Source organism: Tachyglossus aculeatus (assembly GCF_015852505.1).
Source record: "Tachyglossus aculeatus isolate mTacAcu1 chromosome 12 unlocalized genomic scaffold, mTacAcu1.pri SUPER_6_unloc_1, whole genome shotgun sequence".
NCBI classification, from domain to species: Eukaryota; Metazoa; Chordata; class Mammalia; order Monotremata; family Tachyglossidae; genus Tachyglossus; species Tachyglossus aculeatus.
The window spans coordinates 6,108,224-6,230,119 of NW_024044828.1; the positions used below are offsets into that span (position 1 = coordinate 6,108,224).

General features: G+C 40.9%; 1 protein-coding gene across 5 annotated transcripts; it reads left to right on the top strand.

Annotated features, from left to right (window-relative positions):
• Nucleotides 1-19,315: 19,315 nt before the first annotated feature.
• Nucleotides 19,316-103,144, top strand: CD36 (CD36 molecule). Of its 5 annotated transcripts, XM_038741122.1 has the most exons (18): nucleotides 19,316-19,399; nucleotides 24,144-24,308; nucleotides 29,763-29,862; nucleotides 34,840-34,969; nucleotides 71,730-71,828; nucleotides 72,393-72,591; nucleotides 81,442-81,602; nucleotides 85,614-85,758; nucleotides 86,375-86,554; nucleotides 87,328-87,419; nucleotides 88,644-88,690; nucleotides 93,118-93,187; nucleotides 95,520-95,707; nucleotides 97,525-97,643; nucleotides 98,662-98,735; nucleotides 100,413-100,467; nucleotides 101,300-101,464; nucleotides 101,870-103,144. In XM_038741122.1, exons 6-17 carry the CDS (start codon nucleotides 72,472-72,474, stop codon nucleotides 101,462-101,464), a joined length of 1,416 nt encoding a protein of 471 aa, XP_038597050.1. In that variant the 5' UTR covers nucleotides 19,316-19,399; nucleotides 24,144-24,308; nucleotides 29,763-29,862; nucleotides 34,840-34,969; nucleotides 71,730-71,828; nucleotides 72,393-72,471; the 3' UTR covers nucleotides 101,870-103,144. The 5 variants fall into 5 exon arrangements, with proteins under 5 accessions (XP_038597050.1, XP_038597053.1, XP_038597049.1 ...); XM_038741125.1 differs by lacking the exon at nucleotides 24,144-24,308 and having other exon boundaries at nucleotides 19,322-19,399; nucleotides 71,730-71,880; XM_038741121.1 differs by lacking the exon at nucleotides 24,144-24,308 and having other exon boundaries at nucleotides 19,322-19,399.
• Nucleotides 103,145-121,896: the final 18,752 nt, after the last annotated feature.

Here is a 121,896-nt window from a genome sequence, read left to right on the forward strand (position 1 = left end):
TTTACTTGCTCCTATTGGGGACACGTTGCTGGAATATTCCCTGGACATCTGAACCTGAAAAGGAGGCAGGACCCAGGGTTCAGCAGCCGCAACTTCTGCAGCTCTAATACTGATGGTATTTGTACTGCTCTACTGCGCTGCTGCTCAGTTCCACAGGAAGAAAGGCTCATATTTGTCTTGGTGAAACTTTAACATTCCAGTTTGGTTCCTTATGTATGCCAGAAGAGTGATAGTTTAGCCACCATTATGAAATGTGTCTGCTGTGCCAGGACTGCAAGGTGTTTCTAGATAACAGGATTACTCTTCCCAGGATTGGAGCAGATGGGCTAGAGGATACAGGAAAGGGGCCAGGGCGTCACCTGAAGGTCACAGACCTGCCCGAAAATGACACACTTGTCCTGCAGAGGGGAATCCTAGAGGTACAGTATGATTGTAGGTGAAACGTTTACTGGTCAGAAAGTGGAGTTCTGCAAAAGCGGAAAACTGACTTTTCCAGAAATGCGGAGCCTAAATTCTTCCTTTAAACCAGAGAAGAGGCCAAACAGAAGCAAATCAATCAATCAGTCGATTGCATTTATTGCGCATTTACTGTATGTAGAGCACTGTACTAAGTGCTTGGGACAGTATAGAGTAACAATATAGCAGACACATTCCCTACCCACAGTGAGCTTATAATCTAGAGGGAATCCATAAAGATCCTCTTTTTAACACATTTTGAGCACATGAAGGTATTGTATTTTGGTTCCATAATTTCCCCATTTCAGTGTTGTTCGTCCCTCCAGAGAGGACAGTGAAAAGGATTCAGAGAGGAAAACCATGTCACAGTCAAGAAACTTTCTCATTACACGAAGCCTTACTGAGAGTTCACCTCCTCCAGGAGGCCTTCCCAGATTGAACCCTGTTTTTCCTCTCCTACTCCTCCCCGTCCCCCACCCTACCTCCTTTCCCTCCCCACAGCACTTACATATATTTGTACAAATTTATTACTCTATTTATTTTACTTGCACATATTTACTATTCTATTTATTTTGTTAATTATGTGCATATAGCTTTAACTCTATTTGTTCTGATGATTTTGACACCTGTCTTAATGTTTCGTTTTGTTGTCTGCCTCCCCCATCTAGACTGTGAGCCCATTGTTGGGTAGGGACTGTCTCTATATGTTGCCGACTTGTACTTCCCAAGCGCTTAGTACAGTGCTCTGCACACAGTAAGTGCTCAATAAATGTGATTGAATGAATGAATGAAGGAGGTGAAAAGGCCTAGTGGTAATAACAATAATGATGACATTTGTTAAGCGCTTACTATGTGCAAAGCACTGTTCTAAGTGCTGGGGGGATACAAGGTGATCAGATTGTCCCATGTGGGGCTCACAGTCTTAATCCTCATTTTACAGATGAGGTAACTGAGGCTCAGAGAAGTTAAGTGACTTGCCATAGGTCACACAGCAGACCTATGTGGCGGAGCTGGGATTCGAACCCATGACCTCTGACTCCAAAGCTCGTGCTCTTTCCACTGAGCCACGCTGCTTCATAAGAGTAGGAGACTAGGTGTCAGGAGTCCTGGTTTCTAGTCCTGGCTCCATCACTGATCTGCTGTGTGACCTTGGGCAAGTCACTCAACCTCTCTGAGCCTCCATTCCCTTACCTGTAAGATTCTAGTTCTCTCTCCCTCTTAGACTGTGAGCTCCACATTGGGCAGGGACTGTGTCTGATCTGACTTTATCTATTCCAGTACTTAGCACCGTGCTAGAAACACAGTAAGCACTTAAAAAGTACCACAGAAGTTTGCACAGTCATCTTCTATGAGTCTCAGTTTCCTCATCTGTAAAATTGGGATTAAATATCTGTTTTTCCTCCCCTTTGCATGATGAGGGCTTTGTGAACAGGACGTTTATCTGATATGATTATCTCCACCACAGCACTCCACACATAAGTAAACACTACCGTGCATGATTAAAATCCCAGTAAATCTCACTTCTTTTTATTAAAATCATACTTTAGGAAGAGCCCAAAAGAGCTTGGCATGCAGCCAAATGCCTTAGAAAATGTCACTGTGACCTCCAAGCTGGAGAAGGTAATACAGCATCTGCGGAAAGACCTGGGAATCCAGGCCTGCTTCAGATACACCTGAGAAGGTCAGCTCCATGATAATGTGACTTTGGTCTGGTCCTAATTCTAGGTGGGCAATGTAAAGAGAAATAATCTGGGGAGAGACAGTGGCTTCTGCCTTGGTAGTTCCTGGGTTAAATGGGGTGATTGAGAAAGCAGGGAAAGATGAAACAATACAGGTATCTTTGCCTGATTAAGTAAAACAAGATCATCATAACATAGACAAGGGTACTTATTACAAGTCAATTTCCCAGCATTTTTGAAGTGCAGGAAAGACAGAACTGTTGTATTCAGAATTAGACATTTGTTAACTCAGCAGAAAGTATCCTATGTTAATAAATACGCTTCAGCAATGAATGGTTGCTAATTTTGTCTAGGTTATAAAGAGATGTGAAAAATCCACATTTCATCAACTAATCATTAGGCAATTGCATCACCATTTCTCCTAAGCAAAGGGGCTCCAATAATTTTATATCACAAAGATGATACCATGTAATACAGTAACCAAATGTGTGATTAATAATAATAATAATAATTGTGGTATTTGTTAAGCACTTAGTATGTGCCAAGCACTGGGGGTAGTACAAGCAAATCAGGTTGGACTGAGTCCCTGTCCCACGTGGGGCTCACAGTCTCAATCCCCGTTTTACAGATGAGGGGACTGAGGCACAGAAAAGTTAAATGACTTGTCCAAGGTCACACGGCAGGCATGTGGTAGCATGTCTTGGTCCTCTGACTCCCAGGCCCATGCTCTTTCTGGTAGTCCATGCTGCCATGAATATACTTTAAACAGTTGGCATTCAAAAGCACAGGGGAAAAGGAAAGGCAGAAAACAAGAGCAATTCTTCTTTCAGAACGTTTTCCATTCAGCAATGAGGAAAGCCCATTTGAATGAACTAACAGCGCTCATAGGCCCATTGTTTGTGTTACTGGTGTTAAAAACTGGAACAATGGTACATCTTCCAAGCTTTGCAACTCTGAAGTTAGTAGAATGGTGAAGGAGGAGGGAGGAGAGTGAGGTTAAAGTCACCCCTTACAGTGCAGCTTTGCTGGTTGTTGCTTCACACTGAGATGATCATCTGGAGGAAGTTTTGATGGTAACACTGAGTTCTCAATTTCTGGACCTTGATTGAGGACTCAGGGTCTATTGTGATATTACAATTTAGAAACTTTTCCTTAGATGCCCTTTATCATGTTGCAACTTTGCCACTTCTTCATCTGCTCACTCAGTTTCGTGAGGTCTTCCAGCACTGTAGTCCAAACTGGGAAGAGGTGGGTGTTCCCGGAAAGCCTAGCAATTTCATCATGTATTCCTCTCCCCCGATCACTGATCACAATAGAGACTTTCTGGGGCTGAGGGATTGCTAGAGACTACTTACAAAAACAAATGTTATTTTTTTAAATATCACAACTCCTCTTCAGGAATGAGGCAATAATTGGCAAGTGATGTGAGGTTAATTAATTGATCCAATACACAGACACCTCCTGGACCCACCATTTTTATTAAGCAATTGTCCCCACAAGAATGATCCAGTCCATAACTTCACGATGCTGCCTGGATAATTTTTTCTACAAAAAACGTTAAGGCCAGGTTTCCCCACTCCTCAAGAACCTCCACTGCTTGCTCATCCATATCCACATCAGACAGAGACTCCTTATCGTCGACTTTAAAGCACTCTATCACCTTGCCCCCTCCGACTTCTTTTCCCTACTCTCCTACTACAACCCAGTCCTCACACTTTGTTCCTCTAATGTCAACCTACTCACTCTACCTTAGTATAGTGCTTAGTACAGTGCTTTATACACAGTAAGTGCTCAATAAATACGACTGAATAAAAGTACCTCGATATCATCTATCTCACTGCCAACCTCTCTCCTACTCTCCCCACTTATTGAAGGCACATTTCCTCCAAGAGGACTTCTCTGATTAAGCCCTCATTTCCTCTTCTCCCACTCCCTTCTGCATCGCCCTTGCCCTTGGATTTCCTCCCTTTTTTCACCCCTCCTTCAGTCCCACAGCACTTGCATACATAGCTGTAATTAATTTATTCATATTAATGTCTGTCTCTTTCTCTAGACTGTAAGCTCTTTATGGACCAGGAACGTGCCCTACCAACTCCATTATATTTGACTCCCCTAAGTGCAAGGTACAGTACTCTGCACCCAGTAAGTGCTCAATAAATACGATTATTGATGGAGATGATGATCTAAACATCTTTTAGTACATAAGATACTGTCTGTTGCTGACCTACTTTTGGAGTAAAATCCAGTAAGTATGATGGGAGAGAGTTATCTTTTAGGAGGAATAGCAGGGTGGTCTAGATGAAAGGGCATGGGGCTGGGAAATGGGAACCTGGGTTCTAATCCTGCTCTGCCACTTCCCTGCAATGTGACCTTATTTAAGTCACTTCCTCATCTGTAAAATGGGCATTCTGTACCTGTTCTCTCTCCTATTTAGATCGTGGGCCCCACATGAGATAGAGACTGTCTGGTTTGATTATCTTGCATCTAGCCCAGCTCTTAGCACAGTGACTGGAATACAGTAGATGCTTAACAGATATTGCAGTTGGCATTGCTTTCCTATGTGTCATCAAACAAAACATATTTTCCAGGGTGATCTTATTCCACAGATTTGGATATTGAGACAGAGCAGCTGAAGGGAGATTGGCCTCATGAGCAGCGAAGGAAAAAAGTGAAAGTAGCACCAGGCACCGAACATGGGTAACCGATTCAATTGTACTAAAGGGAATGTGAGTCATACAATGGTTATATTAGCCACGCCTGACACATGAACTGATAAAAAAATATCAACTTTAATATCATCATCTTCAAAGTGCAAATCCAGCTATATATGTATTATGGTGAGCTTTCACCCAGAAAGCAGAGGTCATATTCTATGATTAGCATATTGTTTATCTATAAATGATATTCTAACTGTATAGATTATGTTGCTAAGATTCTTCCCTAATAACTTTGGTAAAAAAATAACATTGTTACTTTCATATTTGTAATAGCTAATTTATTCCATAGCTTACCTATTGCTCTAGTATGCCAGGACTTTGAATTACCAAAAGCTGTGCAAAGAATGATAATACACAAGTCTCCTGAAATTCTGATAATGTTTACCCCTCTGTATGAAGAAGTGCATGGCAGGGAGTTTCACTCCCAGAGAAGCAGAGAATTAGTTGGCAGCTTCGTTAGCTGGCTGGTTTTATTGAATGAGGAGTGAGCACAAGTCTTACATTTGAGACTCCTAGAGGAGTGTCAGAAGTCCAGGAGGAAGTACAACCCATTGTGTTTTTGTGAATGGGGTCTGGAAAACACTGCACCTGAAATCTGTAAATATTGACTTGGAGAACACAGTTAACAGAATTAACAGGAACTCACATAGAGTTGAAAAATTTCAGCCAAAAGACATATCACTTTAGCGTTTAGCTTTGTACTAAGCCAGTTTCTGATTTCAATTCCTATTGGATGAACAAGAGTCAAGTGATGAAAATAGTTATTGAATGCTTATTTTTGGCTGAAACGTTGTGCTAAGTCCTGGGGTGGGTACTTGGGATTCGCAATTCAGGAGGTGGGGAAAGAAGGTATCTTATGGTCATTTAATAGATGAGGAAACTGAGGCCCAGAGAAACTGAGCTTCTTTCTGATTTGCCACATAGTAGGCCATTGACACAAGTGGAAATAGAACCTGAATTTCCTGCTCCCCAGCTGCATTATGTACTAAGTGCTTAGTACAGTGCTCTGCTCACTGAAAGTACTCAATAAATACCACTGATTGATTGATTATGAGACTACACTGTGCTCATAACAATGATAATAACTTTAGATCAGATACAAATGTGAAAAAGAAACAAAGTTCAAAGGCAGTCTTGAAGAACAAATATGCCAGAAATCCATGGATGGAACATTAGTTAATATTGTAACAGGAATTATCAACTAACAAAATTTGAGATACTGAAGAACAATTTCAGATTTTAAACTTCAGGATGAGGTTGTAAAAGTGTCCACCTATTGCCCCAAGACACAAAACCCACAAGTTGAGTTAGGTGATCCCTTCCTTAAAGCATTCAAACAACAGTGTTGTTTCCAGAGAAGTTTAATTCAGCATAAACATTGTATGAACTTTCAAATATAGCATATGTGGAAATTAATCCCCTTGGTTGAAGGATTCAGGACAAAAAGAGAAAAATGGTTTATTATTATAAAAGGAAAAGGAATGAATATTCCAGAAAGGTGAATTTTGACCTCTAGAAGAGAGTCCTTGATGCAGATAGCAGAGTCCCAAGGGAAAAGTTTACTTTTGGGATGCTCCAAGAGGGATACACACATACTAAGTAACAAATTGGCCGAGAATAACAGAGATTTTGCCTTTAGGTAAACTAGAAGCATCCTTTGCCATCTAGCCTTTTTTCCAGCCAGGCTATAAATAGAAAATCATCTGAGTTTCATTATACTACCATCAACTGCACACATGATACTTACTGAGCAGTGACCTTATGGAGCTCAGTTGTGGGATTGTGTTGAAGAGAATTACTCAAGAAGCATGAAACTTGGAACTGCCCTTCAGGGAGTTACAATCAAATTTCACTTCCTTTCTCCTGTCCTAGTAGTGGGACTGCTAAGGAGCGTGAAAGGAGGAGGAACAAAGTCATAGAAAATCTGCAAACTAAAGAGTTGAGAGCTTAGTCTAGTTCTTTCATTTCCAGTCTTCTCTGTTCACTAGACCATCCTTCCTCTTTCATAAAGGAATGTCTTCTGGCTTTAGGTTCATTTAGGTTCAGACCCATAAAAACGTCAATAAGTATTTGTCCAATTTTGTTTCATTGAGCCCTTGAAGTGTTTCTTCATTTTACATCTTGTAGTATTTAATCCCCCACCATTATGGTAACAGAATGTCAATACAGTCTGGTGCTGCTACGATGAGATAAACTGAGTTTTCTGGACCTGGTGAGTTTTGCACTGAAAATGAAAAGATGAAGTGTAATCCTGGATTTGTCTGAAATAAGATGGGAAATTGATCAAGGTAGGTAATTCCCTTATTTTATCGCCTGTGGTTTCATCATTGATTCAAACTGATTTCATTGGTCGATAATTACAAATGCCTTTACAAAAATAGAAGGGAGACAGTTGAACAGTAATAAGTTAGTAGAGAAGAACCATGGCCTAATGGACAGAGCATGGTCCTGGGAGTCAGAATAACCTAGGTTCGAAACCTGACTCTGCCACTGATCTGCTGCGTGACCTTGGGCAAATCATTTCACTTCCTGGTGCCTCAGTTACATCATCTGTAATGGAGATTTAAGACTGTGAGCCCCATGTGGGACATGGTTTGGGTCCAACCTGATTAGTTTGTTTCTACCCAATTTACTGTATGTATGTATCAGGACAGTAAATGAATTTCAGCACTTTCCTCTCTCAATAACTTAAATGTGAGGCAGTTCTCAGAGTGATGAGCTTCAAGATTTTGAATCAACTGTTCAGCCTCATCCAGGGTTGTGAAATAGCCTTTCCTAACATACACCCTTGGGGCCAAAGACATGCACTCGACCAACACACTCAGCCACTGACACCCACTTTTACACTCTCTTACTCACTGAGCCACACAGGTATATTCATCTCTCTCATTAATAATAAGAACTGTGGTTATTAGTAAGCACTTACTATGTGCCAGGCACTGTACTAAATGCTGAGGTAGATACAAGTAAAGTGGGCTAGACACAGTTCCTGTCCCACATGGGGCTAAGTCATAAAGCCCTGTGTAGCCCCTCAAGGTACACAGTCTAAATAAGAAGGAGAGCAGTTATTGAATCCCCATTTTTCAGTACAGGAAGCTGAGGCACAAAGGAGTTAAATAGCTTGTCCAAGGTCACAGAGCAGATAAGTGGTGGAGTAGGATTAGAACCCAGGTCCTTTTGACTTCCAGGCCCATGGTCTACCCCCTATGCTATGCTGCCACACACACATACACACACGCACACCACTCCACCCCCCCAATCCAGTTAATGCCAAAGTTTCATAACCCCAACTGCTCTCTGCTGAGCAGGAGTCAGTTGCACAAGTTTGTTTAAGAGTGTGCTCCAGAGAGAGGATTTAGACGTTTTTATTTCTCTCATCTGAGGTGAATGAGATTATCAGGCAGGACTACATTAAGCCTTTCTCAGGTGTCAGGTATCTGGTTATACTTAGCTTGCTTTCCACTCAGGTTAGGAGTGTTGGAAGTCTCCGATCCTTGAGAGTTTTCAGATGACAGGATCCCCTTCAAGATAGATGGACACGTGTCTAGCAATCTCAGATCATCATCCTTGATTCTCAGATGTTATGCTCTGAAAAATCATAGGATTGCTTCAAACTTGGCTTCAGAGTCCACTGATTTACAACTGAACCTGGGATCATAATCTTTAGGATTTGGGTGAGCACAATCTCTCTTCATTTCTCAGTTAATCTATCAATCCTTTTCGATTTGGAAATTTCCTTAAAGTTGGAAGACCATTTCCCCCCTGATTAATGAAAAAACCCTAAATCTTCAATGATTTAGAGCTCTGGAAAACAATCCTGAGATCTTCTTCTTGATAAGAACTGTTTGTTACAAAATACAAACTAGTCAGCTACCTCATTTTGCTATTTATACACTTCTTTATGTCATATTGATTTGTTTGCATATTTATCCCTGTGATTTTAAATATCCCACTGTCTCTGTTAAATCAGGAATTTAAAGCAAATTTGCATTTTTCTTTACTGTTGCTTGTTGTTGTGGAAGTCTTTCCCTTTAGAGGCTTTGGGTCAGTTCAACATTCTTAGTTTGATCTCACTTGTTTTGAAGTATGCTCTGAATAACAGATTGTACCTTGAGGGTGATATTAGCCTGCTTTTATTTGAACCATTTTATCAAGCATGTGAGGTATGAGACAAGTGGTTTACAACATCACTTTGGAAAGCAATAATAGCAGCGTGAGGAATGATATTCAAATAAAACCATGCAGACAGTGGATTTAAGTATAAACTAGGGGCTTCGTGGTTGAATAAATCCCTCTGTCACCTCATTTCCAACCTTTCTAATACTGCAACCCAAAGGGTGAAAATGAATCACTTGGAGACATGAAGGTGGTAACCTTTAATTTGGGTAAATTGCTATGTTTGCCATGAAGTTCCTTATCCTCCTTCATTTTACTATTCATAAGCTTCTTTAAGTCATATTGATCAAGCCCGTGACAGATAGGAGCATTCCAAAACAGAAACCAATTACTGCCACTTGGGCTTAATAATAATAATAATAATAATAATAATAATAGCATTTATTAAGTGCTTACTATGTGCAAAGCACTGTTCTAAGTGCTCGGGAGGTTACAAGGTGATCAGGTTGTCCCACGGGGGGGCTCACAGTTTTCATCCCCATTTTACAGATCAAAGAACTGAGGCACAGAGAAGTTAAGTAACTTGCCCAAAGTCACACAGCTGACAATTGGCGGAGCCGGGGTTTGAACCCATGACCTCTGATTCCAAAGCCTGGGCTCGTTCCACTGAGCCATGTCAGGGCATTAGTTTATTTGGAATCAGCTGTAGGAAAGGACATCCGTGTCTTCTTCTCTTGAGACTAGCGATGGGCTGTTGGGTGAATGATCATTATTGCCAAGTGAACTATTATTCTCAAAGACATACAGGCAGTCCTCAGACTTACAACACAATGGGTTCCTGAAAACTTAGACTGTGATCCCCTCAAGGGAAAGGGAGCATAGCTATTTCCCACATTTTATTTTCTCCCAGACCCTAGAACAGTGATCTGCACAAAATGAACACTTTATAAACACCCTCACTGTTACTACTGAAACTGCATCTTAAACCACTGGAAGGTGTAACCCATTTTCTCATAAGAATAATGTTAGCAATGGAGCTTACTGAAGGCACAGCTCTTCCAAGAGGCCTTCCCTGACTAAGCCCTCTTTTCCTTTTCTTCCACTTGCTTCTGTGTCACCCTGACTTGCTCCCTTTATTCATTTCTCCTCCCAGTTACACAGCACCTATGTACATATTGATGATTTATTTATTTATATTAATGTCTGTCTCCTTCTCTAGACAGTAAACTCATTGTGGTCCGGGATTGTATCTGTTATACAGTACTCTCCCAAGTGCTTAGTACAGTGCTCTGCACACAGTAAGCTCTCAATAAACATGATTGACTGACTGACTGGAAGAATGGTTCCTGAACCAATATATGAAAATTTCCCAGAATTATGTACTCAAACCATTTGGATGTGCAATATGGCTATATTGATGCATGCATTTGTACTGCTTTGTGGGAGGGAACCTGTCTGTTTATTGTTGTATCATTCTCTCCCAAGCACTTAATACTGTGCTCTGCACACAGTAAGCACTCAATAAATATAATTGAATGAATGACACAGACTGGTCCTGCCAGGGAGAGGAATCGGAAAGTCCAGTAGGTGGGGAGCAGTTGAAATGGAATAGAATTACCAGATTGCCAGTGCGAGGAAGCAGGGAAGGACACAGGACATGCTTACCTTATCTCCAATGAAAGTACCGCACTGTATTTGGCACATGGAGCCAGCTCCATCTTAGTTTGAGGAATACCTGTTTTTATCTGAACAACTGAAGAAAGATTTGTGGGAAAGAAAAAGAGATTTCAGTCAGTTTGAAAAGGGCAAATAAAACCCAGATGATAAACAATAGGAATATCCCTTATTTGAAACTGTAGCCTCTCGTAAGGGCAAAAATTCCTACTTTATACTTAATGTCTCCTTAGATTTGAACAATTAAACATATAATTGTTTAAAATTATAAATAAAAATTATTGGTCTTAACAAAAGATCTATTCAGTGGAGAATTCTCTTTATTCGATTACTGACAAATCAATAGGAGAAATTTTGGGTAGGAAGGGAATTCTGTTCTGTGAAAGATGTGGTATCGTTTTTTATGGTTTCATTTTTTTTTAGATGGTATTTGAAGTGCTTAGTATAATAATAATAATTGGGGTATTTGTTAAGCGCTTACTATGTGCCAGGCACTGTACTAAGCGCTGGGTTAGAGATAAGGTAATTAAGTTGGATACAGGCTATGACCCATATGGGGCTCACAGTCTTAATCCACATTTTACAGAGGGGGTAATGGACATACAGAGAAGTGAAATGATTTGCCCAAGGTCCCACAGCAGACAAGTGGTGGAGGTGAGATTAGAAGCCAGGTCCTTCTGACTTCTGGGCTTGTGCTCTATCCTCTACACCATGCTGCTTCAGTTATTATATGGCTGCAGAATGGATCTTGATTGCTGACAGAAAGTCTTGCAAATACCCTGGTGTTTGATCCAAAGGTCCAGAGGAATTTGGTGCAAAAGCTTATGTGGCTCTTCCGTACAAGTTTCCCTTTACTGCTGCTACCACTTCCACCTCAGTTTCTCTTGTCTCTGGCATAACTTATCCCACACAGAACTTCCACCACTGCAACTCCATTCTATGTTTTCACTGGGATGCACCATCCTCTAGCGCTTAATGGGCTTTTTACCTGGTTTGATTTTGAAGCAGGCAGCTGGCGATTATTTCAGTGCACAGGCCTGGGAGTCAGAAGGTCATGGGTTCTAAACCTGACTCTGCCACATGTCTGCTGTGTGACCTTGGGCAAGTCACTTCACTTCTCTGGGCTTCAGTTACCTCATCTGTAAAATGGGGATTGAGACTGTGAGTCTCACGTGGGACAGGGGCTGTGCCCAACCCTATTTGCTTCTTTCCACCCCAGCTCTTGGTACAGTACGTGGCACATACTAAGCACTTTACAAATACCATCATTATTATTATTACTATTAATAATAATAAAGCAACCCATTAAAAAAAAATTATTGTTTGGTGATATTTTCTACATGTCTTAACTTTCACTGCACTCAGTTAATAAATGGTAATTATTGATCAGCTACTGGTGCAAAACAACCAATCAATCATTCATTGGCATTTATTGAGTGCTTACCTTGCACTCACTTTGTTCAAAGCACTGTACTAAGTGCTTGGGAGAGTACAGAACAATAGACTTGGTAGACGCAATCCCTGCCCATAAAAAAAGATTTGGGGTTGCACTGTACTAAGTGCTTGGAAGAGCACAACAGTACCAGATACATATGCCCTATCCTCAAGAAACATATAATTAATGGGAGTCAGAGAGCCAGAACTTGCTCTTGAATAGTGGGAGAATAGGATATAATAGGAAAGTGATAACTCTCAGTATGAAATAGCTAAATAACAATTGAATATGCAAATGAGGATCTACAGGTATACATAAGGGAGGAGGCTAGGAATAAAATGTGCAAGCATTGAGGGAAGTTGTAGGGTGTCATAATGTGATTAATGTGAATTAATCAGAGAACTTTGCCTGAAAGCAATTGGATTTTAGGACACCTTTGAAGATGGGGAGAGTTGTTTTAAATGATTTGTGTCTCTGCTGGAACTCTCTCACCTATTTTCTGTATGGTGATGCATGCCTGCCTATTGTTCCCATTAGACTGTAAGCTTTCTGAGGGCAGGAAACATATCTTTTACTTTTGTTGTACATTTCAAAGCCCCTAGCTTTCTGTGCTGCATATGATAAGCACCCAGTACAGAGTCCTGCACACAGCAAACACTCAGTAAAATGCCCTGCACACAATAAGGGGCCAAGTACATTGCTCTGCTCACAGTAGACATCCAGAACAGACAAAAGTATTATTGTCAGAGGAACAGAAAGCTTGCACAATTATTTTATTTTCAATTCATTCATTCAATAGTATTTATTGAGCGCTTACTGTGTGCAGACCACTGGACTAAGTGCTTGGGAAGTACAAGTTGGCAACATATAGAGATGGTAACTACCCAACAGCGGATTCACAGTCTAGAAAGGGGAGACAGATAACAAAACAAAACATATTAACAAAATAAAATAAATAGAATAGTAAATATATACAAGTGAAATAGAGTAATAAATCTGTACAAACATATATACAGGTGCTGTGGGGAGGGGAAAGAGGTAGGGTGGGGGGGATGGGGAGGGGGAGAGGAATGGGGAGCTCGGTCTGGGAAGGTCTCCTGGAGGAGGTGAGCTGTTAGTAGGGCTTTGAAGAAAGGAAGAGAGCTAGCTTGGCAGATGTGTGGAGGGAGGATATTCCAGGCCAGGGGGAGGACATGGGCTGGGGGTTGATGGCGTACAGGTGAGAACAAGGCACAGTGAGGAGGTTAGCGGCAGAGGAGCAGAGGGTGCGGGCTGGGCTGTAGAAGGTAAGAAGCGAGGAGAGGTAGGAGGGGGCGAGGTGATGGAGAGCCTTGAAGCCGAGAGTGAGGAGTTTTTGCCTGTTGCCTAGGTTGATTGGTAGCCATTGGAGATTTTTGAGGAGGGGAGTAACATGCCCAGAGCATTTCTGCATGAAGATGATCCAGGCAGCAGCGTGAAGTATAGATTGAAGTGATATAGATTCAATATCTTGGTCATTACTGGGGAGTTATGAAGCTATAACCCAATGATCTCACTGAGTAGCGTGGCTCAGTGGAAAGAGCCTTGGCTTTGGAGTCAGAGGTCATGGGTTCAAATCCCGGCTTGGCCAATTGTCAGCTGTGTGACTTTGAGCAAGTCACTTAACTTCTCTGAGCCTCAGTTCCCTCATCTGTAAAATGGGGATTAAGACTGTGAGCCCCACGTGGGACAACCTGATCACCTTATATCCCCCCAGCGCTTAGAACAGTGCTTTGCATGTAGTAAGCGCTTAACAAATACCATCATCATTATTATTAATATTTCTAATGACTGGTAATGTGTAAATTCTGTAAGGAGTGCTGTGAGAAAACAGGAAAAGGGGTTCATTAGCCAGTACATATTTCACAGTAAAGCTGACATGTCAGGTTTTCATCTCCAGGGTCTTGGGATAAACACTGCTATTCTACCCAGGAGCCAACAAGGCCCTAAACTCCTCTTTCTTTAAATAGTGAACCTGAGAGGGAAAAAACAAGGATAGAATTTGCCCAAAGCTATTTGGATTATGAAAATTCAACAGGTTGATAAACACTTAACTCATTTTTATGTTCTTCAGTCTCAAAAAACTGTGATTGCCTGGGGTTAGGGGAAAACTATTCTCTAAGACAAAAAACAAAGAATAATTAGTTTGCCATTGGCTGTAAAATGATTAGTTTCTAATGAGTGTATTTTCTGTAATTTCCTAACAGAAGAGGGTGTGGTGCTTTGAGAACCAAAGCTTTATGGAAAATCAGAAATGGCATAATTGACTGGAAGTGTTTCTCCAGTCAATGCCATTCTTGAGATACTTTTGTCTATATGAAGAGAAAGAAAAGAAATGGAGAGAAAGGTAGAGAGATAAGGGGAGGAACAGAGAGAGGGAGAGGAACAGGGGTTCGGGGGGGAGAAAGAGGACATCACATAGACACATTCTCCTATGATGGGGAAAGTGACTGAAAACTGGCATCCAGCATACTCTGTACATAGGAGATTATGTAGGTCAAGGACTTAGGGGTGAGCCTCAGCTTTTATGAAACCATCATGGGAGCTTTGGCCTTTGAACATAGATGACAAACACTTGATTTTTTGAACCTACTGAAAACAAGAACCATGGTGGTTTTTTCTTTTCAACTAATAAGGTCATATTTTAACATTGGATGTAGTGTTTAATTCCAATGTATACTAAATACTTATCCATATGTCTAGCTTTTAAAGCATTTTACAGGACCCTTTCTACTAAAACAGTTGAACAGGTAAATATATATATATTTTATTTTATTTTATTTTTTAATTTTTTTTTGTTGGGGGGTGGGGTGGGGAGGATTTTAGATCTCCCCTCTCCATGGATGTGTGCTCCTTTCCTAAATTCTCATTTGCCCCACTCCTTGTTAACTGGTGGCTCCCTTCTGAGGTATCCCGGGATCTCAAGTCCCCTTTGTCATCCTTCATAACAACTCAGAGCACCCCACTTTAGCCTTTCAGGCTCCTGCCGAGCCCTGTTCCTCAGCTACTCCAAGTCCAGGCTCTCCGTTCTGCTCATTTTGCTCTAAGCCATGGCTTCAGTCCAAACATAATTAGTTAAGTGTCCTTTGCTCTACTCCCCCCTCTTTCCTGCTGTGAGCTCTGTTGAAATCCTTTCTTTCCCTTTAATCCCCTCCAGTCTCCTTGCTGCTGGTAGAACTTGAACACATTGTCCTTAACATCAACTGTGATTAAATCAAAGGAAATCCCAAGTCCTGTCCAATAGCAGAATGGGGCATTGGGAGGGAACTACAACAGCCACTGGGAGAGTCACAGCTGGGGGTGGTGGCAAGAGAAGAGGTCACAGAGAACCAAGCCAAAGGAACTTGGGGAGAAGAGAGGCAGCCGACTGAATTCATAACTCCCTCATATCTCTGTCTACACCAGGACCTACGTCTGAGTGTTTCTATCATTCCTTCCATTCCTCCTGGATGACTCTCCCACAGACCAACTGCTTCTCCTTTTGGGGAATGGCAGGATGGATGATGATAAAGCAGAAACTCCAACTCCTTATCCTCATGCTGGGGACATCTTTCTGCATCGGTTTGCTGCAAACTGAGTCTGTTTGCCAATAGCACTCAAGTTCAAAAATGATAGGTCACCTCTCTGAGGGAAAACACTAATCTGTGATCTTAGCTACAATGAAATGTCATCATGAACATTTTATTGCATTTGTAAGCCATAAGAATAATGGCAGTCTCTCTCTCCACCTATTAGTCTCATTCTTAATCCTGTTGCTAGGCAATTCGAGAGGTCAAATGAGTCTGATGTTGATGTGACATACACAGTGCAAACCCTGAGTGCATCATGCATGTCCTGAGCACCCATTTGAGAGTCGGCCCAAAGGAAGGACTGGCCTTCTTGATTAGGATTTCTACTTCCTTGTCTATCATTGCATAATTGGTTAAGGTGCTGCTTAAATAATGGAATTCTGTGATTACTTCTCATTCTGTGAGGCCAATGTACGTTTTTGGTTATTGTCACTTGTCACAAGGACTGGGCCTTGAATGGAGAAGAATACGTTCCTCATCATGCAACTCTAAAGACTAGGTAGCATGGCTTAGTGAAAAGGGTATATTCAGTCAATCGTCTTTATTGAGCCCTTACTGTGTGCAGAGCACTGTACTAAGCGCTTAGGAGAGTACAGTATAACAATAAATGGATACCTTTCCTTCCTTCAGTGAGCTTACAGTCTAGAGGGATTGAGAGTGAGGAGACCTGGGTTTAACTTCCAATTTCATCACTGGTCTATTGTATAACCTTGGACAACTCAACCTCTCTGGAGTTGAGCTTCCTCTGTGAGTGGGGACAAGATGGATTATGTTATATCGTGCTCTCCCAAGGGCTTAGTACAATGCTCTGCACACTGTATGTGCTAAATAAATGTGATTGATTGATTATGAACCCTGCCTGGAACAGGGACTATGTTCTATCTCAAAGTTTTGTCTCTACTTCAACTCTTAGCACATAAGTGCTTCAAATATGCTATCATTGTTATTCTTATGATTACTCATGGGAGCAAATAAGATTGGCATATGTCAGGGCAGAACATCAGCATCAAAGGATAATGGTGAGGAAAGTGGTGGTGGAGGTAGAGATGCCCAAGTAGAACTGATAGTTTCAAATTAAAATGAACAACACAGCCTTAATGGAAAGAGTTCTGGCCAGAGAGTCAGAGACCCTGGGTTCTAATCCCGGCTCTGACACGTACCTGCTGTATGAACTTGGGAAAGTCACTTAACTTTTCTATTAATTGGGGACTCAATACCTATTCTTCCTCCTTCTTAGACTGTGAGCCCTGTGTGTGTGAGGGACTGTGTCTGATCTGATTACCTTGTGTCAACCGCAGGACTTGTTTTTATGGTAAGTACTTAACAAAATGATACAATTACTACTAACTGTTCTGCCAAGCACACACTTCTCAGTTACCACAACTTCATTTTTGACCTGGGGCTAGCTTCCCAAGTTCTCTATCTAGAGTACATATTTTTCCAAGTGGTTTTTTTTTTTTTTGGTCCATGGAATACTAGATAAAATCTGATTGGGAAGGGATCGGAGAAATATGATATTATTTATCTCCAAAATGCTCTTTTTTGAAATTGCAAATTGTCCTAGGAAAGGGCAAGAGAACAGGTTATATTTTGCATTCCATTCAGGGAAAACACACTGAAACTTTTGTCCAGACTAGAAACTAAAACACTTTACCTCTCCCTAAGGTTTGTCATCTGCTCCAAACTCTCATGAAAGGTTTCAAGATGCTCTCAGCCACTCAACGGTCTGAAATTGATTGCATCTGCTCCTTACAGGCTGATCCCTTCATATCCTGATTTGTATGTGGCCAGATGACTTTATTATATAGATGGAACTTGTTGGGTAGTAATTGTCTCTCTCTGTTGCCGAATTGTACTTTCTTAGCGTTTAGTACAGTGCTCTGCACACAGTAAGCACTCAATAAAGAAGCAGCATGGCTCAGTGGAAAGAGCACGGGCTTTGGAGTCAGAATTCATGGGTTCAAATCCTGGCTCTGCCATTTGTCAGCTGTGTGACTTTGGGCAAGTCACTTAACTTCTCTGTGCCTCAGTTACCTCATCTGTAAAATGGGGATTAAGACTGTGAGCCCCCCGTGGGGCAACCTGATCACCTTGTAATCTCCCCAGCACTTAGAACAGTGCTTTGCACATAGTAAGTGCTTAAAAAATGCCATTATTATTATTATTATTATTATAAATATGATCGAATGAATGAATGAATGTAACTGGAGGTGAACAATTTATTCTGAGAATATGGAGCAGTAGCAAGCCAAAGGGAAATTAAAATGTATGTAACCTTACAAATCAGATCATGATTAGAATGCATTGTAAATCAATCAATAATATTAATTAAATAATTACGATATTTGTTAAGTACTAACTATTTGCCAAGCACTGTTCTAGGGTAGCACAGAAAGGTAGTGCCAGGGTAGTGCAGAAAGGAGAGAGAGCAGTTTAGATACTCACCCCATCCTTTTCTCCCACAGGGTGACCTTGGACAAGTCACTAAACCTCTTTATGCCTCAGCTTCATCTGTAAAATGGGAAAAATATACTTATTCACCCTTCCTCTCAGACTGCGAGGCCCCAAAGGAAGGGAATATGTCCCATCTGATTATCTCCATTGGTTAGCATAGCACTTTGGAAATTGAAATACATCTTGTTAGAAAGACACTCAGTGTTGAATGAGGAAGATCTCTGAGGTTAAAATGTGCAGAATTACAACTAGGTGATGGTTCTTCAATCAATATTCACTCATACTTTGTCTCACTGCCCTGAGCATTTTCATATCTATATTGATCACCTATTGGGTTTTTCACATAATACTGCTGCTGGTTGTCAGCATAGTCAATCAATCAATATATGGTATTTATTGAGTATTGTTTATGTGCAGAGCACTGTGTTAGGCATTTGGAATAGTACAGTACAACAGAGTTGGTAGATATGTTCCCTGACCATAACGAGCATACAGTCTGTGTCCCTGCTGGTTACTTGACTTGTCCTGAGGAGACCCACAGCAAAGTTTCTGGATGGGGAAGATAATGGCAATACAATCCTGGGAAGGGGTATCAATCCCTAATTCAATCAGTTAATGGTATTCATTGAGTGCTTCCTATGTGCAGAACACTGTACGAAGCTCTTGGGAGAGTACAGTAGAATATTGGCAAGGTAAGAAGAGCAGAAATGGGGGGGGAATCAGTCAGTGGTATTGGGTGTTTACTGTGTGCAAAACACTATTCAAAATGCTTGGGAGAGTACAGTAAAACAGAGGTGACAGGAACGTCCCCTGTCCACAAGGAACTTACAGTCTAGAGGGGGAGAATAGCAGTGTGGAAGAGCAAGAGAGGGACCTGGGAGATAGAAGAGCTGGGGCCTGGATATCTGGAACCATCAGGAGGGTTGGGAGAGAGAAGAGTAACAGAGCTGGGCTCTGGAGAGAGAGTCCACTTGCAGAGCACTTAGAAACATGTCTTACATACTTCAATTATTGATGTTCATGTGAAGTATATCATTTAAGTTTTTCTTTTTTTCTATGAAATAAGCCACATTTATCAAATTCAAAGGGCATACTGTACTGAATCTACAGTTCACTAAAGTGCAAAACAACATGACTCAGAAACCCATGACCACCCTTCGGTCCTCTGACACAGGCTGCATCAAAGCTTCAATTAGGGAAGCCTTCTAATCTGGTTGGGCTTACATGCAATTTGGATAAAACAGAAATAACACTGAGGGACATAAAACCATCTGGAAAAAGGTAAGAAGGAAAATATATTTTTTCTCCTTAATCAAAATGAAATGTGTCTGAAATCTTCTTTAGATTTCATAGGAAGCAGTGAAGCTTAGTGGCAAGAGCGTTGGCAAAGGAGTCAGATGATGTGGGTTTTAATCCTGACTTTGCCACTTATCTGCTGTGTGACCTTGGGCAAGTCACTTCATTTCTCTATCCTTCAGTTGCCTCATCTGTAAAATGGGGATTAAGACTGTGAGTTCCATGTGGGACTGGGACTATATAGGTCCAACCTGATTACCTTGTAACTACTACAGTGCTTAGAAAAGTGCTTGGCACATTGTAAGCACTTAACAAATACCATCATTATTATTTTCATTATTATTGTAGATTGTTCGTAAATATTCAGGATTTATGAAATCACTTCATGTTGAACTAGGCTACGTAGTCAGTCAGCCTAGGAAGATCCATAATGCACTGAGTTGTGGACTGTCTCAAAAAACCAGCCTCTATGTAGACTCCATATTGAAAAAGATTCAAATATCCAGTTAATTTGGGAGCTTCAGACATCCATTGGGTGCGCTCTGAAACTCTACACTACCTACCTTTGAGTTTTCTGTTCTAATAGAAAGATATTTGTCCAAGTATCAGGAATGAAGGTGAGGTCAACTTGTGCATAATAAATCAAATTTTTTTAAAAAATCAGATTATTTGCAGCTTGTGTATTTCCCTACTTTCACAGGTGAGGTCACCGAGACATCTCTTTTCACATTGAAGCAATCAATCAGTCAATCAGTTGTATTTACTGAGCTCTTTCTGTGTACAGAGCACTGTACTAAGCACTTAGGAGAAAATTGGTAGACACATTTCCTGCCCAAAATGAGTTCACAGTCTAGAGGGGAAAACAGACATTAATATCTAAACTGTGAGCCTGTTGTTGGGTAGAAATTGTCTCTATTTGTTGCCTAATTGTACTTTCCAAGCAATTAGTAATAATAATAATAATAATGATAATGATGGTATTTGTTAAGCGCTTACTATGTGCAAAGCACTGTTCTAAGCGCTGGAGAGGTTACAAGGTAATCAGGTTGTCCCATGCAGGGCTCACAGTTTTAATCCCCATTTTACAGATGAGGTAACTGAGGCCCAGAGAAGTGAAGTGACTTGCCCAAAGTCACACAGCTGACAGTTGGCGGAGCCAGGATTTGAACCCATGACCTCTGACTCCCGAGTCCGTGCTCTTTCCACTGAGCCACAGTGCTCTGCACACAATAAGCGCTCAATTAATACAATTGAATGAATATCAATAGATGAAGTATATAAGTGTTGTGGGGATGAGGGAGGGGTGAATAAAGGAGCAAATCAAGGTGACCAAGGGAGTGGGAAAAAGGAAATGAGGGCTTAGTCAGGGAAGGCTCTTGGAGAAGATGTGCTTTCAATAATGCTCTGAAGATGGAGAGGATAATTGTCGGTCAGGTGTGAAGAGGGAAGGCATTCCTTTCCAGGGGCAAGATGTGTGTCAGAAGTCAGTAGTGAGATAGGAAAGATGTAAATTGTACATTAGGTTGGCATTAGGTTGTACCTAATGTAGGTTGGCATTAAAGGAGCGAAGTGTTTGGGCTGGTTTGTAGTAGGGGAGCAGAGAGGTGTGGTAGGTGCTTTAAATTCAATGGTAAAGAGTTTCTGTTCAATGTGGAGGTGGATGGAAACCCATGGGAAGTTCTTGAGGAGTGGGGAAATATGCATGGAACATTTTTGTAGAAAAATGATCTGGGCAGCAGAGTGAAGTTCAGATTGAGTGGGGAGAGACAGGAAGCAGGGAGGTCAGCAAAGAGGCTGATACAGTTATCAAGGTGGGACAGGTTACATGCTTGGATTAATATGGTAGCAGTTTGGAGAGGAAAAGGCAGATTTTTGCAAAGTTGTGAGGGTCAAATCAATGAGATTTAGTGATAGATTGAATAGGTAGATTGAATAAAAGATGAGTCAAGGATAACACCAAGGTTACGGGCTTGTGAGACATGAAGGATGTGCCACCTATAGTGATGGGAAAGTCAGAAGAAGGACAGGGTTTGAGTGGGAAAATAAGAAGTTATGTTTTGGATGTGTTAAGTTTGAGGTGTTAGTGGGCCATCCAAGTGAAATGTCTTGAAGGCAGGAGGAAACGTGAGATTGCTCGAAGGGAGAGACAGCAGGGCTGGAGTTGTAGACTTGGGAAACATCTGCATAGAGGTGGTAGTTGGAAACCATAGGAATGAATGAGGGAGTGGGGGTAGATGCAGAATAGAAGGTGACCCAGAACTGAACCTTGAGGTATTCCCACAGCTAGGGTGTAGGAGGCACAGGAAGAACCCACAAAGAAGATTGAGAATGAATGGCCAGAGAGATAGGAGGAGAACCAGGAGAGGACAGTGTCACTGAAGCCAAGATTGGATAATATTTCCAGGAGAAAGGGGTGGTAGACAGAGTTGAAGGCAGCTGAGAGCTGGAGCATTAAGATGGAGTAGAGGCTGTTGGATTTGTCAAGGAGATCATTTGTGACCTTTGAGAGGGTGGTTTCTGTGGAGTGAAGGGGATGGGAGCCAGATTGGAGGATGCCAACGAGAGAATTAGAAGAGGAACTTGAGACAGTGGGTGTTGACGACTCGTTCAAGGAGTTTGGAGAGGAATGGGTGGAGAGAGATGGGATGTTAACTGGAGGGAACTGTGAGGTCAAGAGAGGGTTTTTTATCCTAGGGGAGACATGGGCATGTTTGTAAGCAATGTGGCAAAAGCCACTGGAGAGTGAACAGTAGAATATGGTGGCCAGGGAGGGAATATGGGAGACAGTCTATCAGTTGTATTTATTGAGCACTTACCATGTTCACAGCACTGCACTAAACACTTGGGAGAGTGCAGAAAGAATATGACAAACACATACCCTGCCCAATATGCTTTCAGTCCAGAGCAAGTTATCTGTGTCCATGCTGGTGAGCTTAACTCATGCCCTGACCTGGGTCCAGAGTATTAAAAACAAGAAGAGCTTAACCTTTGCTCCAGCTCACTTCCAAAAATAGTCATTAGAAGTAATTGTATTTATCTACCATCTAATGGTTGTGATGCATAGTACAACTGAAACAAGAGATATATTCCCTGCTGACAAGAAGTTCACTGATAGGAGGAGGGAGACATATAGACAAAAAACAAATTGATAAATAGAGGGATCAGAATGAATAATGTGATATAATGGGTATGCAACTGAATATATTGAATATATATCTATAACCACAATGCAAGTGTTGTGGATAAATAAAAAGTGCTGGAGGTGGTTGTGGAGTTGTTCTGAGTTCATCAGGGCAGGTGGGATTTCTGGAGGTTTGAACCTAGGGAAGAAAGCCTGAAGGCAGGGAGTCCAATCGGGGAAGGTGGTGGTGGTGGGGTGGTGCAGTAATCTAGCCACATTCTGACTGTCCAGTGATAGCTGGATCACATGCACTCTCTCTCTCTCTCTCTCTCTCTCTCTCTCTCTCTCTCTCTCTCTCTCACTCTCACTCTCACACACACACACACACACACACACACACACAGCCCCCCCCCCCCCCCACCATAAACCCCATCTTTACATCTAACAGGATGTTTATGTCTTGTTCATTGTATGCAAACTGTAGCAATGACCCTGGGGTAATCAGGCTGGCAACACAACTTCAATTGATTGATTCTCTGATTGCTACAGTGTCATTATGAAGCAAGAGGTATTTGCTCAGATGCTTTATTAAGATACAAAGTTTGCTTCCGATGAACAAGACATAAACATCCTTTTAGAAGTAAAAATGTGGCTGTTCCATTCAAGGCTTCTATGGAGTCGTTTATCCAAACAAATTGCATTTCAAAAATACTTAGCATTGCCTTTTTTTGCTTGCAAGAAGCTGACAAACTTTTCTAAAGGAAAATAATAATTCAACTGCCTATCCAAGCAAAATCAGAAGTTTGGGCAAAAGAACAGTCAGTTCTGGACAATGAGTACTACTTGAAGGAAATTTCAAGCTACAAGAAAGGGGTACAGTACCATTAGATATACATCTTTTCCACATCTGACTACTAGCCTCTGAAGGAGGGGGCAAGTGTTTTGATAAGGTTCAAAAGGATGGGTTCAGATATGCTGGTGGACAGTTAAAGATTATTGTGACAAGAAAATGTTCTTAACAAGAAACTGTGAGTGAAGGGACACTTAAAAACCCAGGGTACAAAAAGATCTGCATCTGTGATCTTTTGGGTAGAGCTGATATCATCTGTAAATAGCAGCATTGTGAGGGGAACAATTTTATTGATGTTGAGACTGGTATAACGAATCCAAAGTTTCTAAAATTAATTATCTCATCCACTATAATCATAGCCATGTGCCATCTCCAGCTCTGACAATATAGTAAGGGAATGTTAGCTTCAGAAACTGACTCCCCAGGGAAGAGACAGTCATTTCAAGCAGCGTGGCTCAGTGGAAAGAGCATGGGCTTGGGAGTCAGAGGTCATGGGTTCAAATCCCGGCTTTGCCAATTGTCAGCTGTGTGACTTTGGGCAAGTCACTTCACTTCTCTGTGCCTCAGTTACCTCATCTGTAAAATGGGGATTAAGACTGTGAGCCCCCCGTGGGACAAGCTGATCACCTTGTAACCTCCGCAGCGCTTAGAACAGTGCTTTGCACATAGTAAGTGCTTAATAAATGCCATAATTATTATTCCCAAGAAGAAGGTTGATCCAGCTGAATTCTTGTTCTTCTCATTATATGAATTTCTAGTTTAAATCTAAAAGAAGCTCTCTGCCAGCCAGGCGTGAAAGTGATTGGGGAGGAGAAGCAGAACTGGGAGAAACAGCCTGATCTAGTGAAAAGTGTGCAGTCCTGAGAGGCAGGGGACCTGGGTTCTAATCCTGGCTCCACACTTCCCTGTTGTGTGATCTTTGGGTAAGTCACTTAACTTCTCTGGGTCTTAATTTCCTCCTCTATCTAGTAAGGATAAGTTATCTGCTCTCCTTCCTTTTTAGATTCTAAGGCTCACGTTCAAAAGGGACTGTGTCTATGTTTGGGCAGTTCAGGGAGGGGTGTTCAGTTCCAAATTCCTACAGGAGAGTTAATGCTTGGCATATATGAGCCTGAAGCAGGCAGAGTAAAGATCCAGAGGGCCAAAGAGATATTTTGTAAAAGACTTTGCTTATACATCTGTGATTGTATTGTTGTTGTGGTCAAGGGTTAGGATATAGTGGACCGTAATGCTGGTGGTGAACATAGGGAATCCTGGGAAAAATTGTTTCCTTTGCTAATCAATCAACCAATCATTGCTATTGATTGAGTGCCTACTATGTGCAGAGCACTGTTCTAAGTGCTTGGGAGAGTACAGTGCAACAGTTGGTAGACACATTCACTGCTCACTACAAGTTTACAGTCTAGAGGGGGAGACAGACATTACTATAAATAATCAGTCAATCAATGGTATTTATTGAGCACTTACTATGTGCAGAGCCATGTACTAAGGCATCTGGGAGAGTACAATACCACAGAATTAGCAGATTCATTCCCTGCCCACCACAGGCCTACAATCTAAGGGTGAGGTATACATTAATAAGAATAAATATGCACTTTATAATATATAATTTAAACCGAACTGGTTCCCGCCCTCTGCATGCAGCCTTACTGGGCTGGGCAATGACCTCAATGTTCCCTGGAGCTCACCCATTGTGACCCCTGATTTAGACTGTTGCTGTCCCCCGGACATTCGTTTATTTTTCATTTGTTGTTTTTACTGAAGTAGAGAAAACAAACTCAAGGCTTCTCATTTCACCTCCTCTGTCTGCCCCATGGGACGAAAGACCCCGGGCAGCACAAACCCTCCTGAGTCCTGAGGAGCTGGGGGAAGATAGCTGCTTTGGTTTACTCCCCCTTCCCTTTTTGAGGGGAGGTACAAAGAAGTTGGCCTCTCCAGTGTCTGGGCTGACAAGTGGGAAGAAGGACCCATTCCACTATGCCTTTGCTGAAGCGGCTTCTCTGTCCCCTGTTTCTATGCTGGAAACCATGTATGCATCTCTCTTCAGCCACACAGCCTAGCGAAGGTGGCAGTAGCTGCAGATCTCCATGCCTGTTAGGAGAACCCAGTCTTCCTCTCTCTCCTCCCAAAGGCCCAAACATGACAGCAATGAGAGAGGCAGCATGGTGTAGTGGATGGAGCTTGGGCCTGGGAGTTAAAAGGTCACGGGTTCAAATCTCCACTCTGCCACTTGTCTGCTGGGTGACCTTGGGCAAGTCACTTCATTTCTCTGTGCCTCAGTTACCTCATCTGTAAAGTGGGGAATGAGACTGGGAGCTCTATGTAGATAAGGATTGTTTCCAACCTGATTTGTTTGTATCCACCCTAGCTTTTAGTACAGTGCCTGGCACACAGTGAGGGCTTAACAAATACCACAATGATTATTAGCAGCAGCCGCTCTCCACAATGAGCTGAGATAGCCCTGACTGCCATGACCCAGATTTGGGTGCCCTTGTGTGTCTGTCAGCTCCAGGGTCATCCCCACCCTCCCAGGCAGCACATATTTCCTCAAGGAAATAGGGGATCTCTGCTTGCAACAGACCAGCCTGAGGTCCCCCTCATCCCTCCCATGAGGGTCAGCTGCAGGATCACCTGTGCACGCTCTGTTTTCAGAGGAAAATGCACTCCCCACATACAAGTTCCTTCCTCCTACAGAGTTTTCCAGAAAGACCCACCTCTCTCTTCTCCAGGGCCACTTCCTGCTTGGAAGGTCGGACCACCTAGTAATTACACCTATGAGAAGATTGATCAGTGGCCATTAAAAAATACCCATTTGTCCTATCATCTGGATATCACCTGGATAAAATTTCATAAAGCAAAATGGTCCAACCCAGTGCAGAATCAACTAATCAAGCTGTTTCTGATTATTTCTTTGGCCTTTTATTTTTTAATGGCATTTGCTAAGTGCTTACTATGTGCCAGACACTGTAATAATAATAATAATAATAATGACATTTGTTAAGCGCTTACTGGGTGCCAAGCACTGTTCTAAGTGCTGGGGTAGATATAAGATGATCAGGTTGTCCCACGTGGGGCTCACAGTCTTAATTCCCATTTTACAGATGAAATAACTGAGGCACAGAGAAGTTAAGCGACTTGCCCAAAACTAATCAAATTGTCTTAATCTCCATTTTACAGATAAGGTAACTGAGGCTCAGAGAAGTTAAGTGACTTGCCTGAGGTGACACAGCAGAAAAGTGGTGGAGCCAGGTCCCCTGACTCTTAAGCCAATGTATTTTTCTACTAGGCTACACTGCTTCTCTAACAGCTTTCCATGTTTTGCATTTATTTCTCTGCCTACTATGCTTAGTGACTGTTTTCTTTGAGAAATGAAAATTGGAGAGTCATAGAGATTCAGCCAAAATGTTGTCCCTTGGTATCACCTGGAGCATATCTCTCCCACTTGACTATAAACTCATTGTGGGAAGGGAATGTGTCTATTTACTGTACTCTCCAAAGGACTTGATATAATGTTCTGCACACAATAAGTGCTCAATGAATACAATAGATGAAAACAATTTGAGGATTTCAAAATAATATTTCCACAAAGAGAGGCACAGGGAGTGGTTGGCAATGAACTTTGGACCAACTGAAAATATTGATTTCTCCTGGAGTCTTGTCCAACTTATACAGCTGGCATTCAATCTCTCTTCTACTCTTGAGATTTTGTTTGTTAACTGACTCAAAATGAGGTCACCATTCCTGTGTTCCAGCTTTGGCAGTCCCACTCTTTCAGTCTATTAACTTTATACTAAGAAAAATTGTCGGAATTTACACTGTAAGGGACTTTCTTATTAGATAGATGCTGCCAAATTAAAAAAAAAAGAAATATTTCAATTTCAATATTTCACTCTCTCTTGCAATTTTCAGTCATATAAGTAGTAGTAGAGAAGCAGTGTGGCCTAGTGGAGAGAGCACAGGTTTGGAAATCAGAGGACCCTGCCTGCTCTGCCACATATCTGCTGTGTGACCTAGGCAAGTAACTTAATTTATCTTTGCCTCAGTTACCTCATCTGAAAATTGGGTTTAAGACTGAGTCCTTTGTGGGACAAGGATTGGGTCCAGCCTAGTTAACTTGTATCTACCCAAATGGTTAGAACAGTGCTTGACACATAGTAAGCACTTAACAAATTAAATCAAAGTAATGATTATATCAGGAGCAACAGAGCTTAAGGATATATGCATAAATGCTGTGGGAGTGGAGTTAATATCAAAATGGTAGAGGTTATGAATTCAAGTGGATATGTGTCACAGAAGGGAGAGGGAATAGGATGGTGAGATGAGAGGTGATCAGGGAAGGCTTAGACTTCCTGGAGGAGTTATGATTTGAACAGGGCTTTGGTATGATTTAAGTATGGCTTTCCAATCTCTGCTCCCGCCTCTTCTAGTAGCCATGTGGCAGCATGAAGTGCTGATTGGAGACATGATATCATTCACCTGATCAAAAGTTTTCAATAGGACCCAATCATGGCCTCACATTACTACAGCACTGTTGCACTGGGTTTAAAACACTGTCAGCAAGCCAAATTTTCCTAAACTACAACCCAAAATCTTACTACCTTACCAGCATCCTGCTTCCCTCCCATGTCCCAACCTGGCATATCTTCTCCATTTTCCATTAAACTATAATAATGATGATGATAATAATAATATTATTATATACTTATTATTTATAATAATATGGAGAAGCAGCGTGGCTTAGTGGAAAGAGCATGGTCTTGGGGGTCAGAGGTCATGGGTTCTAATCCAGACTCTGCCACTTGTCTGCTGTGTGACTTTGGGCAAGTCACTTAACTTCTCTGGGCCTCATTTCCCTCATCTGAAAAATGGGGACTAAGACTGTGAGCCCCATGTGGGACAACATGATTACCTTGTACCAACCCCAGCATTTAGAACAGTGCATGGTACCTAGTAAGTGCTTAATAAATACGATTATTATTATTATTATTACTACTAAAAAACACCCTGTGGTGTTTAAGTGCTTACTATATGCCAGGCACTGTTCTAAGCACTGGGGTAGAAACAAAGTAATCAGGTTGGACACAGTTTCTGACCTTCATGGGGCTCACAGTCTGAACCCCCGTTTTACAGATGCAGGTCCTGAGGTCCAGAGAAGTAAATCAATCAATCATATTTATTGAGCACTTACTGTGTGCAGAGCACTGTACTAAGTGCTTGGGAAGTACAAGTTGGCAACATATAGAGACAGTCCCTACCCAACAGTGGGCTCACAGTCTAGTGACTTGCCCAAGGTCACCCAGCAGAAAAGCGGTGAAGCCGGGATATAGAACACAGGTCCTTCTGGCCCTAAGGCCCATGCTCTATCCACTACTATAAACAACTCAAAGGCAGAGGTATTAACTTCAGTACTTAGAGCATTGAGCTGCACAATATATTCATTTAATCAATACTATCATTACTACAACTACTTAAAATGGAGTAGTGTGTTCTAATCAACCCAACTCATGAACATTTTAATCTATTACTGGCATTTACTGCATTGAACACAGTCTGTCTACTGAATAGTTTTTTTGTTGGTGGTAGTTTTTTAATTTTATTTATTTATTTTTCACTTTTTTTGGTATTGAGCTGAACCTAGAAAATTCATTTGGATTACTTATTACCTACTGGAAATTGAAATTCACCCAGATATCTTTATTTAAACTTTCAAACTTTATGTTTGGAGGTCCCATATGTTAAATAACCTTTCCTCAGAAAATTCTCATAATGGGACTGCATTTACGAATGTGGCGATCTAACCAGGCTCCAATCTTTTAATAGAGTGTACATTACGGGCAAAGGAAATGTCTACCAACTCTGTTGTACTCTATGAAGTGCTTAGTATTATGCTTTGCATGTAGTAAAGATCTCAATAAATATCATAGATTGATAAGGCACATTTCCTATTAGTGGAAAGTGTAGTCTTGATTTAAATTTGGGGTCACATAAATCTCTGTTGTATAAACATCAAAATGTGAAAGTTTGGATGCAGTTTTTGAGGTGTAATTTTAAAATGAAATAATTTTAAGTCAGGAACACATACACGACAATATCATTTACTGTGACTGTTGCTTTTTCAAGGAGTAAAATGGGTTTGGGAAGAACAGGCAAATCTATAGGGGAACACTATAAAGGATTCTGCTGCAATTGTTCTCCATTGTGTAAACTCACCATAGCCCACTTCCCTCTCTGCTGCTGTTATAAAAATCACACTGTCTCTTTCTTTTTTCTCAGTCCTTCTCTGCTATTCCAGAGCTGGGATGGGCTGCATTTCAAGAACATTCATTTCAAGAAAATTTTGCAACTGAAATTTCTCAAAACTTTTTTTTGTCCCAAAGGGTAATTCCTTTATAGGCCGAAGTATGACACGGGTTCACTGTTGAACAATGAACAGTCAATGCCTGCTGAATCTGGGTGCGGAACCTGCAGAGCTCAAAGGTAACAATTGTTTCATTTTGCTTTTTCCATTTGCTTTATTGCCTGGACTGAGACAGTGCCTTGAGGGAAAGCACAAACTAGAGATTCCTGGGAGCAGTATTCTGAGCCTGTGTGCATCATCTCACTAGTGTACCACACTAGTATACCACAAGCACAAGCCAACAGTGTCATGAAGTTTATTAAGTCATTAACCTTTCCTAATGCCCTCCTGCTGTTACTAACTCCATTGCTGTGGACAAGCCAGTGGCTTTGGCATTCTTCTTCTCCTCAGCTTTTCACCCCTTCACTCCTTTCCTACCTTTCCTCATCCACCAGCCTCCTGGATATTTGCACATGCTCAGACTGATTTATGAGAATCTCACACAAAGGACCCAGGTGGGTCCTATAAATGTCAAGGGTCACCACCTTAAGGTATGCTCACAGATAAGCCAACCACTCTGGGCATAAGCCAGTATCATGACCCTTTCATGAATTGACAAGAAATGGAAATGTTAGGAAACTCTCTCAGAATGAAAGTACATCTTGGATTATGATGTATTCATTCCACTTCTGCAACACCTGTCTGCTTTACTCAGGAATCCCCTTCTGTGATAGGAATTTCCTTCTGTAAACTTCTTTCTTTCAGAGAAGTGACACAGTGGGCCCACACACATTCAGGCAGACTGGCTAAGGTGAGATTATAATAATGATGGCATTTGTTAAGTACTTACTATTTGCGAAGCACTGTTCTAAGCACTGTAGACTAAGTCCTGAGTCTCCCACTATTGTGCCCAAGTCTCCCTGAGTCTCCTGTGTAATGTAAAAATGCCTGTCACAGTCAGCAGTGTAACACAAAAGCTTTGATCCATAGTCCCATAGTAATCAATTAATCCATCAGTGGTATTTATTGAGCACTTACCCTGCACTCAGTACGGCACACAGTAAGCACTCAATAAATGCCACTGATTGATTGCAGAGCACTGTAATAAACAGTTGGGAAAGCACAATACAATAGAATTGGTAGATGTAACCTTCACCTACAAGAAGCTTAGAGTCTAGCTATTCCTAACTATGCTTGTCTTCAGGTCATCCTTACACCACTCCTCCCTACTCCAAAATGCCTTCCCAATTCTGCTTCAACATTATTTCCAAAGCAGCCTCCAAGGAATCAATCAATTGCCTGACTAACCATCTACTTTGACAGCTTCTCCTTTCTTAGCTCCTGAATATTTACAAATATATATATAGTATATAGTAATATATGTATATATAAATATATAGTACATATATGTATGTGTGTGTGTTTGTGTGTGTCTAGTCATATAGTTTTACATACAGTGGTATATAAGCATATGTAAGTATGCACATACATAGTCATATGGTTTACATATAGTTGTATACAGATATATATATATATGTATATATAGGCGCATACACACACATGCACGCACATAACTGTTCTTTATATCCCACATATTTTTCATCTGTGGGTTAATGTCTCATATATGCCTTCCACCCCCCACCCCAATTAAGTGCCTCAAAGACAACACCACCACTTTTTGACTTATAATTTCCCTCAGGACCGTGTATGGAGGGTGGCACAAAATAAAGTACTGAATCAATTTTGGTGATAGCAATGAGGATGATGTTCTTATGCTGATCATCGCAACTATCACCCTGACAAGCATAGACTGTGGTCACAAGACATTGTGAGTGAGTGGAAATTGAAAATGGGAAATAATGTCAACGTCAGTGTGGTTTTCCATTTTGGAAGTCAGAATCACGGTCCTATTTTTCACATCACTGATCCATAACCCTTGCCTTTTATGGCTAGTAGGTAGACACATTAGTATTTTCATTCATTTTGAATGAATAATGTCTGTTTTATAAGCTGAATTGAATTGCATCCTTTTTTGGAGGCTGACGTGTTACTCAGTTTTTAACAATGTAGTCTTTATATCTCTGCAGGCTATCTTTCTGGGAGGCCTGGGTACAGTTATTCAGAATCGAAGAGATGAACTGGGTGCTCTCAAAATCATTTCCACCTTCATCACTAACAAACACTTCTGAAAGGCTGATGGGGCAGGTATGCCCTAGGGTGACTCTGTGTCCTCTGAGTTGCTATGTCCTTCCTCACTAACTTCTATAGTGCTTTTGTTTCCACCTAGTTCCCTAGAAAATGTCAATCTACTTTTAATTCTGCTTTGTACCTGGGAGGAATTCTACAGGAACAGAAATAACTTGCAGGTACAGATGGACATGTTTGGAGAACCCTGATAGGAACAATGACTGTGTTTCAAGCTTTTTTCTTCCCAAAAGGTTTGAAGGTAGGAAGTTCATTTCCCAGTGCTGACCATGTAGCTTCTCTATCAGATCTGGAGGTTAGTTTGAAAAAGAATGCCTCTTTACGTGTTACCAAAAGCAGTAGGAAAAAGAAGTTCAGGGTTCTTTTTCTTTATGATATTTGTCAAGTGCTGACTATGTGCCAGGCATTCTACTAAATACTGGGGTAGATACAAGATAACCAGGTGGGACACAGTCCCTGTCCCCCGTGGGACTCACAGTCTTAATAACCCTCGCCCCCTCCTACCTCACCTCCCTCCTCTCCTTCTACAGCCCAGCCTGCACCCTCTGCTCCTCTGCCACTAATCTCCTCACTGTGCCTCATTCTTGCCTGTCCCGCCGTCGACACCCGGCCCATGTCATCCCCCTGGCCTGGAATGCCCTCCCTCCCCACATCCGCCAAGCTAGCTCTCTTCCTCTCTTCAAAGCCCTACTGAGAGCTCACCTCCTCCAGGAGGCCTTCCCAGACTGAGCCCCCTCAATCCTCTCCCCCTCCTCCCCCTCCCCATCCCCCCCACCTTACCTCCTTCCCCTCCCCACAGCACCTGTATATATGTATATATGTTTGTACGTATTTATTACTCTATTTTATTTGTACATATTTATTCTATTTATTTTATTTTGTTAATATGTTTTGTTTTGTTATCTGTCTCCCCCTTCTAGACTGTGAGCCCGCTGTTGGGTAGGGACCGTCTCTATATGTTGCCAACTTGCACTTCCCAAGCGCTTAGTACAGTGCTCTGCACACAGTAAGTGTTCAATAAATACAATTGAATGAATGAATTTAGAAATGAGGTAACTGAGGCACAGAGAAATTAAGTGACTTGCCCAGGGTCACACAGCAGACAAGTAATGTATTTCCTAAATTATGAATTAGAATTTAAGAATTTGACTGCAACGCTCTGTGATGTCTGGGTTAAAACTAGATGGGTTAAGAAGGCTGATGAGACTTTTGTTTGTTGACTTTTCTTGTGGTACTTGTGAAGTGCTTACTATGTGCCAGGCACCAAACTAAGCACTGATACAGGTTATCAGGCTGGACATAGTCCGTATAAGACTCACTGTCTTATTCCTCTTTTTACAGATTAGGTAACTGAAGTCCAGAGAGATTAAGTGACTTGCCTAAGTCGACAAGTGGTGTACCCTGGACTAGAATCCAGGTCCTCCTGACTTCCAGGCCCATGCTGTATCCTCTAGACCACAGAACTGTTCACCCAAAAGTTATAGTCCCCAGAATGTATCCTATGAACAGGGAAAACCTCAGCTGGAAAAAAGATCAAAATATATGCCATAACCCAAATGTGTGTCAAAGGCAGAAGTCTGAACATACAGAAGACTTTTTAATCTGTGGCCTAAAGTAAAGCAGTGATGCAACATTTTATCAGTTGGCATTTATGATAGATGTGCTTTAGCAACTTATGGAGATCTTGGAAACTTACTTGGGCCCCCCAAAATATCTCTCTGGCAGTGATAATAGAGGACATATGTTGGTATAGAAAACCCCCAGGGATCTGTATTTGTGTTCTTGTAAAATGACATGTGCAAATCATTATTTCTAAAACACTGAGAGAGAGAGAGAGAGAGAGAGAGAGAGAGAGAGAGAGAGAAACTAATTTCTTGAGTTTTTGGATTTTTCCTGATCAGAAAAAAATGATTAAAGCATAATGGAGGGGAAAGGTTGCTGAACAGAACTGGGAGAGAAGACGAGAAAAATATTACTTTCTTTTGGAGAAAATCTATGGCTTGAATGTGTTATTCCAATTTCTAACATAAGAAAGATTTTATGAAAGAAAGGAGCTCAGTTCCTCTTGCAGACTGCAAGCTTGTTGTGGGCAGGGAACATGTCTACCAATGCTGTTACACTGTACTCTCTGGAGCACTTCACCCCCAAAATGCTGAACAAGAGGAAATGGTTTTAATTGAAACCAAGTAGATTTTTTTTCACCAGGATGTGAAAGATCTTTCTCACCATCAGCACAGAACACTAGAATGGGCTAGCAAGGGAGACTGTGAGTTCTTTATCCTTGAGGCTCTTTAAGGACAGAATAGACAGTCATCTGACTGAATGGTTTTATTCTTTACCTTTCCAATCAATTAGTGGTATTTACAGAGTGCTTATTATGTGCAGAGCACAGTACTAAAGGCTTAGGAGAGCACAATACAACAGAAGTTGCAAACACATTCCCTGCCCATTGTGTTGTATTATATTAGTACAGTGCTCTGCAGGCAGCAAGCACTCAATAAATACAATTGACTGAATGACTGCCCCAAACAACTTTCTCGTCTAGACACTGTACTTCTGCAGGTCCCTTTTTTAAAAAATACCCAGACGTATTTTCTGAAAGAGCACATACAATTTGTAAAACAGTAAGCTGGTTTTTAAAAAAATTAAGAAATCCTACAATACACAAGACTAACAATCCTAAAGCATTTAAAAGTTGGATGGAAAAGTTTCCCTACTTGACCTATTCCAATTACTTTCTCCGTAGAAATTTCCTTGTCCTCAATGAACTTTTGTTAAGCAATCACAATGCTAGGGGTGTTGTACACCTTATAGAGAAGATTCAGTCCCAGCCTTCAAGGAGTTGCATGCCATTTATTTGGAAGGGGTGGAGTTTGAAGAGGGAAGAATCTTTACTTCCGTGTCACACACAGGTCAGAGTAATAGCATTCTGAAGAGAGAAGCTTTATCCCATTTCTGGTCCTGCTCCTCATCATTGGACAGTGAAGACTTTAAGACAGGGTTCAAGTTGCCATCAACAAGTTGACCACTGCATCTCACCAGGTAAGGAAACCACTATGTGAACTGCATGATTCATGGCAGTGAATGCTAGGTGATTAATGTCAGGAGCTGCTAATGCCCTTGACCAATGATTAACTTTAGATTCATCCCAGGTGTCATTTCTTAACCACGTTGATTTTAAAACTATTTTTTAAAGTTTCTAATTGTGGTAATGTGTCATCTTTTCTGAGACAATCAGTTCTGCTTTCTAGTCTCTGTTCTGTGCAAGTGGGTCAAACCCAACATATTCCGCTGATGTATTTGCTGTAGAATGTTTGTAGGTATAAAAATGGTCTCTGAAATGTTTTACCTACAGGAAATAACTTTGGAATACCTTCACACTTACCTCTTTCTCCTCCTACTGTCCTCTGTTGGAATCCACAACAATCCAAGAGTGCATCCTCTTTCCAGTCATTGGCCATTCCTCTTCTCTGATCCCCTGTTTCCTATTTTCTTATTTAATGCCTTTATTAATGTCAATCATGTTCCCCAAGGAATACCATTTCATTGGTTCTACCTCTTCCAAAATTTTACTTCCTCCTGTTTCTCATTCCCATCTTAGCTTCCATGGAGCAATCCTTTCCTTGTTCTCTTTCTGTCTTGAAGATTTCCCAGGGTGTCTTTGAGAGTTTCTTTTTGTCTTCCTTCCCATTCAGAGAGAAGCCTTCCTCACCCTTATCATTCTTCTAGACCATCTGCTTTTCTCTCTTCACATGATCCCATCATGGGCTTGGGCAATCAGATACCTTCTGGTTATGAACAGTCTCAGGCTAATCATCAGTACACTCTGTACATGGTGGGGACTTGATAAATGTTAAGTCACCAAACCGTGAAACTGTGGGTTGTTGTAGAAGAATTGATGCAGAAATATGAAGAAAAACACCTTTCATTTATATTTTTAAAAATGTAAAAAAAACACCAAATTTTTTCGTGTAAAAAAACCAAACAAACATGAATGATGGACCAGACTTGAAATAACTTCTTATGAGTTGAATTTTAAATTTTAATAGAGCTCTGAAACTCTTTCCTCTTGAGGTTTCCATAGTGAAGCAGTGTGGTTTAGGTGAAAGACCATCGGACTGGAAGCCGGGAGACCCGGCTTCTACACTGAGTTCTGCCTCTCATGGGCTGTGAGAACTTGGGCAAGTCCCTTAACTTCTCTGTGCCTCACTTTCCTCATGTGTAAAATGGGTATTAAATACCTGCTATCCCTCCCCATGACACTGTGAGCCCCATGTGGGACAGGCGCTTTTATTGCAAGAGCATAACTAATATGCTATTATTATTAACTCCAGGTGTCTTACTCTTGCTGATCAGGAGGTCCTTGAATGTAAGCTACTACTTGGTTCCTGGGGAAAGATATAAACTAGGATACAGGCTGAAGAGAGGCCCGGGAATTGGTATGGGAACATTAGTAAGAAACCCCTTTGGGGGAGAGAAACTACCGTTGTGTTCTTTTTAAAGTCCCAGAGTAATTGTTTTCTAAGCCAAGAGCAAAAGAGCCAGGTCTTAGGCCAGCCAGGTTGTCTGGCTGTCTTTGGCTGGAGAGATTAAATTGATTTGGGAACACTGCTCCTTGGTTCAAGTGTCTGTTCAAATTCTGCAAATCTGATCAAATCCGTTGATCTGAGTGGGAGGGGCTGGCTGATAAGGAGCTGGGGGCTTGGCCAATGACTTTGGCCAAACAAAACTAGAGTGAGCAACCTTGGCAACTTAGTCTCCCAGCCAGCACATCAAATGCTGGAGTACTTTGGTGATCTTGCAGGTTAGCAGCAGCGGACCTCCTCGCACAATTGTATGTACATTGTACAGAGAGCTATAGATATTTAAGGATGTAATAACCTGACTTTTTAACTCCAAAAATTCCTTTTAATCCGAGTGTGTGTGTGTTTGTGTGTGTGTGTGTGTGTGTGTGTGTTCACACTCAATTCCGGAATGCTACCAATAGGAAGTGAACAGAAACTATGATTGGTAATGTGTGAGTGAGATCTGACAGTTTTATTTCTCAGGTTTTGAGAATTGAGGCTGAAAGTTCAGACAGCGTAGACAAAAATCTGTAATGTAACTGTTCTCTTGCTCCATGTCATCCCCTCATTTGCTACAAACAACATAGGCACCAGGATCGATACTCAACCTGTCCTCATCAGAATGTGTGAGTTTTCTACCTTTTCAGAATACTTTGTGGCCCTTCTGCCTGGCATACTAGCCCTGACTGTTTTGTAAGTGATCCAGCTCAAAACTGCTTCCTGACAAGAGGTCAGGACCCCAGTGGTTTGTGCCTTCCCTGGCTTCACATTTAGTCCATTCTAATTGTCCCCTCAGGGCTTGGAATGCCCTGTCCTTTGCAGTGGGTTCTGGATGAAGGACCAGGCTTCTGCCTGTGGTCGATTTCAGCTTCAGGTGTTTCACCTCAGGGCAAAAGGGGAAGGGGCTGAAGCAAATCTCTGATGCAGATCTGCTTCTCAGTGGGTCTTTCAGGGCCAAACAAGAAACCGTTTGAAATTTAACATGTGGTGACCAATTAGCCATGAAGTGTATTTGATAACTTCTGTAATGCAGCTCATACTTTTATCAGTGTCCCTGTTTCAGCCTTCTCTTTAGGATAGAAGAGCTATTTCTGTTATCTTTAAGAATCATTGTAGAGTTGGTACATATTTGTTTTTAGTATGACTTGGCAGGCAGCAGCCCAGCTCTGTGTAAAATGTTCTGTTCTGGGTATACTCATTCAATACTTGTTGACATTAATAGGCTTATTGAAAAGATCTGATGATTAGGAGATGTGCCTGTTGAACCATACTTTGTAAGTCACTTTTTCTATGTTCCACAGATTCCCCAAAGTGTGGAAATGAATGAATGAATGGAAATCCTTTTTATATATATTTCACATTGGTCCCCCCTTAATAATAATCACCATCATGATTGTGGTATTTAAATGCTTCCTATGAGCCAAGCACTATGTTAGGCTTGGGCTCACAGTCTCAGTGGGGGGAGAACAGGTATTTAATTCCCATTTTACAGTCAGGGACACTGAGGAACAGAGAAATAAAATGGCTTTTCCAAGGTCATCAGCAGGCAAGTGTTTTAGAACTTAGGTCTTCTGACTCCCAGTCCTGTGTTCTTTCCGCAATGTAGGTGTACTTTAAAATTCCTGATTCAGACAGTCTTCCAAAGACACTTTTCCAGCACTATCCCTCTATAAAGGGATATGTTTATATTTTAAGATCTGTAAGAGTCAAAATAAATTAGTGGATTATGGTGTTTAACAGATAAAACAACACACATTCAGCAGCTACAGCGATTCCCCTCACTCTTATTACATGCCATTTCTTTTTCATTGAAAATGAGCTTCTGGTGGTACTTATTACTGAAAGAGAACCACTCCATCCCCATGTCTAGACATTCTCTAACAGTTTTGGCCCACTTTGTCCCCTTGATGTAAAAGAGAAAATGATTAAACTGAAAGGAGCTAGTTGTCAGGGAGCCTGGGACTTGGCTATTTTAGTGTCAGAATTGTCCGTAAGTTCCTCAAGAGTGTAAGTTTCTGAGGAGACAAATGACTTCGGAGTTACTATAGTAACTCAATTTGCCCGTAACTATGGCTAATTTGCCTGGCACATCACTAATTCTCCTATCCTGCTGGCAATAGTGTTCAGAACTACAAGTCTGTGATTCAGGGATCTTTACACATTTTCAGTTCAATGCAATTTTGTATCGACAGAGAGTCTATTTTTTAATCATATTGTAAAAAAACCATTAATTTGCAGGAAAAAAATATTTGATTCTCACTTCATATTTGAGATGATCTTTTTTTAACTGGTTTCTCACTTCTGGCTAAAAACATTTTTAGGAAGCAATTAAACCTGCTTCTATAATAAGATGATAAGTACGTGGCTTACAATAGCATTTTCACTTGAAATTGTGTACTAGTTAAAATATTTATATACAGATAGAATTAGTTTAATTGAATAATTTAACTAATCCACGGTAAATATCAATGTAATTATAACTCCAAATGTACTGATATTGAATATTAGTAAAGAGTCTATGAATATTGGACTAGCACAAAGATATAATTATGGTGCAGTGGAAATTTGTGATTTTATTTTATGATGACAGGATGAAAACAACAGAACTACTAAACATGAATTTTCCCTGTAATTCAAACTAGTATAGCACAATAAATAAATATTCTGAGCACTTTAAATATTTAATGATTAAAGAAAAAATCCTCACCAATTCAAATTTTACTACTATGCATCTTGATAAATTTATATTTTTATTTCATTCAACCTCATATTTTCAGTAACATGGGGAGTAATAATGTTAATTTCTATGGGTGACTATTGCAAAAGTTAAAATTGTGAACTAAGTATTGTTGCTGAAAATAAAAGAGTAAGATACATTAGGTCACCTATTCTGTCCCTGGGGTTGATTCTATGATTGTTCCCTAAAGTACGTTTTCTACTGTTTTGCCCATTCTAATTGTAGACATATTTGCAAGCTTTTAATTTCCACGCTTCCTTTCTTAATACATTTGCTCCACATATAAGAGTGCATGGTAAATGTACACCTATGTGTCCATATGTACTTAGGTTTCTATATCTATTCACATGATTCTGTGAATATTTTTTCTCTCTATTCTCTCAAATCTTTGTGTATACATCTACAGATATTGCAGTTGGGACCCTACCTGCAGCTAGGGAGGTCTCTTGAGGCAAGGATACAAGGAAGGTTTTATTTTAGTGGCCTTATCTCCTGAGGGCTGGGGTTTGAACACTTAATTTTTGTTGCTAAAAGCAAGTCTTATGAAAAACTAAAAGGGCAAAGCTATTGAAATTTACCAAAAGAGGACATTCATTAAGATGAAAATAATATTTATTTTGGATTTGAAACATTAGTAAGAAAATTTAAAGTTGAATCAAGTTTTAAGAGGATTTTTAAAATTAAAAAAAAACTTTTGAGAGTTTTAAAATCACATAGTGTGTTTTCTTACAATCAAATGAATTTCCACTGTGTCCATCACTTCAATTCAGACTCTCTTGTGCTCTTTTAGCAGAACCTGGCAATATTTTTTCAAACCAATGTGATATGATTTACCTTGTGGGGAATGAAAAGAGGACAAAAGTTGAGCATATTTTTCTAGAATTAGAACGTGAAACTCATTTCTCAGGTGTCCCAATCCTGGGTGTCAATGGCAAGAACCACTCTATCAGCCTTGATGGAATGGGGAATTGTGGTACTGAACTTCAGATTCATAGGTTTAAAAACAAAATAAGCAACCTGATACGAAATCCAATAATTAGACTGGAATTGGACAGGTATTGTCAAAGGATCATTTTAAGACATTCCATACTGTGACAAAAGAATAGATCTTCATAGACATTTTAGTGCATCTAATAGAGGGGGATTGTGATCTTGTTGGGAAAGGTATAAGGCTCCCCCTCTCAAGAATAGCTTAATCCAATGATCGCTGGAGGCACAAATGTAATGCAATATAGTGGGGATAATCTGATCCACCTTTAGGCTGAATCAGGAGAATGCCTTAAAACTCAGAAAACTTATTTCTTACTTTGATTTTTTCCAATAAACAATGGGACCAGTCTGTTAAAAAGCAAGGTTTTTGAAAAAGGAATTATTCTTTCAAACCACGGGAGTGCTACTGCTGTAGCTATTTACCCAGGAGGGCACAGAAAGAATTAGCTTTATCGTTTGGTAGGCTCTGTTCAAGATAATCGGCTTAGTGGAAAGAGCCCAGGCTTGGGAGTCAGAGGTTGTGGGTTCTAATCCCTGCTCCGCCATTTATCAGTTGGGTGACTTTGAGCAGGTCACTTCACTTCTCTGTGCCTCAGTTCCCTTATCAGTAAAATGGGGATTAAGTCTGTGAACCCCATGTGAGACGACCTGATTTCCTAATCCTTATCCCAGCGTTAAGAACAGTGCTTGGCACAGAGTAAGTGCTTAACAAATATCATTATTATTGTTATTATTATTACAATGGAGTTGATGGTGAACAATGTCTTACCGCTATCCTTTATAACTACTCATGTTGGCTGCATTCAGATTGATTACAAGAGAGCCATGTCTTTGTAATAAAGGAAAATCAAATTCACTGGATGGGAAGGGAAATTTTTTAAAAAATGCTTTCATATATTTACAAGCCTAGCTGCTAAGAAATCCAGGTGCTTTGGATTGAACCGAGAAGAGCTCAATAACAAAAATCCCCAAAAGGTTAGAGTTGGTTTCTCTGCCAGGCATACTCCCATGATGCCAAGCCATTGACTGGAAACACCAGGAGACTTCCAATGGTTAAATGTAGGGAAAAGTGAAGACTCAAAGTATGTTCCTTTCCTTCTCCCTTACTTGTGATCCTAAAAACATGGGCTACCTGAAATATCATTCATTCATTTAATTGCATTTATTGAGCACTTACTGTGTGCAAAGCACTGTACTAAGCGCTCACATTCATTCATTCATTCAATCGTATTTATTGAGCACTTACTGCGTGCAGAGCACTGTACTAAGCGCTTGGGAAGTACAAGTCGGCAACATATAGAGATGGTCCCTACCCAACAATGGGCCCTGATAGCCATCCAACATTAAGGCCAAATAAAAGTGACACCTATTTAACAGAAGGAGAGTGGCCTGGTGGAATGAGCCTGGGCCTGGGAATCAAAGGACTTGGGTTCTAATCCTGCTTCTCCACCTGTCTGCTGCATGACCTTGGGCAAGTCACTTTACTTCACTGTGCCTCAGTTCCCTCATCTGCCAAATGAGATTTCAGTACATGTTTCCACTCCCACTAAGATTATGAGCCCCTTATAAGGGATGATAATAATAATAATAATAATAATGGTAGCATTTATTAAGTGCTTACAATGTGCAAAGCACTGTTCTAAGCACTGGGGAGGTTACAAGGTGATCAAGTTGTCCCACGGGGGGGTCACAGTCTTAATCCCCATTTTACAGATGAGGTAACTTAGGCACAGAGAAGTTAAGTGACTTGCCCAAAGTCACACAGCTGGCAATTGGTGGAGTCGGGATTTGAACCCATGACCTCTGACTCCAAAGCCCAGGCTCTTTCCACTGAGCCACACTGCTTGACTCCCGGGCCTGTGCTCTATCCACGAAGCCACACTGCTTCTCTGTATAATGGATCTGTTTTTGAGCTTGGGGTAGACTAGCCAGTACTCCAGATTTTCGCTTTTGTTGCTGTTTGTGAAACACTCATCCAAATCCTTCTTAATAATAATTGTGGTATCTCTTGTGTGCCAACACTGTACTAAACCCCAGAGCCAAAGTAATGGAGAAAAGTTATTGAATCCCCATTTTTGCGGAGCATGATGATCTTGCATGCCAGTGCTTGGCACATAGCAAGGGCTTAACAAAAAACACAATTATTATCACCAAGTTCAGTTTTCAAGGTGGCATAATCTAAATATGAAGAGTTCTTGATTTCCAATTATGACTTCTAATATGACAATTTATGTTTTCCTAAAGGCCAAATAAGCATTCTCCTGGAAAGTCTGAACTTTACACAAGAAAGCAAGATTTAGCAATTAGCCAATCTAAGACCATTTTCTGAGTCGAGTGAGGAGGGGGAAAAATATCCAGATTTTTAAGTTGAAGCAAATGAATGTGTGTAATACCCTTTCTCAATGTGGAGTCATATTGATGACTACCTCCTCCTTCACTCCAAAATGATTAAGGCAATATTTTTCAAAACATGAGTAAATGGGATGAAAAGGCATGTCTGTGGATTAAGGGGACAATTATCAGATGCTTAATTAAGAGGTTGTGAGAAATGCTAATACTCCATTATTAGAGGATGAGGCTTTTCCCCATATATTATCTAAGGCTTACTCAACTCAAGATGGAACACTGTGACCAAAGTAGACGTGAACAAAAGGAAAGAGGGTAGTGCTCATATTTCTTTAGCAGACTACAGAAGGAGAAACATTGGTTCCTTAAATGGCATATTGATTGATCATTCATATTTATTGAGCTCTTACTGTGCACACACACTGTTGGTAGACATGTTCCCAGCCCACAGTGAGCTTACAGCGTAGAGATCTGACTCCAGTGACCTGAAGGTTATTGAAAACTCAGAAAGTGCTCAACTCTGACTCAGAAGATCTGGTTTAATTAACAAGCCTGAAGGAGCACAAGGTAAGAAAGGGCTCTGAGAGACCATGATGTCTGAAGGCATAAGCCATATAGAGTAAGTGAGGATTCTTCCTTTTTTGAAGAGTTTCAGAGGAGAAGAATGTGCTTCAGAGGAGAAGAATGTGCAGTCTCCAGCAGAAACTCATTATAGTTTAGAAATTCAATTTTATAGATTATGGGTTTTCACCTTAATGTCCAATTTCCCAAATTTTCTCTTTTACTTCAAAAAGGAGTGAAGGTAGAATCAGGAATGTGAGAGTGATATTTAATAATGGTGATGGTGTTTGTTAGGTGCTTACTATATAGTGCCAAGCACTGTTCTAATATTGGCTATGGCCTGGGTAGAGAGTTTAGCATGTGATGACTACTCACATCATTTGATCATTTGTATGTAATCATTTGTTGATTGCTTTTCCTGAAAATGAGGTAGGTAGACATTTGGGCCCAAGACTTAGTTGGTAGGTATACAATGAGTAAGAACACAGTATTAGTTGGTGGCTTCTCTAAAAGACTGCCTATGGCTCTCTATGTCAGCAGGAGACAGGAGAAAAAAAACTACACACTGTTATAGCTGTCACCAGTGCTATGTTGGATTCCAGACACTGGGCCAAGTATTTGATTTTTCAAGATGTTTTATGTGCCCTGCAGTTCTCCCTTGTCTGGTTGAAGGAGTTTCCGCTCCAACTCTACTCCTCCAGGGAGCTCACCACAACTCCCCATTGGGGCTCTGGAAGCTGGAGGTTCCAAGTTGCTCTGCTGAGGCATTGTGCAACAGGGCCATGTTGCCTCTACGTGTAAGAAGGCCTAGAAGGTTCAGTGGATTGAAAACACTCTACCTCCAGCCTTTTCAGATTATAGAATGTCGGGGCTCCATCTGAACACATGGAGACTTAGAAAAGCTGTTACAGTAGCAACAGTCTCTTATCCATAGACAAAGCATTCCACTGTCTTCCTTTTGAGAAATCGGTGTCCGAAGACACTCTTAAGGGGAACTACTTGTTCTCAGCAGATGCCATGTTGGTGTGAACACCTGACTCACTGAAAGATTGGTTCAGGCCAGTTCACATTGCTGAAATATGGATTTATTGTAAAAGAGCACTTTCAGACAAGGACCAACACTGGTTCTTTTTGCAGGCTTCTGAGATTGAGTTTGCTGTGGAGTCATTGGGGGTTCATCTTCAAACTAGGTTGCGTTTCTAGGCAGTTTGTAGTTCTCTTCAGCACATCACAAGGATACATATTCATGAAAAGATGGCCACAGCATTGGAAAAATGCTTGCACAATTAATATTCTACTGACTGCTCTAGGCCAATGTGAATGGTTTTCTGCCATCTGTTCATTCAACATCATCCAGCGGGCTGGGTATCAATCCACTAGTAATCCATTAGCATTATAATCAAGCCATTGGCCAAGGTTCTAGTCCCTCCAAGCTTATCAATGCTTCTTGATGGGAAACTCCATCATCACCCATCCTTGATTAACCAAAAAAATTATATGAGGTCTAGCAATCCCTGTTTCTTATTCTTACCCATTAAGCATTGCAGAAACCCCAATATCTGATCAGATCCATGAAATATGACTTATATTTGGAAAATGAAGCAATTTGTAAAGGAGGAGGTTGACTTATTAAGCAACATTTGGATTCTCATTTGAAGAACACTTTTTTCTCATAGACAAGCAATGATTAGCTGATCCTAGCAGTAGGTGTGTGATGAAGGCCTATTTATAAAGAGAAAATTCCTTTTCCCCTTAGTCTCTTTTCCCTCCCAAGCCAGGATTGTCCAGTATTCCCTGCTGGGTCATAGAGAAAGGAGAGGGAAACAGACAGACAGACTCAGAAATGATCTTGGACTTTTGCCAGAAAGTGCTTCAGATTATATCAAGGTTGCAATAGCTAGCCTTTTACTTACAAGGTTAGAAAACAGGGATATTCTTAGCAAATTTGGTCTGAACAGGAAAGCACTGTATTGTTAACAATGCAATTATTGCTCTGTGACATTGAAACTTGCCCAACTTACGCATGCACCTTTAGTTCCAGTCATGAAGTATTTGAAAATAAGCAATTAGATCTACGTCCTGGGGACCATTTAGGTCTCAGGGCTTGAAGATACAAGAGGCCAACCTGGACCAGTTACTGATAAACCATTCATAAGGATATCCAGGGAAAAAATAGCATCTACAGTTCAAGTACTGTGGAAGGACTGCAGGGTTTATTTCCAGGCTTAAGGCTACCTAGAATTCATGTTGAAGTTCCCCGCAAAAAAAAATGTCTTTCATGGACACACCAAAACCTTAGACCTACACTTTTCCAACTGAAGGTTACAAGATAATTGAAAAGGATGACAGCTAAGAGGGCATGGACAGAGTTCAAATTGAATTGTTTTTCAGCAAATTTCACATTACCAGGTAGAGGCCCTCTATCTGGTAATATGGAACAAAAGGAATAGGTTCCAAAGACATGGAAACCAGAAAATTAGAAAACGTTGAGTAGATGGGTTTCACCACCACAAGAAATTGGACAGGTTTAAAGTACTCAAAGGTTTAAGAGTGGTTTGGATTCACTGAGAGCTCACCTGAGAGCTGAGAGCTCACCTCCTCCAGGAGGCCTTCCCAGACTGAGCCCCTTCCTTCCTCTCCCCCTCGTCCCCCTCTCCATCCCCCCATCTTACCTCCTTCCCTTCCCCACAGCACCTGTATATATGTATAAATGTTTGTATATATTTATTACTCTATTTATTTATTTTACTTGTGCATAGCTATTTTATTTATTTTATTTTGTTAGTATGTTTGGTTTTGTTCTCTGTCTCCCCCTTTTAGACCGTGAGCCCACTGTTGGGTAGTGACTGTCTCTATATGTTGCCAATTTGTACTTCCCAAGCGCTTAGTACAGTGCTCTGCACATAGTAAGTGCTCAATAAATACGATTGATGATGATCATGATGATGATTCTTTAGTAGATGTTTAGAATTGATTGTAGAGGAATATTTAGAGTTTCAAACCCAACCACCAGAAGGGCAACCACAATCCTGTGCCCCTAAGTATCCTTTGGTGCCATTGTGGACAAAGGATTCTGGGCTGGAGGGGCCATTGCTCTGACCCAAGATGGAAGCTCTATGGTTTTTATAATTCTGATCTATCTATCCTTTGTATTCTACCTCAGTTCTTCCCCTATCCACTTCTTGATCTGCAAGCCCTTACACCTACCCTTTCAGAAAGTTCAGTTACTTCAACCTGCACAACAAACAGCAGACTTCTTTTTGATGGAGGTGTGATTTGGAGCATGAATGATTTCAGGCTGAAAGGTTCTAGGAGTCTGCCCTAAGATTCAGACTGACATCTCTGGTTTCAGATGTCCTGTCTTCTAAATAGATTGATGAAACTTTACTAATCCTCTTTACTTCCCTTAATGGTATAAAAGTCCTTCTTATTGAGATGATGAAGAATCTAGCTACTTCTCATCTGTAGCTCTCTCATATTAGCTTTCCATTAAGATAACAAGAAGAGAGAGAGAGAGAATGCAAGAACGCTCCAACAAAACGCTTTTATGAAAACTTACTAAAGTTATTAGAGTGATTTGCTTGGGACAAGTAAATTTGTCTTCTATCAAGTAGTTCAAATATCAATGTCCTGGTTAACAGATTAATTTTATTGTTGTTTGTTTCCTTTAAGAATAGGTGGTTTTCAAAATAACTTAGATAAGTCAACCAGAGGACTATAATCATTCAGTAATTTTATCAATTTGGGGTGGGGCAGATTTTCCATATGTTTTACTCTGATGTAAACATTGAATTTCTTGTTGTCAGATCTGCGGTAACTTGTGTGAACTACACTGATGAGGGATCTCATCTTCTCTTTGTGTGTCTTAAAGAGAGAAGACTATGGATAAAATAATGTGGTAGTTTTCATCTAGTAGGATTTTAATAGTAGTAATTATAATAATAATTATGGTATTTGTTAAGTGCTTACTATGTGCCCAGCACTTTTCTAAGTGCTGGGGTAGATACAGGTTAATTGGGTGGTCCCATGTGGGGCTCACAGTCTTTATCCCCATTTTACAGATGAGATAACTGAGGCATAGAGAAGTTAGGTGGTTTGCCCAAGGTCACATAGCAGACAAGTGGCAGAGGTGGGATTAGAACCCACGCCCCTTGACTCCCAAGCCTGTGCTTTTGTCACTAAGTCATGTTGCTTCTCGTTGTATGGTATTGTCCTATTATAATGGGATCTGGCTTGTATCAGGAAAGAGAGTAGTGCTGACTTTTCTTAATCTATCTCGCACCAAAATTAAGACTTCTTCACCCAAATGTTTCAGTTTTGACCATATTGTTACTCCAAGTCTCCATTATTCTCCTTCAAGTTGTCACAGCTTATTTGTATCCTTGTCGATTCAACATCACCTCAGGTCTCTGATAAGAAGCAGGGGTGACTGGAAGTTGGCTTGAGGCTGAAGCAGCAATATCTTGCTGGGCTACTGCCAGTGTTCTGAAACTGGTTGATTCCAGCTCCCAGCTCCTTTTCCCTTCCCTCTCTGACTACAGCTAGCATGCAAAGACCCAGCAAGGAGGAAGTTCAGATCCGGAGAGCTGGATGGCCAGAGTGGAACATTCAGCAAGCTGGACCAGTCTTCAAGAATGACTTAGGCCATTTCTTTCACCAGTATATGCCTGCAACCAGGCATATACTTTCTGGAGTCCCTGCCAGTAAACATTGCTGTTCAGGAAAAGGGAGGGAGAACTTTCCAGCCCAAGTTGAGATTTCCTCCCCAGCTGCCTGCCTTTCCTTATCCCAGGATAGCAAGAGCTTGTGACAGGACTGCCTGCGTGGGCTGGTTGGATCCTGACCATGGGGGCTTTGTGGGTCTGCTCTCATTTTCTATGCCTTCTCAGGGTGCTCAGTCAGCAAGGGGACTTGCTTCATATCACCCCAGACACTCCTTAACCTCTCCCAATCCCCTAACTGTTCTCCAGCTTGATCATTAGATAACTGATTCAGCCTCTGCTCAAGGAAGACTGGTCAGACCTTTGGGAAGGTGACATAAAAGCAATGTTTTGTGACTGTTAGTCATAAATCCAGTCCGAGTATCTTCCCAGACCTGTTGATAATCCTATAGGTGTGCGCTGAAGTGTACTCTTTTCCTTTTTACATCTGGCTGCCAACATATGGGTGCCAACTGATCCCATTGCGAAAGAGGTATTGTCTCCTTTGAGAGAGGCCCCTGGGGCTTTTCCTGCTTCAACTTTTTCTCTCATTGTGGTGCTCTTTACTGGGGGGGGGTTGTGTGTGTGTGTGTGTGTGTGTGTGTGTGTGTGTGTGTGTGTGTGTGTGTGTGTGTGTGTGTGTGCGTGCGCGCGCGCGCACACACATCTCCCCTGATCCCTGTATTTAACGCAGGACTCTCATTTCCCATGTCAATTGCATCAGGTAAAGAGTTGGTGTTTCTGTATGCTGCAGCCAAGTTGGGCCAGCTCCAAAACTTCACCTCAACAGGCTTAAAGTGATTTCACCTTCCTTTACTGTTCTTCTTTTTACACAGGCAGCCTCATTTTTCTTTGTTTCTATGGTATTTGTTCATTCATTCATTCATTCAATTGTATTTATTGAGCACTTACTGTGTGCAGAGCACTGTACTAAGCGCTTGGGAAGTACAAGTCTGCAACATATAGAGACGGTCCCTACCCAACAGTGGGCTCACATTGAGAAGCAACGTGGCTTAGTGCATAAAGCGTGAGCCTGGGAATCAGAAAGACCTGGGTTTTAATTTTGACTCTGTCCGTTGTCTGCTGTGTGACCTTTGGTATAAGTGGCTTAACTTCTCTGTGGCTCAGTTCCTTTATCTGTAAAATGGGGATTAAGACAGTGAGTCCCATGTGGAATATGTACTGTTTGCAACCTGATTAATTTGTATCTTCCCCAGCACTTACAACAGTGTCTGGCATGTAGTAGCAGCAGCATGAGAAGCAGCATGCCTCAGTGGAAAGAGCACGGGCTTTGGAGTCAGATGCCATGGGTTCGAATTCTGACTCTGCCACATGTCTGCTGTGTGACCTTGGGCAAGTCACTTAACTTCTCTGAGCCTCAGTTACCTCATCTGTAAAATGGGGATTAAGACTGTGAGCCCGACGTGGGACAACCTGATCATCTTGTATCCCCCCCAGCACTTAGAAGAGTGCTTTGCACATAGTAAGCACTTAACAAATGCCATTATTAGTAGTAGTAGTAGTAGTAAGTGTGTAACAAATATCCTTAAAAATATTGTTTTAGGTCTTTTTAAATATGCCCTTTATTGTGGTGTTTGTTGCATTTGTGGTATTGAAAATATCTACTGCATCTCAAAATCCTTGTCTTCTCAGTTCTCCATAATCAAAGTGATGCTTTATTTCAACCAGGATAAATAACTCAATATCCCAATCAGGTCCTTGAGCCATGATTTCCCTTTAAGAAATTCAGTAGGTTTTTAATATCCTAAGTTTCTTTGGGAACAGTCTTTAAATCTATCAAATTTACTAATAAATTATTTATTATAGTGAGTGTAAAGCACTGTTCTGATATCCAATAACTCAACTCCACAATCTCTATGGCTGGTATTTCTTTCTTTAAATATCTCCCTTCACTCACACAAGCTATTAGTGCTCAGGAATTTCAAGGGTGTTGGTAATTCATTCCAAAATATTTTTTTATACCTGGTACTAACCACCCTACATTTGTAAAGCTCTTTCCTTTCTCCACAAAGCTTAAAAATATGTAGCCTTTTTCCAATCTCCAACTGCACATTCTTGCCACCTAATTGTTTTCTACATAGGGTTATCCATATTTTTGGGGGGTAAATGTGTCCTAGCGGTGCCTGGAAAACCCTTTGTCTTATCTCCTTAGCTTCCCTTAGAATCCACTTTATGTTTGAGTTCACTCTGGTAAGAATTTGAGAAACTGGTCCAGCTACCAAAATAATCAGCCTGTAAAGTAGGTCTATTCAGTCAGTCAGTGAGTATTGAGTGCTTACTTCGAACAGGTACTGTACTAAGTGCCACTGTCTTCATGGAGTTTATTTTCTAGCTGGAATCTATTCCCAGTCACTGGTCACTGCTTTGTTTCAGAGGCAAAGATTCCACCTATTCTGTCTGACAACTAGACATTCTTTTTTTTCTCCTCATGGTGCTGTAAGTGCTTAGTTTGTGTGAAACACTGTAAAAATCACTGAGGTAGGTACAAGATAATCAGGCTGGACAGAGACCCTATTCCATAAGAGACCTCCAGTTTAAGTAGGAGGGAGTAGGATTGAATCGCCATTTTACAAATAAGGAAACTGAGGCATAGAGGAGTTAAGTGACTTGTCTAAATGTCACACACAAGACAAGAGGTAGAGCTGGGTTGAAGACACAGGTCTTATGACTCCCAGTCATTTGCTCTTTCCACCAGGCCATGCTGCTTCCCTTTTTCTTCACAACTCCCAGAGATGTGATGATTTGCATTTTACATGTAATTTGCTCACCTTTGTTTCTACTTTTTTAGGAGAAGCAGCATGGCTTAGTTGAAAGAACATGGGCTTGAGAGTCACAGTCATGGGTTTTAATCCCAGCTCCACCACCTGTCAGCTGTGTGACTTTGGGGATTTACTTAACTTCTCTGTGCTTCAATTACCTAAACTGTAAAATGGGGATTAAGACTGTGAGTCCCACGTGGGACAACTTGATAACCTCGTATCTATCCCAGCACTTAGAACAGTGCTTGGCACATAGTAAGCACTTAACAAATATCATCATTATATTATTATTAAAAGGAAAAATTACTTATCCCCAGACAGATGGATGGATGCTAATTTTCTTGATGCATCTCTTTCTAACTCCATTAATTTATACCTCTAACCAGCTTAACCCCTGTTCCCTTTTGGGTGATCTCCTGACTTAGCTGCCTATTCATATGTAGTAGATAAAAATAGAAGTGTTTACCCATTCATGCCATTTACCATACATTGAAGTCAGTGTAAAACACAATCCAAAAATAGTTCCAACTTCCTGAATCCTCTTCATTTTTTTTTAATATCCCAGCTGGTATTTCCAAGGCTTTGGATTAATTTACCATCTAGCTCAAAAAAATAACTTAAATAATAATAATAATAATAATAATAATGGCATTTATTAAGCGCTTACTATGTGCAAAGCACTGTTCTAAGCGCTGGGGAGGATATAAGGTGATCAAGTTGTCCCATGGGGGGCTCACAGTCTTCATCCCCATTTTACAGGTGAGGTAACTGAGGCACAGAGAAGTTAAGTGACTTGCCCAAAGTCACACAGCTGACAGTTGGCGGAGCCGGGATTTGAACCCATGACCTCCGACTCCAAAGCCCGGGCTCTTTCCACTGAGCCACGCTGCTTCTCTAAACAAGGTCATTGTTATAGCTATGTTAAGGCAAATATCATAAAACTAAACAGTCTACGTACATAGTGAAAGAATTTCAAAATTTGCTTCAGGTGAATGCTTCCTTAACTTTTCTCCAGTTTCACTGTGCATAATTTGAAATCCAAAAATGTATCCCAGCTATTCTCATTGGGTAAATTCATTCTCATTCTACCAGACATCTACAAAGAATGAGGTCCAGAATCACTACTTTCCTGGTTGGGAGATGACAGGGAGGGGAAAAGGATGAGGGAAGAAATATAGATTTCACAACAATGTACTTCCAGGATGTGGAAGTTGGGAGGTTTTGAATAGTAAACCAGATGCTTGTTACAAATAGGAACGGATTTTTTAAAAGACCTCCTTCTCCCACTTATACTTCCCTAGTTTAAGCATCCTCCTTTTATATTTGATGGTATTTGTTAAATTCTTACTGTGTGCCAGATAGTGTACTAAGTACTGGGATAGGTACAAGATAATCAGGTTGGACACAGTCCATGTCCCACAAGGGGCTCACAGCTTTAATCTCGATTTTAAAGATGAAGAAACCAAGGCACAGAGAAGTGAAATGACTTGTCCGAGATCACGCAGCAGATAAGTGTGAAGCTGGGTTTAAACCCAGAATCTCTGATTCCCAGGTCTGTGCTCTATCCATTAAACCATCCTCCTCCTGAACTCCATCTCCTGCTGGCATGTCACTGAACTCCTACTCTGTTCTTAGACCACTCTTGCTTTAGCCTTCAATTCCTTGCACGTTGCTTCAGAAACAAAACCTGCTCATGTGTCTGTTCTCAGTTTTGAAGGCACAACTAAGAGCATTCCATTCAATAAATACTATGCCTATTGCATAGTCTTAGACTTTCACTAGAATTCAAGGTATTTCCTGTCTTTAAAGGAGATTTTTAACATACTGACTTAAATGGGGAACACCCCTGATCTATTAAGCCTTTCCTATCTCTAGTCCCCTGAAAAGACAAAATTAGGTTGCCAACCGTAACATTTTCCTGGAGCGAAAGCAATAAAGTTGGGAAAAGCAGAGTTTCAGCACAATTAGCCAAGGGAAGCTAGCTTCATTTACTGAGCTCTCAACCCTCCCAGCCTCTCCTGTTTGTCCCTGGACTGTCAGGTGTTTTGGGAAGTATTTTGCTGTTGGGATCCACTGGATGGTCTGAAAGCACTCAGAATCTTCCCAAAACACCTAAACGTCTATTGGAAAGCAACCACAAACATCTGGAAAAATGGGATCAATAATCATCATCATCAATAGTATTTAGCGAGTGTTTACTATGTGTAGAGGAGTGTGATCTAGTGGCAAGAGCATGGGCTTGGGTGTCAAAAGGACATGGGTTCTAATCCCGGCTCCACCACTGGTCTGCTGTTTAACCTTGGGCAAGTCACTTCACTTCTCTGGATCTCAGTTACCTCATCTGGATGAAGATTGTGAGCCCCATATGGGACAACCTTATTACCTTATATCTACCCCAGTACTTAGAACAGTGCTTGGCACATAGTAAGTGCTTAACAAATACCATAATAATAATGATAATAATAATAATAATTCTCCCAAGTACTTAGCAGAATGCTTTGCACATAGTAAGCACTCAATAAATACAACTGATTGATTAATAATAATAATGATGATAATAATAATAAAAGTCCAAAATGGGAGCAATACAATGTACTAAGAAGTTCAAGACATGCTCCCTCCCCAAACAGATGTTCACATTCTAATAGGGAAAACAGGCATGCAAATTCTTACAAATAAAATAATCAGAATTTTTTTTCTGATGAAGGGCTGTCTTCATAAGACATCTAAAGAAAAGGGCATCTGGCTTTTAGGAACATCTAATTTTGTCCCTTTGTTATTGGTTAGAAGCAGTATTGCCTAGTGGAAAGGACAGGAGCTTGGGAGTCGAAGGACCTAGGTTCTAATTCCAGCTCTGCCATGTGTCTGCTGTTTGACCTGAATTCAATTAACTTCTCTGTGCCTCAGTACCCTCATTTATAAAATGAGGATTAAATCCTACTCCCTCCTACTTAGACTGTGAACTCCACGTGGGATAGGGACTGTGTCCATCCTGACTTATGGGCATCTACCCCAGTGCTTAGAACGGTGCTTGACACATAGGAAGTGCTTAACAAGTACCACAATTATTGGTACACTTCAGAGAGGACTTAAAATTCTGATGTTGTGACAGGGTAGATCACTCAGCAACTCAGTAATTGAGAGTGTCAGAGTCACTTGAGCTAATTCCTAGTACAGTTCCCTCTCCAACCAGAGGACAGTGGTGTCTTGAAAAATAAAACAAGTGTGGGTGTCTTGAGGAAGTTTCCTTCTGTTCTGAGTCATCTTTGCAGCTGCTTACAATCAGTATCCCATTTTCCTCCCGGGCCACCCCCATCCCACAATGTCCACATACACCCCCTTCGCCACTCCCCACCACTACACACAGCAGTTCTTTGCTGATGAGTCTCTATTTAAAGAATGGTGAAATTATCTATGTGCAACAGTCACTATTCCACACTTTGTGTGGAATGCTATGTTACCTAGAGATAGCACTTTATAGTGCTGATCAGTTGGTCCCATGCACTGTATATTTTTAATCTTCCTCAGCCTAATTTTCCTAAATCCTCAGCTCCATGAGGACAAACCCTTTATGATTGCAGGCCAATTCCAACTGCCAGTTATAATTTCAAATAATAATGGCTCCAGGGGCAGGCATGCCCAGGTTTTAGGTTCACACTAGAGAATCTCCCAGGATAACTACTAGAGTTAACATGCACTAAACCTGTATATTCTCCTAATTAAAAAAACAGTACAAAACAGAGATAATAATTGCTGTATTTTGCTCTTATTAAATCATATGTCTCATTCAAAATGGATAGTGAATTTAACCTTATTAAGAAAGCTGTAAGGAATGAAGAAGCAACACAGTGCAATATAATGCAGTAATTTAAGACAATTGGCCTCAAATAATGCCATTACAAGGAAAAGGAAACAGTACTTTTTAATGTGGAATGATAGCATTGAAAGGTTTAAACCAGGAGCAGTATCTTATTGGCTCAGACCAATGGTTCACTTACCCAGAATTTAGTGGGAGACCAGGGAAGGAGAGAAGTTGGGAAAGCTTTCATTGGGGGCAGGAGACAAAAAGATTCTGATGCCCTGGGGAGATTAGGCCCAACTTTGATCACCACTAGGATTTCCCTTGGTTCCTAGAGTCAGGAATTGGTCTCACCAACCCCATTTAATGACCAAATTCCAATCCCTTGGCCCCACCCAACCAACCTATCCCCAACTACCTCCCCTTCTCTCATTTCCCCACAGCACTTATGGACATAGCTGTAATTTATCAATTTATATTAATGTCTGTCTCCCCCACCTTTAGATTGTAAATTCGTTGTGGGTAGGGAATATGTCTGTTTACTATTATAGTGTACTCTCCCAAGTGCTTAATACCATGTTCAACACACAGTGAGTACTCAATAAATACAATTGACTGACTGACTGGGTATGGGTCTTCTTCCAAATCACTCTGTCAGACTGATTGAGTGTAAATCATTCAGAGGCCAGACAGTAGCAACTACCATGGTTATCTTCTTTAAAAGACAATTTGAATGGCTCTCTGACTGCAGTGGAACCCTTGTGAATTGGGATAGGATTCACGTTAAAATTTGTTGTTGTTGTTGTCTTATGCTGTCAAGTCATCTCCGACCCATAGCAGTGCCATGGACACATCTCTCCCAGACTGCCCCACCTCCATCTGCAATCATAAAATTTGTACTAGGAGACAATTAGCTTATTGTGGGCATGGGGCATGTGTACCAATTCTGTTGTACTCTCCCAAATGCTTAGTATAGTGCTCTGCACACAGTAAGCACTCAGCAAATGTGACTGAATGAATAAATAAGTATGATTGATTTTTTGAGGGGTTTAAATGTCAGTCTCTCACTCTGCCAATGCCTCTTATAGAGCAATCAATCAATCAATTATATTTATTGAGAACTTACTGTATGTTTAGGATTGTACTAAGCACGTGGGAAAGCACAATACAATTGAGTTAGTATACATATTCCCTGTCCACAAGCAGGGAATTCTTGTGGCCAGCAGAAAGAGGACGGGCCTGGGAGTCAAAGACCTGGGTTCTAATTTCGGCTCTGTCACTTGCCTGTTTGATCTCAAGCAAGTCACTAAAGTTCTCTGTGCCATACCTTCCTCGTCTATAAAATGGGGATTCAATACCTGTTATCCCTCCAACTTAGCCTATGAACCCCATGTGAGACAGGGACAGTGTCCCACCTCATTAACTTGTATCTACCCTAGAGCTTAGTACAGTGGTTGTAATATAGAAAGTGCTTATCAAATACCATCGTCATCAGGAGTTTATATATCCCCTCTAGACTGTGTTTGTTGTGGGGAGGGAATGTATTTCTTTATTGTTATATTGTACTCTCCCAAGGATTTACTACAGTGCTCCTCACACAGTGAGCACTCAATAAATATGATTGACTGACTGATATTCTGGAGTGGAAGGGAAAAAGGGTTAAGTGGGTTTCAAGAACAGGAAGAAACTGCGACATATTCTCAGAAATCCTTTTCTCTTTCTTCCCTGCCCCAGAGGCCTCAGGGCTGTGTTTGGAGCTCCAGTAGCATTTCCAAGAGGGCCAAGGTGGCATCCCTCAAATTCTCAGCACCAAAGAAAGCTTTATGCTTCCTTTTCTCGAAGAAACTCAGAGCACTTTACAGAATACAACAGCAGTTTCCAATGTCCCTGGCATTTGAGTTAGAAACAACATTTTATTGGCTAGAAAGCAATTTGAATCTGAGCGAAACAAATTCACATATAACTTAGGCTTCGTATTACTGGACACATCATTATAAGTATCACATTATGAAGTGGAAATAGACTACTGGCCAATATGTGCACTTTTTTACGGTAAATGAATGAGGCATTGGATGCACTTTAGGAGTGATTGGGACCAAAACATTATCACCCAGGGTCCTATGTTGTGATTGAATTAGACTAAAGAGCTGTTCATTGGGTCACCAATCTCAAAAGACAGCTTCCATAAATGCTACCTTGATTCTCCTGTTTAAGGAAACTAAAATTTCACTTTCCAGGAGAAAATCCCAGGGTTTGGAGAGGTACAACTTCTTTGAGGTGATTTCACAGAGAGTTTGAACATCTTTTCAACATGTGTTCCCCAAAATATAATTGAGTTTTATTTTGTGGAAGCTCTATTATTAATTACCACTTAATCAAAGGGTCTGCCTTGCAAATAAAAGGAAAATGGTTCTACATGTGACATCTTGAACAATTTTAATTGTTCAAAAGCATAAAAATTTCTGAATGGTGTGCTTCACAAGAAATTCACCCAACTTTATTAAAGTTTCCACAGAAACATGGTACAGTTTTCTTCAAAGTAAATTTCCTGGAAAAAAAAATGATCTTTTTTAGGTTCTATTTAGTAATAAAAGAACTAAAAGTTGGAGGAAAAAAAAATATTTTTTTAAGGAGACATCTAAATTCCTGAATATGGTGCGGATAGTAGGATACAATATTTTAAAAACTCCTTTGGAGTTCTTTAGTTAAAGGAATCCTGTAAACAAAAACTGTTAGATCAGTACCCTAATTTCCAGGATCTCTTATAAGGGAATGGCTGTATAGACAATCTCAGTTAAAAGGAAAAGAGTAATGCTTGGAGTTTGGCAATGCTGTTGGGCAGAAGAGCCAAACAAAATGAAGCCCTTGAGCAGTTGGTGTGCAAATGGCTTAGCGGAAAACAGCCAGGCTTGGGAGTCAGAGGTCGTGGGTTCTAATCCTGGCTCTGCTACTTATTTGCTGTGTGACTTTAGGCCAGTCACTTAACTTCTTTGTGCCTGTTACCTCATCTGTAAAATGGGGATTAAGACTGTGAGCCCCATGTGGGGCAATCTGATGGCCTTGTATCTACCCCAGTGCTTTGCACATGGTAAGCACTTAACAAATACCATTATTTTTCTTCTAGACTGTGAGCCCATTGTTGGGTAGGGACCGTCTCTATATGCTGTTGATTTGTACTTCCCAAGCACTTAGTACAGTGCTCTGTGCTCTGCACACAGGAAGCACTCAATAAATGTGATTGAATGAATGAACAAACCACCAATCCTGCTATTTAAACACACCTTAACGTACCTTGCTTCATTGCTGTTCTAGCAATTTTAAGTACTTTGTCCCTACTTGACCCAAATCCACTGCCTGTTTACCGCAGTAAGGCCTGCTTAGCTGTTTCTTCCCCTTCTAGACTGTGAGCCCACTGTTGGGTAGGGACTGTCTCTATATGTTGCCAACTTGTACTTCCCAAGCGCTTAGTAGAGTGCTCTGCACACAGTAAGCGCTCAATAAATACAATTGATTGATTGATTCTCCCCAGTGCGGCCCCAGAATTACTTGATTTTATGGGGCTCCCAAGGTTTCTTGTGACATCAGCATGAGTGGTGAAATTAATGTGTCCCACCTCTGCTTCATAGTCATGGGGAGATGATAAGTAGAATGAAGAGAAGGGGAAAAAGGGCTGGTTGAAATGATCCAAGTTAGTCTCTTTGCCTTCACATCCCATTCTTTTCTCCCCACTCGTCCTCGTAAAGGCATAGACAGCATTGGTGTGGCCACCCCCAGAGGAAGAAGGAAGCCCCTCTGCCAGGGGGGTTACAGTGAGGTATCTCTTCCCCACTCAGAGCAAGACTTCACTCCTCTGCACTCCCCAGCTGGAGTGGGTTTCAGTTGTGCTGCTGGGATGCAGGGGCTTCCTGGGACTGCAGTGGAGTGTGACTAGGTCTGCCCCAGCTCTTCTCCCTCCTCCTACTCGTGTCCAGAACCCCCTTCCCCCTCCTTTTCTCCTGACTCTGGTGAGCTGTTTACATCTCCGGAAACTTCAGGGGCCATGGAGGTTTTCCTCTGCGAAGGGGCAGGGGCTTTCCACCTGGATAGAATGAGGTGAGGAGTGCCTCTCCTTATGACACCAAATGGATCGTCATCATCATCATCATAATTATGATACTTGTTAAGCACTTAGCTTAGTACAGTGCTCTGCACACAGTAAACACAGTAAATGCAAATGAATGAATGAGCTTACTATGTACCAAGCACTGTTTTATGCCCCAGGGTAATCAGGTTGGTTACATTCCCTGTTTCACATGGGGCTCACACTTTTAATCTTCAATTTCCAGATAAGGTAACTGAGGGCCAGAGAAGTTAAGTGCCTTGCCCAAGGTCACACAGCAGACATGTGGTGGAGATGCAATTAGAACTCAGGGCCTTGTGATTCCCAGGCCTGTGCTCTATCCACTAAGCCACACTGCTTCCCTAATCTAAGCAGTATGGGTTCAGTGCCAAGAGGAGGTCTCCTGCTGGGCCCTGGAGCCACAAACCCCCTCCTCTCTACCCCCAGTTCAGTGCCTCTGGCTCTCCAGGGATTTAGGAGGCATGGGACTAGTTCTATGGACTTCTAGGGGTTGGCATGCCCCTATTCAGCCCAGCAGAGAGCCCCAGATGGGCTCCCCATTGCTATTATCCATAGCCCTAGTCAATGATAGTCCAAACGGCGCCCAGCAACCCCAGGCAGTGCATAGAGGCTCTTAGATAGGCCATCATGGTGATGCCATAGTAGGAGTCTTATCATACTTCTTCTGATGTTTAGTGGCACCCTACCCCCTCTGCCCCCCAAGGCCCTGGTCAGTGCCTCACTCCACTTTCCTGGCTTGAGAACCCCATTTTTTTTTCTAAAACACTCAGATGTGACTCCTGAGAAAAATGCAACAGGATCCTGATCTATTTCAAAAAATTATAGCCCTTGAATTTAGTTATAATGAATAATAATTGTGATATTTGTTAAGCACTTACTACCTGCCCAGCACTGTTCAATGCGCTGAGGTAGATACAAATTGATCAGGTTGGACATGGTCCCTGTCCCACATGGGGCTCATGGTCTTAATCCCCAGTTTGCAGATGAGGTAAATGAGGCACAGAGAAGTTAAATGACTTACCCAAGGTCACACAACAGACACAAAATTAGAACCCAGTTGTCTGAGTCCCAGGCCTATGTTCTATCCACTAGGCAATGCCGCTTCCCCAGATCTAAACACACGCAATCTTCTCTAAGGCAGATTACAGAGATAAATGTCAGTGCTATGGACTGATTTTAGCATGATCGAATGATCTAAATATACTTCCTCTTCTCAGATGTCAGAATGTCAGAGTATGACATTCTTTACTGAAAGAAGTGAAATTTGAGAAAAAGACGAGGATGATCTAGCAATGTTTCCCCCCAAGTTTATGGTTTAAGTTGCATGGTTGACATTATTTTTGCCAAATAATTACCACAGGCGTTCATTGCCACAGGACATTGTGTTTCCAAGACAGGAGGCATAAAGTCATGGTAAATATTCCAAAGGAGCCTATTATAGAGAAAAGCAGGGTTGGAGAGAGGCAAAATGTGTCTCATCTGATCATCTACCCAAGTGCTCAGCACAGAGCTTGCCACCTAGTAAGGACTTAACAAATACAGCAATTATTGTTGTTCCCTTACTCATGTAAGGCTAGATGTCAAGGAGGGCAACCGTCACATAGTTCCTCTGAGTATCATGTTGCAACTGTTGGAAACTGAATTCTGGATGGGGTGGATCACTGATCTGAGCCAGTAATACATCTGTGATCTTAACCCGTCTGTTGCCTATTTTCATTGGTTTATTTATTTGTTTTTTTTCTCTATGGAATCCCAAGCAGAAGAATAAATACTAGACTATTCTTCTTTTAATGTAAGTTTGAATATTTTTAATGGCAATGAGGATTTTGTTTTAAAAATTGCCTCTCACAATAAGGTAAACAGAATTGCCTCTTTTAACAATCAGAATTTGTCTGTTAGCCCTTGACATTTATTATTCTTAAGAAACAAAGTCAACCTTAGTATTTGATCAATATTTTCTAAATTTTCCAATTTGATTTCAATTTTGCCTGAGATAGTGTAGGAATTTTTGTGGCTCTATAGTTTCAAAGCAAGAGACCACTTCCTCTCCCGGTTCCCTAATTCATCCCCCTAAGTTAAGAATATATTTTTAGAGTTTCACCAAACTCTGATAAACAATGGGCTAGTACAGCACAGAAACCATGTAACTGATGACAGAGGAACCTGTATCTTAATGATTGTTTCAGGGAAATATTTGGATGGCTCAAAACGGAGATAAGTGGTGGGTTTTTTTTCACTCTCATGTTTCTGCATTTGGCTGTGATACAGTGTAACTCAAAATAGTTTATGGGTAGCTGAACAAGTAAGTTCCCTTTTGTCTCACTGGCCTCTGACTTACTTGGATGAGAATTTGAGAGAAAATTGCTGCTAAGTATTTTATCATCAGATATAGGTAATGGGTCCTGGCCAAGCCATAAAAATAGACCCCAAAGAGGGAATACAATTTTTTTTTTTCCCTTTCTGGCAACAAACCACATACTGGGATCTGACGTCTTTCTGAATATTTAAACTCTCTCACAGACTTTAGTAGATGTGTCTCAAGCTGGGGATTTAGATGCAGAATGTCACTTGATCTTAATGGGTGTTGTATGGCTGGAACATTTAACTGAAAATTACTCAGTTTTTCCATGGTAAGTCATATGACCTTGTGTATAAATAAATATATATGTACACATACATGTACATATATATATTTATTTAGAGGATGTTATCCACCACTCAGATCTTACTGGGAAAGGAAACTCCTATATAAATGTCACAAAGAGGAAATGCTTGAAAACCTTATTGTTTTGACAATGGTAGTACTTTCTAAATGTTTTTTTCAGTTTATTAAGAGAAACAATTAACTCTTGCTAATTCTTCAAAAGAAAGTTGGGATTGTTTTCAGCACTTAATTATTTTCTTTCCTGGGTTATTCATCTGCCAATTCTTTTCCATTATACCTAATATTTAACAAAATATTATTAATCAAATATTATATATTAATCAAATTTTTGTGAAATTAAATATAGTTTGCATAGGTGTTTGTAAATGCTGCATTCTCAGTGATGCCATTCAGATAAAATAAATTCTGAATGGTAATGTGATTTTAATGAAACCATTTTATCTTAATTTTTTTGTATTTTATTTGATTCTTCTTTTTAATGTTAATTTGCATCAGTCAAAAATCATAATGGAGTAAGATTATTTAGAATGATTTGCAGTTATCAGAGATCATTGGGTATTTTACTATGTTTGGAGAAGTATATGTGTCTTTTAATTGAAAGCATAAATGAAGTCTTTATCCTAGTCATCTTTTTAATAGTTAATATTGTATAATATGATGTGAACTTAACTATCACTAGATAGCTGTTGAATCAATTCCTTTCATAGTTCTTTTTTGTAATATGGTATTTGTTCACTATGTGCCAGGTACTGTTCTAATTAATCACTGGGGTAGATAAAAATAAATCAGATTGTACACAGTCCATGTACCAGGTGGGGCTCACAGTTTTAATCCTCATTTTACAGATGAGGGAACTGGGGCACAGGGAAGTGAAGTGACTTTCCCAAGGTCCCACAGAAGACAAGTGGCAGAGTCAGGATTAGAACCCAGGTCCTTTTGACTCCCAGGGCTGAGCTCTACCTACTAACCTATGCTGCTTCCCTAGTTAAATATTAATTAGTGGACAAAGTCATTAATGATGCCAAAAAATAAGTTGGACTGAATTTATTAATTTGAAAGAGTAAAGCTAGTGAATAACCCCTGTAGATAGGGGTTATTACAATTTTCAGCCATAAAGGGGTTTCTTTGGCTATTGAGTTTATGTACAAATCTCAGTTTGCAATCAAGAAATATGATTGATGCACTGAAAAAGAATAACATCACTCTGGAGTAGTTATCAATCAGTTATATTTATTGAGCACTTACTATGTGCAGAGCACTGAAATAAGTGCTTGGGAGATTACAGTATAAGAGAGTTGGTAGATATATTCCCTGGCCCCAACAAGCTGCTATTTGGTTATATAAGGTTTATCTGGACTTAAATTCCCTGAGAGGTATTATTGGACTGATTTATTCAGCTTCTCTAATGATCAAAAAATACAGTGGAACAACTGAAATTGGGCCATATTTTTTTCCTCTTATATTTTTAACTCAGTGGGTCATTTATCAGAACAACTGTGAACCAACTCAGGTACCTCAAACAGAAGATTAGCTTTAAAAGCATGTGGTGGAGTTAATTCAGATTTCTTTTTTTTTAATGTCAGTAGTCTAATGGTAACAGTAATCGAAAAAGTGGTAGAGGAGCGAAGGGGGCTGATGTGCTAAGGACGTGATCCCAAGAGGCATATTTGAGGAACCACAGAGGAAGGAGAAGAGAAAACCAGCTATAAAAAACATCAGATAACTTAGCTCAGAAAGCAAAGCAGCCAGTTAGAATTGCAGGGGTGGGATCACTGGACAGAGTGTACAGCAATATTCAAACTTGAAAGTAGACTAGGAAGCTGATCTTTCAGAAGTTTTTTTTTTTTTTTTAGAGCTACTGCCTCCAGGGGATTGGGACTTCTTTGGCCTACATTCCTTACTGAAAGAATCCTCTAACACAGTGTCCCCTAGAACTCTGCTCTACATCAAATGATGATTTGATGAAATTCTCTTTTCTGGACATCATTCAAGGATGTACATATGACTAATTGGGGTGTAATCATTGCTCTGTCTTTCATGAATTCCATGGCATTTTATTCAAAGGTCTAGATTCTGCCTGATATCTTGCTTCGTTGCACTTGGAATGTTTTTTGTTTTTATTTTTTATTTGTTTTTGTGTGTATGAACAATTCAAGGCAAAACTGCATTATAATACCAAGCTGCCTTTTTATAGAACCTCAAATTTATAAACCACTTTCATTTTTCAAAAGCCCTTTCGCATTATGTATATCATTTTGGCCTAAAGGTAGTTATTATTAATCACAATTTATAGAGAGGGAAACTGAAACTCAGAGAGTGACTTGTCTAGGACAGTGGCAGAACTGGGACTAGAATAATACTAATTGTGGTATTTGTGAAACACTTATAAACTCAGCACCAGATGGTAGATACAAGATAATCAGGCATTACACAGTCCCTGTCCCACATGGGTCTCACAGTCAAAGTAAAAGGAAGACCAGGTATTTAATCCCTCTCTCATAGGTGAGGAAACTGAGGCGCAGAAAAGTTGACTGACTTGTCCAAGGTCACATAGCCAGCAATTGTCAGAGCTGGAATTAGACTCCATGCCTTGTGACTGCCCTGGTTCATGCTTTTTCCACAAGATCGCGCAGTATAGCAGAATCCATGCCCTTTCCACTAGGTCATGCTGGTCTTAATTTGTCTAGGTATGCCTTCCCAGACTAGGCCTTCATTTTCCGTTCTCCCTTGCTCTACTGTATCTCTGTTACACTTGGTTTTGTATCCTTTATCACCCCACCCTCAGTCCCACAGCACTTATGTACCTCTCCATAATTTATTTTAATGTTTGTCTCCACCTCCAGACTGTAAACTCCTTGTAGAAGGGAACATATCTACTAATTCTCGTATATTGTGCTCTCTCAAGCGCTTAGTACAGTGCTCTGCACACAGTAAGCACTCAATAAATACGATTGATGATGATGATGATAGTGCCGTAAGGAGGCAGATTGCCCAGAAACAACTCTTGTGGTCTTCTTTGGAAGAAAAACCTTCAAAAATCCAGTCAATAGCCAAAAGGCCATGATATTCAAGGAGTTGCCCCCTCTCTCCTTCCTGATGTTTTGTCACTTATCAAGATTTATTTGACAAAATAATATTTCTAAGAGGGAAGATTTTGCAGCTAGAATGCTTGAAATACCTCCTCACCCTCTAAACTGTAAACTCATTGTTGGCAGGGATAGAGTTTACCTACTCTGTTATATTGTACTCTCCCAAGACCTTAGTACAGTGCTCAAAACACAGTAAGCACTCAATAAATATGATTGATTGACTAAAAAATCTATCAGCAACACTTTCAAATACCTGTCACCAGCCAATACACAGGTTCCTTTGTCTCAATCTGCTTGGCACTATGGTGTTTGCAAAGATGAGCTTGAGGTAATGGGCACTAGGAGGAATGGAGGGTGGGAAGGAAGAGGAAGGGGAAAATGAACTGGAGAGTCACCGAGTCAGCTGGACATGAGATTCAATTTTCCTCATAATACTACAAATCCAGGTGCCCCCTGCCATCCCACAGTCCAGAAAGCTGCTTGAAATGTGTCAGTGGTGTGCCATTCAGTTTTTACATTTCATGTCTTAGGAAACAGCAGCCCCAGGCTGGTTGGGATTTTCACAGATCAAACCTTCGTGTCACAGGAGAGTAATTAAGTTTGTGTGGGAACCATGCCCTGTGCTGCCCTGGGCCAGAGGACGGATTTTGTTGCAGCACAGACTTCAGACTAGATCACTGTCTCAGTTTCCACCAAGTTTCCAAGAGGGCAGGAGAGCATGGTGTCATACTCTGATATGACGGTCCTCTCTTAAAGATACTTATGGATTATTTGGGGAAAGACCTATACCTTGAAGACACCTAGAAGAGGCATTTCCAGATACTTGAAAAGGAGAATTGCATGTGCCATAGCCTTGGAGAGGGAAGGAGGGAGGGGAAGACTGATCTTGCAAGGCAATTAAGGTATGTGATTAGGGGGATAGCCAAGCTATGCAAGAAGTGAATTTCATTCTATGCTCATTTCTCCTGTTGAGAATACATAAGAACCTTGGTTTTCTTCTTATACCTGAGTACTTTGCGAGCTGATTTTAGAAGCATACAAGCAATCAGTGAAGTGCAACTGTGTGAGAGACATAGAAGTAATAATAACTTCCAAGGTCACTTGATGGAGAATGAAAATTCCATAAAATTCCATCAAATGAAAAAATAGAGTAGTTACCAGCAAAACCATTATATGACTAGTGATTATTCATTGTAAAATACGTGTGAATAGAATTCTACACTTCCAGCATAATGAGAAGTGAAGCTTTAATTTCTAAGAGGAAGAAAAGTAAGAGCTGTCATCTAGAATGTGGTGTAGTCAGTTAAGATTTGTATCTTTTAAGCCCAACTCAGAATCTGCCAGGATAATCCTGTTTTGCCTATGGTCTTCCTCGGAAAATAGGATAATAATTGGACTTATAGTTATAAAGTGTTCTAAGATGAAAGGCACTGTATAAATGCAAAGTATGATTATAATACTTTAAAACCATGGCTCATTAAAGAATTTTCAACTAATTAATAAGTCATCAGGGGTAAGATATTTATCCAAAGCTACTATTGTTCTTCCAAAGAAGGAAGACCATAGTCACAGTAACAGTAGTAGTGATAGTATTTATAGACTGCTTACTCTGTGTAGAATACTGTTTAAAGTACTGGGAGACAATATACAGAAGGGAATTAGACATGGCCCCTGTGCTTCCAAAGGTTCACAATCTAAGATAGAAGATAGACTATTTTATTTAAGACTATGAGTTTGAAGAGCTAGAGAGAGGTTGTGTCCAGCAGAAGAGTGCCATTGCATTTTCATGATGCCGGATAGACAGTCCTAAGTAAAATACCAAGTCCAATTGATCCAGAGCCTGAATTTGCCCTGTAGGAATTTTGGAGCTTGTGGAGGAGAGTGTTAACTCTTTCAAACCACTTGGAGGTCATGTACTGTTAACCAAATAAAAATGTTCTGTTACAATGCTCGATGGGTGGTCCCCTAGTGGTCTGAAAGTGTTACTGCATCACCCATAAGATATGTCACTACTGAGACAATTTCGACATTGGGACAATTGGGCAGATTTTTTTTTTTTTTAAAAATCATATTTATTAAGCGCTTACTATATCCCAGGCACTTTACTAACCAACTGACATTTGGTCAACTGAAATTCCTATGTTTCACAGACCTGTAATTTTCTATTCATTATGTAGATCTTTTGTTTCCTTTCTTCACTTCTGAAAATGCTTTTAATCCAAATATCTTTTGAAAGCCAGCCCCCAAATGCAGCAAGTCCACACAGGCTCTCAATTAGGGGTAAATCACTTGTCTCTAATCCATAAGCTGTTGTTTTGTTTGAGGCTTTGCATCCAAATGTTCAGTGGCTGTCAGGACATTTTCAGGTTAAATGCTTTATTTGCGGCTTCTAAAGTTGTCTTTTTAAAAATGTGCTCATTCTACCCATCTAGTGTCATGACATAGATCAGTAAATCATTAGATCTTAAGAAGCAGGGATCACTCCTTCACATCAAACATAACTTTTTGACCTTTGTATTCAAGGTTTTCCTGCAGTTACTCTCCTAACACTTTTCCGTTATCATCTTCTTCTGCACCCCAGCTCAAATTTTTTGTTCTTTTCCAAGCAAACCTCTTAGTGGTAGCGTGATTTCCACTTTCACTGAACACACCTTCCCATGCATAGGACTCTATCCCTCCCAACCAAATGTCAACTAAACCATGATGCTCCACATCTTCAAAGCATTACAAGAAAAATTTTCCCCAAGAGGCATTCCCTGATTAATCCCAGCCTCCTTCATCGGGCTATCTCATTAACCACTTGTGTACAGTCACTTTTCAATCAAACAATAAATAATATTTATTGAGCAATAACTCTGTACAGAGCACTATACTAAATGTAATGGAGTAAAAAGACATGATACTTGCCCTCATAAAATTTATTCCTATAATTTAGGGGTTATATTCTTGGGGAATTTAGTGTTTAGAAAACTATACAGCACGGCCTACGGGATAGACCACAGGCCTGGGCTGGCTCCACCACTTGTCTGCTGTGTGACCTTGGACATGTCACTTTACTTCTCTGTGCCTCAGTTCCTTCATCATAAAATAGGGATTAAAACTATGAGCCCTATGTAGGACAGGGACTCTGTCCAACCTGATTAACTTATACCTACCCCAGTGCTTAGTTCAGTGCCTCATACATTGTAAGTGCTTAGCAAATACCATTATTATTATTATGTATAAAAATTGCATTATTATAATTATACATTCATATTATAATGATAATAGTATTTGTGCCTTGACCAATATTGTGTTCATGCATACAACTGTTTCTTCTGACACTGCTGTCACAGTCTTACCACACAAATATGTGTTGTCAAAATCATGAGCCTCAATTTCTCAACAAGACAGAATCCAGAATGTATAGTGAAATCATGCTTCATTGGAACACTGTATAGGGGATTAATATTCCACACTTATTTATCTATTAATGTTTTCCTTATTTTTGAAAACTGTAATATTTGTTAAGTGCTTATTATGTGCTTAGCTCTGTACTTAGCCCTAGGGTAGATACAAGTTAATCGGTTGGAATGCAGTCCCTGTCCCATATGGGTCTCACAGCCTAGAGGAGAGGAAGAGCAGGAATTGAATTTCTATTTGACATAGGAGGAAACTGAGGCACAGAATAGTTTAAGTGACTTGTCCAAGGCCACACACTAGACAGGTGGCTAGGTCCTCTGATTCTCAGGCCCGTGTTCTTTCCATTAGGCTTCTCTGTTTCCTTTTGTTTTTACCAGTTGTGTCAATCCGTAGTATTTATTAAGCCCTTATTGTGTGGAGAGCATCGTATTGTTTGGGAGAATGCAATATAACAGAGTTGGTAGACAGATTCCCTGCCCACAAGGAGATTACAGTCTAGAGGTATGTTTATGTTGTCCCTTTATTTCCTATAATTTCTGTGTCACTGGGCTTTGTCTGGCTTCCCCATTTGAGTATTAGCTCCTCTAGGGCCTGTGACTTCTCGTTTTCTAGTATGCTCCCAAGTGCCTAGTACAGCGTTCTGCATGGAATAGGTTCTCTATAAACATGGTAGGCCATAGTTTAAGGATCAGGGCGCATGAGAGAATAGATTCAAGTAACTTCGGCAATAAGGGAAGCACTAGCAAAGGAACTTTCTTAGAGCTTATTGTCCATCTTCTAGGACTGAAAGAATGAATCAGGAGACAGTTAAGATTGCCCAACAGTGAGTACGTCTAGGGAAGGGACAGAGTTCTGGCTTATTCATCTCACCTGTAAAGGTACACTAACCTTGTAGTAAGCTCCATGAATAGCTTTTATCAGTTGGTCTCGGATGCCCAGCCTGGTCTACCTGGGATTAGAGTTAAGTACTAATGTCAGTTTCTTAACTGATTGTAGAGTTGAGTATTTTTAAGAAAGACTGAGAGTTATCCAGACAGCTAAGGCAGAGGAGGAGCAGCAGAGAGGTAGTCAGGTTTCAGAGGGAATAGTGGCAGAAGAGGTATCAGGGAAAGTAGCAGGAGCTACCCTGGAAATGGGAAAAGAACAAGAGATAGGGACAGAAGAGAGAGAGGGAGTAAGTACAGGCTGCTGGAAGGCAGACTGCTAATCTTCCTCCTTCTTCTTCCCAACCCCTACTCATGCTGCTACTACTGATCTTGTCCCTCCTTGCCCCAACTCTCCCAGCCTATCACCTCCTGAGAGTCTCCTCTAAGCCAGAACTCTGAGACCCACCCAAAGTACCCAGAAGGTGCTTTGCTCTTTCTTTATCTCTCTCCCTTCCCATCTATGTCTCTTTTTCCCCTCCTCCCCAAACACCTCAGCTCCCCTCTCTCTCCTACCCTCTTTCTGGAAAATGATTCATTTTAGAACAGAGTTAATAATAATGATAGCATTTGTAAAGTGCTTATTTTGTGCCGAGCCCTAGAGAAGTTGCAGGATAATCAGATTGGAAACATTCCCTGTCCTATATGGGGCTCACAGTCTAGAGTAGGGGCCTGGGAGTCAGAAGGACCTGGGATCGAATCCCAGCTCTGCTCTGCCACTTATCTGCTGTGTGACTTTGGGCAAGTCACTTAACTTCTCTGTTCCTCAGTGAACTCAACTGTAAAATGGGGATTAAGACTGTGAGTCCCACGGGGACGTGGACTGTGTCCAATCTGATTAGCTTGTATCTACTCCACCGCTTAGTACATTGCCTGACACATAGTAAGTGCTTAACAAATACCCTCATAGAATTTATGATCATGAAGCAGTTGTTGAACAATGACAGTTTCACAAACCACACTACCAAATGCCCACATCCCACCACTGGACTGGAATAGCCACCCTCCTCAACTCCAACAATTACTCTCCCCCTATTAATGACGTTAGTGAAGGAATATCTTGCCCAGGCGGCCTTCCCTGTCTAGACCCCCCCTTCCTCTTTTTCCAGTTCCTTTTGCGTCACCCTGACTTGCTCCCTTCATTCTTCCCCCTCCCAGTTCCACAGCACTTATGTACATAACTGTAATTTATTTATATTAATGTCTGTCTCTCCCCCTATAAACTGTAAGCTCATTGTGGGCAGGGAATGTGTCTATTGTTGTATTGTACTCTCCCAAGTGCTTAGTACAAAGCTCTGCACACAGTAAGTGCTCAAGAGATACAACTGAATGAGTGAATGAAAGAAGGTAACTCCATTATGAATATGTGTATTTGATTCTATAGGACTGTGCCTTCTAGTTTATCGATGCCCAATCCTTTTAAAGTCATCTGGAAGGATTTCTGTGCTAGGGGGAACTACATCCAGGAGAAAAAGTAGATTTATTTTGCCTTAGAAACAAAGTTATTTATTCATTTAGGAACATAGAAGCAATCCAATTAAATTAAAGGGGTAATCCCTCTAGACTATAAACTCACTGCGGTCAGGGAAAATGTTTATCAACTCAGTTATATAGTACTCTCTCATGTGTTTACTATAGTGCTGTGCACACAGAAAACACTCATCAGAAAAATGACCTTTGAAGCATACGTTGGACAGGGAGAGGATGGAGGCAGGGGCAAACAGCAAGGAGGCTGTAGCAATAATCTAGCCAAGATTATGACCCAAATTTGTATGCAAGTGGTAACTGTATAGAGATGAAAAGGTGGATCTCATTATTAGTAGGAAGAACCCGCAGGATTTGGCAATCGATTGAATGTGAAATTGATTGAGTAGGGTGGGAGTGGCAGGATTGGCATCTGCTTCCTTTAGATAACCTCAAACCTGATGGGACTATGACAGAAATGGGACGGTTTGTGCTTTTGTCTAAGCAGATCTTGCCTCAGGAAGGCACATTTTCTAATCTGTTTTAGGATGTGAGCCCCCTTAACAGGACTTTTACAGGACTGCTTTCACTAGTTTCATACTTAAAAGGGGCCTCTGAATCTCTGTCACCACCAGCTTCTGTTGGGGGGGCCATACAAAATCAGGGACATTTCATTCATTCATTCATTCAATTGTATTTATTGAGCGCTTACTGTGAGCAAAACACTGTACTAAGCACTTGGGAAGTACAAGTCGGCAACCTATAGAGATGGTCCCTACCCAACAACAGGCTCACAGTCTAGAAGGGGGAGACAAACAATTAAACAAAACATGTGGACAGGTGTCAAGTCATTAGAATAGAAAGAAAAGTAGATGCACATGATTAACGAAATAAATAGAATAGTAAATATGTACAAGTAAAATAAATAGAGTAATAAATCTGTACAAACATATATACAGGGCTGTGGGGAGGGGAAGGAGGTAGGGTAGGGGGAATGGGGAGGAGGAGAGGAAAAAGGGGGCTCAGTCTGGGAAGGCCTCCTGGAGGAGGTGAGCTCTTGATCCTGCATCATCCAGTCCCAAGGCTTTCTGGGACATGGAGTTTTAGGAACAACTTGTCCTAGAGGTATTTGTCACACAACCCCCCCCGCCCCCCGACCTCCCCTTTCGCCCACACACATACACACACAGGCTCTCACATCTCCTTGGCACCAGCCCTGCTCCCAAAAGATACAAGGCTGTGGATTCTTGAAGAGGTGGACAGTGGTACTAGTTTGGAGAAACAGTATGGCCTAGTGGAAAGAATATGGCTCTGGGATGAGCTCAGGTTCTAATCCCAGCTCTCCCACTTGTCTGCTGTGTGACCTTGGGTAAGTCAGCTAACTTCTCTGTGCCTCAGTTATCTCATCTGTAAAATGATGATTAAGACGGTGAGCCCTACGTGGGACAGTGACTGTGTCCAACCTAATCATCTTATATATACCCCAATGCTCAGTACAGTGTCTGGCACATAGTAAGTAAATAAGAAATACCCTAAAAAGTGCATGTATCATGAATAGTTCTGGAACTCAAAGTACAACATCAGTACTGGAGATCCCTTTGTGATCAGTTGGGTGCAAAGCTTCTTTTTTCTGATATAAAACTGGATCTTCTCTTTTGCAGAAACATCCTAAATGACTGGAAGGTTTGCACTGTCCTGAGAAACATACCTGGGCAATTCCTGAGAAGGCCATTTGTCCCTTGCTACCCTCTTCTAAGAAGGTACAATAAACTTGCAATCCTAAGAGGCCCATATATTGTTCCAGAACAAAATGTAAGAAATATTCGGGAAGCAGTGTGGGGATTAAGTGGGAATTCAGACTGAGCCCCATGTGGGATGGGGACTGTGTCTAACCTGATTAACAGCGTGTAGAGCAATGTAAGTGATTAACAAATACCACAGTTATTAAATGGCTGCTTTAGCGAGGGGGTAGGTGTTTTAGAGAACAGGTGACAGGTGGAGATCTGTGACACAAAAACAAGTGCTTCAATCAAATACATGAGAAATACATACAGAGAAACAACTCTCAAGGAAAGCCCCAAATAAGCAGTGAAAATGAACCAGACAATTTTGTCAATCCAATTGGAGGTTAAAACAGAAGTGGGAAAATTCCTGAATATTCATTTTCTTGAAATGCTTGATTAAAAACAGGCAACTAACCATTTGTTGATTTGTATTTCAATGGAATTATCTTTTGAATCTTTTTTCATTGCCTATGTTTTGGACTTTGGTATCTTTGAGCTAATGAATTAGCTTTCTTCTTTTGCTATCTGTCTCCATTTCAGGAGCAGGACCTGAACTATAAACGACGTGGTGGTAGAAGGAAGGAGAAATTGACTCTTCTGTCGTGCCCTGAAAGAGAAAATGGGTTGTAACAGAAACTGTGGGCTTATTACCGGTGCCGTCGTTGGGGCAGTGCTTGCCATACTGGGAGGCGTTCTTATGCCTGTTGGAGACATGATCATTCAGAAAACTATTAAAAAGGTATAACTTCACTGTCTTTTTCCCTATCTCTGTCAAATCATTCATTCATTCAATTGTATTTATTGAGCACTTACCGCGTGCAGAGCACTATACTAAGTGCTTCAAAAATTGCAATTCTTCTATCCTAGAGGGATAGTGCTGAGAGCAATGGAACATATATTCTAGTCAATCCAAAGCATCCTTAAATGATTCTCTGTCATTTTATTTCTAGACCTTTTTTACAGCAAGTGAAAGTACTTCTATATGTTAAAATATTAGCATGCAGTTGAGTGATTTAACCAGTTTACAATAAGGTTGAAAATCCAACAAATGAACAAGGTTTTCCTCAGAGAAGCCTTGTGGTGAAAAGTAGATGCTAAAGCAGTTGACTCACAATCAGTAGCATTAATTGAGCCTTTACTCTGTGCAGAGCGCTGTACCAAGTGGCTGGGAGGGAACAGTAGAATTAGTCTACTTGATACCTGCTCTTAAGGAGTTTAAATCCTAGCGTGAGAGACAGATGCATGAACAAATTACAGCTAAGAGGAAGTAATAGAGCATATAAGGCATGCACTTAAGTAATACAGGCAGCTGTGATTATTCAAGTGCTTGATCATTGCTTAGTACTGGGAGCAAAGAATATCAAATAGGGACCAGAGAGTAAATTTCCTGGTGAACTATATCACTAGATTTAATATTCTGGATGTATTAAACTTCTGCACTAATTAAGCCTAATAATTTTTATCACAGGACCCTTTCAGTTTGCTTATTATCTTCATCCACAGCAACAGTATGTATCCCCAGTAGTGGTTGTTCTTACCAGTTCATGCACACACACCTCTCTTGATGTTGTACTAATTTCATTTTGTTAAAACAAAGGATCATTCTTCCTTAGGAATACACTTATATCATACATCTGGTATTGTGTATAATTCTGCAAAGCCTTAATTAATGAACTGATTTTGATACCAAATATCTGATTTTTCAATTTAGTTTTGCCTCCAAAGGATTGGAACATATAATGTCTGGAAAACGGGTATGCCTTGTGTTTTCTCATGGCCAACCCCACTTGTTTGCCCTCTGGGCACCATGGTGACAACTGAGCGTTGTATGAAGTCACCATGGTGATGAGACTCTCAGTGTTTAGACCACTTGAATAACTGAAACTGTCTTCATTTCCTCATGTGATTGAAGCAACATTTTCCTAACCTCTATCTCAGAGACAGGTGACCTCTTGAAGGGAGAGAAGAGGTGAAGGTCCTTTACTAGCTGTCATCTCCTCTGGAATGGGCAACAGTGACCAGTCCTGTCAGGAGATTCAGTGCCCTTCCCCATCCCCCCCTTCCCTCCACTCCTATTTCCACTACATTACTGTAGTGCCTTACATTAGTGCGTTTGAAGTGTGGCCTATTTATATCAAGCATTAGAGAGACTGCTGATGTTGGAGTGAACTGTTTCTTTTTGAAAGGTCATTAGATCAAATTACTCATGACAAAAAGTCACTACCAACCATGGGCTCTTTGGAGGAATGGGACAGAGATTGGAAGGAAAAAATCCTGGCCTCTCGACATACCTGTAAAGTGTACATTACATTTTCTGCTCCAGCTTTCTGTTAAAAGTGCAGAGTCCATGAAACAAAAAAGTGAAAGAACTCTGAAACTTAGCCCAATATATAAACTTTTTTCCCAGTCAATCAATCAGTGGTATTTATTGCACGCTTACTATGTGCAGAGCATTGTACTAAATCCTTGGGAGAGTAAGTAGACATGCTCCCTACCCTCAAGGAGTTTACACAAAAAAATAAATGCATGTCTTTTCTGCTTCTGATCAATCAATCAATCAATCGTATTTATTGAGCACTTACTGTGTGCAGGTACATCCCCAGAACCCATACTGACTCAGTGATGTAGAAACAGCAGGGAATGTGTCTACCAACTCCTTGTATTGTACTCTCCCAAGTGCTTAGTACCTTCCCTCCCAAATACTCTCCTCCACCTAACTTTCCTCGAACAGTTGATGTCACCACCTTGCCCATTTTTCAAGCTTATCATTGTGGCATTATCCTTGATTGCTTCCTTTCTTGAAACTCTCATACTCTGTCCCTAAATCCCAGACAGCCTTCCCTCAGAACATATGTAGAATTTCTCCCTTTCCCTCCATTCTAGACTGCTACTACACTGGTCCAGGCACTTATATCATGACTTCCAACTTTGTTGTTTTGTACTCTCCCGAGAGTGTTGTATGAGCTCTGCACACAGTAAGTGCTCAATAAATATCATGGACTGATTGATTGATTGATTGACAATTTGATCTCACAGATCTCCCTACCTCTAGTTTCTCCCCTTTCCAGGACATTTTTTACTTAGAGGCCTGGATCATTTTTCTAATACAACATTCTGGTCATGTCCTGTCTCCCCACCCCTCAGAAATCTCCAATACTTATCCATTCCTCTCCACATGAAACAGAAACTCTTTATCATTGGCTTTAAGGCACTCAGTCAGCTGTTTCCCCATTGCAATCCTCTCTCCTACTCCACTAGACTCCAATTCATACAGTGTGTTCCTTCGTCAATCTATTCACTGTGCCTTATTACAATGCATAGCACAATATTCTGCACACAGAAAGCACTCGATAAGTAACATTGTTTGTGTTTTATTCTTATCTCTCCAGCTGCCAACCTCTTGCTCCCACATTCATTCAACCAATCAATCATATTTATTGAGCACTTACTATGTGTAGACCACTGTTCTAAGCACTTCGGAGAGTACGATACAGTATAATTAGCAGACATGTTCCCTGCTTATGATGAGTTTACAGTCTAGAGGGGGAGACAGACATTATTACAAATAAATAAGTAATTTATAATATATAATTTATAGATATATACATAGATAACACAGAAGGGAGAGTAAGCCCGGAAAAGAGGGCTTAATCTGGGAAGCCCTCTTGGAGGAAATGTGACCTTCTTCCTGCCTAGACTCCCCTCTTCCACTTTCACATCTGTTTTCTCCATTTACAAAGCCCTTCTGAAATCTGATCTCCTCCAGGAGGCCTTCCATGATTAATCTCTCATTTCTCCACTCTTTGTTCCCCAACTATCATTTCAATACTTTAGGGTCACCTAAGCACATGGATACTAGGGTGAACATATCTTCCATTACCTTTTGCCCTAACTGTATTTTATTTTAGTGTCTCTTTGCCCCATTAAATTGTAAATTCCTTGAGTTCTACTCTCACTATCACCCCCACCCCATACCTAGTGCAGTGTTTTGTACACAAAATGCACTCAATACTGTTAATTGAATGAGGATTAAGTATTATCACTAATGATTGTTAATTATTAAAATAATGATAATAAATATGTGGTATGTACTAGTCACTGTGTTATGTGCTGGCATATATGCAGATCAGAATCAATCACTGCCCCACGTAGCTCACAATTTAAAAGAGTAGAGTGAGAGATGAATTAATCTCCATTTTACTGATGAGGAAACTGAAGCATAGAGAGGTTAAATAACGTGGTCCAACCTCTCCCAGCAGATCAGTGACAGAGGTCAGAGTAAGCACTTAACAAACAAAATACCATTAAAACCCTGGTCTTGTGTTTCTCAGGGCCGTACTCTGTCCATGTAGCCAAACTGTTTCCCCTAAGAAAAATTTGAAAAGGTCACAAATGTGGTAGAAATTTGAGATACTGGAACTCAGAAGGAAAGGTAAACCTGGCGAATGGAAAATTTCTGGGAGATTCCAGATTTCTGAGGTTCAAAAACTTGTTAATCAGAAGCTGGTAAAGAGCTGTTCACCAGCAACTAGAGGCCACACAAAAAAGGAACAAGTTAAACTTTGGTTTAATTGATTTATCGAAGATGAAAGGGGGAATGTTCTCACACTGAGGGTGGTGAATGAGGGATACTTTTATCCTGGAGGTCTTGGTATTTATGAGAAATTCACATCAGTCTGGAAGTAGTCTGTTGTGAAGGAGGAAAGCATTTCAGTATCTCTTCAGCTCTATGGCCCTGTGACACTACTGTTACTACTACTAGTAATAATTCTGGTATTTCCTAAGCGCTGTGTCAGGCACTGTATTAAGTGCCGGGGTAGATACAAGGTTGTCAGGTTGGATACAGTCCCGCCCCCATATGGGGCTCATGGTCTTAATCCCCATTTTACAGATGAGGTATCTGAAGCACAGAGAAGTGAAGTGACTTGCCCAAGGTCACATTGCTGACCAGTGGCAGAGTTGTGATTAGAACCCAAGTCCTTTGATGCCCAGGCTCTATCAACAAGGCCATACTGCTGCATATGAAGCTTCAGGATCTGGATTTGGAAAAGTGATTTTAAACTTTATAAAAATGATCTCTGATGAGGTTCTTTTGCACATTAAAGAGTGTTTCCTTGATCAACATGGGTATTATAAATTTGGTGCCCGCTTTAAAAGTCAACATAATTTAAAAGATATTTATTTCTATTTGTTTTATTTTGTTAGTATGTTTGGTTTTGTTCTCTGTCTCCCCCTTTTAGACTGTGAGTCCACTGTTGGGTAGGGACTGTCTCTATATGTTGCCATCCTGTACTTCCCAAGCGCTTAGTACAGTGCTCTGCACACAGTAAGCGCTCAATAAATACGATTGATGATGATGATGAAAAGATATCTACCCATAAGCTTTTATTAAGCATCAGGCATTGATGATCTGTTCCCAACATGGATATGGATGGAACGTAGACCCTTTTGAGGCATTCACTGCAGGAACTGTCACGGTAGTATGAAAGTGGAATGGGGGCTGGTATGCACTCAACATTTCTGGGGCTTAGTGGATGTTGACACCAAGTGGCAAGGGCAAACAGATGGTGGCAGAGCCAGAGAAAAGTGCTGTCTCTCATGCAGAACTCTGAGCAATTATCCCAGACCACCCTCCCTGCCTAGTCTGGAAGATGGCATATAGTTCTATTTTCACGTTGAAATTCTTAATCAATTCAGTCTTTCAGCTTTAAGTCTTTAAAAATCATTAAAAATAAATGTGCCCAATTTATGCAGGGGCTAATACACTACGTTCTCTTTGTTGTTTTCTTAAAAATGGGTGTGCCTTATGCAGGATTCATCTGCTATAAGTAATTGCCTGAAACAGATACATGATGGTTTAGCCTAATGTCCCACCTGAGTTAATTTTTGCATGGTCACTGATTCTCTCCATGTGCAGGGGTGTGCAAATGGCTGAAAGCAGCTTGGAATTTTACTGGTGGTTGAACCCTTCAGAGATACTGATGTGGGGATAGATTATTACCTGCAGACAAACATAAATTTGACATATGAGAAAGTTTATACTGAAGCCAATAGCCAGACTCAAAAGGGTCAGAATCAAAGGGGTGCAGACATTCAAGCCTTTCTGGGATTGTATAAAATGAAGGTTTGAGGAGAACTCCTTTTGACATCAAGGACTGAGTATAAGGTCACATCTCCTCCAAGAGGCCTTTCTCAATTAAGCCCTCTTTTCCCCGTCTTCCTCTCCCTCTGCATTTGGATCTGTGACCTTTGAACTTTTGTTATTTTCCCCACCCTCAACCCCACAGCACTTATGTACATTATACATGATAAATTATTTATTTATGTTCATGTTTGACTCCCCATCTCGACTGTAAACTTGTTGTGGATAGGGAACGTGACTTCTAACTGTTCATTCATTCATTCAATCAGATTTATTGAATGCTTACTGTGTTACTAAGTGCTTGGGAAGTACAAACTGGCAACATATAGAGATGGTCCCTACTCAACAATGGTTGTTGTGTTGTATTCTCCCAAGTGCTTAATACAGTGCTCTGCACACAGTAACTGCTCAATAAATACCATAGTTTTCTGTGTGTGCAGACTATCAATGTCTCTGCCAGGCCCACAGCCTATATCTAAGGCTCACTGGGTTTTTTTTTCATGGTCTGTAGCCTGTGTCACATGCATGAGGGAGAGAGGGAAGAATTCTTTCCATTTGTGAAAAGACCTGCAGGTCTTGCCAGATGATGTTGCAATGAACTAGTACCCCTTACTGTTGCTTGGTGCCACCTTCCCTTTGCAAGATGTCACTGTCGATCTGGTTGACATTTCTTTGCCATTTTATGTGAAGGAATCAAGGGAAGAGGCTCAAGTTTCGGAATGTGCAGACCAGCCAATTCCAACATGGCCTAATGGATAGAGAACAGGTCTGAGAATCGGAAGGACCCAGGTTCTAATCCCAAGTCTGCCACTCATCCACTGTGTGACTGTCGGCAAGTCATTTCACTTCTATGGGCCTCAGTTACCTCATCTGTAAAACGAGGAGTAAGACTGTGAGTCCCATACAGGACATGGACTGTGTCCAATTTAATGATCTTGTTATCTACCCCAGTGCTTAGTACAGTGCCTGGCAAATAGTAAGCGATTAACAAATACCAGAATTATTACTATTGTCATTATTATTATAAGGACGTTTCCGGGGTCAGGAATGCCAGAATGGTACAGAGGATCAGGTTGAGTGTGCCAACTAAAGGAATTGTTTTCATACCGGAAGGGAGAGAAGGGGCTAGTGATCTATGTTGCTTTGGGAAGGGGGAAAGGGTGTGGAAGAAATTTTGGTCTAGGAAGAGGGAAGGAGGGTAATAGGGATAGAGCAAAGTAAAGTCCATGGCTACCATGATCCAAGATTGGTTAGGGGGCTGTATAAGCAGGATATGGAGAAAACTAAAGAATGTACCCCAGATATTACTGATAGGGTCAATATTTGTCCTTCCTTGCGCATTCACTGCCCCTTTTCTCTTTTGACCAGAGTTGATTTGATCAGTTTTTTATTTTGATCAGTCTTTTATTTTTATGTTGGTAAAATGCAAACTTCCCAGAATACTTGGCCCCCCTAAGATATGATGGATCCAGGTCTAGAAAAGTTTCTTTCATACAAATGACAGGCACAGTAGTGTCCCCTGTGTAGGAATGGTTCCATTCTCTGTCCTTCCCCAAACTTTTCCTGCACAATAAGGCTAGCTCATTTCTCCAGATAATGATGTTTATGCCTCCCACTGTGATGATGGGTTAATGGTAAATTGGAAGGATGCTGTTTCAAAGATGGATCAATCAATCAATTGTATTTACTGAGTACTTACTGTGTGCAGAACACTATACTTAGCACTTGGGAGAGTACACTCTTCCTCCCTTCAAAGCCCTACTGAGAGCTCACCTCCTCCAGGAGGCCTTCCCAGACCAAGCCCCCCCTTTTCCTCTCCTCTTCCCCTCCCCATTGCTCCCCTGCTCTGCCCTACCCCTTCCCCTTCCCCACAGCACTTGTATATATTTGTACATATTTATCACTCTATTTTATTTTTATATATTTATTACTCTATTAATGATGTGTATATAGCTATAATCCTATTTATTCTATTTATTTAGCCTTTCTACTTGTTTTGCTTTGTTGTTTGTCTCCCCCTTCTAGACTGTGTGCCCATTGTTGGTTAGGAACCGTCTTTATATGTTGACGACTTGTACTTCCCAAGCACTTAGTGTGCTCTGCACACAGTAAGCACTCAATAAATACGATAGAATGAATGAATGAATGAATACACTATAACATGACCCACTGCTCAGAATGGTTCCCTGACAGTGTACCAAACCGGTGTTTGTTTTTTGGCGGAATCTGATTATCAGAAGAAAATCTAACCCCTTTCATTTTGTTAAGGGAGTCAACAGTCTGGAAAACCTTAAGGCTGCTGTGACCCTCTCAGAATTCCACTCCCAAGGAATGTAGAATTATCAGGGTTTCCCTGTCAACCTGGAAAGTTGCAGAGAAAGTGATTCTTATGAAGATGAGTCGTAGAGATTGCATCATCGGAAAGTATAAGTTATTTTAGGTGTTTTCCATGTCACAAACAATTCCCAAAGAATCCATTAACAAAGTAAAGAAAAAAACAGAAGAGGGAAATCTAAGAGAAATAGAACAAAGGATAGTTTGCACCCCAATTTCTGAAACAATTATTCCTGATATTCTATTTTCTAGGGAAGCAGTTTGGCTAGCGGAAAGAGCACAGGCTTGGGAGTCAGAGAACTTGGGTTCTAATCCCGGCTCTGCCACTTAGGGTTCTAATCCCGGCTCTGCCACTTACTGTTGTGTGACCATGGGCAAGTCACTTGACTTCTCTGTGCCTCAGTTCCCTCATCTGCACAATAGAAATTCAGTGCTTGTCTTCTCTCCTACTTAGACCGTGAGCCCCTTGTGGGACCTTAATTATCAAATGCTTAGTTACAGTGCTCCGCACACAGTAAGTGCTCAATAAATATGATGGAATGAATCCTATGCCTATTCAGAGCTTCGTATAGTGCTTGACATAGAGAAAACACTTAACAAATACCACAATTATTATTATCGAAATTACCAGTGTGGCCAACTATTGATTCAGTAAAGCTAGAAGAGGTGAACAAAATGTACAATGTACCCCAAACTCTTATTAGGTTCATCTATTCTTTATTGCCTAAGCTTTTGCAATCCAACTAAGGGGCAGCAGAGAACATGGAAACTTTAGGAGGGTTACACAATCCTTAGAATTAAATGAACAAGATGGGCTGGCTGCTGTTGTAACTGGGTTTTCACAGAACCCCTCCTGGACTTTGCCAATGATTTTCCATAAAATCAACAGAGGCCTTGCCTGAAATATTCCATGTAGGATTCTCTTTGTGAAAGGCTGATTCCAAAAGGTTGCTACAATAGTTCAAAGCAATTACTGTTGCAAGCGTGAAGCAAGGTTAAAGAGAATTCCACGCAACTAACTTTTTCTTGGGTTATTAAAGGTTATGAACTCCCAGAGCTCTGATCGGCATTTTCCATTGTGAAATAACCTGAGGCTTGTTTTGTTTTCCACAGGAAGGAGTCATTGAAGAAGATACAGTTGCTTATAAAAACTGGGTGAAGACAGGCACCGATGTGTACCGACAATTCTGGATCTTTGATGTGCAAAATCCGGAGGAAGTGAGGGTTAATAGTTCAAAAATCGTGGTTAAACAAAAAGGTCCTTACACATACAGGTAGCTGAAGTCTGTCAATTACATTCATGCTTACTGGCTTAACATCATTTCAGTATCTTGCTATAACTTCCTGTCAATGGTAGATGCTATCTCTGTCATTGCTAAAGTTGACATAGTGTTGCTTCAAAATGTCTTGTCCATTTGGCAGAAAAGGATAATAGCTCCTTCCCATGTGCAAACAGAGAATTAGAGGTTGAATGTTTGTAAAATATTTTGAACTTAGTGAATGAAAATCATTCATTCAGTCATATTTGTTGAGTGCTTACTATGTGCAGAGCACTGTACTATGTGCTTCTTTTCTCAATGTCAACTGGGAAAAATATATTTGGATGATACCACAGGGTAAGCTATCCAAAGGTTTCAAATTTCTGCTTTCAAAAAAAATCCACCATTCCTTCATGCCTATTTCTTTCCACATGCTAAATATCTATTAGAGAGCATTTTGTACCTTGTCCTTTGCTCATGGAAAAATAGTCCATATCACCAAATTTGGACTTAACAAATACCACAATTATTTTCTAAGTCCTCCAGTTCACCACATTCTAACAGCTCACCTCAACCAAATCACTGTTATGGCTGTGGCATTAACTGGAAACTGGAGGGTCCCAATCTAGAATGGTATCAAATATGTCCTTTAAATATATTGCCCTCTTCTTCATGTCTGCCCTCTTTAGCTTAGAGCTTGCAAAAGGCTTATTTGGGGAAGAGGAGGACAGTGGGCATATATTTAGTTGAATTTCAACTGATTGGGCTGTGTAGACAGACACTAAAGCAAGTGTAGTTTAATGCTGGGACTGAGTTAGAACTCATAAGTTAAGTTGAATGCACTATTCTGTGAAAGAGCTTTTCCAAAAGCATGGTAGGAATCATTTACATCCTTCCACATACCATATAAATGGCTTCTAATATAATTTAGTATAAAAATGTTAGGGCTTTATTTTCCCACTCTTCTATTAATCACCTAATTCACCTGAAACAAATGAAATAAATGATTCACACAGCAGCTTTCTTACCTGCCATTAGTCTCACCATAGTCCAGTGAAAAATCAGAGACATAGAGAGGGAAGTGACCTGAAAATCACTCTAAAAGTGAGAGTACAACAATGAGATGCTTCTGAGTGCCTTATATGGGAAGTCCACAAAATCATACCACATCGTTTGCTAAATGACTCTTTTCCCCACTGGGTACTTACAAAACACTCTCTTATTAAATCCTCAGCTGCCTTGTACCTAGACGAGTAGTCCAGTTTTAGCTCCTTTAACCATTCCTTATCATTCAGTTCATTCCCTTAATGGAATGGGCTCTCATTAGCCTTTCTTTCCTTCCAGAGCTCCATAGGGAGGAACTCCATTAGGGTTTCAGAAATCTCGTGGTTTAGAGTCCTGAGTTCCTCGAATCCAGATCTCCAATATACAGTGACCCAAGGAGCCTCTGACTCCTGCCTTGGGTTTTCCTGAACCTGGGTCAGGAGGGGTGACCTCCAGATCCATATCTTTGATGGAGGAGGATTCCTGAGAAAAAGATATTGTCTCCATCTTGCCCTCAAAACACACACACACACACACACACACACACACACACCCACACCCCCACACCCCCACACACCCACACCCCCCCACCAAGTGTGACTTTCTGCTTCCTATATACAGAAAAAAAGTCTCGCAACCAGCCTCCTAACACTGAAGAACCTTGTCAATCAAGAAATTCTTCCTTATCCAATCTAAATCCCCTTCAGCTTGGTAGAGCCAAAGGGAGGCCCATTCTAAAGAAATTTACAAAGCCAGAAGTATCGCAAACCTTATCATTATCCCTATCCATGTCCTTTCCATAGTCGAAAAGAAAGAAAAATTTAGATTAATTAAGGTATTTGTCAGGTGCTGACTATATATCAAGTACTGATATATAAGAGAAGCAGCATGGCTCAGTGGAAAGAGCACGGGCTTTGGAGTCAGGGGTCATGGGTTTGAATCCCAGCTCTGCCACCTGTCAGCTGTGTGACTTTGGGCAAGTCACTTAACTTCTCTGTGCCTCAGTTCCCTCATCTGTAAAATGGGGATTAAGACTGTGAGCCCCCTGTGGGACAACCTGATCTCCTTGTAAACTCCCCAGCACTTAGAACAGTGCTTTGCACATAGTAAGAGCTTAATAAATGCCATTATTATTATTATTATTATTACTGCTCTAAGTGCTAGGGTAGAGGCAAGTTTATCAGCATGCACTCAGTCTCTGTCCCAGCATGGGGCTCACAGAAGGGAGAACAGGGAAATATCCAGCTTAAAATATATATTAAAATAAGTAATGTTTTAAATGAACTCGGAACACTACATTTCCTTTTAGTCACTGCCATCTTTTGGGTAGTCTTTGCAATTACATGTTACTCCAGTGAATTTGCATACTGCTGTAAATCAAGGTTGTTTTTTACACAGGTGTTTTAGGAGATTGTTTCACAGTCCTGGCATCAGTCTTACTGAGATAATTTCTTCTCTATTTCCAGTTGTGCTTTATGATAAATAGAGACACTGTGGCTTTCAAAGTGCCATTTCTCCAAGTAATAATAATAATACAGTAATAGTGATGGTATTTGTTAAGCGCTTACTATGTGCCAAGCACTGTTGTAAGCACTGGGGTAGATACAAGGTAATCAGATAGTCCCACGTGGGGCTCACAGTCTTAATCCCCATTTTAGCGATGAGGTAACTGAGGCACAGAGAAGTTAAGTGACTTGCCCAAAGTCACACAGCTGACAAGTGGCAGAGCTAGGATTAGAACCCATGACCTCTGACTCCCAAGCCCGTTCTCTTTCCAGTAAGCCACAAAGGATCATGTCGACAATCAATCAATCAATCAGTAGTATTTATTGAGTACTTACTGTGTGCAAAGCATCTATAGGCTCTAAAAAAAAACTACTTTCAGAAAGGAATAAAAAGCCACTTATTTTTAATCTCTTCTTTCTTCAGATTGTAGTTTTTTTAAATACCTACCATGTTCTAAATGGAAGGAAATAGGAGCATTCCTTTAAATTTAGGAGGATAAAGAGCAAGTAGTCTATTTTCCCTTAAAAGCAAATGTTTGATAGCACTGTTCAACAATATCATTTGTTTACTGCATTGTGCATGACACAGATTGGGAAGCAACATAGTCTAGTGAGAAGAGCACAGGCCTAGGATTGGAAGACCTGGATTCTTATTCTGGCTCCACCACTTGACTGCTATGTGACCTTGGGAAAGTCACTTAATTTCTCTGTTTCAGTTACCTTATTTGTAAAATGGGGATTAAGATATAGAACATGGACTTTGTCCAACCTAATTACCTTTCATCCTCCCCAGCCCTTACTACAGTGCCTGGCATATTGTAAGCAAGTTACAAACAGCAGGAAAAAAAACAAAACAAAACAAAAGAATGACAAATGCTTGTCTACTATCAGATTGTGAATGACACAGTAATAAGTACCATGTCTTGTCTATTCTTTACCTTCCAGCCAAAAATTACTATTTAGTGATTTACCTTTAGAACTTATCTCTCCATATTTTGACTAAGGGCATTTCTTTGTGTCTCCAAACACAGTTTATCTGTATCAGAAAAAAATACCAAAGTGTGCTCTTTATTTGGAAGATAGCCCAGCCAACAGAGGATGACAAGAAACATAATTTTTGATATGTATATTTTCCTCTGCCTTAGTTTTTGACAAATGATCATAATAGAGTATATTAAATCTTGATTGTCATAACTCTAGAAAAAAGGAAATCATAGAATATTTATGGTGCATTGACATCTTTTTAATTTTCATATTTATGCCATTTTGTAAAGTCATAAAACATATGAATATATTAATTCCCTGTATTTCTGCATATTTCATTTAAATACAAGTCAGGTATCTAGAGACACTTAGAAATATATAGATGTGAAATACTCTTCTGTTTCATTTCCTACTTCTGCCTTTCCCCATCCTTTTTGGATCTTTTCTCCAGAAAGTATGTTACCAAAATATTCTATAACTTTTCCATTTTCAGGGTCCGATTTCTGCCCAAGACAAATATTACTAAGAATCCTGACAACACGATATCTTTCATGCAGCCTAATGCAGCTGTCTTTGAACCTTCTATGTCAGTTGGGTCTGAAAATGACACTTTAACAACCATCAATCTTGCTGTCGTGGTAAGTAGAAATGGCTATGATAGGATTTGAATTTGACTTCTGAAGGAGAGGCTCATCAGATGAAAATTAGTGGAAGAAAATGAATTAAGAGCTCAAGGCAGTTAATATCCATCCAAATAGCCTGCATGTTTTGATAAACTACTTTTATGTGGTTGGAACTGTGTTCATTCTTCTCTGCCCGGGATTGAATTACATGCCTGAAAGAAAGACTAGCCTAAAAAAAAACCCACAAAAAACTTTCAGTAAATTAAGCACATGCTATGTGCCAAGCACTGTACTATGTGCTGGAAAAGATACAAATTAATCAGGTCAGCCCCTTTCCCATAATGGGCTCATAATGTAAGAGGGAGGGAGAGAGGACACTTAACCCTCATTTTACATATGAGGAAACTGAGGCACAGAGAAGTTAAGTGCCAAAGGTCCCATAGCAGTCAAGTGACCAAGCCGAGTTTAGAACCCTGATCCTCTCAGGCCCGTGCTCTTTACACTAGGCTATCCTGCTTCTCTTTCCCTCATCTCCTGCCTAACTGACAAATCCTCTTTCTGGTGCCTCTCCCCTACCTATGGGGGCCATCCATAAGTGCTATTCCTAACATTTTGAAATGATCCTTTGCAGGCCGCACCTGCTTTGTATACAAATGCCTTTGTCCAGAGGCTATTAAATTCATACATCAAGAAGTCAAACTCTTCCTTGTTCCAAACCAGAACTGTGAAGGAACTCTTATGGGGCTATACAGATCCATTCTTGAAATTGGTTCCCTACCCTGTTGATACTACAGTAGGAGTGTTCTATCCGGTAAGTACCAAATGTTCTGGACAGTATCATTAGTTCTGTGGGGGTTTTGGTAAAGGGTAAAAGGGCATTGGTTTGAATAATTAGGGCTTTTTCCCTCATGAGCATGTCTTATTTTTTCTAATTTCATCCATTGGTCATTCGTGGAGTTTTTAACATTATGATAAAAGCTCAAGAAATGATCACAGATTAATAGAGAGGATCCAAATGGTTCATTTCATGATCTATCTAGGAAGGTGCAAATGTAAACATGTTGGAAAAGTCAACGCTGATCGTACATGTAAAATATTCATGGTTCTTGTTTTTAGAGATTATGTTCTATACAAAGCAGATACTCAATCAAGTGTGATAGGATGGTGGGAAATAAATGTGAGCTCTGGGTAGTATGCCTGTAAAATGACTCCTCATGCTGAGTAAGGTTTTGCCTGAAACTCCATCCCAGACCTTCTTATCCTACAGCTTGCAGCTCAGCCCATCCTGGCACATAGCACTTGATAAATACTGCAACTATTTATTATTATTAGTATTAGTATTAGTATTATGACCCTCCTGAAACCATCTCCCTTACAGAAGGCCTAATCTAATGAATATCTCATTTTCCTTCTTCCTCTCAGTTGTAGTTTATCTAAGTGGTTCTCCCACCTATTAGATTGAAAAATCCTTGAGGACAGAGATCATGCCTACAAATTCTATTGTACTATCCTAAACCCTTATTTCAGGGCTTTATGCACACAGTAGGCACTCAACCAATGCTCTTGTTTGTTTTTTTTTTACAGTACAACAACACAGCAGATGGGGAATACAAAGTCTTTACTGGGAAAGATGATATCAGCAAAGTTGCAATAATTGACACTTACAAAGATAAAAGGTATGTCCTTCCCATTGAAGATCTTCAATTTCTTAGTGGTTGGTAAGAAATGGAAGTTGTTCCTCCAGAATGTTGTGTGGATTGAAGATATCGGTAAATTTAAGAGGGTTTTGGATGATTATGGAGTTCCATAAAGGTCATCAAGAAGGAAAATTGAGGCCGTAGAGCAGAGCTGGTTCTAATTTGCTGGGACCAACAATCTAAGGGAATTGCTTCCTAGTCTCACAAAAGTAGATACTCCAGAGATAGAGGCCGAGATAGTACGAGTGTTTGGAGTCCCAAGACACAGCCATATTTCATGGGGTGGGGTAGGGAATTGGGAGCATTAAACAATTACCTTCCTCTGCAGTAATTCTATGCTTTACACCTCCCTTTATGGGCGTAAGTCTGGGGTTGGGAGCATTAAGCAATTACCTTCCTCTGCAGTAATTCTATGCTTTACACCTCCCTTTATGGGTGTAAGTCTGGGGTTGGTTTAAGAACTTGGAACCAACCAAAGCCTTCTGGACTCAAGCTGGGAGCAGTAGACAACCACACTCTTCGAACACATTGTTTCCTCCTCAACAATTCCCTGGCCATAGTTTGGGATGTTAATTAGTATATCCATCTCATTTTTCATGTTCTTTCAGAGATCCATCCAATTAATTAATCAGTGGTACTCTTTGAGCACTTACCATGTGTAAAGTAATGTACTAAGGGCTTGGGAAACTATAGTACAAACTAGTTGACAAACGAGATCCCTGCCCACAAATAATTTACCACCTGCAGGGATTGTAAACTCCTGGTGGGAGATAACCTATCTCCTACATCAGTTATCTCCCAAGTGCTTAGTTCAATGCACTGCACTCATTAAGCACTCAGTAAATATAAATTCATTGATAAAATTATATTTCAGGGTCTTATGGAAAACTTGCACTGTATAACTCATCCATCCTAACTCTGCAGATGTGTGCACAGCTGTCTCTTCCAACACGTTCTAACCAAATAAGGTCACGATATCAGATGAACATTCCCTAATTCCCTAGCAATGTTTGAGTTTAAGCATGTAGTATACATGTGCTATGGCAGAACCACATGTCTCAACAAGGTCATATGACTACCCAGCCTTTTCCCTCTAACCACTCCTGAGAAGAGTGGATCATTTGAAATGCAGAAGAAAAGGGAAAATATAAAATATTATTCAGAAATGTTCAGTGGTAACTGGGACTTCCTTTTATATTTTAGAAATCTCTCCTACTGGCCAAGTTATTGTGACATGATCAATGGTACAGGTAAGCTAACATTAAGAATTTCAATGTATTTTTTGAAAAGATTGTATGGAAATTAAGTTATCATCTAGAAGTGCTATTTCAGGGAAATAATGAAAGCTGCAAATTTGCCATTGTTTAGTGGTTTTGTAATTACTTGAAAAAATGCCTAACCCAGCAACAGCACTAAAGGGATCTAAAAGCTTCTGCTGCAGTCGTTAAATATCACACATCTTTTGTGAACACCTTACCAAAAATACACTAGGACAGAAAAAAGGTGAAATCTAGATAATTGCACAGGGGAGAAGATCTATTTTCATTTGAGATTTGAAAAGAAAGGTAGTCCCGGAGAAGACACAAGAAAAGCAGTGTGGCCAAATGGATAAAGCACAGGCTTGGGAGTCAGAGGACTTGAGTTTCAATCCTGGCTTCAACACTTGCCTGCAATGTGACCTTGGAAAAGCCACTGAAGTTCTTTGTGCTTCAGTGGGGTCATCTGAAACACTGGGATTAAAACCTCCTCCTTCCAATTTTAGACTACAAACCCTATGAGGGACAGGGATTATAACAAACCTGGTTATCTTTTATCCACCCTGGTGCTTAGTACAATGCCTGGCACACAATAAATACTTGACAAGGATCATTAAAAAATGAGATAGACTTTGGAGGGTAGGTTGACAAAAAGAAGGGAGAGAGATAAAAATGTAAAAAAGACAGCATTCTGTGATTACTTTGGTAGCTTTTTAATCCTTCTGTCTATCCAGAGAGCTGGAAACTTTGGCTTTAGTTCATAAGAACCTCTATTTCTTCATAAGGAAGTAAGCAAGAACCCATATACCTGCCAATTCAGAGACATTAGAGACAGAACAGGTAGATTTTCACTGAAGTGCTAAAAACAAAGGTACTGACACAGTTGATGTTGCAGAGAGTTAACAGAGAAGGAAAGCTGCTGTTGAAGTGAAACATCTGGATTAAGAATTGAGCAACAGCCGTGAAATAAATTAAGCCTACAGTGTTGTTCTATTGTGATGGGGACAAGAGTAGACATATCCATTGTGATCCTAAACAATGCTGAAGGTTTTGTTTTTCCCATTCTGTACGGGTTGGAGCTTGGCCAAAAACTGCATGGGTTTTGTGCTGAACTTTTGCTTGCTGTGCGAAAAAACCCAAACCTTATTCCACTACAACTATTTGGGCAGCTCTAGCCTCCTACACAAGCAGAAATGGAGGAGCGTGAGGTTCTGTACTCAGTTGTCAAATATTTCTTCTTTTACTTAAGAGAAGGATGTTCATTTTTGACCATACTTGGGGGTGCAGTGTTTAAGTCCCAGGTGCAGATGCTCAGTGGTTAGGGGCTGAGAATATGAGCAAGTGAGGGCAAAATGCCTTACAGCTCATTGTAGTCAGGTGAAAGGAGAAGCCAGAAAACTGGACTTCAAAATGAGCAAGGTAAAGAAGCAAAGGGAACAGGAGCACAAAATCAAGAATCAGTCCCTGCAGGATGTCTTCTTAGTAACAGCACTTAGGGGACCCAAACTGAAGGAAACAAAAGCTTATAGCTGTTTTTCTCCTCTATGGCAAGCACCTCCTCTACCAGCTTAAACACATTTGAAGTTATATGGAAAGAAAACAAGAATTTTTTTGACATCAACTTGGAATAATGTATATTCATTAAAGTAAAAATGCACTGAATTGTAGTTCAGTGCTGTTGGCCAGGGCAAGACTTTGGCATCCATTTGTGAGGTGGGAAGAAAAAAGAAGAAGGCTGATGTGTATGTAGTTTCAATTGGAAAAACAACTTTTCCACAAGTTCAAATTTACCTCCTGAAGGGCAGAGTGATGATTTCCAGAACTCCTTGCTGTGTGTTCTCATTGAGAAGCACATATAATTTTATATAATATATCATTTATTTATTTTAAGGATTAAACCACTGACAAATGAGCTCTACTTTATAGAGAAGCAGCATGGCTTAGCACAGGCCTGGCATTCAGAAGGTCATGAGTTCTAATTTCACCTCTGCCACTTGTCTGCTGTATGACCTTGGGCAAGTCACTTTACTTCTCTGTGCTTGTTACCTCATCTGCTAAATGGAGATTGTGACTGTGAGCCCCACCTGGGGCGGGGACTGTGTCCAACCCAATTTGCTTGTATCCACCCCAGTGCTTAGTACAGTACCTGGCACATAGTAAGCACTTTACAAATACCATTATCGTTATTATTAGTAGTATTATCATTATTTCCTGATTGATGTAGCCTGACTTAATGGGCCACCGTCCCATACTCCTGACAAAAAGTGGGATGAAAGCCACCTCATTCTCTAAATCCTGTAATCAACCGGTGGTTTTTTTGAGCTCTTACTGAATGCAGTGCACTGTACACAGTGCATGGAAGAAAACGGTGGGATTGGTAGATATGATCCCTGCTCTCAAGGAGCTGCCAGTTCAGTGGGAAAGACTGACAGACACATAGTGGTTGTTTAATTCACTTTAATCGTAATGCAACTTCTCCTCAGCTTTGACTGTAGGACCAAGCTAAGCATCTATAAGGGTGAGTCATGCTATGCTCCTACCCCAATCCTTTAATCACATCAACCTCTGGTAGGTCCTTGCTTTAAAGGTGGGATCTCATGACATAGGAGTGTTCTCTGCCCCTCTTGCACCCATGGAAGGGCATTAGACAGTCAGTCAGTCAATCGTATTTATTGAGCCCTTTGTGCAGAGCACTTTATTAAGCACTTGGGAGAGTACAACGGTAAATAGACAAATTCCCTGCCCACAGGGAATGTGGACAGTACATAGCTTACAGTCTAGAGGGGGAGATGAACATTAATATAAATAAGTAAAATTACAGATATGCACGTAAGTGCTGTGGGGCGGGGGTGGGAGGATGAATAAAGGGAGCAAGTCAGGGTGTTGAGGAAGGGAGTGGAAGAAAAGGAAGGGAGTTTAGTCAGGGAAGGCCTCTCGGAGGAGATGTGTCTTCAATAAGTCTTTGAAGTTGGGTAGACCTTATTTGGGCAGCAAGGGGCCCATCAGCCTATGATGCGGCCACCACCCCCAAGTTCTGTCGTAGGTTTGCAAGAGAAAGATGAGAGGAGGAAGAGATCCATGAAATACTAAAATGAGGATTGGGCTTCATTTTGCAACAAGAGCAGGATTTGAAGGAGAAGCATGAGATTTCATGATATGGAGCTGGATTCAACCTATTTAAAGTTGAGCACAGAGGTGCATAGTTGTGGTATTTATTAAGCATTTCTAACTGTGTGCCAAGCACTGTGATAAGGGCTGAAGTAGAGGCAATTTAATTAGTTTGGACACAGTTCTTGTCCCATTTGGGGCTCACAGTATAAAAGGAAGGGCAGCAAATAACTATCCCTATTGTACAGATGGGGAAATTGAGGCACAGGGAGGTAAAGTAATTTGGCTCAAGTCAAAAAGTAAGTCAATGGCAAAACTGGGACTAGAACCCAGGAGCATGCAATAATTTATTTGAATACTCTATTTACAATTATGTTTACTTTTGTCTACCCTGTTGAAGTGTAAGCTTCTTCTGGACAAGGAACATGTGTTTTGTGTTCTTTCCAAGCACTTAGTACAATTCACTGCATCAGAACTCAATAAACACTATTTCTACTGCTGCTACTAATATTACTACTACTTCTACTACCTCTTCTGACTCCAACTCTTCTGACTATGCTCTTTCCATACTGTCCCACGTGCCCCTTTTACACTTCGAAATTTTCTTTTCTAACCAATTTTTTTAAGTTGCAAATACAAAATATTTTTTTTTCAAATGTTCTATGTTACAGATTAAGTTTGAGCTCAGTTAAAGTACAGAATTGTATAGCTCATAGTTTATGGTCTTATGTGCCTTTAGATGTACCTCAGACTATAAACCATCACTGCTTTCTTGTGATAGCATTTTCCAAATCTCAGTAGAAAATCCACATTTGATGAGAGTGATTTCCCACCTACTCTCTCACTATTTCAGTAAACCTAAAATAGCCTCCAGGGCAGGGAAACATTAACAGAAATATACAGGCGCTCCTAGGGAAAATTAGCAGCAACAGAGATGCTTAGTTAGAAGAGACATTAACTACCCTGCAGCCAAAGTGTTTGTTGTTTTCAAATTCAACAACCTCAATTAATTAGTTTCCACTTCATCTGTTGTTGTTTTTTTAACAATACATGGCTTTTACTCTTCCTTTCCAAGGGCTTAACTGTATCTCCATACTTCTCATTTAATCTGTAAATGAAAAAGGAAATGGTAAAATAAACTATTTTAAGAAACTGTAAGACATTTCATAAAGGATAAGAAAAAAAACCTTAAGGATCTTTTCATTTTCCCATTGTGGGGGAATTCTAGGTTATTCTCCCAAAGTGGACATTTCTCATGTTGTCTGCCAGGTGAAACCACAGTCACATTGTCTTTCTTTTTATTTCAAAAACAGATGCGGCTTCATTTCCTCCATTTCTGAAGAAGAACCAGATTTTGCGATTCTTTTCTTCTGATATCTGCAGGTAAGACTTCTACTAAAACAACCAACAAATTTGTTATGTTTACATTGGTTCAAGTCAGTGCTGACCTTTGCTGCGGGAGGTCTTTAAACCCTAAAAGAGTCAGAGATCAATAAGAATCATTCACCTATGAGGGTAGATGGAGCAGATGGCTCAAATCTTTGAGTAACCAAAGGATGATGCTAGGAACCTGTTTGCTGCATGAAAGAATACCAGAGATCATCACTCAATCTTTTTCTTTTTTCTTCGTGTATTTGCAAACTGCTTGGGTAGTCATTTCAACCTTTTAATGCCAATTCATAGGTCTTCTTGCTTCCAGTCACTCTCCTCTCCAGTCCTTGCTTCACTCTGCTGCCTACATCCTTTTTTAAAAACACCATTTTGTACTTCTCTAAGCTCTCATTACAAACCTCCAATTGTTTACTATTCCACTCCACAGCAAGGAGAAATTATTGATTGATTGTTGGCTTCAACACATCCAGGGTTCTACCTCCTAGCTATCCATCCCACCTAGCACACTTTGTTCCTCTCAAGCTGACCTACTCAGTGTGCATCATTTCATTCTCTCCTGCTGCTGACCGCTTGCTCATATCCATTCCCCTTCCTTTTCCCCACCATAAAAGCCCGTCTGAAATTGTATTTTCTCTAAAAGACCTTCCCGATTAATTTCTAATGTGCCCAGAATATACCTTGCACTGTCATTTCAGTAATTCTGCATCACTTAGTGTTATACTCACAATTCCCTGTAGCATTTAGGTACATATCTTAAATACTCTAGATAGTAGGCCTTAACTCATGTTCATCATCTCTTTCCCTTCTTTCTGCAACTTTTTAATTATTTTAGTGGCTGTCTCCCCGGCTACATCCTCAAAAGGGCTTTGAAGGCCAGGATCATGGATATTTTATTGTACACTCTCAAGTGCTTAATACTGTGTTTTGCACACAGTAGGTACTTAAAAATATTACTGATTTATTCAACTCAGTAATTGATTATTAATCTTTCTGCTACTCTTAAAAATGTACCTGAAACGTACTAATGGGGAAGATACCAGATCATCAAATGAGACATGGTACCTATCCCATAAAGGGATCAGTCTCTATAGTAGTGGGGGCAGACAGGCATATACAACAAAAGAATAAAATGAAACCAAAATTCAAACAAGTTAAAATTCAACAATAAAAGCATCAGTAGCAAAACTATGTCAAATGCTACACTTGGTTCTATAACAAATGGATTATGCTTTTAGCAAACCCCATGTTTAAGAAAACTCTGAGTACAATATTCACCTTGACCAATGCTACACACATACCTTCAACTGTTTCATCCAACACCACATTGTATTCTATTCTGACAACTGTGTGCTTTCAGAAGAAAATAATAATGATAATAATGTGATTAATTTTGCACTTAGTATGTGCCAGACACTGTGCTGAGCACTGGGGTTAGATGCAAGATAATAAGATTAAACACAGTCCCTGTTCCATGCAGGTCACACATGGAAGCAAGAATTTTATCCTCATTTTACAGGTGGGGAGACTGAGGCTCAGAGAAGTTAAATGATTTGACAAATGTCACATAACTAATTATAGGAAGGGAAGGTGATCTTAATTCTGTCACATTGTACTCTCCCAAGAACTTAGTACAGTGCTGTGCACATAGTGAATGTTCAGTAAATACCATTGATTAATTAATTGGTAAGTGGTGGAGCTGGGATTAGAACCTCTTGCAGTCCTGTCCTCTTTTCACAACACCCAGCTACCTCCATATTTTCTGGGCAACATGGTATGCAAAAAATCCATAATGAAAACATGATAGTAGATGGGGGTCTTGTTTTGAGTATTCTACCATTCCAGGCAGAGTCCTGGATGATAAATTTAGAGAGAATCTACCACATTCTTTCCATAATGCTCAAAGAAACCTGTTTCTTGTAGTTTTCCACTGGAAAGCCAGTGGTTTCTTGGCTGTTAGCCTCTCCCCATGGACCTGAGAGCCCTGGTACTTTGGAGGATTTGGGGTGAGAGGCCTGTTCTCTGCTCCTGTGGCTCCTGCAGTGTTCCATAATAGGACAGTAAGCGCTCAGTAAATACGATTGAACAAATTGAATGAATGACAGACTTTGTTCTGCAAAGAAAAGCTTGTGAACCATTCATTCAATGGTATTTATTGAGTGCTTACTGTGTGCAGAGCACTGTACTAAGTGCTTGGGAAGTCACTGACCTAGAAACAAGCAAGCACATAAAAACACAAATCCTGTGTCTAGTTAACATTATGGAATGTTCAAAAGTCTCCTGAATTTCCAGCATCTGAAGCCAAGTGGTTTCCTTTCACGTCTAGATCCATCTATGCCAATTTTGAAAGTGAGATGAACCTGAAAGGAATTCCCATTTACCGGTTTGTACTACCTCGGTTGGCCTTCGCATCTCCTGTGGAAAATCCAGACAACTACTGTTTCTGTACTGAAAAAATTATCTCCAAGAACTGCACTTCTGCTGGGGTGCTAGACATCAGCTCCTGCAAACAGAGTGAGTTTGTCGTGATCCGTACAAACCACGGTCAGATTTCAGCATTGTGCCTCTGAGACCTCCCTCTGCTTCTAACAGACCCATCAAGGTGGGGGAATTCAAACACGAGACCAAGAGCATGCAAACAGGACACAGAAGTCTGTTTCCCAAGGGATCTTTTAGGCAAAGCAGGATCAGACAATGAAACAAAGCGTAATAATAATCGTAGTATTTGTTAAGTGCTTACCATGTCTCAAGCACTATATTAGGCACAGGGGCAGATATAAAATGATCAGGTCCAACATGTGGCTCCCAGTCTAAATAGGAGGGAGGACAAGTACTGAACTGTCATTTTACAGATGTTGAGGGAACCAAAGCACCAAGTGACTTGCCCAAGTTCACATAATGGACAAGTGGCAGAGGTATAATTAAAACCCAGGTCCTCTGACCCTCAGGCCTGGGTTCTTTCTACTAGGCCATGTTGCTTCTCTTCATCATCCCATAAACAGCTGTTCTATGAACAGCCTTTCTATTTGATTCACACACAAGTATTCCCTCTACTCGTTATGGTACGAGGACAATGCTAAGCATACTGTATAGTGTCCTGGACACAATAAGTACTCAAAAAATACAATTGATTGACAATACACAAATAAGGAGACCAAACTGTAGTTTGAGGGTTTTTTTTTAAATGCTGATCCTGTATGTCTTAATTGACGAAACAGTGAAAATGAACAATGTCAGTTTTATCATTCATTCCCAGTAGCAGACGGATAGCTTGATTGTATTGTTCCTTAACTATTACTTACTGAGGTGACTTTCAGATGGATCCCACTGGGATGAAGTTCAAGTTAAAAGTCTGTCAGAGTGTATTGCTTTTCCTCAAGTGGCGTTCCTTAGTTATCCTTATTTTGCTGTAGGCAGACGTGAGAAATTTTCTTTCAGTTGTTGAATTATTTTTGCTTTCACAGGGAATTGCTGGATAAAGCAATCATCATGATACTCCATCATGATAAACTGTTAGGTTTAAAGAAAGATTAAGCCAGGAGCATTTTTCTTAATCTTGTCTTTGATATAGCTGTATGATATGTCATTTTCATTGGTGCTTCAGTGAGGATTGATAGAATTATTTAAAACAAAGTGGTATAGGTCAAGTGAGCTACACATGTGAACTTTAGAGTCACTGAAGATAACTACTTTGCCAAAGCCTGTGGCAGGAAATAGTAAATGGTATTATTCATGATAATAAGCCTTGGAAAAGCCACCCCTAAACTCTAAGCAAACACAAATCAAAAATCAATCAGGAAATCATATTGATTGAGCACTTACTGGTTGCAGAGCACTGTAAGGTAAAAATAAACAAACTAGTAGTTCTTGTGATTACCTTATCCAGTTCCAGAACTCTGAGTTTCTTAGTTCACCTGCAATAGTTAAATAAACAACAAATACAACACATAATCCTTGAGCAGCTAAGAACTCCATTCTGGTGTAACTCCCTAATTCCAGGCTAATATGATGAAAACATTATCTCAATCAATTAACCAATCAATAATTTTTCTGTAACCATGCTTAGAAGCTGCGGAACAAAAACTAAATATTGTGGGTCACATTCTTATGTTCTCTTGATGACTGGCATGAAAAAGGTACTCAAAACTGTGCAATGCACCATCAGGACAGCAGTACATCTTTTCAGGTCTTTCTTTGGTTTAAGCATTAGTCAGGTTTTCCCTATCAATTACATTGAGTATTTTTGTGCCAGAGTTTATTGGAAGATCTGTGTGGCAAGAAAAACAAAGTTCATTTCCAAATAATTATCTTTCTGATTTTTTTTTTTAAAGAGAAGCCAGTGTACATTTCTCTTCCCCATTTTCTTCACGCAAGTCCCGATGTGTCAGAGCCTTTGGAAGGTTTGAACCCAAATCAAGAAGAACATCAGACCTATTTGGATGTTGAACCTGTAAGCTAAATGTTACTGAGGATACTATATATTTGTGTGTGCGTGAGAAAGTATGAGTGTGTGTGTGTGCGTTTATATTCAGGAAGCATATTCATTCATGAGAATTATAATTTATTGAATGTTTCACACCCTCATTCTGAATATCTGAAGCTTCCCTTTCTGGACAAATTTCATTTTTAAAAATATTATTTTAAGTTATTGTCCAATATATGAAATTTGTGCAAGGACCTTGACCTATGTCTAGAAGCAGCTAGGCCTACTAGAAGGAGCACAGAACTGGGAGTCAGGAGGCTGGGTTCTAATCCCAGCTCCACCACTTGTCTGCTGTGTGATTTTGGGCAACACCCTGAACTTCTCTGCATCTCCATTTTTTCATCTGCAAGATTTTACTTACCTCAGAGACTTTTAGGAACTACTACTAGGGTTGCTGAGGAAAGACTTCCCAGGATACATTTCTCTTGGGATGTACAATTAGAGGTGCCAATTTGGGGAGACCCATTATCACCCCCAGACATTAGACCAAGGGACTGAAGCCATCAGAGCCATTAGAGAAGCAGCATGGCTTAGTGGAAAGGGCAAGGGCTTGGGAGTCAGAGAAAGTGGGTTCTAATCTGGCTCCACCACTTGTCTGCTGTGTGACCTTGGGTAAGCCACTTAACCTCTCTGTATCTCTGTTACCTCATCTGTAAAATGTAGATTTAGAGTGTGAGCCCCATGCGGGACAATCTGATTACCTTGTATCTACCCCAGAGTTTAGAACAGTGTTTGGTACATAATAAGCGCTTAACAAATACCATTAGCTCATCAAATAGCTCTAGGGAAAAGTATCTAGGCCTTTCCATCCCTTCGATATGGATGGGGGAGGAGGGAGTGACCAGAAGAGGGACACTGTAGAGACACAACACTCCTCTTCCTCACTGAACTCAAAACCTTTAAATCTCACAAATATCAGAAAGTTCTATCAGCTTGTTACATTTCCGTGGGAATGACTTTATTATTTTATATGCTCTTCTTTCAGATCACTGGATTTACTCTACGATTTATGAAACGGCTGCAAATCAACATCATGGCTTCACCAGCACCCAGAATTGAGTAAGTTTCCTTTAGGGATTGAACACACCAGGAAAAATGTATTATCAGTTGCAGCCAGTTCCACCAAGAAAAGGTTGAAACTTGAACTTTAAATCCTTCTGAATTGAAAAAAAAATGCTTTCTATAAATTCCTGTACTAATGATTTTATTATTAAAATGCCTCTGCTATCATTTAAGGAGAAAGGTTCAAGGTTCTTAGAAGTGAATCAGAGAGCTGAAGCAGCTGATCCTTATTCAGTGGTATTGGTTACATCGTAACTTCAGAACACGCTCCTTTTCCCTATTAACTTACAATGATGGACCAAAGCTTCTACCCCCTTGGATCACAGTTATATGCCAATTGGCCCATTCTGGTTCAGTTTTCTCTGGTCCAGATTTTCTTATCTCTCTTATATCCAGAGCCAGAATGACCATATTTAGCACATCTTTTTCCAACCTACTTAAACTGTGTCGGGTTGGCCCAGAATTGTCAACTGCACATGGAGTTTCAGAGATTGGAATGGGTATGCGACGAGGGTGTGATTTGCCTAGGAGGCATTTGGTTGGATTACAAATGTAATCATTATAATAATAATTATATAATGGTATTTGTTAAACACTGGTTATGTACCAGGTGCTGTACTAAGTGCCGGACAAGTTAATCAAGTCCCGCATGGACCTTGCAGTCTGAGTAGGAGGGAGAACTATCCCCATTTTGCAGGTGAGAGACTGGAGGCAGAGATAAATTAAGTGACTTGCCCAAGGTCACAAAGCAGGTACATGGTGGAGCTGGAATTAAACCCAGGTCCTCTGACTTCCAGACCCGTGCTCTTTCCAGATAGCCACATTGCCTCTTATGTCTGGGAGTCCTGTTAAATATACCAATCTCTAGTAGAAAGTATTGAACAAATCTCATCATGGCATGGTGTCCCTTATGATTGGTACCTAACAGTCACATGACACAATTGGATGGCCTGTTCCTCAAACACCAGAGTCCCCATCAGCCCATTTCCATCTTGAATGGCCTCTTTCATTCATTCATTCAGTTCAATCAAATTTATTGAAAGCTTACCGTTTGCAGAGCACTGTACTAAGCACTTGGAAAGTACAATTCATCAATAAAGAGAGACAATCCCTTCCCACAATGGACTTACAGTCTAGAAGGGGGGATTAGAACCCCCCTTCCTCAGACTCCCAAATCCGTGCTCTTTCCACTAAGCCAAGATGCTTCTCTTTGTCCCCTTCCTTCCAAACTAAGCTAAACTTGGCCAAATTTAGGGTGCAATGATAGCAAGCCATTAACCAATTGATCAGGTTAGCTAGGTGGAGTGCACTCCCCCTCCATAATCATTCTTCTGGGTCATTACCTCCAAATATAGCAATCATAGGTAACCTGAAGTTTATTTGAAATGGATCATTCTGGAAAGTATCAAAGCATTTCCCTAGCAACTGATACTATGATTAATAGATGGATCACAAACATTTTCCCATCATATTCTGAAAATTAGAATAATGACTTACTCAAATTGATTATTAGGTTGAAAGCTACTTGAGGGCAGGGAAACTCCTACCACTGTTTTACTTTCCAAGTGCTTTGTACAGCCTAAGCCCACAATAGGGACTCTATAAGAACTGTTAATTAATTGATTGATTGATTAATTGATCTTTAATATGTATGTCATTTTCTCTGCATTACAGTCCTTTATCCCAGCTGAAACGGAACTACATCGTTCCAGTTCTATGGCTTAATGAGGTAAAAACATTTTTGTCAATTCACTAGCAAAGGTGATCACCCATTTTATACAAAATAACCAAAGCTATTGATGAAAAATGGTCTGTTCTAGAGTTGGCTTTGGTGTCATGTGCCCTTTAGAATGGTTAAGGCAATTGTTGGTAGTATTCTTCAGAGAAGTAGTAATGAGCTTAAGTAACATTGTAGAGCAAATGAAGGCAAGGTATAGGGAGGCCTCAGCTATCTTTCCAACATTCTTCACCATCTCTGCATGAGCATGGCAAAACCACCTACACCTGAGGGCTGAATTGTCAAAGTGTGGGCTGTTAATCCTCTCATCACCACCAGTCCTACCCTAGGTGACAGTCCTCAGTCCCCACCCTCAGCCCAACTAGGAAAAAAACTGAATTCCGTCAGCTGGGGAATGATCAGTGGTGGCTCATTTTCCCCAGCCAGTTGTATTTGGTCACCTCAGCCTTGATAGACCCCATTTAACTTGAGGCCTAGAGAAGTCATCTCACTCACCCTTCCCGGACCCCTTCCTCTAGCCCAGGATTCGGCCACAGTGTCACAGAAATTCACAGTCCTGCACACTAAGCTTTCAGCTCCATGGGTGAGCAGTTGAATCCTTGGGAGGTGTGGGTCCTTTTAGGATTCTCTTGTTTTCTGATAAGACTTTCTTGATGCCACATCGGAGGATGTAATCTCTTAAGGGAAAAGAAAAAAGTGGGAAAGTAAAAAAAAAAATATTCATTTCCTACTGGGGTGACCCGGAAATGTGTGTAGACAATTGATTTGTCCTCTCCTGTCTGCAGTAATCAGCTCATGTGATTGCAATGTGGCATTTTTCCAGACTGGCACCATTGGGGATGAGAAAGCTGCAATGTTCAGAGCACAAGTGATCAGCAAAATCAACTTGCTGGGACTGCTGCAATTGGTTCTACTTATCATCGGTCTTGCGACCTTTGTGTCCTTTGCAATTGCATACTGTGCCTGCAGATCAAAGTCAGTTAAATAGGTAAGAATGGGCCAGCAATTCAGATATGACTGTCTAGGAAGACCAGGATGGAAAACAAACGTGCCTGATTCTCCCAAAGGTTTCGCTTCCAGTGGAAACTTGGTGAGGTCTCTGAGAGGAGTTGATTCTCTCTGGACGTCAGGGCTCAGATGGGAATTTCCAAACATTTCCACTTGGTCATTTTGGCAAAATGCAGTAGAAGAATAAGGTCCACTGGCCTTCCTCTAAACAATTTCCTGTTCTTGATTAAAACGTAACATTCTCCACAGTCTCGGTTTGACGTTTGAGTCAGAGAAGACGGCTTTGGGCCCTTCAAAATATGCTTTTTATCTCAGACATGAATTTCTCCTTCATAAAAAGAGAATATCTCACATTGACTATTGATATTTCTCTCCTCTCCTACAGGTTGAAAAAGAGACTTCATATAGTTGGAATCAAATATCAGATTCTGAGCAGGGATTCTGGTAATGTTTACTCACAAATTGAGATTTGATCTACTTTATATGCTCACAGACGCCATGTGTTTTTCTGAAGAAAATATGGCATTGATCTTTGAACTAACCAGCAAAACTGTTCTGAGGACCATTGTGATGGTATCACTGTTAACCCAAAATTCCTCTTTTAAAATACTTCACTTGTTTCTAACAGAAAAATGTTCACATTAAGGCCTCTCTCTGATCCCCACTCTGGTCTCTTTGGTGAGTCCATGGTAACAAAGTCATCAAGAGCTGCTGGAGTCAGAACAAGCTACAGGGTCTTTTTCCCACCTCCTCCTTGGGATCTTCCTGTTCAAGGCCATAGCTATTCACTAGTCAACACTCATTCTGTTGTTTCCAATTTGGCTAGACAAGCACCTATGCTGAGCATCACATTATTTGAAATTCAGCTAGAAGGTCCAAAAGACAAAAAAGAGAAATGTGGATTTGATGTTCTTCTATTAGAAAGGATAAGCTAGGCACTTGGCATGTTAGTTTTGAAAGAACAATTAATTGTTCTCCACTTCCAAGCTCTGTTTCCTGATCCTGTGACCAAGGACGTGGAGGCCATTTGAATCTCTTTCAGTTTTTTCTACTCATGTCTGGACTGAATGGATTCTGCTGCCACTCAATCACTCTGGAAGTCTTGCAGTGCATTATTTCTGTATTTGCTATCAAAGAATTGTGAGTCTTTCACCCAAGATGTGAATGGAAATAAATGCTTTTGTATGGGATTTTATTAACAACATTATGTGTATATGAATAAAGTAATTTGTAATGTAATTCTTGATGCTTTCACAGTCTCTCTCTGAAGGGCTGATTCCCCACACTGTAAATCACAGTCCTCTTGCCAAGTCTGGCCCTTAATTATTCTCCTATATTACACCCAACTCTGGAATCATTGTCCCTGCCCAGCCCAGTTAATGTATAAGTGTTTTGAAATTCTTCTCTAGAACAAAGTCAATCTCCCATTTGGATTTCTCGCCCCTGTCTGTCACCTTGAACCTCTAAATCATTCAATCTATCAATTGATAGTATTTATTGAGTACTTATTGAATGCAGAGCCCTGTAATAAGCTCTTTGGAGGGTACAGTACAACCTTTAGGAGAATGGAAGAAGTTAAAGATGGACTCCCCTTCTAGACTATGAACTTGTTGTGGGCAGGGAAGGTGTCTACCAACTCTGTTATATAGTTATAGTTTACTTCCCCAAATACTTAGTACAGCGTTCTACACTAAGTATGTGCTCAATAAATACAATTGATTGATTGACTATTTTCCACCATTTCTACTGGGTGGTTAATAGAGAATAGTTAATAGTCAATGAGAAGATCTCAGCAGATTCTGCTTTCAGGGAAAATCTAAAATTTTAATCTGGAAAATAAGTGAGAGATCACTTAATCCATATCTAACTCTATATGACCATGAGTAATGCAATTCCTGATTCAGACAATAGTCCTGACCATGTTCTGTTCCCAAAAAACAGTACCAGAATGTTTACTCATTTTTTTTTTTCTCCATAGTCATCCACATACAAATTAGAGATTTGAATCTGAGAAGCTAGGCCAAAGTAGTATAGAGGATTTTTGGGGGGAATATGAAACCATTCAAGCAGACTGTGTTCTCCAATCAATCTGAATGGGGTTCAGCTGAGGGACATAAGCTAACAGCTTATACATTCTCACCCTGGGAGGCTGACCCTGATTTGGGGGGAGATGGAGAGATTTAGATTGCTCCCTTTCTCTTGACTATTGCCATTGTAATCAAGTTTGAAATTTTCCAGATTATGGAGCTGTTTATGGAGAGTTTATTCTGTTTTGCAAAGCTCAGTAATACACCTTACATTTTCCCAGTATGGACAGAGACAAAAGACAGTTTTTCCCATCCATTTGGTCCAAACAAGGGTGTGATTTTTGTCAAAGTGGCTTTTTTCAATGAGGTTTGAAGATTTGTAACTTGAACCAGGCTGGAAATGTACTTCACATGTCAGTGAAACTGCATTCTTAGGCAGAAAAGCACATTTTCATCTTTGATGACATTTACAAACTATCATGAAAATCAGTGAAAAACAGCTTGTTCACTTAAGAGACTGTAATGTGGAAACTTCTAGTTCTGCAGTGCTTTAAACTTGTAACTTCTAAGGTGTAATCAGAGAAATGAAAAATTCAAAGGGGTGTTGCTTTTAAACCTAGAAAAATAGTTCCTTCATTAAATATACTTGTAGCTATTTGCAAAAATATTTGCAGCCAAATTCCATTTTAAGATTAAGCTTTGTGAAAGTGATGACCATTTTCTTTAGAAGAGTTGTAAATGTGCAATGACCGCTATATTTTATGTTTCTGTGGCCCATTATAAATGCCTGCCATGGGTAATAACTATTATCTTGCATGCTGGAGTTAAATTTTCTGGCACCGTTTTACTTCCGAAGTCCAGGTCTTGAGATTTGAAATTCTTGATACCAGTGGTTCAGTGTCAAGTCACCAACTCAGTAATCTTGGGGAACCCTGGCTGTCTCTGATGTATACTCTGATGGTCATTTTTTTAATGCTGCCCTTCAAATATTTATCTCCTGAATTATCAACATCGGTGCAGCGTGTGCCTGAAATAATGAACTGAACATAAATAAATAGTTTATATTTGTATTGAAAACATAAAAGTACATGCCACTTCTCATCTTTCAAGATTCAATAAAGATGGCTCCATATTGATATTTTTTTTGTCCTGTGAGAATGAATAAAAGCTATTGTTGCTAGAATAAATTGTTCTGTTGGACTTTAATTTCATTTGGCTTCTGAAACAATGAAATGCTTTGTGTGGGAGATACCCTTCAAGCTGTATATGATAATGATGGGATTTTTTAAGCACATAGTAGCAGGGCAAATAGTGTAAGAAGTAGGGTCAGCGGATATCTCAGTTCTACAGATGAATAGAGACCTAAGGAAGGCAGTGACTTTGCTCAAGTCCATATAGAGTGACAATGACAAAGCAGGGAGTAGAACCTGTGTCTTCTGACAACCTGAAATATATTCTGTCAACTAGGATAAATTCACACCCTACTTCAGACCACACAGTAGATAACCGGTCACGCTCAGGTGGCCTAGCATCACCTGATATATTCAAGATGGCTGACACGTACATTCAGCCAGCTCACTGCCAATGCTGTACATTGCGGTGGCTATATTTGTTCCGTGATTTTCACTTTCCCTTTCTCCTGAAAGAAAAACGTCTTTGTCATGAGTTTTGTTTTGCTTTCCAATTTACTTGTTCCTTTAGGCAACTGGACAAGGGAAGGAGCCCATTGGAGTGGAATGACTGGAGTTGAGTTGGAGGGAGCCAGGACTCTGGGCCCTAGTTCTCCCTCCATCCAGCTGCAACCTGGGTACCAACTACTGAGCCCCGGAACTGAGCTCTGCCGTAACGGAGTCCTCAGATTTCAGAATGTTCAGTCGTACCCCTCTGTGGGCCTGAAGAGGTTTCAAACCACCTTGGGGATATTTCTTGGAGTGTTTAGCAGGTGAACTCACCCTCGGGAGCAGCGGAAACTGAGCTGGGTAGGTCGCTTGTGCTGTGGGGAGGAAGTGTCATCCCTGCTTTCCAGCACCTCCCCCTCCCCACACCTCTGTATCTGATATCTACTCCACCCTTTCTGGGGCCAGCGGGCACTGTCCAGGACCAGAGTCAGTGGCTCAGATTTACTGGCACATGCACCAGGGACTGAACCTGGACTTTAACCCTGGCCCTAACACTCACTTATCTGCTGAGTGACTTATGGGGGCAAGCCCTTAATTTTTCTGTGCTTTAGTTTCTTTAGTCTGTATAATCAATCAATCATATTTATTGAGCGCTTACTGTGTGCAGAGCACTGTACTAAGCACTTGGGAAGTACAAGTTGGCAACATATAGAGACAGTCCCTAACCAACAGTGGGCTCACAGTCTAAAAGGGGGAGACAGAGAACAAAACCAAACATACTAACAAAATAAAATAAATAGAATAGATATGAACAAGTAAAATAAATAGAGTAATAAATATGTACAAACATATATACATATATACAGGTGCTGTGGGGAAGGGAAGGAGGTAAGATGGGGGGATGGAGAGGGGGACGAGGGGAAGAGGAAGGAAGGGGCTCAGTCTGGGAAGGCCTCCTGGAGGAGGTGAGCTCTCAGTAGGGCCTTGAAGGGAGGAAGAGAGCTAGCTTGGTGGATGGGCAGAGGGAGGGCATTCCAGGCCCAGGGGATGACGTGGGCCGGGGGTTGATGGTGGGACAGGTGAGAACAAGGCACGGTGAGGAGATTAGCGGCAGAGGAGCAGAGGGTGAGGGGTGGGCTGCAGAAGGAGAGAAGGGAGGTGAGGTGGGGGGGAGGGGCGAGGTGATGGAGAACCTTGAAGTGGAGGGTGAGGAATTTCGGCCTGATGCGCAAATTGATTGGTAGCCACTGGAGATTTTTGAGGAGGGGAGTAACATGCCCAGAGCGCTTCTGGACAAAGACAATCCAGGCAGCAGCATGAAGTATGGATTGAAGTGGGGAGAGACACGAGGATGGGAGATCAGAGAGAAGGCTGATGCAGTAGTACAGACGGGAGAGGATAAGAGCTTGAACGAGCAGGGTAGCGGTTTGGATGGAGAGGAAAGGGCAGATCTTGGCAATGTTGCGGAGCTGAGACCGGCAGGTTTTGGTGACGGCTTGGATGTGAGGGGTGAATGAGAGAGCGGAGTCGAGGATGACACCAAGGTTGCGGGCTTGTGAGACGGGAAGGATGGTAGTGCCATCAACAGAGATGGGAAAGTCAGGGAGAAGGCAGGGTTTGGGAGGGAAGACAAGGATTTCAGTCTTGAACATGTTGAGTTTTAGGTGGTGGGCAGACATCCAGATGGAGATGTCCTGAAGGCAGAAGGAGATGTGAGCTTGGAGAGAAGGGGAAAGAGCAGGGGCAGAGATGTAGATCTGGGTGTCATCAGCGTTGAGATGATAGTTGAAGCCGTGGGAGCGAATGAGGTCACAAAGGGAGTGAGTGTAGATCGCGAACAGAAGGGGAACAAGCACTGAACCTTGGGGAACCCCCACAGTAAGGGGATGGGAGGGGGAGGAGGAGCCTGCAAAACAGACTGAGAATGAACGACCGGAAAGATAAGAGGAGAACCAGGAGAGGACGTAGTCTGTGAAGCCAAGGTCAGATAGTGTGTTGAGGAGAAGGGGGTGGTCGACAGTGTCGAAGGCAGCTGAGAGGTCGAGGAGGATTAGGATAGATCAAAATACCTGCTCTCCCTCCTACTTAGACTGTGAGACCTACTTGTGATGAAGACAGTATCTGATCTGATTATCTTATATGTACCCCAGCATAGTGCTTGGAATGTAGTAAGCAACGAACATATACTTAAATTATTATTATTATGATCATTATCAGAACTCTTATTATTATTATTATTGTTATTACTTGCTTTGTGTGGGTGGTACAGATTTTTTTCATCACGCTACATAGAGAAGCAGCGTGGCTCAGTGGAAAGACCACGGGTTTAGTCAGAGGTAGTGGGTTCTAATCCCACCTCTGCCACTAGTCTGCTGTGTGACTTTGGGCAAGTCACTTCACTTCTCTGTGCCTCAGTTACCTCATCTGTAAAATGGGGATTAAGACCGTGAGCCCCATGTGGGAGAACCTGATTACCTTGTATCTACCCCAGTGCTTAGAACAGTGCTTGGCACATAATAAGCGCTTAACAAAAACCATCATTATTATTATGATATCATCAGATAATATCCTTAGATTCTACTATTTTCCCAATCAAAATTTATTTTAATGTCTGCCTGCACCAACGACTAAAAGTTCCTTAATAATTGTGGTGTTCATTAAGCGCTTACTATATGCCAAGGCACTGTTATAAGCACTGGGGTAGATACAAGTTCATCAGATTGGACACAGTTCCTGTCCCATATAGGGCTCGCAGTCTTAATCCCCATTTTACAGATAAGGTAACTGAAGCACAGAGAAGTTAAGTTACTTGCCCAAGGTCACACCGCAGATGTGGTGGAGCCAGGATTAGAACCCAGGTCCTTTGACTCCCTGGTTCCTGCTCTTTGAGAGAATCATGTCTACCGACTCTGTTGTATTGTGCTTTTCTAAGAATTTTATACAAGCTCCTCACACCTAGGGTGAATCCATACTAAGTACCACACTTGGGAAACTCCGCAAGCACTCCTCTATGTGTTATTGATTAATCAGTCGTATTTACTGAGTGCTTACTGTGTGCTGAACACTGTACCAAGTGCCTGGAAGAGTTCAACGGATTCAGTAGACATGATCCCTGCCTTCATTGTCACACATGGGATTTCTGTTCACATGGTAAGCTGTGGATGTGGGGAAATATATCTAGATACCATATGGAGCTTGCCAAAACTTGAGAAAATGGGCAGACAGCGAGTAGAATGTTTGAACAAATAGGCTGGCTGTGTCTGAAAGGAAGTTATGTCTCCTTAGCTCCCTTTGGACATGTCCATCCTCACAGTAAATGCTCAAAAATGTTCAAAATTCCTCGAATCCCTGCTCCGCCGCATGTCTGCTGTGTGACCTTGGGCAAGTCACTTGGCTTCTCTGGGCCTCGGTTGCCTCATCTGTGGAATGGGGATTCAGACTGTGGGCCTCACGTGGGACAGCTTGATCACCTTGTGTCCCCCCAGCACTTGGAACAGTGCTTTGCACATGGTAGGTGCTTAACAAATGCCATTATTATTAGCCGGGGTTTGAACCCTCTGACTCCAAAGCCTTTCCACTCAGCCAGGCTGCCCAGGGAAGGTATCTACCAACCCTGTTACATCTGACTTTCCCAAGCGCTTAGTACAGCACTCTGCACACAGTAAGAGCTCAGTAAATATGCTAGAATAATTAATTGATTGATTAACTGATTGCTCAACCCCACCTCCACAAATGGCTGCCCGGGGCAGAGACCTCCACTAGCCTGGATTTAAAGAAGGGACCTGAGCTCAGGTGTTTTCAGTGTTGAAGGGCAGCACCGGCCCCAGCCCTAATCAACTCAGGTACTTCTAAATGAGGTGTGGAGGCACTTGACCTTTATGGCCCCAGCGGCTGCTGGGCTTTACCCTGTCCTATATAAGGCTCCTGATTCGGGCCTGCTTCAGTTTACAAGAGGATAGGAGACAGAGCATGGCCTGCCATGGGTCCAGGTAAGGAGGGGGGCCCTGGCTGTTTCAGCTACATCCCCCTGGCCCTTTTTTTAGGGTGGGTGTGGGATTGAAATTGTGGGGATTGCTGATGACTATTGCATTGATGATGATAATGAAGGTTGGGGAGGGCTATTAGGGGCAGGTGGGTGGGTTGGGGGTTGATTTAGGGTTTGTGAAATGATTTAAAAACACATGTTGGGGGGCAAGGGAATGGGTTGTGATATTGCCAATGATGTGTATATGTTGCACATTGCCCAGGGAGGGGGAGGATTTGGGAAACTGGGGAGGGAGTGTGTTTGTGGGGGGTGATTGTCCTGGGGGTTCTGATTTTTGTTGGTTTGGGGCTGGAGGGAGGGTCTGAGGAGGGAGGGGCTTACAACTGCCCTTGTTGGTTCGGGTTTGGGGGGCGCATGTGGGTTGGTTGGGGGAAGGCTTTGGGAACAGATAGCCTAGGTATTGGGGAAAGTCTGGCCTGGTTTGGGGGTGACTGCTGGACCTCTGGTCTAAAGGCCCAAAGAGCTGGGACAGTGGACGCCTTGCTGATGGATGAATGGGGCATGTGGGCTGAGTGTCAGGTGATGCATGCTCACTGTCTGTCTGTTGGCTTGTCTACACCTCTGTATGTCTGAACGTTGGTCTGCCTGCCCCACTCTGTAATAATAATAATGATACTTGTGAAGTACTTACTATGGGTCAAGCCCCGTTCTAAGCACTAGAGGAGAGACAAGGTAATGAAGTGGTCCCAAGTGGAGCTCAGTCTTCACCCTCATTTTACAGCTGAGGTCACTGAGGCACAGAGAAGTGACTTGCCCAAAGTCACACAGCTGATAAGTGGCAGAGCTGGGGTTAGAACCTACAACCTCTGATTCCCAAGCCTGGGCTGTTACTACTAAGCCATGCAGTTCCTTTTAAAAAGGGGGTTGGGACACTGTCCTCTCCAACCATGACAAGCAGCATGGCTTAGTGGGTAGAGCATGGGCTTGGGAATTAGAAAGGCCTGTATTCTAATCCCAAACCAGCCACTTGTCTGCTGTGTGACCATGGGTGAAGTGATTCAATTTTCTGTGCTTCAGTTACCTCATCTGTAAAAGGGGAATTAAGATTGGGAGTCCCATGTGGGACATGATCTAATAATAATAGTATGTGTCAAGCACTGTTCTAAGCTCAGGGGGAGCTACAAGATAATCAGGTCGGACACAGTCTGAGAAGGTTGTATCTATCCTTGTGCTTAGTGGAGAGCCTGACACACAGGAAACACTGAAAAGGTACTGTAAACAAAGACCCCAGAACTCAAAATGGTGCCCAGTGCCCGAGGGCGGATGTCCCTGCCATGGCTGTGGTATTGGGCTCTCCTCCATTCAAAGCCCTACTGAGAGCTCACCTCCTCCAGGAAGCCTTCCCAGACTGAGCCTCCTCCTTCCTCTTCCTCTCCTCCCCCTCCCCATCCCCCCTGCCTTACGTCCTTCCCCTCCCCACAGCACCTGTATATATGTTTGTACGTATTAATTACTCTATTTATACATATTCTATTTTATTTTGTTAATATGCCTTGTTGTCTGTCTCCCCCTTCTAGACCGTGAGGCCGCTGTTGGGTAGGGACCGTCACAATATGTTGCCAACTTGTACTTCCCAAGCGCTTAATACAGTGCTCTGCACACAGTAAGTGCTCAATAAATGCGATTGAATGAATAACTATCACTGATGGACTGATCTTTAGATTTCCCCTTAGTTTTACATGCAGTTCGTGAAGAGACCATGAGATGGCAGGTTTGGATCTTAAATTGGGTATTACCCATTGGGAAAAATAACCATTCTCCAAGACCCGTACCATCCCAAACTGAGTGCAATGAAATTTCTGTCTGGGTAGACAATGGTGTAAATTTTACACAGATCAAGCAGGTCGAAGGGGAGATTTGCCATCTGCTTAAACTTGGGCATCCTTTTCAAATGCCTTTTGATTAGGTCAGTCTTATTGAGGGCTTGCAGTTTGTAAAATTGGATTTTCACGATTACACTAAGGGCAACATGTTTGCAGAGCCAGCATATGATGACTGTTAAGGAGGATGGAGACTGAGGCAGCACCTGATACCAGCTTGATGTATTCTCTAGTTGTTCTTTACAGTGGGAATCTCCCTTATACTGCCAGACATGGCTCAGGTAAACTATTTAAATACTTTAAATCCCTTTAAACTTCTGATCCCTTTCCACCCTCATCTCTGCTTCTCAGCTGCAGTCTCTACCTGGCCCCAGGGCTTTTTTTTTTTTTAATAATTTGTTATGCTCTTATGTGCCAGACACTGTACTAAGCACTGGGGTAAATAGAAGCTAATCAGGTTAGGCACAGTCCCTGTCCTCCATGGGGCTCACTGCCTTAACCCCCATTTTACAGATGAGGTAACTGAGGCACAGAGAAGCTAAGTGACTTGCCCAAAGTCACACAGCAAACAAATAGCAGAGCCGGGATTTCAAACTCAGTTCTTTTTCACTCTGAGGTCTTAGCTCTATCCATTAGGCCACGCTGCTTCTCAGAAGCCACTTGTTGCATCCCAGAAATCATGAAGTCACTAGTAATTTAAAAGAACATGATGGAAAATCTCACTCATAAATCACATTGACCAGCTTATTCTCCTTCCCTATTCTCTCTTCTAATTAACAAATAGCCAGCCATCCCTCAACCCCAACCCTATTCCCTCCCCTAGGGCATTCAAATGCTTTCAGGGAGTGTTCAGAACTTTAGTATTTACCTTTAACTGAAAATCTCAATCTGGCCTCCATGCACCTCCTTCATGGGATGAATCTCTTTACTCGAAAAATTCCTCATTAAATTAAGAAACATATACCAATTTCTAGGTCCTTTCTACTGTCTGTCCAGTGTAGGATTCTGTCACTAGCAGTGCTAACAGTGGACAGTGAGGAATAATATCAATAATAATAACAATAACTGATATTTTTTAAGCACTTACTATGTGCCAGGCACTGTACTAAGCACTTGGGTGGAGCCAAGCAAATTGGGTTGGACGCAGTCCCTGTCCCACGTGGGGCTCACAGTCTCAATCCCCATTTTACAGATGAGGGAACTGAGGCCCAGGGAATTGAAGTGAGTTGTCCATGGTCACACAGCAGACAAGAGCCCTTCTGGACATCCAAGCTCTAGGTAGGTATTATGGGCTCTCAAAAATGACTCTATCAAAACCCTACTTAATGTACTGACATTTCAAGCCTTCAGAATTCCCAGTCAACTGAGCTATACCATACTGCTTTTGTGTCTTACACTCAGAATATGCATTGAATTCCTTAGAGTAAATCAATGAGTCATATTTACTGAGTGTTTGCTGTTTCAGAGCACTCTACTAAGCCACACACTTCGCTCCTCTAATGCTAACTTTCTCACTGTACCTTAATCTAGTCTATCTCTGTCGACTCCTCGCCCACTTCCTGCCTCTGGTCTGGAAAGCCCTCCCACCTCAAATTCCACAGACAAGTACTCTACCCCCCCCTCTGAAGCCTTATTGAAGGCACATCTCCTCCAAGAGGCCTGCCCCGACTAAGCCCTCCTTTCCTCTTCTCCCACTCACTTCTGCATTACCCTGACTTGTTCCCTTTATTCATCTCCCTCCCACCCTCACAACTGTTATGTACATTAGTAATTTATTTATCTACATTAATGTCTCTCTCCCCCTCTAAGAATAATAATAATAATGATATTTGTTGAGCACTTACCATGTGCCAAGCACTGGCATAGATACAAGTAGATGGAACACAGTCCATGTCCTACATGGGGCTCACAGTCTTAATCCCCATTTTACAGATGAGGTAACTGAGGCACAGAGAAGTACAGTGCATTACCCAAGGTCACACAGCAGAGCCAGGATTAGAACCCAGATCCTCTGAATTCCAGGCCTGTACACTTTTCACTAAATCATGCTACTTCCCAATTGTTGTTATGCATAATGTAATAAAAAATGATACCCTTGAATAGTGCTATCAAACATTTGCTTCTAAGGGAAAATAGATTACATGTTATTTGTCTTCCTAAATTTAAAGAAATGATCCTCACAGTTTCAGACCCGTGCTTTATCCACCCCATGCTGCTTCTCACACAGGCTTCTGTTTCATGCTGCTTCTTCTGCCTCTTGCACTTATGCTTTTTTTTTTTAATTCATCCTTTCCTCTGTACTTGTATAACCCTCTGAAAAGTCAATTATTTCTTCAAATTTCTCTATGTAATTATCTTTATGTCTGCCTCTCCAATTAGAGTACAAGTTCCTTTGGGGCAGGGAACATGTCTTGTGCTTGTGTTGTACTTTCCCATGCATCGGTTTGCCATGGACCCTTGATAAATACTGTTCCTAACCACTATTGCTACCTAAGAAGCCCAGTAGACTGAGCAAGTATTTTTAGTGTTTGACTCAAGCCCTTCAGAGTTACAGACTTCCAGGAGTCTGAGGTTGACTACCGGGTTTGCTGAATGTGAACAGGGAAAATAGGTTAGACCACTGAGTTTGTCAAATCCCCAGTGGGAAAGGCAGAGCCAGAGGGTTGACACAATGCCCTCATCTGTAGAAGCATTTACCAGTCGTCTTCTCTCCTAGGGATGTCTGAGAATCCAGTCCTCAGCTAAGGCTGCTGCACCATGGGGTCAAAGAGCAATCCAATTCATTCATTCAAACATAGTGAGTGCTTACTGTGTGCAGAGCACTGTACTAAGTGCTTGGTAAAGTACAACAATAAACAAGGACATTCCCTGTCCACAACATAATCACAGTCTAGACAGGGTGGTCTATTTTATCTCTGTCAGAAAATCAATGCTCATATTGTGATGCAGGATGGCCTGGTAAAAGTGCAAGACACTTGAAATCTGGTGCTCTCTCTGCCTCTTGCCTGCTGTGTGGGCTTGGGAAAGTTCCTTTAACTCATCTGTGACAGTTTTCTCATCCATAAAATGGGGATAAAATAACTAGCTTCTTCAATTTAGACTCTAAGCCCCATGCAAGATTAGGGTTTATGTTTTGTCTGATTATCTTGTAGCTATCCTAGTGTTTAGCTCATAGAGAGTGCTATTTCATCATTATTATATTTTTAACTTCTCATTTTTCCTCCTCATTAGCAATAGCATTTTTGATTGCCTCAACATTTCATTTCTCAGGATACTACACCTACCTCTTTTAAAATTTTATCTTTAAAATTTTATCTTTATTTTTCTGTAGCTCAAATGCTAATGGGGACCTTATTGTTTTAATTCCACTGAATTGCATTAAATGTTTGAAAGAATACAAAAGAATTATAAGACAGTCTCAGGGAGCCTACAATCTAATGAGGAAGTCAAGAGGACATAAATTACAAGTGTTCTAGCCAAGATGAACCAAGTCCCTTTGCCCCTATCCACACTTCCAAAGTCTCTTGGGAAATTCCAACAACCTGACAATGATCATAGTTGAAAGTTTTTGTTCTTTGTTTTGAACTGAGCAACTTTTGTGGAGATAGGGTTAATATTCTTCACAGTTTGTCATATGGATTAAATCTTGTCTTTGGACATTATTCTGTTTGGAAATCTATCAGCCATGATTACTGACTAATAACAAAGCTAGAGAATGGATGTTAACTAATCTACTTGCTTCCACTTTTCCTCTAGATTGTAATGCTTATGGGAGAGTCCATAATTTTCTTGTTCATTGGAATCATTGTCCAATGTAAATCAGCCAGTTGGCCCCATTCTCACAGATCTTATGTTTCTGATGCCACATCCCCAGACTTTGGATCAGGATATAAACTATGTGTGCTATAATGACCTTGGGCAAGGCACAACCTCTCTGTGCCTCAGTTTCTTTGTCTAAGAAATGTAGATTAAATCCTATTCTACCTCCCTCTTAGTCTGTGAGATTATAATATGAATAATAATTATGGTATTTGTTAAGCACTTACTATTTGCTAGGCACTGTACTAAGCGGTGGGGTAAATACAAAGTAATTGGGTTGGATCCAGTCCCTGACCCACGTAGGGCTCACAGGGATTAGAAGTTTTACAGATGAGGCAACTGAGGTACAGAAAAGTTAAGTGATTTGCCCAAGGTCATACTCTTGTACATATTATTCTATTCATTTTATTTTGTTAATATGTTTTGTTTTGTTGTCTGTCTCCCTCTTCTAGACTGTGAGCCCGCTGTTGGGTAGGGACTGTCTCTATATGTTGCCAACTCGTACTTCCCAAGCGCTTAGTACAGTGCTCTAAACACAGTAAGCACTTAATAAATACTATATGAATGAATGAAAGTGGCAGAGCTGGGATTGGAACCCAGATCCTAATGGAATGAGTATGGACCAAGGAGTTAGAAGACCTGGGGTTTAAAAGCTTGGCTCTGCCACTTGCCTTCTGAGTGATCTTGGGCAAGTCACCTAATTTATCCATGCCTCAATTTCTTCATCTTTAAAATGAGGATCCAATAATTGTTCTCCCTCCTCCTTAACTGTGAGCCTCATGTGGGACAGGAATTGGGTCTGGTCTGATCTTATTTTGTTGACCCTAGTACTTGGTACAGTACATGACACACAGTGAGTGCATAATATGTCTCGATTATTCTTCTTGTCAATAACAATAATAAATGAAGAAAAATACCATCATTGACAGTGACATAATTTTAAATCAAATTTACATTTTCATCTCTATAATCTTTCAGGAACTCAGTTTTCAAATCACATCCAAAGTAAAATGGCCACTGTGTACTGTTCTGGGCTTTAAGTTGTTAAGAAGAGCTGTAAGGTTTTTGTGGCTATGGACCAGCAATTCAAACTCACGCTGGCCAGGAAATAACTCACATTACATGCAATAGGCTTTCCAAGAAAATAATAACTATCATAACAAAAACAGTAACAGTTTCTGCTAAACTCAAAGGATTCATATTGATTGCTTTCCATCCTTGCAAAAATGGGACATGTTGTTGCCAGACCTTGACTACATTTGCTTTTATTATCTTCAAGCAGTTCATACTGTTATTAGGTTTTAACTTGGACCTGTGTTCTCTCTTTCCCAATGTAAAATAATTATTCAGCTCCACTCCTGACATTCCTCCCCCACCCCTAGGATAGGCATACGATTCCAAGTCCTAGAAGTGGTCTGTGATTTTTGTTGAGCAAGCCAAGCATTCTGGGAATGGACACACCCTTCCATGTGTTTCCTCCCTTGGCTGAGAATTGTAGGGTTGTCCAAGTTGTATGTCATCTTCCTTGGCTTCAGCTCCCATGAGGTCTTGCACCTGGATGAATGAAGCTTTGGGAAATGACTAGTGGATGAAGACCATGACTCAGGATTAGAAACTCCCTCATCCCTAAATGGGCTTGGAGAGATTCAGTGGATTCTGTTAACATTATCTGGTTAACACCATATGTGCCAGAATTTTAAGACCACAACAGCTAGAACTGATTCTGTCTCCGATCCTCAGTTCGATAGTCAATCAAAAATCCCCCCATTATTCGATTCATTCTGATTTTCTGGTCCAGTGTGTTGCTTTCTCATTTTCTTATTTGACCAGTTCGACCTACAGATGCAATTTAAACTGACATAACTTTAAGGAAACTTGTGAAATTATTTAACGTGCTCATGCTGAACCAGCTGCAGAAAGGCAAACTTGCTGTGTTAGCAAGATAAATCCTGTTTAGGTTCAGAAAGGAAAAACTTAAAAGGTGAAGGAGAGGGAAATTCATGAACTTGTATTGAACGTAGTTCTTGGGCAGCATGTGCACCTATATGCATTTGGGCTGAGTGTGTCAGTCGGTCAGTCAGTCATAATTTGAGTGCTTACTGTGTGCGGAGCACTATACAAAGCACTTGGGAGAGTACAATATAACAATAGGCAGACAAGTTCCCTGCCTACAACGAGCTTACAGTCTAGAGCTTCCCTTCTTTCAATTTTCAGTCCGTAGGTGACTTACTGCATTCTGCATGTCAGACTTGACTGCTAAGTCTCTTAGCACTGAAGATTTGAGACGATAATAGCATAGGGAAGGAGATTTATCCTTAGTGCATTAAACTGGGTACAACTGTTCACCACCCATCAGCTTATCAGTCCCTAGTAGAGAGTAGTACCACCAGGCAGGCATCTTTACCTAGTGGATAGAGCAAGGGCCTGGGAATCAGGAGACCTGGTTTCTAATCCAGATTCTACCATTTGCCTGCTTTGTGACCTTGGGTCAGTCATTTAACTTTTCAGTACCTTAGTTTCTATCTGTGAAATGGGGATAAGATACGTGCTCTCCCTCATTCTATTACCTGGAGTGGTGACACCCTGTAGGAACAGCATTGGAAAAGTACTTTTACTGAATGGTGGGCATTAAAATTTTGAATAATTTGTTTATACAACCAAATGCATGTGCACACAGATAATTTGCTATTGCTTGTCTCTGCCCTTCATGAGATGATTGGGGAACAGAGGTGGAAAACCATTAATATAGAATGGGATTGTTCCAGGCTGACAACAGCTCAAGGTAGGAGGCAGGAATAAGAGAAAGTGAGCAGAGAGGCATTATTAGTAATGCCTTCTAATGAGCTGTGATTTTTTTTCTTTGTTTGAAGAACCTTATTTTGGGCATCTTGTTAGTAGACCCAACCCTTCTATTAGTTGAAATATAGACTTTTCAAAATGTTCACCTTAAGAGCTCCTTGTTCTTCTGCTTGATCTGTTGCCACCCAAGTGCCTAGAAATTCACCAATTTCCACTGCTCTTCCTTGACTGCTCATTTCAGAAAATGGTATTGTACACCATGTGTGGAAGTTACAGACACTGGTATGCATCTTCTGCCTCTGTGTATTTTAGTTATCATCAGTGTGAATCAAAGTTTAACCAACGGTTAACAAATCCACCCAGGTTTTAGCATCTGGAATGAAACAGCTCCAAGATAAATTGTATGCTTCATATATTATTTAGCTCTGTTGTGGTCATTTAATTCCTCAGAAGTGATCACATTTTTAACCCCATACATGACATTTCAGTAAATAACAGCTGTGTAGCCCTTTGTCCAGTAAAGGTCAGAAGTAAAATATGATAGGGGCGTTTACAGCTTCATTAACAGTTAACTATGGTGAGGACACTTAAATGGGAATTAGAAGAGGACAGTCTACATCCAGATTCACTCATTTATTTGGGAAGCCTGAATCCCATTCATAGCATTTTGGGAGAATGTTCTATTTGTTGCCTTTTGCAGTTCAATCATCCTTTAGTCTGGAGCTGCCACACCATATGGGGACTCTTCCACATCAATAATAAGTGGGATTGAGTTGTCAGAAAGGCTCATGCTCTGGTCAGGCAATAATGAAAACTAGAGCTCAAACCACAAGAAAGTGTCAGAGATAGAGTAGCCTCAGTTTGGACTCTCAGGCTCAGGATCACCAGCCTGTGCTGAAATACTGCCAACCTGTGATCTTCCAGGCAGTTATTGATTAGATCTGCAGATGCAGTTGTGGAAAAGCCCCCATTTTGACCTCGCTCTTAATTATTTAATGCAGTCCCATTGGGCCACAACCATTTGCACATTGGAATAATGACACAAATTTCAAGATAGGCGCCTCATTGAGATGAGAGCTATAAAAGCCGGTCTACTCCAATTAGCAGAATCCATTCTACTCAGGAAAGGCAAAGGTTTTAGTGGAATGATGCATTGCTTCAGGAGCTATTTGGATGATTGAAACATCAGAGATGATGGGGCAGACACGACAACTTAAATTGGTAATTGAGTGGGGGGACTGGGGTGGCCCCTGATGACCCTTGTGAGTGTTGGATAAGGAGATCTCCGACAGGCAATATAATCTGATGACGTCACCTGTGTAGGGGAGAATGCTAAACAATCAGGCTGGGCATGGTCCCTGTCCCACTTGGGCCTTATAATCTAAGAGGGAGAGACAGCAAGTATTTAATCCCCATTTCATTGATAAGGATACTGAGGCCGAGAGAAGTTAAGTGACTTGCCCAAGGTCACATAACAAACAAATTGTAGAGCCGGGGTTAGCAGCCATGTCCCTGACTCCCAGGCCCGTGCTCTTTCTACGAGATCATTCTGCTTCTCCAACTGATACCTTTTGTTTAGTGGCAAAAATTCACAGAGTCTGCACAGTCTCTATCCTGCCTTTCCTCCAGTGTCACCCCTCTCCTTCCCATATATCCTCACAGCTTTCTCCAACTCCTGAATCAACAGACAAGGAAAATCTAGGCTTTGGCCTACGAAAACTACATGTGGCGTCTCCTCCACAAACAGACCCCAAGAAAACCAAACAAAAAGCAAATCCAAAGGAGTGACAGAATCCATTAATTTTCTCTTTAGACATCTGCCTGATTCTCATTAGATCTGCCTGGTTTCTTTAGACTCTGGGGTATGGGTCAAGTTTTCTTTGTACGGCAGGCCTAAGTCAATATGGAGCCATCTGGAAAGGTTTTTGCACAGTTGTGACTGGGAAGTGGAGTGATGGGCTAGATGATGTTTATGGTCCCTTCCCATATTGTATGATTCAAAATAGGGTATTTTAACTTGGCAAGAACAAATGCTTTTAAGCATGTATAAAAAATTCAGAGAAGCGTGGCTCAGTGGAAAGGGCCCGGATTTTGGAGTCAGAGGTTCAAATCTCAGCTCCACCGATTGTCAGCTATGTGACTTTGGACAAGTCACTTAACTTCTCTGGGCCTCAGTTACCTCATCTGTAAAATGGAGATTAAGACTGTGAGCCCCCCGTGGGGCAACCTGATCACCTTGTAACCTCACCAACGCTTAGAACAGTGCTTTGCACATAGTGAGCACTTAAATGCCATTATTATTATTAGATTAACTAATTGCGTGTGCATCATTTCCAGAAGACATTATGATTATTTTTATAATCACATTTGCATAGTGTGGTGAAATGGTAAATTCCTTTACAATCGTATCGATTGGTTGTTTTTCACTGTGATCCAGGGATGAAAGAATGGTGCAGGAAATAGCTAAAGGTGATGCACATTATGTGGATAGTTCAGGCCAAAAACACATTTTGGTCTGAAATTCTTGGGTAATTTAGGCACAGGTATATATTTAGCCTGAATTTTTTTAAAAATGGATTTGGAAGTACAGACCTGGATTATGTTCTTTATCCTGATTCCACAGACAAGTCAAAGATAGAATCAAAGGTTGTAGTAGAAGTAGTAATAGCAGGAGCAATTTCATTTATTGAGTACCTGCTTTTTAATTAGCCTTTTTGTATTAGCAGAGAAAATTGAAGACCAGAGTAAGGACACAGGCCTGTCCCGGTGTGGTTACACACACACACACACACACACACACACACACACACACACACACACACACACACACACACACACACACACACACACACATATACAGTAAGCTCACGGTCTGGGACCATGTCTGTTTATTGTTTCATTGTGCTCTCCCAAGCACTTAATACTTTGATAATCACTCCTCCCCCACCCCCACAGCACTTACGTCCCTAACTTTCTGCGACCTGTTTGAATGTCTATCTGCAAGCTCTTTGTGGACAGGGATTGTGTCTACCTACCCTGTTGTATTGTCCTCTCCTAAGCGCTTAGTGCGGTATTCTTCACACAGTAGACTCTCAATAAATACTATTGATTGATTCACCTGATTGATGGACTGCATGTGGCCTATCAACTTAAATGCATCTCCTGCTAGTTAATTAAGCTTTATAATTAATTATTAATTAATTAATAATTAAATTAAAAATTAATTAATTAAAAATTAAAGAAAATGTTCCCTGCCTAACCCATCCTGCCTGGGCCTGGGGTTGTTCTGTGTCCTCCCAGGTGTCTGAGGGTAAAGAGGAGGTGGTGGGGTAAATTTATGTGCTCTGAAAATCAAGTTGGCTGTTGGAATCTTGCAGGACCAGTGGGGCAAATATGGTTTAATATCTTTTTTTTTTTTTTTTTTTTTGTGTGTGTGTGTGTGTGTATCGTATTTGTTAAATGCTTACTATGTGCCAGGCACTGTACTAAGCCATGGGGTACTAAGCTAACAGGATGGACATGTGGCTCACAGTCATAATCCCCATTTTACAGATAAGGGAACTGAGGCCCACATAAATGAAGTAATTTGCCCAAGGTCACAGAGCAGACAAGTGGCAGAGCCAGGATTAGAACCCAGGTCCTTCTAACTCCCAGGCCCATGCTATTCACTAGACAACACTGCATTTTAGTTTTTAGAACTAGGCAAAACCTCCAGTTGCACAGCAAAACTATGTGTGGCAAAGAATGGAAAAATCTCTACTGCAAAAAAGTCTGGAACTTCATATTCTTGAACCTTACTACACTGTCCCACATTAATCCAAGATCATTTTCTGATTTTAAAATATCAACGTGCAGTCAGTTCTTCTGTAAGATACATTTTCATTATGCATCTTGGATAGGATGTTATTGAGGAATTAGGTAAATTTATTCCAAGACAGCACTCTCCGTGGATAAAACACAAAGTGGTAGCAATCAGCTCTCTCTCTTTCTGGTCTATTCCCTCTCATCTCCCATATATCTCAGATTACAGTTTGCATTACTCTTAAACTAATTTATTTACTGGAATTCCTACTCTCTTCTCCTACCATTGACTCCTTCTTCACCTCCTATCTCCTATCCAGAATTTCCTCCCCCGTCATATGTCAGACCAGTGCTCTCCCTGCTTTCAAACCCCCACTGAGAATTTATCTGTCTCAGGAGGCCTTCCCTAATTAATCTCTAATCAATTCAACATATTATCCTCAATTGCAACTTCTTAAGGAGTATGTTTACCAACTCAGTTA

Coding starts and splice junctions, on each gene's coding strand:
- CD36 (XM_038741122.1), top strand. CDS start 72,472: ATGGGTTGTAACAGAAACTGTGGGCTTATTACCGGTGCCGTCGTTGGG. Junction 97,644..98,661: donor CCTATTTGGATGTTGAACCT/GTAAGCTAAATG, acceptor CTCTTCTTTCAG/ATCACTGGATTTACTCTACG. Junction 98,736..100,412: donor TCACCAGCACCCAGAATTGA/GTAAGTTTCCTT, acceptor TCTGCATTACAG/TCCTTTATCCCAGCTGAAAC.